This window comes from Protomyctophum parallelum (assembly GCF_964188405.1).
Source record: "Protomyctophum parallelum genome assembly, chromosome: 9".
NCBI classification, from domain to species: Eukaryota; Metazoa; Chordata; class Actinopteri; order Myctophiformes; family Myctophidae; genus Protomyctophum; species Protomyctophum parallelum.
Window position 1 is genome coordinate 22,525,432 of NC_139706.1, and position 144,179 is coordinate 22,669,610.

Consider the following 144,179-nt stretch of genomic DNA (forward strand, 5'->3'; position numbering starts at 1 on the left):
GTTCACACGGGTGTGATTCTTTTCTCTTTTTTTTTTACCTGTGGCACATTCGTCTGGTTTCCAGGCTATATGTGTATCCCATAGGCTGGAGGGACAATTGCTCAGCAATGATTAAGAAAGTGCTGTAGTAAGTGTATCGGAGCTCTAGGCTTATTGTCGCTATCGGCCCAGAATGTAGGAGTCTATTATATCCCTGTTTCTATAAGCTAGATTCCTGTGAGATGGATTGCTGAGGTGGAGTACAACACCCCCATCAGCTCTCAGTACTTACCCTGCACAATTTATACTACCCAATTGGCGCGAGCCACACTGCATGAGCTGAGTTGGCGTACACAATTCACAAAAATTACATATCTGAGTGATTTGAAAAATATTCGGGAATTGAGGTCCCTGCCTGACCGCTCTGCTGGCATAGCGTTCACAAGACATGATGCTGATCGGCCTAGTTGGCAAGATTAGTTGTTGGACAGACAAACTGAGGTGACTGCATAAACCCCCTTAAGGAGATAACACCAGCACATTCCCATGGCAAATAATAACACGATAACAATAAACAAACAAACAAACAAACACATACTTGCCCTGCCCAAGGCTTAATTGCTGAGAACTCCATCCTCAGCAAGTGACAAAGTAGGCTACTACAATATTGATTATTATTAATTTTGTATTCTTCTTTTCTGGGACCATTGAGCTCTTCCTCCAATACTGTAGGCTAATTATGTTTGTTGCTGTTATCCCTCTATGGCACAAACGATATACTGTAAAGTTATACTGTATAGTAAGTATAGAGCACCGAAGTCTGACGTCACTTTCAGTAGAGGGCGTCAGTCCCCAGGTTCATGTATTTGTTTAGTTGCATTGAAATCCCCATTGAGGCGATTTGAGATCGCCTCATATAACAACTGTGTTTGAAAAATAAACATGTCACCCCGGCCGCTTCACTCATATGGATATGAAGAATCAACTGACTGAGAGAAAACGCTAATGTTACTGCTGCTGAATTAGTTAGATTTTCGCTAGAAGCAGACTGTATCATATGAGTGACTGACTGTTGCAAACGATACAGAGACACCTCCATGACAATAACGCCGAGACAGCTTGTTTATTTTTGGACCACAACGCTTATAGTAGACGATATTAAGATCACCCCATGTTATTCTCCATAGAGAAATTACTTCCGCGAACCAGGGGAATCGTCGGGATGAGCGAGTTACGTCAGGACTTCGGTGCTCTATAGGCTATTCTTTGTCTTAAATGTCTTGATTAATTGAATATACTGATAGGGCTTATTTGGATTATCCTTTAGCATTCATTTGTATGAATCTGTGCCACAGTAATGGTGAAAATTTTCCTAAAATTTGTAAGAAATGTAGACATAGGCTAACAATTAAATGTGGCGGTCATCTTGAAATAGCACCGCCATATTGGATTCTTGGATGGCTCGGTTAAAAAAGTTAAAGAGTTGACCCAAAGGAAGGTTCATGACAAATGTCACGCTTGTATCACCAAGCGAACAACCGTTCCAATGATCTGCTATATTGCACAAATTTTGTGTGCGTGTGTACATCTGTAATCCACGTAACTCGAGAACCGTTCGCCCCACCGACTTCAAATTCGACACACACGTTCCACACACCCACAGGGAGTGCAGTACCCGGTCTCGAGTCGGCCGCACCCATGGTTGTCCAGAACCGCCACAAAAGGCCTTTTTTATTTGGCGGCCATCTTGAAAAATGACCGCCATATTGGATTTTTCGTTGGCTCGGTTAAAAAAGTTAAAGAGGTGACCCAGAGGCATGTTCATGCCAAATTTCACGCTTGTATCACCAAGTGAAAGATCGTTCCTATTATCTGCTGTACTAGAACAAGGTTTAACCAGATAACTCCGCCTTGATTTTCGCGTCTATCCGTTCCGTTCCAAACACCGGTCGTTTCCAGAGTCACACGGAGTGTTCATTCAGTCTCTCCGCCAGTCGGAACAGTACCATACGGTAACCATCCACACATCCACCGTGCGTCCGTTGTGCGTAAAAGCTGCTCCGGGAGTCCGGACTGAAATCTTCTCTACCAGAGTTCCGACGCGCGTATCGCTCCATTCACGACTCAAAGTCACGGACGAATTGAAACTGGAATAATTTAACAGAAGTTTTCAGCAGCAAACATTCCGAAAATATTATATATTTTTTTTACTACCCAAGAATATGCTTTTGTAAACGGCCGGATCTTTTTTCTTGTTGCGTGTGTCTCGCACGAGTCGCACCGATCGTGCAATATCGACTCAATAATTTAAGAAGTGTCAAACATGTATAGAAAACAAACGGGAGACGGTGAAAGCTGAATGTGGACACGGTTGGATTAACACCGGGTGCCTGTAATAGCAGAGATTCAGTCAAACTTATGGCGTGAAGGTAAGAGCGAGATCGTCTGGCTGTTTTGATGTTGATGATGATGATGTGGATTGTGGATGATGATGATGCTCCCGAGTCCCAATTTATGCAAGATACTCAGTCGCACAAATAAGATATGTGGCATTTACATTCACCAGGAATTCTGAGATTGTGCATAATGTAGGCTATTAGCCTAAAGTGGTTTAATTGCTTTATAGGCTACTGTAACTTCGGGAGGTGGAATGGTTGCAGTTGTTATTCACCTTTTTGACAACTGATCTGTTGGGTGGGAATTCTGTGCCATTTATAGGCTAATAGGATATGCGCTCGCGGCTCGACTAGTAATAGTGGAATAATTAATCCACTATTTCATTTTGGTTGTGCGCGTAGCCTATACTTGTTTGCATGTCTGTCTGCTCACTCTGCTGTGTGGGTGTGTGTGTGTGTGTGTGTGTGTGTGTGTGTGTGTTGTGTGTGCGCGCGCGCGCGCGCTCGCGCGCGGCACGGGTGAGTGCGTCCGTGATGCATGATGACTGAGTCTGACAGGGATTAATTTGATCTTTTCTTGTCGAAATTCTGAATTGATAGGACTATAGGCCTCCCTACTGATTTGAATGGAATATGGATATGGTATACAGTTTGGTATACAGTGTTTTTCCCTCTTGACCATGCTGACCTTGTGGTGTTATTGGTGTTGTCAGATATGCAGCATATGCTTAACCTACTCCATCGCCCAAACTACTGAAATCGAAGAACAGATTAGCTGTAGGGGTGGTGGGGTATTTGTTTGATTGGGATGCAATTTCTGAACAAGTAATGCAATTGGGACTACTAGGAATTAAGAATTCATATGGACTTTTAGGCTAAAATATGAATGCACTATGAAATAGTAAAAACAAAAGATGCTTGAATGACTATGATGATAAATCATTCATTATCCTCTGTGAGACATTTAGCCAAAAATTGCAATGTGTGATTTTGCGCTGTTTCAGCAAAAGGAAAGACCCAATTAAGGTTTTTATATACATGAAAGCTATAATTTCATGCTGTCTGATCCTATATTGCAGTGAATAATTCCTTGTTAGCTGTTTTATATACACATACTCTTATAACTGCTCACTTTCACTCCCAAAGGAAATCTCTCCTTGACTCCTCAAAATGCCATGCAACATTACAGCATTTGCCATCTGTGATATATTAACCTATATCACCTCACCACTTAACCACTTACTGTTAAAGGTTAAAGTCCTATATTTTGCCACTTACATTTATGTATGCGAGATTTGTTCTCCACATTTGACCCATCCACCGCTGGTTTTGGGAAGCATATCAGAATCAGAAGAACATTCCTCATCTTAGTGCTGTCTGATTCTCCACCTAACCATGCCTCGGGAGATGGAAATAAAGCAAGAATCAGTTGTCACTCTGCCGTGAGCCACAGCCGGGCTGTCTAACCCCCAAATCCAACCCTTGATGCTGAGTGCAAAGCAGGAAGCATTGGGTCCCATTTTTACAGTCTTTGGTATGACCCGGCCGGGGATCGAACCCCAACCTCCCAGTTGCAGGGCGGATACTCTTAACGGACTAACCAATAGGCCCCTGAGCTGGTTGTTAACCCAAAGCATCCTGTATTGGGAAGGAAAGCTTTAACAGAAATAACAGAAAACGGAAAAGACACCAGTATAGAGCCCTGAGGGACTCTGCTCAAGCATGTGGGGGTTAAGTGGTTTAATAAACCCTCTAGTCTAGGCCTAGTGAAATTGACCTGTTACAGCTTATTTTCTCAGTCTAAACCAAAAAATTGCAGATCTACAAGCTCCCAACGTGACACGCTGTGACGCACTGGGACATTTTAGATCTGCTATTTTTGCCGAATGTTCCCCAAGTGGTTAAGCCTTTATACATTATACTTTGTCATGGGAAGAAGAATAATGTAAAGCTTGTAGATCTTCCATTTCCACTATTTAAAAAATAATCTCTAATCATGACATGGCCAACATAGTGACATCCAGGTTGAAAGTTGTTAACACAGTTAATTCTGATTCTATACTGTAGTTTATCGGACTATCGGTTCAGACAGTGAACAAGGCATGCTGTTTCTTGTGAGTGAGTTTCAGAGGATATAGTGGTGTCAACTGGAGCCCGGGTGGACCGGGGACTTACTGCATGGCATTGGTGACAAACAAGCTTTGAACCAACAACATGTTCAGCCATGCTCTCTGCTCTGTCGCATGTTGGCCGTGTGCAAAACTGTTATAGAATCAATCTACACCTTGTGGCGTCAACACCAGCCAGTTTGTCACAGATGTTCTTCAGTGAGTCAGAGCTCCTATCATGCTACACGCATGCAGACTGTTTGAGGACACTCTGACATTTAAGCATTTAAGGCCGTGGTTCATTTTCATTTCAAGGACCACCCAAATTGACCTCCATTTAAAAAATCACACCCATGTGAAGTAAGGGGCGCTAATATATTAAAGTCTAACTCATGTTGATTGGGGCGACGGTGGCTCAGGGGTAGAGTGGCTGGATGGTAACCGTAAGGTTGCCAGTTCGAACCCGGGCTCCCCAGTGTCGAAGTGTCCTTGAGCAAGACACTGAACTCCTAATTCCTCCCGATGTGCTAGTTGGTGCCTTGCATGCATTTCTGCTGCCATCGGTGTATGAATGTGTGCTAATGCACAATCTCTGTAAAGCGCCTTGGATAAAGGTGCTATATAAATGCACTATTTTAGATTAGGTGATGTAATGGTGATGTAAAACAAACAGTGATGAAACAAATTCTCTTTATTGTTAATGGCATGTAATGCTTGTGTCAAAATTTCCCTTCATTGTCAATGGCGTTTTTAAAACAAACATTGAACTAAAAACAACGCCTCAATTTTTTTAAATATTTTTTTGTACCAGGGAAGATCAAATTTCGTAATTTTCTTCAAAGAAATAGAACTACAACTACATTTCACAATTCACATTGCATTGGAAAGTGTTGTGAACTTGTAGATAGGCTATTTTTGAATAGCCTAATGTAAGTATAAAAGAGTCCTGGAACCCCCTCAGGGACCCCTGGGGGTCCTCGGACTGCCCTACAAGGTGCATTTCTTCTGTCTTGCTGTGTGGGTATAGTGAGAGGGTTCGGAGTGTGTCTTGGTAACTGGAATGGCCCTGTGCCAATTATGATTTTGCTGGCTGTTTCCAAACACGCTCTACTGTATCTGCTCTGACAGAACCTGTGTCAGGTTGCCACACTGGGGCAGGCATACTCCAGTGTGGGCGGAAATAAGCAGTATATTGTCGCTGTCAGGCAGGTAGGGACTTAATGTTGTCTGGTGGGGCCAGCGAGACTAATTACAGAACACTCAACTGTAGCTGTAACTACTGTACCTCCGCACAGAGCAGCTTTGTCATAGAACATAACATTTCTGTCAGGTGGAAACCTTGTGTGTCCGACGCCCGTGAGCCGTTACTTACTTTGAACCTGGTGTCCCGGTTTTGGACGCGTCATTATAGTTGAACATTAAGTATGAAATAGAACATTCATTTCTGGAAAATAAAAATAAATGAAAGGATATATTGTTGCCAGGTGTTGGGTTATTTTCTCAACCTCCTCATGAAGCTTGGTGTTGGATTTATTGACCCTTGTGGCAGCGATTTGTAGCTCCATTGTAGGTCTGGTTGTAATGTTGACCATATAGCATTATAGCTAGTTAGTTAGTTAGTTAATTTTATTTTGGTCATTTGTTAAAAACAACAGTTGTTGAGCATATACAGTAGCATAATTATACAACTTAGTCAACAAGGTGTAGTATTTGGCCGAAAAGGTTAGGGCTGAAGCTGAAGCTTATATTGCCCACCTTATCACAAAAATATATTTACGTATTTAAAATAAAATAAAATAAAATAAAAGTACACAGTACCATATAGATACATGAATATACAAACAAAATGAGCTGTCACGAGGCTTCAAATATTACATTTCAGAACTAAACCAAACCAGAGAAAAAAATATAAAATGTATGCAGCATGAATTGCTCATTCAACAGATTTTGTATAGCCATTATACTATTTGTTTATAACGATGGTAATAATAATAATAATGCCATTACATGATCATATAATGATCATGTAATGTAATATAATGTAATGTAGACCACGGGGGAAATTCAGTTTAATTTGCTCATGTATCTTGCTCATGGACACATTGCCAGGGCTGGGAAATTGATAGAAATAGATAGATAGAAATAAATTAAACTGTTTTTTGAAAGTGACATATCCCTTTAACCCCATAAGCCTATATAATTGTGTTGTTGTATGGCGTAAAGTTAAATCAAACCAACATTTAGAACTAATTAGATTAAACTTGTTCGTCTATGTTAATAGAATAATCGAGATGCAGATTTATCAACTTTGTTTGCAACAATAGTGAAAATAGCCGATCTATAAGTTGTGAGCTCATACTGTAAGTACTTCACACCCGTGTGAAGTGAGTGGTGCAACTCCGTGTCGGGGTCCCCGACAGGAACATGACCAGGGAACTGGCCCGGTTCCGGCAAGCCGCCCCGCGTCCGAAATGGTTGAGAAATGACAGAGTTACCGTGTGGGGGTCCCTAGGGGTCCCCTGAACATTCAGACCACCAGGAACGTGCCCAGGGAAGTGGCCCGGTTCCGGCGAGCCACCCCGCATCCGAAATGGTTGAGAAATGACAGAGTTACCGTGTGGGGGTCCCCAGGGGGGTCCCTCTACTGTACTGTACTGTCACTGTACTGTACTGTAACACCCCAAATCATCATATATACAGTAGGCATGTGAATCTCATCACTGAGGCCGATTCGATACGCATCTCGATGCACTGCCAGCGATACGATTTAAATACATAGCAGATGAAGCTCACAATGCGTTGCATCCACGCCGTGCTGTGAGCTTGTGGATCTGCAATTTTAGGCATGCGACACCATCGTGCTGCAGAATATAAATGAGGCTTCTATCCCAGAGAACAGCTGAGCAGGAGAGTATACATTCATCAGCTTCAATTTAAATAATGTTCCAGAGATCCAGACAGTGACAATTTTGTCTACTCATGTCTGTCATCACCTCAAATTTAACTTGTTTATCCTGTATCGTGTGTGAGTTCTCTCTTCTGATTGAATACAATTTGTATCCAAATGTGAAAATGAATTTTCTTTACTAAAGACCTAGGGCTCCATCTTTGCCATTAACTTACTAGTTTTTTAAGTGGTTCAACCACTTCATTACGGAGCTTTGTGTGTCTCTGTCTGAGCACGAAAATAGCGTTTGGTTGGTTTTCACAACCAAGTGTGGGTGCAGTACTTAGTTTAGACAGTATTTGGTTTAGACTAGTCAGTGGTTAGACCAGTCATTAATCCTACAACTACAACCTATCTCAAACCCTAACCCTAACCTCCCATGGGGCAGCACACCTAAACCTAACTTTAACCCATGTCTAACCAATGACTAGTCTAAACTAAGTATGCACCCCCCAAGGGTCACTGTTGCACAGCCTAATTCACACACACACACACACACACACACACACACACACACACACACACACACACACACACACACACACACACACACACACACACACACACACACACACACACACACACACATATTAACTGATGATTTCAGGTGTGACAGTACAGTACAGTACAGTACAGTACAGTACAGTACAGTACAGTACAGTACAGTACAGTACAGTACAGTACAGTACAGTACAGTACAGTACAGGGACCCCCTGGGGACCCCCACACGGTAACTCTGTCATTTCTCAACCCCACACGTTGCACCATGACTTACTTCACACGGGTGTGATTTTTGTTGTTGTCTTGAGCTCTCCTTTTAACATCCAGTGCCACCAGGTGGATACCAGTTTTGGCCCTCGTTGCCACCGAAGCCCATTATAAATAAAAGAAAGAATTTGTAATTCTATTGTGCATGTAATGTGCATATCATCACCTGAACACCAGATTAGAGGAATTTTCTAAATCTGGATGAAGTAAAAAAAGGCGTCCAAAGGCGCCAATGGCAACGAGGGCGTCACGGGAAAGGCGTCCAAGGGCATCATGTGGCACTGAAGGAGTTCATCGAATCACATTTTTGTTTCACTTCCTTGTCCTCACCTCAGGCAACATTTCTATTTTTCTAACTGAGTTATATCCTCTCCCCATTGATTTCTCAGCAGTTTATCTATTCTGACTTTTATTGCTCAACTTATTTTCCCCTTGACCAAGTTTAGCTTGAAGATTTGTTCTACCTGCAGCCTGGGTTTAATATAATAAAGAGTTTTGCCTGTCTGTGGAGGACGTTGTAACACAAGGGGCAAGGGCTATCCAAGCTCTACTTTGTGAACATGATTAAATCTCTGCAATGTTAGAAACCAGAGGCTAGTATCCAATTCACTCACCATTTCCAAACCACAAAATGTAACCATATTTGAAGATCACCCCAGCTACTGTTCACAGTATCACAGTTTTCTATTCTCTATTGAGCTACAGCAGCCTTTATATTACAGATTTGTGGTAGTGCTAATTATGTGTATCTAGAAGCTCGACCAGCTTTTGGCCGGTCTCACTCTAGTGCTGCAAAACAACAACACACACACACCCTTGTGAACTGAGTGGTGTGCATTGGTGTGGTTAAGCACCGGAAAAAAGGAAAAAGCAGGTAAAAACAACCCCAAACAGATTAAATCAATTAATTACCAGCTCTGCATTATTATTATCTGTGGGGGTCTGCTATAACTGCCTCTGTGTCAGTTTCAGCCAAATGTGTTACTGTCTGTTAGCCATTAAATCAGCGGGTTGGGTCTACTGCTGACGTTATGCCACTTTTTTGCTTCGCTCCACTGTTATGCTCAAATTAGTGACCCTACAGAATTCTGAGGCAACATGGCTGGAGACGAGGCAGCCAATCAGAACTGCTCGACTAGCCATGCTGTGCTATGCAGACGATGGGATGTTATGTGTTGTTGCCAGTGGTGGCAACTGTCGTGACAGAAATAAGCTAACCAACCTCCAAAAACCAGGCAAGCAACTGTGGGGAAAAAACTATCCGAGTGTTGCTGGAAATAAGCAGACTTGGCATTGGCAACCCTGGAGTAGACTAGGTCGTGACTGGTCGCGTACATTTCCTAGTCATTCTTTAACCACACGCTTTTCAAGCAGCTGGTAAAAAATGGGAGGGAGAGGCCTTAAATGATGATAAGGACGTTGCACCAGTTCAGGAAGTAGCCAGCGGAGGTATTGCGTAATAAGGCAGTGGTATGCTTACTGTACATGGAGGAAGTACAGTAAGGCCCAAACCACAGCTGCTACTCTTTGCAACTACTCGCAACTCCTTGCAACAAAACAAACCACACCAATGCAACTCCTTTGCAACTTGAGTTGCATGTTGCAAGGAGTTGCATGACGACCCTCTGGTGTGGTTAGGGCTTAAGGCTGCAGAAAGTGGCTATTATAATAGGCAGAATATGGAGGAAGTGGAAAATGTGGAATTATTTGGAGCATGCGTGTGCGAGGAGACCCTTGCGTAACGCTCCTCCAGACTCCGTAATGCTCCTCCGAACTCCATAGCGAGCTGTTGTCTAAGTAATAAGCCTTCGTAGTTGTAGCAGCCAGGATGTGTAATTTTCAATGGCCCTTGATCACTCCTGAGTGATCAAGGGCCATTGTCTTCTTCTTCCCTACAGCAGATTAGTAAAAACACAGTACCCATTTAGAACTGCCATGAGAGTCTAAAATGTTTTTTTCCCCTTTTTTGCAGCTCCACAGATTCTGTGTTATAATGGCCAGTGAGTACTTTGTTTAGACAAAGCAGAGGATGTGCTTCCAATTAAGCTTTCAGAATGAAAACATATGCCCATGTGAAATATAAGTGTCTTACATTTTGAACAGTAACAAATGCATAAACAGTGTTTGTTCAAGAGGTTGTTGGCCAAATCCCAGGTGATGTCGGTATATCAACAATCATAATAATCATAAACATTCTTTCCCGCTAGGCTCAATTTATGGTTTATGCTCGACGACGCACAACAACGAAGCTTGCCGACAAGAACTGATTTGTACGTTGTTACCTTTCAGATCCAAGTCTCATCCTATTTACCAGTTTACCACAACAAAGCCAATCTACAATGTGACGTGTTGTGAGCTTGTGATAAGCTATTTTCACCATTTATACATTTTTCACAATTTTGTTTTAGATTTAGTTTTTACACTTTTTGACACAATAGAGACGTCAGGGTCATGGTTCACAAACTACATGTTTAATTTAATTGTTAAATTGTGATATTATCAAACTATCAAATCATCATGACAGTCTGTTCCATAAAAGGAAATGCATGTATTTAAGTCAGTCTGACAATAGGCAGAGATAAAGCATCACATAGGTGAATCCCACACGGTGATAAAAACATGTTATTTAATGAGCATCCAAAACAGTAACTTTGGGAACCAGCAGGTTCCAGAGCCATGTGGCCCATAGGTCAGGAATCTATCTCCTGTTTCTGTACAAGCACACCCTTCTGTCTGGATATGACACTAGTATATGTCACAGGGACTTACCCCCAATCTAACTTGATGCTGAGTGCCTAGCAGGGAGGTATTTGATTCCAAATGGATATAGGATTCATAGTATGACATGACTTGGCCGGGGGGATTGAAACCTGACCTTCCAATCTCAGGACAGATTCCCAGAATATAGCTGAGCTGTGCGTGGGATTCATTTGGAAGGCAGGGGGGCCTTGTTGTGCTTTGACAAGGAAATCAGTTAATTGTATTGGTCCTCTCTTTCCATCTCTTTCGATCTACAAGCTCATGGCGCGCTACGAGCTTGTAGGTCTGCTATTTTTGAAAAATCAAAGAACGACTGACATATAGAAACGTAGCTTTTTCAGAAAACTGTCGGGATGTAGAAGACATTTTTAGAATCTGATCTCAGGTCAGAATGGATTAAATTCCCTTCCCCAGTACACGGCCAGATGCATGCACACTCTAGGGACTGTCAATGGAGAACATAGAGGAGTCAATTAGGACCAGGAGCCAATAGGACATCCAGCACCATCTGGTTACGATGCTGGATGTTATAGTTAATATGCCTGGACATTGATATGTTGAATCAAGGGCGTTCTGTCCGTATACATGACTCGTGCACATGATCCAGTATGCTTTTGTTATGGATACAATTCTGATTCTGTTATTTATTTATTTATTTATTTATTTATTTATTTATTTATTTATTTATTTATCTATCTATCTATCTATCTTACCACTTAAGCTCTAGTGTCCAATACTTGGTCCCTTCTTGTTTTTCCCTCTACAGACCAAATGTCTGATCTACAAGTTCACAACGCAGTGTGTTATGAGCTTGGTTAAAGATGGAGTGCCACATTTTTTGTATTTTTCCAGTTTTTCATGTGTCTATGAGGTGACAGTACTTCATTAGACACCCTGGAGTCGTTTTTATGTGCAATGGTGTATAACTTTGTATTTACACACCTGGCTGGAGGTGTGTGTGTGTGCGTGTGTGCGTGCGCGCGCAATGAGGCCCTGGCATATGCCTGTACTTTTCTTCTGTATTTTTGGATATTTATGACTTTCACTCCACTACATTTCAAGGACAAATATTGTACTTTTGACTCTACTATATTACCCTAAAACTTTAAACTCCATTTTAACCATGATAGATTCGTGGAAAACACCTGTCCTTTTTTCTGTTGACTGATATTGTCCTTCTAATATGTGTGGGGCCGTGTTTTTTTAATTACTGTTTTCATTTATTTTTAATAATTATTTTTTATGTTTTAGTCTCCAAAATAATCATTACAAATTAATAAAAAAACCCACGGCCCCCAGGCTCATGTGTGTGAAATGTGAATCTATCCTGGTTAAAATGGAGTTTGGCACGGTGGCACAGTTGGTAGTGCTGTCGCCTCACAGCTAGAAGGTCCTGGGTTCGATTCCCGCTCGGGACGCTGTGGGTGCTGGCGGCGTGTTTCCTCCTCCACGTCATCAGTGCCCATATACCGAAGGTGGGGTTGGCGAAAGGGCCTTTTTGTGTGGAGTTTGCATGTTCTCCCCGTGTCCCCTAGGGTAGGTACCCTCACAAAAAACATGCAGTAATCCTGGTCACTAAACTGCCTCCCCCTGGCCAGTCGGGGCGCCTGATGGAGGGGAAAGGAACTGGTTGGAATAACGTGTTCCTTCCACGCGCTACGTCCAACCAGGGAAACTCCCCCCTGTCAGGTGTAAAGGAGCAACTTGGACACTCAGGCATGAAGGAAGCATGAGTTCAAGTCCGTTGCTCTCCCCTTGTCCCCCATATATAGGGACTAGGTTGGTGGAGGGTGTGTAGAGCCCAGGATCACATTAGATGATTGACACAGGGGTGAAAAATGGGTTAAAATTGTGGGATAAAAAATATGTTGAAAAAAATAAGTTTGAATGGGTTTGTATAGGAAGGGGGCGGGGCAGCTAAAATTAATATCAAATATCTAAATACTGAATCAAGTAACTTTAAAACTGTCCAGGGTCTTCACATCCTTTTTTGAAAGTGAAATAGCCCTTTAAGTACCACACAAGCCTCGTTCAGAGATTAAATTCCTCTCAAATAGTCTACTGCATTTTTACCTGCCGTTAGGCATTATGTGACAAATAAAGTATTTGTATCTTTCTGAAAGTATTTTTATGTCATAGTACGTCATAGTAGGTGAACATTCTATGAATACAAGCAGGGGTGAAGAGTGGCATTATGTGTATTGACACTTTTGACAGTCCTTTCCGCCCTGTTTTAAGGCGAGACACCCCAGGTGAATAGGGAAAAAAAGTTAAATAATAGCTATCACAATGAAACTTCTCCAGTTGATTACTTATATAAAAAATAAGATTTTTTGTATTACAAGTTTTCTGAAATTATATGTTTAAATATGCAAATTAGGCATTATATGCACATTTCGGGACGATAAATCTGAAGATCGGATAAAGCCAGGTTCAAAATTATCGGCCCAGGCCGTAGCGTAACGGTCTGGGCACCGGACTGGTAATCCAGTCGCAGTGTGCCGCGGGTTCGACTCCCGGACCCGACACGGCCTTTACTGCATGTCATCCCCCCATCTCTCTCCCGTTTCCTGTCAGCCTACTGTCTGTCCCTTCAAAAAATCAATAAAAGGCGTAAGCCGCAAAGAAATATCTTAAAATATCATTTCATTTTGTTGACACATTAGAGACAAAGAAAATTACACATGGGATTTTTGATATCTCTAATTATCACTCCACAAATCAGAAAATAGTGTCAACAGGCATAAAAAACCCATTTTCGGCATGTTTTTAGGTATAAAATGTGATGTAAATCAGGCTGTGAATGATATATCAACAAATCCATGTGTAAATGTCTGCGTAATATAGTTATGAATGAGACTGGAACGTTTGGTGTATGTGAGTTCAACTGAAGTGGAGATTCTTTGTCCCAGGTATGAGGAAAACTTATTTTGAGAAAACGGCCTTTAAAGATTTGTATTCTAAAATTCCAAAACGTTTTATTTGAAGCCACTATTTGGAGACAAATATCTCATCCAAACCTTGGCAACAACATATATCATTGGAAAGGTCTGGACCTCGAGCTGACTGTGGTCTGATCCAAATATGGTCATGATCATGATTTCACCTGTAGTGTCTCACCTTAATAGCTGCAAGTTGGGAATGAAGGTGTTTTTTGCGAGGCCAGAGGTGCTCTCTGAAGTGGAAGGAGGAGTGAAGGAGGTGTGAAGCAGGTGTGAAGGGTCCTTGGTGATGGAGTCCTGATGGGAGCAGCTGGAAGGAGGGGTGAAGGAGGGGTGAAGGTGTGATGGAGTCCGCCCTTCTTTTTAACCCATTCTGGACGGGGACCCGTTTTGGTGTTTTAACTAAGCATTATTTAGCTATTGAAAAATAGCAGATCTAAGCTTGTAGGTCTGCTATTTTTTGAAAAATCGTGAAAATGTGGCACAAATCTTTGAATATATATTCTTTCAGAATACTTTTTATTTATTTCAACGTCAGGCCTAAATGGGTTAAAGACTATAAAGTTCAGAGAGTTCTCGGTGAAGAAGTTGAAGACGACGGTGAGGACGAAAACTCTGATTGGCCGGAATGAGATGATTTATGATGATGTACGATAATAAGAGCACAGGTGTGATTTTTTTTTTGTAAACCCAGATCTGCATGTTGTGTGAAGGACACCTGGTGGTTGATCTCAGTGTTCAGAAACTTGCAGATTTCGACCTGTTCCACCAGCAGCCCCTCCAGCCTGAGTGGTCCAGGCAGAAAGAGGACGTGAGGGGTGTCAGTTGCCTCGTTCCCCCCAAAACACAGCTCTCTATGAACCAGATAATGCATTCTCACGGCAAAAGGGTGATGGCTTATTGGGTCTGATTTGACCAAATGTCAACATGTTGACTGGTGGGGGGGATGTGAGGTTACCTCACAATGGGACATACCTCGAACGAGGCTGAGCAGGCTGAAGCAGACTTCACAACGGTCTGCACGGTGACTATCGTGGCTCAAGTCAGCTTTAGGCGGCGAGCCTCCGTTCTTTTCTTTTTTTTTCTTTTTTTGGCGGAGCCTTCACTTTTTACATCTTGGGCGAGAGAATGGCAATTCCGCTTTCCTAGAGATGCTGGAGGGCCAGCCATGGTGTCTTCCAGTCAGACGGGACTTGCTGTCCCAGGCAAATGGCAGGATATGGCACCCTGAAGCCTCAGATGATGAGGCTTCATGTGTGGCCCTTGAGAGGCAGCATTTTCACCTGAGTTTGTATCGCTCTCAGTTACATATGGGCACCCATGGGTTGCGCTCCAGGATGTTTGTTTCCTGCGATTGGAACTTTTCAGTTTATTGGAATTAACCTGGAGAATGTTTTGTAAACATAATTTTCAGTTGACAATACAATGCTAGAAATCAGTTGGTCAATTGTGTTCTGCTGTATTACTGTGATGAGATGGCTTTCTTTGACCTGTATAGGTTTGGCCACTTCACTCTCCTCGTGACTAATTTGGTATACTGTTCATGTTGTCACATGGTTACAGGTTCACTTGAAATGAAATAAAACGTAGGTTTACGTATGTAAACCCGGTTTTATGAATGAAAAGTGAACCTGCTGTAACCCTTCTTTGTCACTCGGCGGTGAAGGCTGGCCCTGTCATGCCTTTCCAGTCGTCAGAAAAGAGGAAGAGTGTGTGGGTGTGGGACGCACTTACAGAGTGACGGGTGTGATTCATTTGGTATAATGCTCCTGATCCGAGGGTTAGTGTCACATGGTTACATGTTCACTTTTCATTCATAAAACCGGGTTTACATTATGTGACGGGGGCCGGTTAAGTAAAACAAGAAACACAGTAGAAGATTTAAAGTGCACTATTTAAAAGTGCGATGTGCATTATACTGTGAGACTTATTAGTTTAAAATGTAGCCGAACTACGTCACTTGCTTTGGGGAGGTGCAAGCCCTCAATTATACTCTTAAAAACAATAAAAGGACACCCAGGTTCGATGTTAAAACCAGTTAAAAAGAGCATATAAATTAAAGGAAAACTGTTGAAAGACTGATGCCGAGACAGGATGTTGGGGAGGAATTACAACGTAATCTTTATTGAGCTAGACAGGGGGGCACGCTAAAATGGCCAGTAGAAAATGCAATGATTAAAAACGCCCTAAACCTAAAACCCTATAAAAATCCTAACTAACTAAACTAAAATCTTAACCAAAACAACAAAACAAAACAATAATCAATCCCAATCTAAAATGTCTGTGCAAAAATGCAGGAGGAGGTGCGGTTGTGGGGACAGTCACATCGGTGCCTTCTCCTCTTCTGGATACTGAAACCCAAAAGAGACTACACACAGTTCATCTGGTTTACAGTGCCTTCGGCTATGTGGATGGAAGTGACAGGTCGGTCTACTGTGCGGCAATACTACAAATCGGGTACTCACAGGCCAGCCCAGGTGTCAACCTGAGCCCTTCTGTTGTCGGCGTGTAGTATTGCGACCTCGCTGTTTTCTCTCTGCTTCCGTCTCTGGTGATCCACTTCCGATCTCGCTGTGTCTCGTCTGCATAAACTGCTCGCACACACCTCCTCGGCCTCTTACATGAGGTACAGTGGAAGGTCCTGCTGCAAGATAGCATGCAACCAGTTAGTGTACCATGACAATAGCGAGGAGTCTAGTCAGAGCCTTAACGTATAACCCTTAATATCACACACAATCGTACATTAGCCCTTGGCTTATATGGGCGACAGGACAGAAAAAAAAATCAATTGCGTTAAAATACTTTAACGCATGCGCAGTCTTGACCCGCAGTGTTGTCCCTGAACATGTGTGAACGTCAGTCTCTTGAAAGTTCACTTCGTACAACAGTGTCCCAGATTTCCATAGTCTTCTAGGCTAAAACACACCCTAAACAGGCCTTAATACAGTATGTAGCGGAAAAAACACCAATCTGTCTTGACTCACATAAGCCCATATGATGAGACAGAAGCAGTGGAAAAGGATTAGGCTTAATGATTCGGTGGAATTTCACATTGCAAAAGGGTGCAGGAAGAGTGGGCTAAACATTGTGGGCACCTCAGTGTTAAATTGGCTTTTTTCCCCTCCAACATGTAAAATGAATAAATAAGGAATTAATTTGTATAATGGTAATGGATGGACATATTGTAAAAGTTGTCACTTTTTTAATCCCAAAGGGATTTTATAATTTGTTTTTGTTTGCATTTATTTAATATATAAAAACAACATATTTGAAGAATTTATTTTAGCCAAAAACAATCAACTTTGTTGTTCTATGGGATTTCGAATGGTGATTAATCATTAATCTGATTAAAATGTTGAATCATTTGACAGCCCTATTTCTATATATATATATATATATATATATATATATATATATATACACAAACACACACACACACACACACACACACACACACACACACACACACACACACACACACACACACACACACACACACACACACACACACACACACAGTTACCTGTGTTACATATACACCATAAGCCATTGGCCTATACGGGTGACAGCACAGAAAATATTATATACACGGTTACCCGCGTAACGTGTATGTATGTGTCACACCGTATATTGGCCCTTGGCTTATACGAGTGATAGGACAAAAGTATAATATATACAGTCACCTGTGAAGAAAACTGTATCACACACCGTTCAGTAGCCCTTGGCTTTACATGGGTGACAGAAATATATAAAGCTTTATCACACACCGTTCAGTAGCCCTTGGCTTTACATGGGTGACAGAAATATACAAAGCTTTAATCACACACTGTGTGTTAGCCCTTGGCTTACACAGGTGATAGAACAGATATAATATTAGTATACAGTCACTTGTGCAACGTTTAGTATATAGAACCTTTCAGGGCACTCAAGGTCGCCGTACAACAGATTAAAAACAGTCAATACAGAGCACAGTTAAAAGTGAACAAAAACTAAAGCTTGCAGCAGAGACAACAGAGGTCAGCCATATGCTTTCTATGGCATAGGCAGCTCCCGGCAGGATCCGCCGGAAGAATCTAGACACAGCTGCGCGACATGAGACTAATTAATTAGAGTGACAGAGGGCGCGTTCGGAAATGCGCCCTGAACGCACTGGTGTGCTCTCTTGTCGTTCGTTTATTCAGTGCACTCAGTGCGTTGTCGTTCGAAAATCCAGTGCGCTGCGCACCGGGTGTGCCGAGTGCACGCACTGAGCGACCCTACCCTGAAGCTGGGGTTGTCCGGTGTGATTCGTGTGAATGCGTCACAGCTGTGGTCGTTCGGAAATAAGGCACACTGAACGCACTCTGTGACGTCACCGCCCACCACACTCAACAAACTGACCACATTCCCGGTGCGCGTTTCCGAACGCGCCCAGAGAGAGAGAGAGAGAGGAGTGTGTGCATGTGTGCATCAATCTAACAAAGGTGCAGACGATCAGAAATCAGCAGAGTGATCGACGTTTGCGCTACTCTATGCCGAATTGAAGTGAACTCGGTCCATTGGCCTTATAAAGGGTGACAGAAAAATCAATAGTTACTTGTGTAACATATATAATACAAAGCTTTAATCACACACTGTGTGTTAGCTTGGCTTACACAGGTGATAGAACAGATATAATATAATATTAGTTTTTATTTCCAGGGAGAAAAAAGAAGTCTGGGTTTCCGAGGCTACCCTCAGGGCGTCTTACTAATAACCTCGGCCCCCCCATACCCGTCTGACCTTGTCCATGTCAACATTCCTACCCGGTCTCTTAGGTCTGCCTCCTCCATCACTCTGAAAGTCCTCCCAGCTCATCTGTCCACCATGGGTCAAGTGCCTTTATCCGCTCTGCCCCTCACCTCTGGAACTCCCTGCCCCCTGATATAAGAAACATGGACTCTATCACCATTTTTCAAACCCACCTATGCGCATGCGCGGGTGATTTTTTAACGGCCAATGCAAAAAATATGCTGTGCTGTGTCAGCTTTGGATTTAATGGAATAAATGGCAGAATATTTAGTTGAGAGAGAGATTCAGCTCCCTGGTGACCCAGCTAGGGCCTGGTGTTGGGATAAAGTCTGAGCTCTACAAGAAACCGTGACGGTGAGGACAGTTTTGTCAGCAGTGTGTGTGTGTGTGTGTGTGTGTGTGTGTGTGTGTGTGTGTGTGTGTGTGTGATGAGATATACTTTATTAATCCCAGAGGGAAAATTGAAGCGTTACAACAGCATAATGTGACACATAAAAAGCTAAAACAACTGGACAGACAGAAGAACACAAAACAGACACAAATGGACATAACCACACAAGACCAGGACCACCAAGGACCATATGCCATTTGGGGGGAGGCAGTTATTATGCATTTGCATTGTATAGTCTGATAGCAGTTGGCATGAAAGAGAGTCTGTATCGTTCCTTGTGCATCCTCGGGGGGAGTGTGAGCCTACGGCTGAAAGTGCTCATCCTATCTTGCAGCACACCATAGAAGGAGTGGGAGGGATTAGGCAGCATGGAGTTCAGTTTGTCCTCGATTCTCCTCTCTGTGGTTTGTATCATTTACTGTATGTTGTTCTGTAAAAGTGTTGGTATTAGGGCTTGTTTGTTTGTGTGTGCCGCGACGGAGCAGGCGGTAGAGTTTCTGCTACAGTATCTGCACGCTGGTTGTGGTGGGCCGGTCTGGGCCAAATTCACGCAAAAATCCCCGGGCCGAATTTTTGTCCCAGTCCCAGTTGGAATTGTAGGAGTTGAGGCATCACATTTAGTTTGACTCTGTTCTACAGATAAATATTGTCAAAATAGCAGATCTACAAACTCACTACAACGCTTCGCAATGTGAGGCGCTGTGAGCTTGTAGATAAAATCCTATAATTATAAATAAATAACATTACCTCTTTTGTTGCATGATTACTTTTGAAGCAGTAATGGTCTTTTTTCATTTCTTATTTTTGTTGTATTAATTATTTCTCTCCCGTATACCCCCCAGCTAGGAGACGTTATTTGCTAGGTCCGTATATATACGGAGCGGACCCCAACCCCAACGTATACTCTGTGTATATAATGGTTGAGCCCCACGGCAGCGTTTAACATTGATCCAGGTGCTATGCAACGCCTCCGTCACCACCAGCTTCGGGACGTTAAATCTTATCTCCGTTTACCGCCGTTCAAAGGAGGATTTTCAGATCTCCAAAAGTCGGAAACCAGGAGAGCTGTCCTTGGTCGATCTTCGGCCATCCAAAATTCGGATGTCATTTGTAATTTTGTATCGCGGGATTGTCTATATTATTGTCTTAACCCATTCTGGGCGGGAACCCCTTTTGGTGTTTTACCCCCTCAGGCCGGGAACCCATTTTTGGGTTCTGTACAGTATGTACAGTATTCAAAAATGTAAAATATTTGATGCTGCTATATCAATATTTGAAGTTTTTCAGAAAACTTAGGTCAGGATTTAGAGGTGTTTTTAGTATTGCCACCTGGCAGGTATTGCTATAGTCAGGATGGTGGTCCCTGGGTTGAAATCAATTGAAAACCCCTGTCTTGAAGCCTTGTTTATACTTCACTGCACGACTGAGACTGACAAAGTGTGCGATGCTTCAAGATGAGCCTCATCGGCTTTGAACAGAAGGTTAGAGACTGCACTCGTTTCAGTCATTCAGTGTTCTTATGTGCCTTTGCATATTAAATACCAAGATGAGGTTGTCGAGGCAGGAGAACGTTATTTGAGTAGAGCTTTGACTTTTATCGAGGTAACTGTGTTTATATCGTTTCACATAATTATTCAAGTGCTATGCAATTTGACAGAAGTAGAGATTAGGGTAATTCATGGAGATTTGTTTAGAACATTTAGAAAAAAACATGGATAAAAACTGTACCTAATGGCACAAAACTCGTACTCGAACAACTTGTGCATCATACTGTAAGACCACTCTAGAACCTTTGAATATCCATATTTAATCTTTTTATATTATTTAATAAATTAAAACATCTTTTTTGGCATATTTACTGGTGACCCCAAGATAATTGTCCACAACCCACAAAATGGATGGACCTGATCCCGACCCAGACACCATTCATTGTGTGTCTCTGGTTCCACACAAGGGGCCAGTGAAGCTCTCCAACATTGAAGCACTGGGCCCTAGTGGTAAGAGGGGGGACTGCAGGCGGACCCGTGGAAGTATGATTAAAGCCCTGTGCAGCTGGGCTTTAACGTTTGCACTTCCGCATTTTGGGCACCAAATTTTGGTTCCCAAATCGGGAAAAAAAGGCGGAAGTAGAAGGCCATTCCGGGTGCTTCAAAATGCCACTGAGCAACTTCCACTGACATGAATAGTGGAGGGCGGAGCTTCGCTCCAGTTCAGTCTCTATCCTTCTTTATACTATGGTTCCACATGAGACCAGCTCCAGCAGATGGTGTGTGAACCACACCAGGGGCGAAGAAGTGATGTTTATACAGCTCCATCACAGCCTCTGTGCAATCTGTTTTGGCTTCATGCAGGGGCTATATTTTGGCATTGCTACTGTTTTGGACAGGCATCCCTGATGCCTGAAGGTCTATGTCGGAAAGCTTGCTGTTTCGATATAATTTTTTTTTAAATTATATTACAATCAAAATTTGCACAGTTCTGAGTGTGCGAAGCCCCCTTTCCATTTTCATTTGGCTTCATTGTGACTCCAGAACCTTACCCTAGTCTACTGGCTTTTTTGTCTCCACCAGGCCGAAGGCATGGGGGGAGAGTATGTTTTGCACTCCGTCCGTCCGTCCGTCCGTCCGTCCGTCCGTGTGTGTGTGTGTGTGTGTCCGTGAGCAGCTAATCTCGGCCACCGTTAACCCGGTCGATGCCAAATTTTGCACACACACTCCCTGGATGCCAACGATGAACCTCTGCCCCAAACTTTCCAGAACGGCCTGTTATAGCGCCACCAGGAGGCCGCTTTGTGCAAAACAAGTTTTTGCACAGTAAACCTACAGATTTTGTCCAAACATCACGCAAATTGGTACACAGTCTCTCTAGAGCCATTCAACGAAACCGGTCTTTCACATTTCTCAGACTCCATCCTGATTGGTTAAGATTGGCTTCCAAAGTTCACAGGAGTGCTCAGTTTCAAACAAAATGCTGCAAATCATGAACACATCGCGTGATTTCCGTGAAATTGTGCACCCACATTCCCACTAGGCCGAGGACGAAATGCCACATGAACAATTTCAACTCAGCCTCAAGGTGGCGCTATAACTGGCCGAAAAGTGTTTTTACCTCTAACTGCACGGATCTGTGGATAACTTTGTATGCCAACTCCCTAGTTTACTTTTGTTGCCCTTTTATCCAACCACCAGATGAAGGCAAGCTGCAATGTCCTACATTCCTATCCTGGTGGAGACCTGTGCCCAGAAGGGCACTTTTTCTAGTTTTATTTTATTTTATTTACTATTTTGGAAAGCTACAGTATGCCTCCCTTGAAATATTTATCACTCAACTGGATTTACCTGTACAATTAAAATACCTTTTAACAGAAATTCAAATAATTTATTACAAAAAAGGAAAAACAAACAAACAAAAACACTTAATTCAATTATAACACCATATTGCAGGACAGTTATCTCTACAAATAACCTGTGAGTCTGCTCTGCGAGACCCTCTGATCAGCACAGCTGATTTTGATTAGGTGTGCTGTCATGCTCGTTTACGTGTGCTGTATTCTCGTTTGAAGCACAGGTAAATAGTGATTTCAACTAATCGGATTGCTTCGTCAGAACTAGGCTACCTGTAAAAATGTAATTTTGTCCTAGTAAGCCTAAAATATAACATACAATTGGGGTGATTGTATTTTGTCTCCCTGCTCTGCTATTGGGACATTTAGATTGTGTCAAAGGATCTGACACGGATTTTGTCTGTATGGTCAAGATTCAATATAAATGATCTCCTGAGCAAGCAGACTGGCTCTATTAGCTCACTGGTAAAATCAGGACTTTCGTAGGAAACAGGGATCAAATCCGTGCAGCTTTTAAGTTAATTATTTCACCAGAAAATGTGAAATTAGTATTAGTAGTCCTTACCCGTTCTGAATATATGAACAGCAAATGATGTTCGCCAGATGGGGCAGTAGAGAGTACTCTCTACTGCCCCATCTGGTGGAGTCAGGTTAATATAAGGAAGTGTAGGCTACAGACAGACAGAATGACTGACTGACTGACAGACAGACAGACAGACAGACAGACAGACAGACAGACAGACAGACATTTTTCAGTGCATTTATAGATAGATTGGCAGTGTGCAAAAGTAAATGTGGCACTGATCAACCCAGCCGGTTGGCGAGATTAGCCCTGTGCACGCCGACATAAGACCTGTGTGTCTGTACAGTATGTCTGTGAAAAGAGATGGCCTGTCCTAAAAGCCTCGCCTCTGAGCGGCCACGGTGTTAAAGTTATTACAAGGTTAAAATGAGATTACGTGAGGTGGAGCGTTTGATTTGAGCTTGAAGAGCTGTTCATGTTGTGTCTTTTTTCCACTACCCTACTAGTGTCTTGGGTGTCAAGTGGCAAATATATCCTGTGTGTGTGTGTGTGTGTGTGTGTGTGTGTGTGTGTGTGTGTGTGTGTGTGTGTGTGTGTGTGTGTGTGTGTGTGTGTGTGTGTGTGTGTGTGTGTGTGTGTGTGTGTGTGTGTGTGTGTGTGTGTGTGTGTGTGTGTGTGTGTATAATATGACCTTTTCGTCTGAGCTATGAGAAGTAATTGTCCAATTAGATGCTTTCAGTAGTTGTTTATCTCTGAAATAGAAAAGTATGGACCATGACAATATAATTGGCCGGTCTATATCTCAGAATACTGGGCGGTAAGGCGAGTGTCTCCTCTATCAAATTAATCATTTTTATCCTCTTATAGATACGGAGTTCTATTATCTCCTATTTGTTTCCCTTTCATTATGATTCATTGCATGCGGGTGCTGGCATTAGAAAACTGATGTGTAGTTCACACTGCACACTCAGCATTGTAGATTAAGCCTGGAATGGGTTTTTAATCCAGAAAGATAAACGGGGCATTTCATGAGCATTGTTGTCAGGCATTGTTAAGCACCTCCTTAACCCATAAAAAATGTATTTGGTGCTCAAAGCTTTTCATGTCAAGGACCCCCACAATTATATGTATTCGGCCATACCCCCCCTCTCAAAATACCCCCAGAAGACAAACATTGTAGTTAAAAATGTACGCTTAAAAATTATATATATATATATATATATATATATATATATATATATATATATATATATATATATATATATATATATATGTATATATATATATTCAAAAAATGTGCACAAATTAAAACATAAATAAAAAAGTTCAAATTGTATCTGCTATATTTGAAAAATCGTGGAAAATCTTTGCAAAGTTGGTATAAAGTAATGGTTAAGATGTTGATATTCATTTTGTATTCATCCTAGGACCCCAAAGCACACATTGGAAAGCATGAGTGTCTATTTCAAACAAAGTGTTTTTTGACTGGGGGGGGTCATATTTTGACAGCAGGAATTGCCTGTCATAATTTGACCCCCCAGTATTAGGATGTATTAGGATGTTGATATTCATTAATCAGCCAACACTACCCACTGACAGGTAGTACAATCATCATACTATAATTAACTGAATGTCTGAGTGTGTGTCCATGTGTGTGTGTGTGTCCGTGTGTCTGTCAGAAACAGTGCCGTAACTTCTTTCTGCCTGCACCAATCGCTCCCACTTTTCACACAGGCATTGACCATATGCATATGGAGGGCGTAACGAAGCCCTTTTTTCGATTTGACACATTAATGATGATTCATTAATTTATTAGTCAATTACAAACGCACCCGGGTGCAGTACCCTTCACGGCCACAAGGGGGGCAAATATCTCACAACGGGTAAGGACTAGTATATACAATTTTTCAATGTAGGCCTTTAGCAGACGCTCTTAATCCAGAGCGAATAGGCCTGTTAAAATAATATAGGCTCACGTGAAATAAAATCTATGGGTGGAAAGAAAGATTTTTTGTCTCATGAATTATATTGTCTCTGTCTGGTGGAAACCTCATGTCCAAACCTGTTACTTTTGAGGATTCAAATTCTAAAATAGCAAAAATAGCAGATCTACAAGCTCAACACATTTTGAGGTTGTGGATCTGCTACTTTTACATTTACGGAAAAAACAGAACAAAAGTTAAAATATGCAGATAAGAGGTTTATGCCCAGCAGAAACGATACCCAGACTAGGTTGAAGGCTATTTTCAGACGTGTGTGGAAAAGTCATTTGAGCCAGTCCATTACAGACTGCCATTTCACTTAAACCACTTTTCTCCTATAATGCCATGTCCAAAATAGGGATGCCAGGTTGAGAGTGGTGTTAAGATGCCCTGTCCTGTGTGTCAGCCTGAAGAATTCAACGGCAGGTTATTATGTGAGGAATGGATTAACGCCATACTGGAAACAAGTAGGAAAACCACATGCAAGGTTCTCAGTCACACGCAAGCATGCATGCATGCACGCACGCACACACACACACACACACACACACACACACACACACACGCACATGCACGTACGCATTCATGCACACATGCACTCACACAAGGAATGTTAGATCTCATCCCAACTGTCAGCAAGTGTGCGATCTGGCAACGGAATCATATGACAAACTTATACAATGCGCCCATAACATGTGTGCGCGCACACACACACACACACACACACACACACACACACACACACACACACACACACACACACACACACACACACACACACACACACACACACACACACACACACACACACACACACACACACACAGAGATATTCCTCCATGGTAACGGTATGCATGCATACCACAGTATGTAAGTTTCTGTTTCCCTTAAAAATGAGTCTCCAGTAAAAACAACTACTATGATGGTCTAACTACTGTTTGAACCATTCTGAAATATAGATCTAGTCATGAGGTTCTCACTATGCTGTTTGATGATGGTTGATAATACTGAAATAGGCTATAAATATGAAGTAATGAAGGTCTCTATAAATATGAAATGTGCCAAGACCAAAGAAAAGTGCAGTTAGAGTTGAAAGCAGTGCTTTGTGAGGATCATAGAACAGGGAACTGAGCTTAATTATAATGCATTTTCAGTTTTTAATGCATTAACTTTTTTGCCATTTGCCTGGGACGAGCGTTCAATGTTAAATCCCAGCGGCACGGGGTTTCCTCGTCATGAATCCACAGGTCCGCCTGCAGTCCTTCCTCTTACCACTAGGGTCCAGCGTTTCAACGTTGGAGTGCCTCACTGGCCCCTTGTGTGGAACCCCCAACTGCCAGAAAAGAGGCTTAGGAAAACAATACTTAACCTCTTAAACCCCAGGGGGGTCCAGGAGGGGAAATCAAAAATATCGGAACCTTAGACCTTGACCAGTCCCATTTACCCACTGAGAGCTGTACATAAGGTGGACAGCCGCTGCCCCCGACGGCTTGGGGCTTAAGAGGTTAATTGGAATATAAGATGTAACCATCCATGGATAAGAGAGGTCTCCTCTACTTTCTCACTTTCTCATTTAAATGAATATAGTTCATGCATGACCTTCATTGTAATAATAAGGCCAAACAAACATGAGCAGTGGAGGGTGCACATTTCTAAGTTAAGAAATGACATTCAATTCAAAGAGAACTACAGTATATCACTGAACCTTATGTTGCATTTATTTTAAAGAGAGGACAGCGGTCTCTATGTATGTTTAAATCAATTTGTATGTTACACTTTCAATCAATCTGTAATGTCTGTATATAAATGCAGGGCTGCAGCCAGCCTATAGGCTATATCAGAAAGGACTTTGGACAGATGGAAAATACTTTAGTTAAACTTGCAGAGTGACTTACTTTACCTGGGTTACTTCTGATAGTTGTACTTGAATGTTGACATGGATGACATAATAATCCCAGCTAGTGTTTCATTAGCCGATAGCGTGACAAAACGTGACAAAATAGGCTACAGCTGAGCTATGTTGTGCAGCAGGCAGCTGCATGAACACAGTAACACACACGTTGAAACAAGGCTGTGGTAAAGATGTCACTGTTATGCAACACGGAAGTAGTACAGACTTTATAAAGACTTTTTGTCTCCACCAGGCCGAAGGCATGGGGAGAGAGTATGTTTTGCACTCTGTCTGTCCATCTGTGTGTGTGTGTTTGTGTGTGTGTGTCCGGGTGTCCGTGTGTCCGTCTGTGGACAGCTCATCTCCGGCACCGTTGGCTTGATCGCAGCCATACTCTGCACACACACTCCCTGAATGCCACAGCTGAACCTCTGCCCCACATTGGTCTCTTATAACGCCACCAGGAGGCCGCTTTGTGCAAAACATTTTTTTTGGACAGTACACCTACAGATTTTGTCCAAACATCACGCAAATTGGTACACAGTCTCTCTAGAGCCATTCAACGAAACTGGTCTTTCAGATTTTTCAGACTCCATCCTGATTGGCTAATATTGGCTTCCAAAGTTTGCAAGAGTGCTCAGTTTCAAACAAAATGCCGCAAATCATGAACACATCCGTGAAATTGTGCACGCACATTCCCACTAGGCCGAGGAAGAAATACCACTGGAACATCAACTTCAACTCAGCCTCATGGTGGCGCTACAGCTGGCCAATTAGTGTTTTCACCTCAAGCTGCACAGATCTGTGTAAAACTTTGTATGCACACTCCCTAGAGGCTAAGGAAAAACCTTTGCCTGGAATTTTTCACATCTGCTCTTTATATAACCACCAGGAGGTCGACATAATGTAAAACACATTTTCTAATATTACTCCTTCATATTTTGTTTCCTGGAACGTCTAATACAAAAATAAATTTGCCAGACAGTCAATTAAGGCAAATGTGCCAAAGTACATTAACTTTATGGTGTTGATATTCTTTTGGATCAATTTTATACTTTTTGGAGGGGTGTGTGTGTGTGTGTGTGTGTGTGTGTGTGTGTGTGTGTGTGTGTGTGTGTGTGTGTGTGTGTGTGTGTGTGTGTGTGTGTGTGTGTGTGTGTGTGTGTGACTGTGTGCGCGAGTATGTGTGTCACTCTTTCCTGAAGAACACTGAACTCAATGAGGACATTATCACATTCACTGTAAAAGCCAGACTACAAGTCCCACCAGACTCAATCTTTCCATGAGGTCCCTCATTGCTTGCACTACACCACAGAACAGATCACTGAAACACTGTCCTACATCTTGAATGGCTGTTATGCATGCAAGCGGATGTACATACTGTAGCACGCCATGATAGAATAGTGGAACTCATGGCAAAGGACATCAAAATATCATGCATCCTCAGTGAGACTGTGTCATTCCATCCATGTTTCAACTGTGATAACCCAGACATCTTTACATCTTTGACACCAGATGTTGATGAAGAGTCCAGGGAAGTGTCTGTATTAGAGATAACCTGCACCTTTGACCACAGCCTAGAAGAAGCCTTTATGACCATGGATATTAAATACCAACCACTTCTAAATACCATCTCAATGCTGGGCTAAACGTGCAGACTATTTGTTTTTATATTCGGCAGCCTAGGGCATATCCACATACTACTTGTTAGAGGTTTCCAAAAACTTATGATGACCAAAAAGGAGGAAAAAAGGCTGGAAAAGTATTGTAGTCTCTGCTATAATTGGCAGCCACCACATATTTGCTCCGATTATGCTGTCTGTATGAACTGGGTTGCGATCGCGTCCAGATAAGTCCTGTATTACAGCCAATGAGAGTCTGTCTGTCTGTCTAGAGTAGACCCTATGGTAATTTGTGACAGCTGCTGAACGTTCAACCATGAAGCCACGCTCATTAGATAATAGAGATTGTGGAAGTTGAAATAAACAAATAAAGCTACTGGTTTAATTTGCATGAATGAAGCTCTTTATACACAAAAATGGTTTGTGATAAGTTGAAAAAGTGGCTATGGTTGTTTGTTTTTTTTTGCTAAGGAGTGGTTTTGGTGCAAAACAAATGCTTGCAATTCATTCAGAATCACGAAAAAACCCTACATTGAGCCCTCACATGCCACTTAAAGCAGAATAAAAATGTGTAAATGTTTCCCACTTACCGTTATAAGGGTAACCCAACTTTCAGCAGCTGTGTGTGGGCATTCATGTCTTAATTATGGGGGTCAGATCCCCCCTTTACACCCTGCAATTTGAACCATGGGCACCGCCGTACTATTCACATTGTGAATGAGAATGCAGTTTGTGCATAATTATGAACTTTAAAAGATGTAAATATAGGCATACTGTAGGCATAGCCAATTAAGTATGATGTACTCTATCACAGTTGTATGAATGACTATTTTATGCAGGCTATCAACGGTGTACATGATTTGATGCTGATATTTAGTGTCATTCAGCTACACAGTGGGGGTAGATGAGAGCTAATGGGACTGTATGTAGGCGGGGGATTATTGGCACTCGCCCATGACTGTCGGTCAGAACAAACTGACTGACTTTACTGACCTTTATAGTGACAGTTTGGTCTAGAAACCAACACAAACACATATGTGTTCTCACAATCAGCACAAAGCAACACTGTACAAAACTATAACAAATTAACACAGTACAAACAATGACACAACATGGAAGTAACAAACATAATAAAACATAATTAAAGCAGGAATGACAAACTGCACCAAGGTGCTTTACTGGAGGCTAACTAAACTAACAATGACACATTGGGGGACATCAACCTGAAAACAACAAATTAGGATTGTCGACTTGGGACTGGTTGTGAATGTGCTTGATATTAATATAAACAGATAGGGAATCATGACCTCTCTTCCAGTGGGAATATGGAATATGTACAACAAATCTACACTGAACATAATAAGGATTTATTTTACCACAGTTAAATTATGCTGTAACCCTAAATATTAATATACTGTGTACCCCATTTGTCTACGAAACAAAAGTGTCAGAGTGAGTGAGCACTGAGCAGTATGTCAGATAATATAATATTTTTAGAGGAATTGTGTGTAGCAGCTGAGACTGTGTCTGTGCGACTTTGTGTGCGTGTGTGCACATGTGTGACTTGAGAGCCAAATGTCCCCACAATTATAGTAGAAATTAAGAAATGGACAATTGTGAGGACAATTTTCCTGGACCTCACTAGAGAAAATCCATTGGTGTGGACTGGCATTAATATTAGGTCAGATATTAGGAAGATATTCAGGTTGGGGTTAGGAGTAGGATTAGGCATTTACATGTTTACAAGTTAGTTCCAGTGCTGCCTGATTTACACTTTGTTGCGTGCAGGTGCCATGCACCGAAAACAGCCAATTGTGACCTTGTACATCGGCTATTTTTGGTTGTAGTTAAATGGTTGAAAAGGGTATTAAAATTATAATTATTTTAAATGGGATTCATAAATTTGCATAGCGTGCTGCATGCATAAAAGTGTTGACATCCTCACAAGCATATTAATACAAAGATGTGTTCATGCGTGTCTGTGCGTGTGCGTGCGCGTGCGTGCATTCCCACCAGAGACAAGAGTGGTTCTTCTTCCTCTGTACATAATGAGGCCGTCGGAGGCTTGTTAGCGACCTCTCGTCTACCGTAGCTGTCTCTTCTGATGACTGCATCACCATTAATAACTAACAGTTATGGACAATCCATAACCTGTGGGTGGAATGCAGCTAACATAGTAACTTCATATACTCAAATACTGTTACTTACAGTAAGTTTGACGGGATCTGATTGTGAAGGGGCCAAGGGGGGTATACGAGTCGGGGGGATGCCATACTGTGTGTCGTAGTCTCAATCTGCCTGTGTTGTAGAGAGACTGGAAAATTAGGTCTTTGCAATTCACAAGAAGCATAATGATCAGTGCACACCTAACAGAGTTATGGTTGGTCCTCCTTGGACATGGCCCTCCTGGGTCACACAGACTCCATATAGGCACATAGGGTTATAAATAATAGACCCCCTCCCATCCACTCCCATGAGGCGTTTTCACCCCTTCTTCCAGGTCGAGAGAGATAGAGATGAGATGGATTCATTAAGGCAGCAGTGTTTATGTAGGCCAATTATAAATATAATAAAGTAAGGATAAATATAATCATCGCCTGGTGTGATCTGCCACCACTTTTCCAACCCGGAAGAAGGGGTGAAAACGCCTCATGTGCTGGGTGATCTCTCTCTCTCTCTCTCTCTCTCTCTCTCTCTCTCTCTGTGTAAATTGATCTTGTTCTCTCTATAGTTTTTGCTTGATTTATTTTTGTATTATTGAGGGGCGCATCTTTTTTTTTTTTTTTTTTTTTTTTTTAAGATATTTTTTTGCGGCTTACGCCTTTTATTGATTTTTGAAGGGACAGACAGTAGGCTGACAGGAAACGGGAGAGAGATGGGGGGATGACATGCAGTAAAGGCCGTGTCGGGTCCGGGAGTCGAACCCGCGGCACACTGCGACTGGATTACCAGTCTGGTGCCCAGACCGTTACGCTACGGCCTGGGCCGGGGCGCATCTTTTTGTCCTGAACTCGTGCCATTGACGATGAAAGGAGGATTTACGTCATATGTGTCTGAACAAATCATTTTTTGTGGCAACACATTAATTGCCATTGACAATGAATGGAGAATTTAGTCATATGTGGACGAGCAAATCGGCTTAGTCCTACTCCTCCTCCCAGCCCAAATCACACCTTGGAAAGTGTTTTTTGACTGGGGGGGCATATTTTGACAGCCTGTCATAATTTGTCCCCCCAGTATCAGGATGTATTAGGATGTTGATATTCATTCATCAGCCAACACTCCCCACTCACAGCCTCACAGGTAGTATGTCCAGTATTGACAACTATTGCCTTGGCTAGTGTGTTGTCAAAGGTCTTATGAGAGTACTACTTGAAAGGATGCAAGAGTATAGTTATTGTCAGCACTGTTGAGCAATTTGGATTTAAAAGTAAACATGGCACAGACATGTGTGTAATTGTGTATATGCTCTAAAAGAGGCTGTCAGCAAGTACAGTAAACATAACTCCACGTCACTCCACCATGTTCACATGCTTCCTGGATGCTTCTTGTGCCTTTGACCGTATTAACCATGGGAAACTGTTTGCTAAGCTACGAGAGAGAGCTAGAGGTTCCTTCTTATTTAATACATATTTTACATTTTTGGTACTCGCATCAAACAATGCAAGTTAGATGGGGTGATATTATATCTGGGCCCAATAGTGACTAATGTGGTCAAACAGGGTGGGATTTTATCACCTGTACTTTTTGAGTGGTGCAACCACTCCTATAGACAGCTATGTGTGTCCCTGGGTCTGTCCCTGGCTGGCTGGGTCTGTCCGAGCATGAAAATAGCTTTTGGTTGATTGGTGTCACTGTTGCGCAGCCTAACACACACATATACAACTGTATATATAAGTTTTTCTCTTTCTTTTTTTTCTTTCTTTCTTTCTTTTTGAGTGGTGCAACCACTCCATTACGGAGCTATGTGTGTCTCTGCCTGGCTGGGTCCGTCCCTGGGTCCGTCCGAGCACGAAAATAGCCACCAAAATACACAGTAACTCTGTCATTTCTCAACCGTATTGGACGCAGAGCGGCTCGCCGGAACTACCCCACTGGGCACATTCCTGGGGGTCTGGATGTTCCGGGGACCCATACACGGTAACTCTGTCCTTTCTCGACCGTTTTGGACGCGGGGCGGCTAGCCGTAACCGGACAGGCCCTCTGGGCATATTCCTGGGGGTCTGGAAGTTCAAGGGCCCCTCTGGGACCCCACACGGAGTTGCACCACTCACTTCACACTAGGGCTGCACGATATGGACAAAAATTCATATCACGATATATATGGCAGATATCTCGATATCGATATGATACGATATAATTCATATCACGATATATATGGCAGATATCTCGACATCGATACGATACGATATATCGTGCAGCAACATATTTTCTTAATGGGCGTGGCTAGCGATTCAGGGCTAGAAGCCAGGCTACAACAGGACAAAGGGACAAACGGAGTGATGGTTTATTTTCCGAGGGGCACAGGCTAAAACAGAGGGCCGTTGCCCAGAACACCGTTGCCTTTTTGCGATACTGATATTGTGCATGTTCATACCTCGATAACGATACGATAACGATATATTGTGCAGCCCTACTTCACACGGCTGTGATTTTAATTTATATATGGACGAACTCTCTACAAATCTCAGAAAGTGTAGGACTGGCTGTATGGTGGGAGAGATGCTCGTTAACCATCTAATGTAAGCAGATGACCTGGTCATCATGTCTCCTTGCTCTGCTGGCCTACAGCAGTTGATTAGTGCGTGCTCTGATTATATGGACTGCTGTTTGATATAAAGTTTAATCCGAAAGAGTGTAGTCATGATTATGAAAACTAAGGAGGATCAGAAGGTAACATTCTCCTCTCTTTTTATCTGGGATAAAGGGAATAGGGGTGACCTCAGTGACGATGGTGATGTTGGTGGCGCTATAACAGGCCAATGTGAAAAGGGTGGGATATATTCCTCAGCCTAGTATGAAAGTCTGTGAAATATTTCACGTAAAATGCACGCTCCGTTCATGATTTGAGGCTTTTTGTTAAAAACGGGCCAATCCTGCAAACTTTGAAAGCCAATGTTAGCCAGTTAGGATGGAATATGAAATATTGGACAGATCCGTCTTGAACACATGACTATAGAGATAGTGTGTAACGATTAGTAATATCAAAATGTGGTTTCCAAAGTCTGCCTCCTGGTGGCGCTATAACTGAAGATTTGGGGCAGAGGTTCATCGTTGGCATCCAGGGAGTGTGTGTGCAAAATTTGGCATTGACCGGGTTAACGGTGCTGGAGATTAGCTGGTAACAGACGGACGGACGCACACCCTGTCCTGCAATCTTTGAAAGCCAAAGTTAGCCAATTAGGATGGAATATGAAATATCGGACACATCCGTCTGGAACACATGAGATAGAACATACTGTGTAACGATTTGCGGGATTTTTGGACCGAATCTGGAGGAGTAATATCCAAAAATGTGTTTTACAAAAGTCGGCCTCCTGGTGGCGCTATAAAATTCAGAAATTTTTGGGGCAGAGGTTCATCGTTGGCATCTAAGGAGTGTGTGTGCAAAATTTGGCATAGATCAGGCTAACGGTGCCGGAGATTAGCTGTTCACGGACGGACGGACGGACGGAGTGCAAAACATACGCTCTCCCCATGCCTTCGGCCTGGTAGAGACAATAAAGCTAAAGTTGCGGGTGGCATAATAATGATGCTCTCAGAATCCTGCTGAGGCTCCCGAGGTGGACAAGTTCCAGCCAACTGCTTGTAAACAGTGGTGTACTGGTGTTCCTAGCTGGATGCTGTTCTCAGGAATCTAATGTACAGTTTTATGATGAGGTTGAATGACTCAAAAAATGAAATCATAATGTCTTTGACCATGCCTAAGAAGAGCAGCATTGTGGGAACGATGCTAGGGTACATGTGGTTAAAACTCAGGTAGTCATAAATTATTTGAGACCCTTGGACATTTAATGACCTTTTCATCAGAAGACGTATAGTCAGCCCCAAACGTCATTCTGATTCATAATTATAATTTCCACCGGAATTATAATTCAATTGATAGTTAAAAATGATTTGAGTCCCGGGGACATATCTATTACTTTTTCCATTAAAAGCTATATTGATTTATAATTAGAATGGGAAACCTATACCTTCCTGCTGCCATTTGCTTTTGAAAACTCAACTCAACTCATCCTATCATATCCCACTATAAAATGGAGAAAACCTTTGGCATTCTGACAATGCCAATGTGATATTGCACATGGGCATTGAGCTTTGATTTGTATATGCAGGGGGAAGGGAGGAAGATGATTTTTCACGTTCCCCAATTATTTTTATTTTATTTATGTTTACGTTTAGGCCTATTATCGTTCACGGGCTATAGGATCTGTAATCATGGTCACAAGGACAGCTATAATGCCATGCCATACTTTCGGTGCTGCCAACAGTCAGGGTGACTGTTCGGGTCGAGATCCTTTAGGAATTTAACACTTCCACGGTTCCCTTCCCTTTAATTCCTATAGTTGGTTCCAAATGAACCCTTACAGGTCTGTAACTGTGAGAGTGTATTATAAAGTTATAAATTATTAACTACCAGTATTGTAGTAGGCTAATTATACAGCAGACGTGAAGTCCCCATACCAGCTCTGACAATGTGATAAAACAGCACCAGTTCCAAATGCGATGGAACCGATTCCTGTTCCTCAATGTTGGATCTGGTTCCCCTGATTCCTCAGTTCTGCTATGCCAGACTTGATTCGCGGGCCAGTTCTTTTCATAACCTGCCCATCCCGTCCTGCCACGGGTGCCAACCCGCCCCGACCCACGACGTAAAACATGAATGAATCAACAACCCAAAAAGTAAAGCTACCGGCCGGCTTTTCAACACCCAGCAAGTCCAGTCCATTCAATTGCTTTCGAGGGAGAGAGAGGGGAGGACTGACTGCACATTTTTCCCAACAATTCACATCTGTGCAGCATTTCGTTTATAATGTTCCGATTGTTGTTAGGACTACTCACGCTACGGGCCCTTATAGAAGCATTTTGCCATCGGTTTCCAAGTCATATTAGTAGGCTATAACAGCCTGCTTCCCTGTGAAATGATTGATTGTGGCCTGCGCTTGTCTTTCCGCTGTGATTTTTGAGTGGTGCAACCACTCCAAGGAACAGCAATGTCCGTGTCCGCATATGTGTCGTCCGCCTATGTATGTGACGTTAATGAGCACGAGTATGACTATTAGTACCAGTAGGGGCGCTGTTGTCCAGAAACAGAGAGAGAGAGAGCTGCAAGGTTGCCTGCTAATGAGAGAGAGAGAGAGGGGGGGGGAGTTGCACCACTCAGTTCACACGGGTTTTTTAAACTAGCGCATCCTTTAGTCTTTCGAGTTTAACTATATGTTCAAAACAATTAAATAAGCAATACATATAGGATACATTTCATATGGCTTCTCCAACGGCCCAACAGTCTGCGACTTTCTAGCCAGGACTAGGCTACTGACAGCAGATGGAGGACACCTCAAAACAATAAAATAAACAAATACATATATGAGAGAGAGAGAGAGAGAGAGAGAGAGAGAGAGAAAGAGACATAGAGAGAGAGACATAGAGAGAGAGACAGAGCGAGAGAGAGTTGCGTTTACGATCAGTTGAGGAAACGCAAACAGCTGTGCATACCTGATCAAATAAGCCGCCGCGCCCGAACCACGATAAATGCACTGATGCACTGAAAGCTTTGTGCCGTCCGCCCGCCCTGTGGGTCAACCGCGGGACCTGCGGGCAACAGGCCGGCCTGCGCATCACTATCAGACTAAATTGATCAGCAGGTGCTTCCAGTCTAATTGAGCTCTCTACTGTAATAGAGCAGGAACTTAACAGCCCCCTGCCCGTAAGCGTAAACACGCATGCAACGCACACACTCACACACACAAAACACCAGAGAGAATGCCAGTAAAGAGAGAGAGAGAGATAGAGATATAGATATAGACAGAGAGCTCGCTCAATGGTGCAAAGTTATACTGTAAACACAATGAAAGCAGCAGACCTAGCAAGGTTGAGCTGTATAGACAATATCATGCTGTGTTGTTCATGTACACTTTAATTGCAAAACAGTCTCTGCAAGAGCCCACAGTAGCGCTCAGCGTGCTATTTGTTTCACTTTAGTCTATTTTTTATGTTGTTTTAATGTGTGCAGTGTTGAGAGTTTCTCTCTAATGTCTTGAAAAAGTACAAGCATAGCAAAAGTTAAATTGATGCAGGTTACAGGAAAAAAAAAATCACAACTGTCTGAACCGAGTGGTGCAACTCCCCTCTCTCCCCCCCCTCCTCTCTCTCTCTGGCCCAATCCCAATCCACTCCCTTTCTGACTCAATGAGCCACTCAATGCGCGTTCATGTGAAGCCTGCGAGGGCTTGAGGGATGTCCCATTTGAAATCAGTAAGTCAGTGAGGGCTCAGCCCCGCCCCTTTATGTGCCCTTTGCCAAAGTCAGCATCGATGCTGACTTTGGCAGCATAAATTACCCACAGTTCATACCATAGCGTTACCAGGGGAATGAGGGGGATCCTCCAAACGTCAATCATTTAAGTATGCAAATTAGTTATGAATGTCAACAAACACAATAGTGCTTTCTCACACAAGGGAGACGGAATAGAAGGATAGGCTATATATTTAATAACAATAATAATAATAAGGGAAACATGATGAGAAATGACTAATGAGCAAAGTAAAATAATATGGAAATGCAATTTATAATGAATATTATTATATATGAATATTACAACCCATATCACACAGGAAAGTGTATTTAAGAAACTAATAATAAAACGATCAGCTTAAATACTAAAATAGACGTGATAGACATGCATAAATAGGCCAAGCATGTAGGTATAGGCACTGGCTGTGAATAAGGACAGTTTTTATAAAGTGATGCAAAGTGTCATGAATGGCGGACTCATCTTCAAAGAGCTGTCCCATTACTTTCACAACAATGTGGAGCCCTTGCAGCCTCTCACCCTCAAGCACTTACAGCTGACGTCACTAAAGTCAATGAGGGTTCAGGGCTCAGGGCTTGAGGGAGGCAATTGGGATTGGGCCTCTCTCTCAATCTCTCTCTCTCTCTCTCTCTCTCTCTCTCTCTCTCATTAGCAGGCAGCAGGCACAGCATACCCCTCTCTCTGTTTCTGGCGCCCCCTACTGGTATTAATAAGTCACATACTCGTGTTGTTCCAATGTCACGCATGCGCACACCACTCGTGCTCATGACAACAGGATACAGGTACACGGACAATACATTGCTGGTTGTAGGAGTGGTTGCAGCACTCAAAAAGATTGGAGGAAAAAGGCCTGTTATTGCCATTGCCAAGAACCAACAGCCTGTAATTGCGGCTCTTGTAAGATGCTGGTTTGTTTTCACTTGGAACATGCGGATGTGGCACGCAATGGCCACCAGCCGCCTCCCTGTTACAGCAACAAAAGAGTCCCAGAAAGAGGAATTGACACGGCGAGTAATACATTGAAATTAATTTGCATGCTAAAGAGGACGGAGGTTAGACAGATACGTAATTAGATCAAGGCCGATTATAGTCGGACATAAATTAATCAGTTCAATGTAATTTTAATCAGGTTTCATTGAATGATATATGCTTCATTTATGCCAGACCCGTTGAGTGAGAGAGAGAGCATTACAACATGTTGAGAGAGATAGAGAGAGAGAGAGAGAGAGAGAGAGAGAGAGAGAGAGAGAGAGAGAGAGAGAGAGAGAGAGAGAGAGAGAGAGAGAGAGCATTTCAACACTTGGCCGCGTGACACCATGACACGGTTCATGTTTTGCCCATGCTTCATCAATACTCATTATAGGATTCAATGTTTGGATCGATACAGTATAGTGCTTACTTCCACACCATTCTTGCTTTTCTTGACCTGCAGCACACCTAAATAAATTCCAAATTAACTGCAAGTTGGTTTTGGCAATTAATGATCAAATATTGAATATTATGTGAATCTTTTTAGTTTAAAGTGGAAGTATATGGGAGTGTGTTGTTTCTCTCTCCAACTCTGGTTTATCAGTACATGCCGAAAATAGCCAATCTAAAAGCTCACAACGTGGCTATTTTCATCATGCCACACCATCATGCGTACAGTAGACCTATATGCACCGGGCTACTGTGTGTGTGTGTGTGTGTCTGTGTCTGTGTCTGTGTCTGTGTGTGTGTGTGTGTGTGTGTGTGTGTGTGTGTGTGTGCGCGCGCGCGCGATTTGATGTTGGAGAAGCTGAAATGTAGAAGAATAATGTGAAAAGCTGCTGTATGAATATCAGTAGTCAATATGAATCAATCAAAGGCACTGTGACTATTGGAACATGTCTGACAGTGCTCAACCTGAAATGCGATGAGAGAGTGTGACCTGAAATAGACGATGGGGAGGTGGGCGAGCGAGAAAGAGGGGTGGAATGGAGATTCTATGGGGAGGAAAAATGGGGCAGGAGAAAGAAACTGTCGTGTGAGCGTGTGCTTTTGTGAGCATGTGTTTTGCATGTGTGAATAATATGTCAGTGTGTGCGTTGTGCATTGTATTAGTGTGTCAATGCGGTGCACTTGAAGAAGGCGGTGTGTTGTGAACGGCACTGATCATACAATACATGTACAATGTTCTGCATACATGGTGTTCTGCACACGGATGTGGACATTGTGGCTGTACTGTAGTAATCACCAGTCTGAGGAAGAGCAAAGCCTTGAAACACAATGTCCTAAATCTGCTAATACATTCAGACTCACAGGAGTTACGGTCTTTTGTGTCTTCAATGATTGTCTTGCAACCCAGCACCTGCGTTATAACTTATAATTCAATAATAGGTCAGGCAGAGTTGCTTTTTCATCCCAGTGACGTGACACCCCAAAAAAAGTGTTTTTTTAAAACCTTTAAATAACAGGAATACAAATGATTTACTTTTGTTCTACTCACTCTCATCTTTATGGAAACATATTTAGTTTTTAGATATTTTATTGGAATCAGAATTTATTGAGCATTTTGTTGTACTTGTGCCTAAAATCGTCATATGGTGTGACATGACAATAATTGTTTATAAAATGAAAATGGAGTACAACTTTCTTAAGTTGCTCACTTTATCAAAGTCCTTTATCATAACTAACCTGTGATCCACTATAGTTTTGTGAAAATGTATTAAATCTGTATATTATTTTCGTAATCAACACTCAATGTGAGGCCCGTGTTATCGGTCTTTCAATATATTTTGCATTTATTGTGACAAAACTTTCTCTAAAATTACACAAATATTTGTGACTCTTCCTTAGACTATTTGCTATGTAATCCATAAACATTAATGGTTTCATCATTAATAAAGGTATGATTTTTTCACTATTTGGAACGTCACACCAAATTATTTAGTGTCACACCGTATGATCATATCTTCATTTTTCAAAGCAAACTGTGTTTTAACCTAATTATTAGTGAGTACAGAACTTTACAGATTGATTAAACAATTACTCAGGAAAAACAGCAACAGGAAAATTACTTTAACATTGAATAACATGGCAATGACTGAATAAAACGAAATTAAACACAATTTATTGTGGATAGTTGCAGATTTTAGGTGAAAATGTTTAAAACAAATGTTTAAATGGACAAAAGAAACATGGGACTTTGTTATTTATTGCTATATCTGTAGGAAATTACAGTTTTTATCATATGGTGTGACAAAAAAGTCATATGGCGTGACAGGAAAACAGTCACACCATTATGATAAAGTGTCACACCATATTACGTTTTCTGCACTTAACATAACCTTGAGGCTAATAGCTACACATTAGCATGCTAACAACATGCTAGCTATAACAAAGCAACATAGATTTACATGTAATTATGACCAAAAAATCTAATACCTTAAGCTTTTTTAATGAAAAAGGTGTCACACCCACAGACACTTGGAAGAGTCGCATTTGTCAACGTTCCAACAAGATCGTATTTTATGAAAATGTTAAAATGATAATTCACCACAGACACCTGTCATGCTATTGTAATGCAAGTGCTGAACAGCCTTACTGAAGAAGTACCTCTCTATCCAAATGGGTGTGTAAACAATTGCCTGTTGAAATTTCCCAAAATGGTGTCACACAATATGATTTTGGTTTGGGGGACAAAATATTTTTGATCAGAAATGACTGAAAACATTATGCTTGGACTTTGAAAAGATTAGGCTCACAAATAGACATCTATATTATATTTATGGATTTTTTAAAAGAATTTTAGCATTTTTTTCCTTAGTTTTATTTAAGTTCCTACTTTGAGAAACAAGGCCAGGACAGTCGCACCATATGAGTTTTGCTGTGTTTGGTTGACAATTCTGAAGAAATGAGGAATGAAATGTTTTAATCTTGAGTATGTTCACATGGACCATAATGTCCTGCACAATATTCAGAAGGTTTTTGACAAATATATTTCTTATTTATACATGAGTGACACTAAGGACAGCCAGGGACACCATGTCACGTCACCCACCCACGTATGCCAGTGAATCTAGTGGAAATGTGTCTCTACATTGGGGGCATGTGCGTTTGATGTCTGGCTCACTGTGATATTATGAAACTTGAAATAATTCAGTAGGCTACAGTATGCGTTATGCGTTCTAGTGACAATGGTTAAATGGGTAGAGCATATCCAGGCTCTGTCCTATGCCCTCCAGAACATATTGAAGGCATATATCTCCATATAAATGTCTCCTTCTTGATTGTTCAACTAGAGGCTATTACTCATTTACTCAGTTATTTTTGGACTGATAGCAGTGGCACTACAGGGAAGGTGATGGAGTGATTGTGATTCCTGGTAAGGGGTCGTCCCCTGGGGAGCATGTTTGTGCTCTGCAAGTTGCATGGAAATTAGTCCTTGAGATGTCTTGTTCCCAACACACAATTTGGCACGAGAGTAGAGAGCATGGGGGTTGCCAAAACCAGTAGTCTCTGGGTTGCATGAAGGTGCACGGCAAGTACATTTGATATGTTCTCTGTTCAACAAGTGCATGGAGCTTCAGGAAGCCTCAGGAAAGGCTCGGGAGTGGAGGCTGCCTCCGGGACCAGGACTACAACATCAACGTTTATTTCATGTTAGGACTGCACCGAGCTCTTAGAAGGAGTTCTCCTTAACGCTATGTTACTTTTCAGCCGCCCTCGGTTGCGCAGCCTCTCGTCTCTAGTAAAAATAAAAAATACACTAAGATGTTAAAGCATAGCCTACTTTCCTTAGTGGGAACACTCAGAGCCCCCCACTTTACATCTAAAATACACTATTGGGCCAGAAGAGTTGCTCCACCCTAACCCTATCAGTAGGCTTATTAATACCGGCCAAGTCACATACTGTAGTGATTACAGTTGGTATTAAGTTAATATTGTAACTTGTAATAATACTATTAACACAATTTGTGCCCAAGACGTCCACAGATGTCCTAGGAATTATATTGACTAATTTGATTTGCGACAACAACAATAATAAAAGCGGCAAGCAGCGATGACCGGGCCCGTGCGCGTCTGTGCATGTTATGAGAAAATATCAACCAATCTGGGAGCAGAGATAAGGAGAAGGATTTTCAACTGAGTCCAGTGAGGTGACTCATGACTCTCTATGACAAACTGTTCAAAAGTTATGGCATATGATTGAAACTTTGACATATCGACCAATCATTATTAAAATACGTAATGTTTCACCACTTGTGATGTTTTGCAAAGTTTTGCAACTTTTCAAGTACGTTTAGCCTCAAAAACACGATAAACAAACGATAACTAGTAATAATAATCATTGCAATTTCAATAGGGCTTCGCACTACTGTGCAGTGCTCGGGCCCTAATAATAAACCACTAACAGTTCACTTTACAACAACCATATTTACAAGTGAATCACCTCCATTGTCTCTAGTGGTGAGTAGTTCTTGAAATTTAATTTGTAACATGTACTTGAACCGATAGTATTGTGTTGCTGTCAGTTTGTAAAATGACATGGTTGCTGTCCATGGTGCTGAACTATGACTCTTCATGTGCAAACACAAACACAATGGATAACAGCACAAATAATTGCTGAGTGAGTGTGTAGGAAGGTGATTAGCAATTGTATAGCGTTTTCTATACAATTGAAAACGCTATATCGTTGCTGTCTTGCAGAAACCTTGTATCTTTCTTCCTTTCTTTTTTTTTTCTAAATGAATGCACTGAACTGCACTTCTTCTTGCAAGAGTGTCGAACATGAGTAGAGAAAACAGCTGATCTACAAGCTCACAATGCATCGCAATGCGGTGCGATGTGAGCTTTTAGATCAACTATTTTTGCTAGTTTAGAAAAATACCCGGTTTTGGATATAGAAGGTTTCCAATCCGACAATGACCACATATGAACCGGATCTTACCCCACTCACGTTACAACCCACACCAGGAGCTTTGATAGCTGAACATTCCTTTTTTTCCTTCCCATGTCAAGTACTTGTACATTGTTTCCTTTCACTACCACCGGTATCTTGGCCCACACAAAGCCCCCCTGCCTCTATAAATCACTGGTGAGTGTCAGCTGGGAGTGAGGAATTATAGGCTTTTTGTGTGAGGCTGAGGGACTTATATTATGCTAAGAAGAGAAGGTCGGGTAATAAAAATCTCAATTCAGATACGGTCGGCTGCACATATACTAGTTCAGAGGTCACACTTACTACGTTGGCAATCGATATGTAATCTCCACCACCGGGAGATTGATGCGATTCGGCCCTGTCATGTCCGTCTGTGTGTGTATGGGTGCCGTGTCCTTACTCCGACTCCAATGTAATGTTGCACAGTTCTTTTTTATATTATTTAATGACCACATCACATGAACGGTATAAAGTACATAAACGTTATACCATCTGACGAGGAAGGAGCATGGAAATGTTGTCCAGAACAGATCCATTCCCCAGGCATTCCGACATACAACAGTGTTATTATTAATCCAAAAGACAGATTTCCCCTCATTAATCAATACATCTTTTGACCTCTGCAAAGGGGAGTGAGCAATTGTTAAATAGAAAGTGCTTGTATTAGCTTTTAGCCTAAGTTGTATTAGCCTTTGGTCTTGAGGTTGAACTTAAATAAATACATAAAATAACTTATTTCTCATTATACGTGAGAGAAGGCTATAGACCTAACTTTATAAACATTCAGCTGATCCCTCGTAATGACTGAGGAACTCGCTTGTTAGCTTACCCTGTTCATTCTAAAGCATGTTAGTAACGTGAGACCATAAACGTCATCAGGTTAGAGTTCCCGGTTCCCTTTTTATGGTGTTAAATGGGGCATGGAACAATGCCGTAAGTGTGGCAGCCGTAAGTGAAATACACACACATGATCCGCCGATTTCAGGGACATACTTTATGAATTGCACGTTGGTTTTTGATTAAGAAAAATATACCCTGCTTTAGTCACATTATTTACAGCTGTTGTATACTGACTGCCAGTGTGCCAAAGGCAAATTTCCATTTTATGTAATATTAATGGTCAATAAAGTTTTCTTTATCTTTATCACATTTCCTTAATGGCTAAAGGTTAATTAACCGGTAAGGCCTAAAGGGTAACCGGCTTCACTTCCTCCACACAGCTGATTCAAATCACTTAACAAGCACCATGTAATCCCCATGCAGAGATGTCAGGTGTCACAGCGAGTGTTGCCATGTCTGCTTATAGTTGCTTATTTGGGTTTGTTTCATAATGTTGTTTAAACCACTGTTTCCCACATTTTTTCCACATCAAGGACGCCACCTAATTAGCTTAGCACACACACAGACACACACACAAACAAGCTCTACAACATCACAACGTGTCACTGAGATTGTAGATCTTCTAATATAGCCAATGTAAAGTGGTAAAATACAACTTTGGGCTTGTTTTCATCGACCTGGCAACTTAATTGTTTCTCTTGAAACGTTTGGCAACACTGGTCACATCAGCAGCAGCAACCAGTCAGAATGAAACACCTGGGAGAGAGTGAGTCTCGTAGCCATGTACACACATTTTTAGGTATATCCGCAAATGTTTTTAGTCGTATAGACGTTTTGAACATGCAGAGCCGGCATTGTGGGTACCCAGATATTCTTTAATCCCATTCCCAGAGTGAACACATCTGAAGACGTCTCCATGTGTAGCCTACAACAAATACGCATCTTTCCAGGCGCGCGGGAAGGTATTTATACCAGGGGGGCTGACGGGTGGGAAGGAAATTGTGGCCGAGCGCAGCGAGGCCACGCAGAATTATTCAGGTATAATTGGCCTAATAATGACTTATTTAGGACCTAGCACCGCAGCATCATGTACACACGTGCGCACGCACAACCACACACTGCTCCTTGCACCGAGAGAGAGAGAGAGAGAGAGAGAGAGAGAGAGAGAGAGAGAGGCTGAATAAGAACTCTGCTGCCGCACTAACATGCTCCAACACAAACACTCTGCCTCGACAAACATCACCCCTCGTGTGTCCTGCACAAGCTTTACAAGAAAAGCTTTTCTCTAACACACACCTGTTTACTTATTAGTTGTCGCTGTGTTGTTATTTCCACCTCCTCCTCCTCATCCGAGTAACCGAGTTAATCATAACAGTATGTGACTCTTATTGTTGTTGTTTGGGTCAAGCAAGTGTCAAAATACAATAAAAACAGTTGAGTGGGTGGGGTGGATGTGGGGGGACGGGGGTCCCCAGTTGAAATATGATTATTTTGGGGGATCACGGCCTGGAAAGGTTGAGAACAATTGGGATAAACATCCTGCATAATGATAACTAGCCAGATGAGTTGCTTATGCAACCTACGTACAGTGGGTTACAGTGCGTTCTTTTTTAAGATTATCGGATCATGTGTGACAGTAATTTTTTTGTAATCGTCCTGTATCCATGGTGCCTCTATGTGTCCAAAAGAACGGATCTACAAGCTGTCAACAACCATAACAGTGCATTGAATAGCTTGTTTTTTGGGGGTACGGGCGCGTCACATTACACATTGGAAGCTGCTGTGACAACGCAACATGAACCACCCAAGTATAACTAAAGTTCCATAGATGATGCTGAGATAAACATTTCAGCATTTGTTTAATTTCAAAGTTTTGATGTGTTATTGCCGAACACAGATTGAGAGAAAGAGAGAGAGAGAGAGAGAGAGAGAGATGAAAGGTAATAATTTGCATTGAACCCAGCGCTCTCAATTTGTGACCCACATTTTGACTGGCAGGTGTTCAAAGGCACGTTAGTCCCCTAATAGTTGGCCTTCTGTTGTAAAGCACTCTCGTCTCTTTTCCAGCTAGATGTGTTTTTAAGCCTGTTATAATAACATGAGAAATATCCCCTAGGCTACAAACAGCACCAAGCTATACCACTGATGACCAAAATTTGCATTTTAAAACAAAACATGAGACACTAGAGCGGTTTAATAACAACATTATTAGGCCTGTGTTTGAATATGACATCAAGTCAAGACACCCCAGGCCCTCACCATGGAGTCAGAGGTTTGGATTTGTTGGGATATTACACACCATTTAAGTAAGCACCCTTACTTTTAAGAGTGTGCACCCAAGCTGTGCGCATGCAAGGTCACGCAGTAACAGAGAGATTTCTATATAGTGTCTGGTAAAAAGAGAGGCACGTCAGAATTCTCCAGGGCAGATCATCGATCTGACCTGTTTGAACGAGAGCAAATCACAAATTCCCCCGGGGGTGGGTGGAGTCAAGGGCTTCACGCGCCTTCGTGTCAGTGTATAGGAATGGTAAATAAATGGTGCATTTTTATAGTGCCTTTATCCAAGGCGCTTTACATAGATTGTGCATTACATTCACCCATTCACACACACACACACACACACACACACACACACACACACACACACACACACACACACACACACACACACACACACACACACACACACACACACACACATTCTTTCTGTAACTTCTGTCTATCAATCTGCGTCTATCTGTCTATCAATCATACTTACCGTAACGATAGTGTCATGTGCTAAAAATAGCTGATCTACAAATTCACAATTTGTTGCATCTGCTGGTGCATTCATAACTTGCGCAAGCAGAGAATCCTAAAGTAGGCAGGTGTGTGGGATTTGTTTGTAAATTCATCAGCAGAGAACATGTTGAAGTATTTTTATGAAACCAACAGGTTTGCAATCAATAGAAAACCAAAGTGTTATGTAAACGGCACTAACAATACGAACAGCACCCAGAGTGTTATCTCTGGAATTTAAGCTCTGGGCTGGGGTTTATACTGAGTATTATAAGCTTCTCTCAGTGTGAGTGGGAATTAGACAAACGGCATTGACTGCAGTTAGGGAAAGGTTAGAACAAAGTGAGTTTGACGTGTGTATGGTAACTGCTCGCTGTTCTTACTGTATGCAGAGATTCTGGGACACACAGCATCATGTAGTCGCTGGCTGGTGGAAACCTTGAAGCGTTACTTTTCAGGAATTGGGGGGGGAAATAACCTGTGTTCCAGTCAGTCACAAGCTCTTGTTAATACTTTAATCCACAGACTCCCCAAAAAGCACGAATACCACATCTACAAGCTCACAACGCTGTGAGCTTTTAGATTGGATATTTTTCTACTTCTGTGTGACACTAGCATTACGAAGTAGGGCATCATTTTTAAGGGGGCGGAAAATAGAAAGTTAAAATATGGAGACAGTATTCCTCCTATAAGCTGACCTAATTGTCACAGCCAGAGGGTTAGTTTCATTAGGGTTGTTTGTGTCCTATCATCCATCCCCTTTTTGACCCATTTCCGTCTCCACTTTTAGAAAAATGTGCCAATGGTCTACTCTGCTCCCATATGGTTAAGAAGGGTTAAATGCAGAGGACAAAGTCTGGGAACAGTATATGTATATATACTTGACAATATGATACCAGTAAGATGCCTGAGGGCGAGAAGCAAGGTCGCACGCACGCATCCGCCTCGTTGATGGCAGACTGCTACGACTACTGCAACATATCTGCCTCGGTGACAGCATGCAGACTGCTGGGCAATCAGTGCTGGCGCTTTGGCATGGGGGGGGGTCAGATCAACATGGAATGAATTCTGTACTGGCCATATAAGGAGCATGTCTTGAGTGTATAGGGTTTGATGAGGTCAGAGCAACATATGGAATGTCAGAACAGGTCAACTCCATATGGAGATCTAAGGGTGGTAGCGGGGACATTCTATGTCAGGGTTTGATGAGGTTCCCAGGTAGGGCCGGGCCTGTTGAGAACTCTAGTTTTCACTAATAACTTTGGGGCAGGCCCATCTAGAGTTTGAAATTTGAAAGGACAGGTATACTGTAAGTCAAAAGGGAGACATCCGAGAGGAAGGATGGATGGGGAAGGATCAACATATGGAATGTCAGAACAGGTTGTGACATATATCGGTTTGAGGTCGGATATAGAGTTGCTGGCCAATATTGATGACATCAGGGATCTCCATCTATGGGCTTAACTTTACTATGACATCAGGGTTTCCACATCTCCATCCCTGATGATGTCACATGATGGGGGCTTGCCTAGGGTAACCAACACACTGACGGGAAATGCATGATTCCTTAGCCTCGGTCCCAGGCTTACTTATCTGCGAAAAGAAAAGCCTGGTCACAACCTAAGGCTGAGAAGCTATCGGTGGTTGTATCCTCCGGAATATCCGTCAGATGTATTTCCCCCGGATACGATATTTTCCCGAACAATCACAACACATTCGCGGAGAATGTAAACTGATTTGAAAAGCATCAACGTAATTTCCTTCGGCGATACTTCCGCTAAAATCCTGCACTTCCGCTGATAGTCTTTTCAGTCGCGGTCTTGCCCAGTGTGATGATTCCATAATAAATGTGACCTCCAGTCACAACAAGTAATACCAAAGAATATTTATTTATAAAGATGGGCCAACTTAATTGGAGCCACTAGAGGCGAAATGGTACACAAAGCCTACAAATGGCCTCCTAAATAAAGTGAGCGTGGTTTGCTTCTCCCCCGACCTCCCCACCACCCTCCCTCTCCCAGGCTGACAACAACACTGACAATATTATGTGGATGAGCATTATGGCAAATGATTCCTATTTCCTAAATCAGCCCCCATCAACCAAGAGTCTAAAACAGTTATGGAAAATGATATTGTTACGTTATAATATTCACATATTCTCATCTTAAATATGGGACCAGAGCCCGTCCGTCCGTCCGTCCGTCCGTCCGTCCGTCAAATTGCAGATGGACAGAGAGACTTCTTCCGGGACTTGTTGCTGGGTTAAAGAAAGGTCAATAACAAAGTAGATTTTCTCCTGATTTGTCTCGCTAAAAGAAGCCATTTTAGTATGAATATCTTGGAAGTGATGATTGCGTTCAGTATTTAGTGACCATGGAGTTAAGGAATGGTTCACATGTTCACTCTCCCATTGGAAATGAATAGTCTCCAACATTCCTGCCCTGCCCATAGGCCCTGCCCATAGGCCCTGCCCATAGGCCCTGCCCTGCCCATAGGCCCTGCAGGCCCATAGGCCCTGCAGGCCCTGCCCTGCCCATAGGCCCTGCCCTGCCCACCTCACGTCAATCTAAGGTGACTGACAGACACGTCAGCCTACGTGAACGTCTTGACGTCTAACGCAGAGCGACAGACTAGTACTAGTAGCCACGAAAAAACAACAAACAAAAAAAACATGGCGAAACAGCAGAGCAAACGAACTGGAAGCATTCTAGATTTTCTCGTATCACCCGGACCAAGCGATACCTCAAAGAAATCAAAGACAGACGGCAGCAGCATTATTTTAATAAGTCGGAGGAGGAAGACACGGGAGGAGGAGATGAAAATAATAATAACACAGCAGCGACCGTAACAGCACTGACGAGGGGGAGCAGGAGGAGGACACAGGAGCAAGTTCAGCAGAGGCGTCTGAACACAATAAACAATCCAGTGTTGAACTGTTGACACTACCGGGCATGACGAAGCCTTTCAACCAAACATTACATTTCCTGGCAGAAAGTTTGGCAATGAAACATATGAGAGAGCATTTCAACTGTTTAAAAGCCGTGGTAAAGGGATTATTGCATGGCCATTAAACCAGTGGCAGTTCGTTCGCTAAGGGAGGATTTAACAACTGGAAAAAAGCAAGAGAAAAATTTGCTCACCAGGAGTTCATTGAGACACTCGGATTGACCATAGACCATTTATTGCAAAGCTATTGCATGTTAGTATGGCCTTGTGGCTCTGCTCATGTGATATCAGATGATCTGCGTACCTAGACACGGGTCTGATATCACATTTGATATCTCCGATTATCTGTGCACCAAGACACAGCTCTGATATCAACAATCCCCCAGAGCAGAGCCAAAGATACAATAATCCATGAACAACAATACACAGTAATAACACATCAACACATGATTCAACACAATGAAATGCATCAACACATGATTCAACACAATGGATCTACACGATCGCAAACAATACAATAATATGCCATAACCCCAGACTAAGAACTACAGGGAGGAGGCCGGGGAGGTGGGGAAAAATTTCACGCAGACGCCGCATGAGCTGCTTGACAGCTCAGCAAGAGAAGTGAGCTGAGGCTGCTTAACACATTTGCTGCTAGCCTATTGGCTAGGCTAGTCTTGGGCTGTGCTAAGAGATTAACATTGAACGAACAAACTTCTTCGGGGCCCACAGCAAAATGTTCTCTTATAGCGAGAATCACACCGCATACATCAAAAGAAAGCCTAACTTGTCCACTTCAATTTAAAAATCACACCCCTGTGAAGTGAGCAGTGCAACACTGCTCACTTCACAGGGGTGTGATTTTTATTATTATTACGGTATTAGTTTTTTGCTTATGAAAGCAGAGGGTCTTCTGTTTCATACGGTATATAGTATGTACATGTCGCTATCTGTAGGCCTTATTTTGTGAATAATAGTTGTTCAGGTCCATGCCTTCTCTAAAGTTCTCTCTGGTGGGCGCAAGCTGCATTCAATAGCCAATTACTGACAAACTGTACATGGGATCAATGTGTATATTGTTTTCAGACATCCAGGGCTTTCATTCAGTGTATGGTATGTATAGGATATTATTTGTGTTCATTTTTATATCTGGCTGTCAATGTCTGTGACTAAATGGCTTTTGTATGAGCTAAAGAATGAGCATATGGGACTGAGGGAACATCTTGGGGCTACGTTACTACTGTTTTGTTTATTTTTTATGAAGATTATGATGATGACGGATCAAGACCCCCGGCGGGCAGATGGAACGATGCGAAGACGCATTGTCATTACTTATCCATCCATTATTTATCTATTGTCATTATTTATCCATCTGTCGCTGTGTATCGTTCCAGGCGATCCGGCAATACAATCCGAGTTTGATGAAGGAAGGGAGACCAGACTTTAGATCCGTGCATTATGTCCCATGTCCATTATGGGAACAAGTCCGAGCATGTTCCGACAGAAACAGAGTCTACACAAAGACGCCTCCTCGCGAGCAAACAGGGGCCCTCCCTCCCTCCCCTGAGACATGCAGGGGGGAGTGAGAAACAGCTCTGCCTAGCTAGATACGATCGGATGTCATGAAATGTGATCTGGCTAAGGGCTAGCTAGTAGCTACGCTCGCAAGGGGGGCCGCCATTGTGTGATAGTGAGCATTTGAGCCCCTCCCGTCCTGAGTTTTCAGGAAGGGAGGGGGAAGAGGCATCTTTTTCTTTTTTTTTGGGATCACGTGATCGGAGTGTTGTGCTAACATCCAGTGCTAGTTGATAAAATGCTAGGGTGTTTAGAAAGGCGATTGAAAGTTATCAATAAAAACATACAGTAAACCACGTGAATCTCCCGTTCCCGCATTTAAACGGTTAAGTAGGCCGCCTGAATTGCACTGTGGGAATGAGGGAGTGGCCTGGAGAGGCAGCTGATTTAAAGAAGCAGAATTAATTACTAGGGGGAATGAATGAGGGGAACTATATATACATATAATAACCATCTGCCTTCCGTGCCGCAATGAACTAACGCTACACTTGATTTGTCTGAGTTGCATTTGGATTCAACCCCTGCGTTAGCTTTGCTAAAACAAGTTCCAATCAATGCTTTGCTGTCTGAAGCTGTAGCCAGAGATCAGACTGCCAGGACAGTATTGAAACTTTTATTCAGATCGATTAAATTCCTGGGTCGTCTGGGAATGCCGCTCGGAGGGAACCTTGTTCTCCAGGAGGTCTCGAGGGAAGTGAAATTAGTCGCTGGCACATTAATCTTCGTTCAAGGAGTGTCTGTAGTTATCAGAGAATCATCCAAATGCAAAACTCTGTTTCAGTCTCTTTTTGGAATAGACGAGCCGGTATGCAATTTGATGTGGCTATGTCCTACTTTGTGGTGCATTCGAGCCAGTGCCATCTCACAAGTTATCTCTGCCTACACACCACCAGTGTTGTTTTCGTCAGGACTGACGATAACGTAAATGACGACGTCAACGCCCCTTTTTCCAGGACTAAGACGGACTAAAACGAACGACACTAAAATAATTCGGGACAAGACTGACGCTGACGAGCTAAATACCGTAGCTCTGTTTGATGACGATGACGAGACGTGTGTGTGTTATTGTTGACAAGACGAGGCTAGACGAAAATGTTAGTGGATTGACGAACAAAGTTTGTAGGGGTCCTAAAGTTGTGAATCGATATAATTCAACTAAACTGCGGGAAAATCACAGATGTACAAGCCCAAAGCGCTGTGCATTGCGACGGGTAGATAACTTGTAGATCTTCTACTTCCAGCGCAGGGAGGGCGCATGCTTATGACGCTATTTAACTATGCATCTGTTGCATGATCAGCAGGCAGCGCGAGTCCAGCGACAGACTCGCAACACACGAGCAGCAGACGGGATGCACAGGGATGACAAAACTTTATTGCACACATCTGTGCTTTCATCCAAGCTTCCATAAATCTTTTAAATCTTATTTCCCATCCACGGGCACAAGCAGTGATATCAGGCAGCAGCTTCCACCCGATCTGTGGTGGTGTTGTGTTGTCTGACGAGGGAAGCTACTGCTAGCATGGGAGCTAACGTTAGTTTCTTCACACACCGCCATTCAGAAACACCGCCATTCAGAACCCTAACCCTAACCCTAAACCTAACCCTAACCCTAACCCTATCCGGGTTTCTGAATGGCATGGTTGCGTCTGCCTGTGTTTAATGCTCAGGGTTTCACTGTCCACGCAGACCTGTCAAAATGCTTTAAATGCACTTCCCAAAATTCAGAGACATGCCACCACCTATAAATTCAAACCTCATTTCACTTTAATTTATTTTATTCCATAGTATTAGTTTTTCTCTAATAAAGTTTTTTGTTTTTTGTTTTCTCATGTTCTCCTTGAAAAGTGTCTTTAAGTACTCAGAGAAGCATTATATAAATAATATTATTATCACTATTATTATTACTACTTGTTTTATTGCCTATGCTTATGTAGAAAAAAAGCTCACTGTTCAGGTCAAATAGGCCTATGCGATTAAAATGTGATTAATTGAGATTAATTAATCACGAAGCCTCCAATTAATTAGATGTTTTTTAATGGACGCATAAGGATGTTTATTATTTAAGTTGGGTTTTGCCATAATCATGTCTTTTGCCATAATCGGGTAGCTTTACAACAAAGATGTATTCGGCCAACTGTTTCCTATATTCAGTATTCGGTTTCGGCCAAGAATTTCCCTTTCGGTGCATCCCTAGATATTACCGGTATATGAAATAGCCTCATACATTTTATTTATATGTTATTATTTGCATCTGAACTCTCAGTTGAAGTTATATACCAGTATATTTGTGACCATTTGACTGAGGGACTGCTATTGTATTTTTATTTTTTTTCATGTCATATGAAAGCAGGGAATCATATAGCTTCATATGACAATGACAACCTGTCAACCTTGATTCCAATGCCAATGTATTAATACCTGTACGCTATAGACATTTTATTTAAATACTTTTTTTAAATTTTGACTAAAAATTTACTAAAACCTTTTACTAAAATGACTAAAACTGACTAAAACCCTTAGGAGTTTCCGTCGACTAAAACTATCAAGGATAGAAATGACTAAGACTGACTAAGACTAATTAAGCATTTTTCCAAATGACTAAGACTGACTAAGACTAATTAAGCATTTTTCCAAAAGACTAAGACTGACTAAATCTAAAAAATGCCTGCCAAAAACAACACTGCACACCACTGACTCTAAAAACACTGGAGAAGGATAAGTCAATGAGGGGTGAGACTCGCGCCAAAGTGTCTGGACTGTACAAACAAGCAATGAAAGCAAGCACATATTTCGGCTTGGTGTGCAGTGAAGCTCTTTTCGAGTCTTCCGAGACTGTGGCCAGACGTCTCCAGAGCCGAAAGATCACTGCTGGTGCAGCTCTAGAATGCAGTCAAGTCCTAAAGCAAAATATGCAAACACTAAGGAGCGATGCTTAAAGGGGCATTCCACTCATTTTCAACATTTACTATGTCATTAATATACCTTAGAGCTGTTGTGTGTAAATAATAACTTACAGTTTCCTAGAACTATAAGTATGAAAAAAATCATTAACATGGTGAATCACATCTTGATGATTTCACCATGTTAATGATTTTTTTCTCCAGTTCTAGGAAACACAGAATGGGGGGACTTTTTTATTAACAGCTCTAAGGTATATTAATGACATAGTAAAATGTTGAAAATGAGTGTAATGCCCCTTTTAAGTAAACATGCTCAAGGTTAAAACCTGCACAGACTGTAACAAGCTGGAGAAGCCTGGCACCACCATAGCCAGGGTGAGCAAGACCCCTTCTCGTTTTCGCCACAACACTGCACCTGAAACTGTGGTGGAGTCTGGGTCGGGAGAAGATCATGAACACCAATAGTGGAAACGTCACTTTTATGAAGCCCTGGACTTGATCAATGCCGAGGTGGAACGAAGATTAGACCAAGAGGGGATGAGACCAGAGAGATTGCTGCAGCCAATCCAATCTTTTCCGGACTGGGTCAAGAAGTTCCAATCCCACAAGAGATCGATCGATCACGCCTGGAGTGACAGCTGTGATGGGCGACCTTGTGAAGGGCAAGGAGAAGACATTAAAAACTATTCAAGACGTTGCCGGATTTCTAGCCAGACTGCACTCGGAGACAAGGGAAATATATGTTCAAAGAGACTGAGAAGTTTGTGGAACTTTGCTTGGGCCTTCCTGTGTCAGCTGCCTCATCAGAAAGATCATTCTCCAGCTTACGACCACTTAAAACTTGGCTGAGGAGCACCATGAGCCAAAAGAGGTTGACACATCTCGCTATGATGCATGCACACCAAGCCATCTTGGACAAGTTGGACATACCATGCCTTGTTAAAAGTTTCATCAGCAACACACCAGAACGCAAGGCTATGTTTGGTCTTGTGTAAATCCAGCTAAGATGGCTTTTATTTTATGTTTACTGTGCTGGTGTGCATTTACCGACGGCATCTTTTTTTTTCTTCTCCTCTCTCTCCTTCACAGATGCTGCCTGCCTGCGAGGCTCTCTCCCCCACCTCCCTCTCTGCCTCTCTATTGCATATTATATTTGTCCTGTGACTCCTGTCAGTTAATAGAATATGGACTGGTTATGGGCTGACCGCAGCCGCTGTCCATGTGTGCTGTGCGTAATGCGTAATTTGCGCACGACCTGCTATGTGTCAGTGTGATTATGGTTCAGTTTTTTTGCTGCCGCCGAGCAAAAATAAATGTGAAGAGCAATTCATAACTGTAAAACCTTAGTTTATATAGTCGGTTGTGACGGGTTGTCTCACTTGTCTGTGTTTCTCTGCAAAACTGTCTTTAATTACAGTAAAGTGGGTGGCTGTAATATTTCATCAATCGTTCATCTTCATTGTATCCTGTCACAGTTAATAGTTTAAGTGGGCTAACTGATTGTATAATGCTTGCTGATATGCTTGCTGCATACCTAATGCCTAATGGAGAGGTGTGTTACATATTTTTTCTTGTATGCTGCGCTGTGCACGCTGCCTGTCACGGTGCAAGGAGCAGTGTTTGTGCGTGTGCATATGTACATGATGCTGCGGTGCTACGTAGTAAATACGTCATTATTAGGCCAATTATACCCAAATAAGACCACTCTTATACCCGAATAAGACCTGATTCCCTTAAATGTTAGTTATAGAGGGCAAGTATAATGTTTTAAGCCATATAAGTCTTATCACCCAGGGTTCCTTTTAATGTGTCACTATTGTTTGATCTTCATGCAGCACTGATTAATAACTAGAATTCGACCGGCCTTTGGTCGGTCTCACTCTAGTGCCACGCCACGCCATGCAGGTGGCCAGTGTACTGTGCCATACTGTACTGTAGCAGGCTGTACTGTACCAGGCTGTGCTGTAGCATACTGTACTGTACCATACTAATGTACTGTACGGTACTGTTCCGCACTGCACCGCACCGCACCGTACTGCACCATACCGTACCGTACCGGACTGGACTGGACTGGACTGGACTTGTACCGTACCGCACCGCACCCCTACTGTACCGTACTGTATTGTGCCGTACTGTCCCATACTGTGCTGTACCGTACTGTAGCAGTCTGTACTGTACCATACTGTCCTGTACTGTACAATACTGTACCGTACTGTACTGTACCATACTGTGCCGTACTGTACCATACTGTGCCGTTGTTCAGATTTATAGTTTGCTACAGTTTTCTAGTTAGTTTTAACATTAACCGTGCTATCTAGCCCCTCTGAAAGGATTACAGCTTCACATAGGGTCAAAGTATTTACTCGAATCTCGGCCATTCGCAATCTAAAATAACGTAACTCCTTGTATTATATATATTTTTATTATATGATTTCATACATACATTTAACACAACGAGCCTAGCTGTCTTAAATCGGGTTAGTTGTTAGCCCTTGTTCAGGCCTTGATTAGATTAGTAACCATTATTAGATTAGTAACCATTTGTAGATTAGATTAGGTAAAAAACCTGTATATGAGACAAATACACATAATACATTCGTCATTGTACATTACAGGTTTACAGCATAACACACAGATAGCATTATTCATATTGCATGAATTCATATTTACCATTGGTCAGTGTGAGGCTGCTTAGTTGCTGTGCAGTGTAATACACAGGGTTTGTTCTTCGTGCACAATGTACACGAGGTTGGTGGATTCTTCTTGGTTGGTTTACAGAATCTGACCCCAGGGGACACAGGCTAGTTGATTTAAACCCTCTGCTCTGCCCTGGAGCATCATCAGCCTTTCCTGTGATTGGCTGTTTGTGCCAGGCCCTCAGCCATTGGTTAGCTTACTGGCTGTTTGTCACCTCCAGGCAGTACTTGCTGCGGAACCAGGAAGTGAAACCAGCACATGTGCTCATGTGCTGGTTCATGTGCTATTTGGAGACAGTGAAGATGTGCTCATCTCTGTTCCTTATCAGACCTCCTGCTGTGTCAGTTGGCCTGTGAGAGAAAGCTGGCTATGTGGGACAGTGGACTGTACCCACCCCCGTTGTGAGTTGAAAGGATATCCTTATCAGTGCTGTGAGGGTAACCTCTAGTCTTTGTATGACTATACTTCACTATTATAAGCAGTTCAACACATGACATTACTGCTTTACAATAATTACATTATACGGATTATTACAACTTGTTAGTAGGTTTAGTAACAGTTGGTGTACCGACTTCCCTTTGAGAGAGAGAAGTGCCTATACTTCACACTTCTATGTTAACCCAGCTAGTCAGGGCTCTGGGATAAGGATCACAAGTGACAGTATGTATTGGTACATTTTGCAATGCACATCTTATTAATAGGAATCCGACGCTGAGCCCATATTCAGCGCCACAGCCGTACTGTACCGTATTGTACTGCTGCGCCCTGTGTGTGTGTGTGTGTGTGCGTGTGTGTGTGCGTGCATGCGTGCGTGCGTGTGTGCGTGCACGCGTGCAGTGGAACGGGGTGTGGCCTAAGATGTGATGTGATAATTTGGATCGCTGTGAAATGTTGCGCAATAACATGGTATTTCATGCAAATGAAAACTGTACAGTAATTATGACAGTTGCACGGATGCAACATAGTGAGTTATATGTCTGGACAGGCATGCAGTAGGTATTGTGCATGAAGAGATGTGTGCAAACGGAGTGGTTTGGTAGGAGAAGACGAACAAAGGCGAACGTTTAAACAGGCGCAGGTCTTTAATGGTAAATGGTAAATGGTGCATTTATATAGCGCCTTTATCCAAGGCGCTTTACATAGATTGTGCATTACATTCACCCATTTATACACCGATTGCGGCGGAAGCCATGCAAGGTACCAACCAGCACATCGGGAGCAATTGTGGTCTTTCAATTAGTGTGGCAAGATGTAACATTATACAGTACAACATTATTGTACTGTATAAAGCAGGGGTGGGCAACCTTTTTGACATGGAGTGCCATGATATTTTTCCTTGATACTCAGAGTGCCATAGTAATAAATTCCCTTAGTCAATTGTACATTTCCACGGTTTCCACATATTTTATTGTCCATTTTGTGTTGCTACTTGCTACATGTCATGCATAGGCCCATGTTCAGATTGTCTTTCACATCACAACAGTAGAAAATATTTTCTTTCACATTAGATTGATCAGTCAGATTCAGTGCAATATTTTCTTTCACAGAACAGTTATAGACTCATTGCAATTGTTCCACATTAGAACAGTTATAGACTCAATGCAATATGTCCACATTAGAACAGTTATAGACTCAGTGCAATATGTCCACATTAGAACAGTTATAGACTCAATGCAATATGTCCACATTAGAACAGTTATAGACTCAATGCAATATGTCCACATTAGAACAGTTATAGACTCAATGCAATATGTCCACATTAGAACAGTTATAGACTCAGTGCAATATGTCCACATTAGAACAGTTATAGACTCAGTGCAATATGTCCACATTAGAACAGTTATAGACTCAATGCAATATGTTCGTTTCACATCATGACAGAACAGACTTTTTTTTAATAAAATAAATGAAAACAAAAAACTCAGTGCAATATTTTCAGTCTCTTTCTCTCCTTTTTAACAAAAATAAAAAACGTTCTTGAGGCAGCAGAATTTGTCTGGTACGGATATCCAACACGTGTAGATGCAGGTTGAATGATTTTTCACTGCTGTAGTTTCCAACTCTTTGCGTAGCACTGCAAACTTAGTCATCCATAGTGCTGAACTTTTCAGTTCAATCAGCTGCATTTCCAAATCCTGTGTGCCCAGCCAGTCTATTGTGAGATGAATCAAACTTGTGTCAATCAAAGCTGTCGGGCTTGATCAAAAAAAGAGAACATGTCGCCATATTTCCTAAAGTCCACACTCCACAAATCGTCTCAAGAACTCAGATTCCAGGTCACCGATGTATTTTCAGATTGTCAGTGGTGTCGATGCGGTGCTCAGCCTCGGCCTCCGCTGACGGCTTCAGTACGAGATCCCCTAGTTCAGTGCCATGGTGTTTAGCAGTGGGAAAAGCTTTCAGTGTGTTGGTTTGCTTGTCGTAAGCGGACAAAGCTCTTTTTATTGCCTCTGTCTTGTCTGCCGTATCTTTGAAAGATTTCTCGTTTCTAGTTTCAAAGTGACGCATTCTCAAGACATAAAACGCAGACAGCGCGATCTTGCTGCTGAACAAATCCATATTCATCTCTCCATGTGGGCTGGAATGCTCGGGAATCTAATTTGGCCTTTTTAGCCATCTTTGCAATGTTCTCTCACACGGAGCCACAACAACACGAGTGCAGTCGCACATGCAACACACCGGCGTCCTGCGAATATGACGTAATGTTAACAGCCCCGCTCTGTGCGTTGAAAACAGCCGATCTACAAGCTCACAATGCTTCGCATATAGGTGAGCGGCACCTAGGTATAAAACTCAGCATGAATACTGCAGAAGGGATCATTTATTTTACAACATGCACATGCAAGGGGACTTGCAATTAATTTAATACTGAAAAAATATATATATATTCTCCCAGAATCTGGCAGCGTGCCAGCCGATACCACCCGGCGTGCCATCGTTGGAACGCGTGCCTAAGGTTGCCGACCCCTGGTATAAAGTACCCTTGATTCATCTTTATCCTTTTTAGTATAATATTAGTTTGCTATAATTAGCATAGTTTGAATATAGCATAGGCATATTGTTGTTGCCAGCCCCTAATATGTATCTATATAGGCTAGCAGACAATACACATGGGTACATATCATTTATAATTGCCTATTAGCCTGTCAGTAAACACTCACAGCCCCAGCGGAAAACTGCAGACCAGCGCATAAATAAATATGGAGTCTGGAGACAGACACACGATAATCAACACAGACACTTTATGTATTTATTAGAACACACAACCAGACTCTGGAGAACTTCTACCGCTGTACCATCGAGGGTACACTCACCTACTGCATTACAGCTTGGTATGGAAACTGTACTGTTGTGGAGCAGAAATCACTGCAGAGGGTGGTGAAAACTGCGCAGCGTATCATGGGCTCTTCACTGCCAACAATAGAGTCCATCTACAAGCAGCGCAGCCGGTCTAAGGCCCTCAGTATCATTAAGGATGCCTCCCACCCCAACAACAGACTGTTCACAGAGGCGAAAGGGCTACAGATGCCACCAGTAGATCCAGAAACAGCTTCTTCCCCTCAGTCATTATTCTCTTGAACTCTTTAAGCAAATCCGTCTGCCCCCCCCCAGGTCAATATGAACTCCTACTGACTGTACATAAACTTTCTTACTGTTTTTACTCTTGCCAATACTAACAACTTTTGCAGTACTATATGACTACCCTTTTGTATTGCATTTGGATTGATGCCAACAGATTAAATTCGTTGTACACTTGTGTCCAATGACAAAATAAAATCCATCCATCCATCCATCCATCCATCAATCCAACACCCAGATCAAATCATATTTATTCATTCAATCAAAGCAAACCGCATAAACAATATTAGTTTGCCTCTTCTACAAAAATACATTCTGGAGCGTCATCTTATTCAATCAAAGCAAATGGCATAAACAATATTAGTTTGCGTCTTCTACAAAAATATTCTGTTGCGCGTGCCAAGCTGTCATTCTCTTGTTTATAACGTACTTGTATTTTCCCACCACGGAAAGCATAAATCCACCTCGGAAAGTCTGGTAAGACGGGTAGTGTCGGTAGGCCAATCAGAGGCGGCGGGGTTTTACCATGTCTATGCTCAGACGTAGAATAGAATCACGCCTGGTCTTGTCTATTTCAGATTCACTAAATGTGTGAGTAACAGCTTCCTGTCAGAATGACAGTGAGAAAAGTGTGATTGAAACCCACGTGTTTCAGTAAAGGCCCATGCAGTTCACAATACATTAGTACAGTGTGATTGAATGATCCGTGTATCAAGTAGTTGTTCTATATCAGGGGTTTTCAACTGATTTTGACCCAGGGACCACCATCCTGACTAAGAGCAACCTGAGGACCACCACTATGGTCGGAACCACCCATCCGCATCTCAAAATTACACCGTCTGTCCCGCACAAACTGAAAAATGTTCCGCAAATCAAAGAAATAGAGAAAAAATGTGAGCATGTGAGCTTACCATAATCACAGTAATCTTTAATCATATTCCATCATATTCAAGGGCTTTTGGAAAGTGCGTGTGAGTGCGTGCGTGCGTGCGTGTGCGTGCATGTGAAACACTCCACTGGTTTAAAACTACAGGGAAAGCTAGCTTGCCTTCCCGATGCAGACCACAACGTATCTCATACCAGAGGCTGAGGTTAAAACAAAAGCCAGCAGATTAGCATTTGAATGGCTGAACTGAGGTAAAAGGGGACAGGCAACTCCCACCACCCCCGTAACGGTGTGACAACGTGACAGAAGGACATAGTCACAGGGGAGGGAAGCTCAGGGGGCCTCATTTGTGTTCCTATTTCTTCACGGGTGCTCAAGCACACTAGCACCCACATAGATGGTGCTACTGTCACATGAATGATGCACTTGATGAGGATACAGTATAGTCACCTTTACAGTACAGTACAAAGCCAGATTACAGGTCCTTCAAACCAGACTCAATCTTTCTCTGTGGTACCCTAATACAATGTTCTCCTCGTTGTCTGCACCATCACCACACTTCAGTTACAGAAACACTGTCACATATTTTGAATGGCTGCTATGTATATTTATAAGGGAATGCACAGTATATTGCTAGGCACGACAGAATTGTTGACCTATTAGCTAAGGACATAAGTTCATATGTCCTTACCAAGGTGCTTAAGTACTGACATCTTAAGGATGCTATTATACAGCTTGGCTACAAACGTAAACTACTTGTGCTCATTTGGAAGCCTTGGTAATGTCCATAAATCAGTCATAAGGGGCCTGCAGACTGTATACTGTGTCTGAGATGGAGAAGGCGATGCTTCCTGTACCCGTGATCTGTATCACAAAGCACTTGTAGAGTTTTCCAAGTTTGCACATTTACTATGGTTTGTGTTCAAGAATGGAATGTCTTGTCACATGTGCATGCGTGCGTGCGTGCGTCCGTGCGTGCGTGCGTGTGTTGGGTGTGTTGGGTGGGTGGGCGGGTGCATGCATGTCTGTATTCAGCTGATGCTCATTGTGCATCAAAAGGCAATTATCTTTCTGCACTGCACTGTCAAATAGGCCCACATCGTAGACTGGCCTTTGTTCAAGCTACATACGTTCAGGCTACATTTGGTTGGTTCATTGGTTGTGTATGAAAAGACATTCTGTGTTTTATAAATTAAGCAGTTTTATACTGAAGATGATGGCCAATGTTGATAATTGGAAGAAAAATAAAATCAGGTACAATACCGGACCACCGGTTGAAAACCCATGTTCTATTTGTTGTGTTAAACTACAGACACACTACAGTCTAGCATAATATTCAGATGAAGAGGTTGTGGGTTTGTAATGTTTTGGACTATATGAATCTTGTCAAGTCGCTGTGAGCAGGGTTCAAACCTGCGTGGGGGAACCCCATTAGATTTCGAGTCCAGCAGCTTAGGATTAGTCAGGGCTCATTGTGAATATTACAAAAAGTTTATTACATAGGTCTTCAAAACGCCAATTAAGGATCCCTTAGCTGATAGAGAGAGAGAGAGAGATTAAGCAGTGATCTCCACTACATATTATATGAAATTGTGTTGCATATTAAAGTTAGACCTAGACTTGTTTGACAGCGTTGTCATCATGTTTAAATCAATATTTGTTTGTTTACGCAATATGCATGAATATGTGTATGTCTATTTTCCACGTTAAGCACTTGTACCCTCAATGCTTAGTAAACCTGCTGGCTCCGTACTTGGTCAGCTCCCCCCCCCCCCCCCCCCCCCCCTACACCAAAACTCTCAGCTGAAAATAACCGATATACATGTACAAGCGAACGAGTCACATTGATGCGTTGTCATGTTCTACTCACAATAGGGATGCTAGGGTTCAAGTGTTTAAGAAGTTCCTATCACAAAGATAATGTGTTGAAGACAAATTGTCAAATTGAGCAGACCACTCAGCCATCACAGCTGACATGGAACAGGTCTGTGCTCATTGTCATTGTTTTTGACTAAGCAGTGGTATGAAGTCGCTGTGAGCAGGGCTTGATACAGTTGAATATACGATGGACAATAGATACATCATACAATTAGATTTTATTGTCTATCAAAACAATCAAGTATCAAGCAAACGTGCACTGACGGTGCACACAACCGTGGATGCATAACAGCCAAGCACTCTTCATTTAATTAAGCCACATACACATTTATATAATCTACTGTATGAGGTTTCTATTTAAATTGGGTGTCTAGCACTAGCTGGTCATGTCATTTCATGATTTTATTTATATATCACTATTGTAATCCATCTAGTAGTGAGCTTGCAGATCAGCTATTTTCAATGAACAGATTTAACAGATTACCCAATCTTAACAAATCACCCGATCTACATTGTATTGTATCTTGTTAAAGTGTTCTTGATTCATGTAATAATTTGTTTAAATTAACACCCAGAAAATAGCCAAAACAAAAAAACAAATATAGCCTATATATTAAAAGTATATGAAAGCCATTTAACATGTTTATAGAATTCACATGTGGTCCCTAATGATTCATGCCACTGCATTGCAAAAGAGTAGGCTGGTCAACTGTCTATTAACTAGCTTATTAAAATAGTCAATCTACACAGCCAGCTATTTGAACGTGGATCTTAACAATAAATTAAAAATCACACCCGTGTGAAGTGAGTGGTGCAACTCTGTGTGTGTGTGTGTGTGTGTGTGTGTGTGTGTGTGTGTGTGTGGGGGTCCCTCTACTGTACTGTCACTGTACTGTACTGGGACAACCGAAATCATACAGTTAATATGTGCGTGTGTGTTTGTGTGTGCACAGGTGGTAAAAACAACCATGCTGTTTTTGTGCTCAGACGCACCCACCCACCCACCCAGCCAGCCAGCCAGCTACCCACACACATAGCTCCGTAAGGGAGTGGTTGCACCACTCAAATAACACTCTGGCCGGCCAAGACGGAGGTCTCCGTCCTATTAAATAATTACGCCCAACGCCCAGGAAGGAGATTAATCAAAAGACTGAACATTACTCGTTTCATTACAGAGCGCACCAGTCTACAGCCTGGTAGCGTCTATTGGGCAACATTCGATGTCATTTCCGGCTAGTCCGTCATCCAAAGTGGTCCAGCTCCATTTTAATAGGAGAAGGCAACCTGCTTGCCGAAACGTTGGTTTATAAAAGTTTCTAGCATCGTGACTACGAGCTGTGCGGCCTCTTTTCTCAAGTCAAAATAGATGGGATCAAAAATCTTAAAACATGAATAATTCTTAATCTAAATCAATGATTCCAATTCTAACAAAATATTGTGTTTTTGACGGCCCATCGCGGTCCCGCCGCGTGTCGCATTAGAAGTAATCATACCTCTGGTGGCTGTGGATCCTCTCGGTGGTCTTTTGGCTACATGCTATTATATCTAGCACTAACCAAGATGGCGTTGTGTCACCTTGAAATGGGCTCTGAAGCTGCAAATCGCTGGGCGATAAGAGTGTTTTAAGTGTTCTTGAATCATAGCCTACCATGTGTTATCATAGGCAAATGGGCAATCAAATACATTACTGTAGCCTACATTGTCAACAGCCCAGTCAGTGCAGCACTCAACTAGAAAAAGTTTTTCAGCTTTTCAGTTTTGCACTAGTCTGTGGATGTGAATCGGCAGTTGTAACCAGCACATGTAAAATAAACATGAAATATTTCTGCAGATTCGCAGATTTCGCTATGGAAGCAATTACATGTATAATGGCTCGCTCTTCAATTATACAGTAGGCTACTGCGCTGCATCAGTTGTAGCCGTGAAAGTGGGGCAGTAGCTGTCAAAATCATCTTTCCATTCTGTGTGTGATTGTGTCCATAATGTCCCTGATTTTGCCAAGATAAAGCTCTCTTCCTCGTAGCTTGTTCTTGTACGGTATGTTGAGCGCAAGCCTCGTCTTTCCATTAGTTTTATGTTCAATCTTTAGTCAGCAAATGAGTAAGGTTTTTAAAAACGCAAGTCGTGTGAATTCTCGTTCACACCGTTCAGCTATGGTTCAGCTTGCCACACAACAGGGCGAGGGGGCGGAGATTAGAGAGAGGGGGGCTACAATGCCAATAGATACAGGATTTTATGACAATACAGGGCACAATGGACAATTCAGTGGCTGAGGGAATGTCGACAGGGCCCTGATGCAAGATTGACAGCCCAGAATCCCCCCCCCCCCCCCCCCCCAGCACGCGTGCACGTGGTGATCGCCGAACGGGACCATACCACCACAATAAAGCATCTCCCTTTTACCTCCCAATGAACTATATTTTTAGTCTTAGTCGCGGTAACTTCATTAAATGTTGTGTTCAATAGTATCTGTAGATTTGTCTTGAGGTGTCACACACCACTGTGTCATGTATGATACCTTAAATTGGCTAACTCCTCAAACGAGGAGGCAATTCCACTGGTTGCTTTTCATTTTTAAGTGCATTTACTTTAATTATCATATTTAATTATATGTTATAGTTATTAGTTACATATAACTCTAGATACCCCCTTAGACATACAGTACTCAACAACTTTATTTTTCTGTACCCACATCTAATGAAATTGGGAGACGTGCTTTTCAGTTTAAAGCTTCATCAGATTGGAACAACTTGCCTGTTTCTTTGAGATCAATTACATCTAACATTTAACATTTTCAAGGGTTCTTGACCTGAAACCCATTTGGGTCTTTTGGATTTTTGGAGAGAGGTGTGTACTTTAATGCTTGATTATTCTTTTTATCTTTATCTTTATTTTATCCAATGTTCAGACTAGTGAGTGGGTGAGTGGGTGAGACAGTGAGTGGGTGGATGAATGCCTTTATTGCAGACTCATGGTCCATAGAAAACACATACAATTACAGAAACATGTAGTCCATCATACATAAATAAGGATGTTGAGCAAATAAACAAGATTAAACGGCGCATGGCCTCTGATGGGAAGACACAGGGCTGCATGAGGCCCAGTCCAGGGAACATCCTCCGTTCTCCAATCTCTCTCTTCTTCTCCTTCTGTGTTCAAACCAAACTCTATTGTCCATTTGGTTGCTAATTATCATTTCGCTGGGGACCCCTGGAACTCTCAAGGAGCCTTAGGGGTCCCCGGACCCCACTTTGGAAACGACTGGCCTACAGACAATGGGACTCTCTCTCATTCTCTCTGTATAACTGATCAAATCATTCTCTTTCCTTTCTCCCCCTGCCGCAGGGCCCACCTCTGGCCGTCATCACTTTACAGCTCATGGATGTCCTCACCCAGTATGCCTACAACGAGACCTTCTTGGACACCAACGGGACATTATGGGGCGCCAACGACACGGAGCGCGGGCCCCACCGGCACCCGTACAACTACTACGCCATGCTGCTCATGCTGCTCATCTTCGTCATCGTGTTCGGCAACGTGCTCGTCTGCATCGCCGTGTCCCGCGAGAAGGCCCTGCAGACCACCACCAACTACCTGATCGTCAGCCTGGCCGTGGCCGACCTGCTGGTGGCCACGCTGGTCATGCCCTGGGTCGTCTACCTGGAGGTAAGGCCTCCGCCACCCGTTAAGACCCAATTCTACACATGTCTTCTGAATCGGACAAAACTGTTTTCTGGGAAAACGTATGTGTTTCTATATCAGTGGTGCTCAAACCTTTTCTCCAAAATCATACGTATTTGGCCACGGACCACCATCTCAAAATGTTCTGTTCCAAGGACCCCCAGAAGCAAAGATTTGGGTTGAAAATGATTTGCATAAAATGTCAAGATTTTTAAATAGCAAAAGTATAACATAAAAGTTAAAGTGGTTAAAATGACCCAGAGTCCCAGACCCTTTCCTGCTTTGTATAGGTTCAATACAAAAGTTTGAAATCTTGTTTGAAATTGCCAAACGTGGCCTACCGATGATGTTCCTGAAAAGCAAGTATCCTGAAAAGCACTCTATGAATAAAATGTGTTATACGCAGGCAAGCTACCAAATTGAACAAAATAGTCTTCTGCTGTTTCCGGGCACTCTCTAATCTGTAACATATGTTTCAACGTAATCGAGGTGATTTCGATACATGAATAAAAAGTAAGGAGTGATGTGAACGTATCAGAAATCCCGGAGGAGTGAATCGACGAAATTACGGACACCCCACAGAGCTTAGTGGAAACTATTATACAGTGGACTAGTGGACTATTATACATAGTTGTATGCATGAATCATGCACCGGCAGAGCTGCCAACTCTCATGCAATGAGCATGAGACACACGTAATTGGCCCTCTTCACACCCCCTCACGCCACACATCATATTTCTCACGCTATCAAATCATCACTCATATAGACCAGCTGAGAAATCCACTTCAGCCGAGATTTGAGCGACCAAGGGAATTAAATGATTGTATCCAGAGGCGTCTGGGAGAAATGCGAGGCCCTGTGCGATATGTTGGGGGGAACAATGTGCGCGCACGTTAGCGCATGCAAATTTTTTGAATAAATTCATACTTACTTTTGCCTTCACTTTCCTACAAATATTATGCCAGGTTCTCATCTCCAATGAGTAATACATTTACATGCACTGCCCAATTTTGCAGCTTAACAGTGTGTACAGTGTGGTCCACATTATGTTATTTTATTTGTTGTAAGGAAGCTATAGTTATTTAAAAAATAACAAGGTTTAATGTGAAGAACAAATAAATATACTGCATGTTTTACACTTTTACTTTACACATGTTTGATCATTATTATAAATAATGAAGCCTTAACATGACATGAGTCATGTCAAGCAAGCTGTCACAGGAGGGGTTTCTGGGGCTGACACTGTCTGATGATCTATATGAGCAATTTAACATGTCTATGTATTACTCTACAACGAATACAGATAATAATAATAATAATAATAATAATAATAATAATAAAACTTTATTTGTATAGCACCTTTCATGACATGAAATGCAGCTCAAAGTGCTTTACAGAACAATGGAGAATAAAAGAAAAGCAAGGCAACGACATAAAAAAACAAGCAGTAATGCAGTACAGTGAGGACATGAAAAATAAAAAATAAAAGATCAATTAAAGGCAATGTTGTAGAAGTGGGTCTTGAGCTGAGCTTTAAAAATGTCTACAGAGGCTGCCTGACGAAGGTACAGTGGGAGCTTGTTCCATGCCGACGGCCCGTAGAAGCAAAAAGCTGCTTCCCCGTATTTTTTAGTTGCCATTTTTTTGGGCAAAGCGAGCAGGCCGGCGGTGGAAGACCTTAGGGGGCGGTTTGGGACATATTTAGGCAGGCAGTCATGTATGTAGGAAGGTGCGAGACCATTGAGAGCTTTATAGACAAGTAAAATAATTTTAAAATCAATCCTAAAATCAATCCTAAAAACAACCGGAAACCAGTGCAGTGATGCCAAAACTGGAGTAATATGTTCTCTCATCTTAGTTCTAGTTAAAACTCTGGCTGCTGCATTTTGGACAAGTTGTAATCTGTCAGTTGTTTTCTTAGGCAGTCCTGGAAAAAGTGCATTGCAGTAATCAAGCCGAGAAACCAAAGGCGTGGATTAGCGTTTTTGCATCGTCCAAGGACAAATAGGCTCTGATTCGTGCAATATTTCTAAGGTGAAAAAAGGCAATCTTGGTGACATGATTAATGTGTGAATTAAAGTTCAATTCAGAATCAATAATAATAACCCCCAGGTTCTTTACTGTACTGTTAGTTTCTACAGTTAGGTTGCCAAGTCTGCTTATTAATGATTCTTTCTGCTCACTAGAACCGATTATGAGAACTTCTGTCTTATCCTCATTTAGCTTGAGAAAGTTCTCACTCATCCAACATTTGATGCTAGACAGGCAGGTCAACAGCGGGTCTAAAGCACAGGGATCATCTGGAGCCACAGAAAGATATAGTTGGGTATCATCAGCATAGAAATGAAAATTGACTCCGTGATTGGTAATGAGTTCGCCCAATGGCAGTATGTACAAGGAGAAAAGCAGAGGGCCAAGAATCGAGCCCTGTGGAATACCAGAACTGATGTCATGTTTGTCTGAGTCAAACTCGGCTAGATTGACAAAGTAACTTCTGTTTGATAGGTAGGAGGAAAACCAGGACAGGGCCGTACCAGACAGGCCTATCCAGTGCTCCAGACGCTGTATTAAAATTGAATGGTCAATCGTGTCAAATGCAGCCGTTAGATCTAGAAGTAAGAGAACGGATACATGTTTCTTGTCAGCAGACACCCTAAGATCATTCATTACTTTTACAAGTGCTGTTTCTGTGCTGTGACCTTTCCTAAAGCCAGATTGGAATTTATTGTGGACATTATTGTTCTGTAGAAACACATCCAATTGATGGAAGATGCATTTTTCTAAAACCTTGCCCAGAAAGGGTAGATTTGAAATGGGTCGATAGTTACCCAAAACAGCGGGATCAAGATTGTGTTTCTTGAGTAGGGGCCTAACTACAGCAGTCTTCAGTGAGTCTGAGAAGACGCCTGATTGTAGAGAGCTGTTTACAATTTTTAGGATATCTCCAATCACACTGTCTAAGACCTCTTTGAGAAAGGTGGTGGGAATTGTATCCAATGAACAGGAGGATGATGTCATCTGTGATATGGTTTTGCAGAGTTCGTCTTCATCAATTGCGCAGAACGATAATAGGCTCCCCCTGGAGAGATCTACCCTGGCCATTAGCTGCTGTTTGAAGGTTTGCGCTAGCAGCAGCACCATTCATAATATCAGCTCTAATGTTAAAAATGTTGTTGTCAAAAAAGCATGCAAACTCATTACACTTAGCTTTAGAGGCCGGGAATGACTGCTTGTAGGACTGGGGGGGGTTTAAAAGTTGTTCAATGGTAGAGAATAGGACTCTACGACATTCTTGCTTCAGTGAGCGTGTATGCTCGTTTATCCAGGGTGTTACTCTGGTGTTATGTTTCTTTTTTGTTTTCATGGGAGCCACTATATCAAGAGCTGACTATGATGGAACACAAACCTGTTGCCCTGATCATAACTGATATAATCAGAAACCACCACCCAACCATTCTGCCCTGTATTGCAGCTCAAATTACTGGTTATATTAAAAGTAAAATGAACAGCTGCATGTGTTGCTGTTATGTTATAAATATTAAGTATCACATTTGCTTGATTGCCTGCAGACAGTTTGTGATCGATCAAAATTTAATTAGAAGATTGTGAAATCATGACACTGACTGGACTGACAGACTGAAAGAGAGAGAGAGAGGTCGTCGGTCCATGCGTGACTAATTATTTGAAATAAAACCTTTTTTTTTGTCCACACACAGTCCCACATGACATGACAGCCTACCTTTTCACTTCACTCAAGTGACTAGTCGTTTTGTTTGTGAGCGGAGCGGCTGTGCACTCAACTAGCCTACATAGTGTTCAGCTTGTTTTTGTTTGGTTTCCATTGTGTGTATAATTCGACTGCGTTGTGCGGTGGCACGGCCGATCTACAAGCTCACAATGCGTCGCAGTGCGATGCATTGTGACCTTGTAGATCTGCTCTAATTCTGCAGCGCAAGCCTGCACGGCACTGCGCAGCACAGACGGGGACAACAGGGGGCCGGGGGTCGCTTAACGGGAGGATGAAGAGATGATGCCGGTTGGGAGGAGGAAGCAACGCGCGGCCGTCGGAGGCCCCCCTTTTTCACCTTAATAATAGGTGAAAAATCAACTGCGACAGAATGGGCTGTGATATTAGACATTTTTCAGGGAGAACTCTCGGGCCTCTAGCCTTCGTGCGTAGCGCTAATAACCGCCGCTGCCTATTTTAGCTCTGACTCTGAGATGGAAAGTAGAAAGCGTGAGGCCTCGCATGCGTGAGGCTCTGTGCGGCGGCACCATTCACACTACCTAAAAAGTGGCCCTGATTGTATCTGAATAGCCCTGGCCCCAGGGACATTTGGAGGGGCAGGGGCCGTAATTTGAAAAAGGTACTTGCGGCGTGCGTGCACACAACATAATTTGGGTTTTATTTTGGGTGCCAGACACCATCATGCAGAGGGTGGGGACACAAGGTTATACTAACGATAAAGAGGTGGGGCAATCACATTCTCTTCCTTTGACCTGATGACAGTGACAGATGAATTGTCAGACGTTTTTTAAAGAAAACCAGTGATTTGCTTGTTTTGAGGGAAGGGGAGAGGGCATTCCACACATGAGTGGCTGTGCTGTGGAAGGTGCATTTACCGATATTTGTTCTAAACATGGGTGGCACCAGATTATTATTCATTCTCCCTCTAGTGTTATGTGATGTCTGTGTGAATTGCTCACCTTTTTGAGGTAATCAGTCAAGTAACTAGGCACTAAGGGCATGGATGGCATAGCCCTGAAACATGACTGCCATGATGATTATCATGACAGTCATGCAGAAACTTAGCCCTGTTTTTGGCGCTCGCTGCATTTACAAGATTTCCGTATATATAAACATTCAGATTTCAAATATAAAGTACTCACAATTTGTCCCACAGGTGTTAGTTAGTAGCAGCGCCAGCGATTAGAATTGCTGCATCCCGCGTTCTTTAATAAAAATCATTTTTATCCGAGCGCCCCGGCTACTTTTTTCAAACGGGGTTCGTTTGGGAAATTCACAGTTGCACACCGGGAGCGCACTCGCCTATTAGTCTGTATTGGCAGGGCGGTCAGCGTACCTATATCGAACACACCGAGTGCCACCCTCCTCCCGACCGATAGGGGCGCGTAGTTGAAAGCCAATGGCAAAAAACAGCTCGGATAAAAATGCTTTTTATTAAACAACGCGGGATGCAGAAATTCTAATCGCTGCAGCTGCAACTAACTAACACCCGTGGGACAAATTGTGAGTACTTTATATTTGAATTCCGAATGTTTATATATACGGAAATTTTGTAAATGCAGCGAGCGCCAAAAACAGGATGCAGTTACTTCATGACTCGTATGAATACGAGAGTCATGAACCATGGCTAGGATGGCAGGGCTGTATTTACAATCTTGAAGGTTAGTCCCATTTTCAGTTGCTTGACTCTGTCTTCTACCCTGAGCCAACCTATGCTATCAAATTGCGTTGCGTAAAGGTGGGTCATGGGCCCTAGGCCTAGAAGGAGTCGGATTAGTTTGTTCTAAGAGGTCTGGAGCTTAGTTTTTTGTGACATTGAGATGTTAGAGAACCAGGAGGTGCATGCATAGTCAAATAAGGACTGAATAAGAGCTCCAGCTGAGTTGGAAAGCCTGGTTGAGTTGTGACGTGAGGTTAACATAGACCTACCCCATCCTATTCAGATATACTGTATACAGTATGCACTTTAGACTAATCTGTGGTTCATACTTGCCCTGATGAAGACTCTGTTGGCTTATTTTAACTTTTCTAAATAAAGTAAATTTATTTTTATCCACCCTTTTTATCCACCCTCTCCTCATTTTTTTTTACAGTCTCCTCATTGAGCTATTCAGCTCAAGTCGTAACGTTTAAGTTAACGTACATTTAACATACATTTATTATCCATCTTGTGTTTCAACTGTATGTGACGTGACGGTGAGCAGTTGCTTGTCATCTTCAAGTGACTGCGTGTGCAGCTTTACTCTAGTCCATTTGTGTATCACCCTCTGGTTTGGAAGTCTTCGTGGCGTATTTTAGCTCGTAATTATATTTTAATACCCGGCGAGGCGGCGACCAGACCCTGAGACTCACATAGCCATAGCTGCAGCCTGCGTGCAGCGTCAACATCACAGTAACATAACTCCCTTTCCGGTGGTCGTCCTTTCACAACAAAGTGTCTTTCCTTTCCCTCCCTATGCAACACATTTTACACTGTTTATTATTAACAGGAAATAGATGTAACTTAACAGCGACACCTTAACAGCGCCAGACAACACCAACAGCACCGCTGCATGACGCGTGTGTGGGAGAGAGAGAAAGCGAGTGAGCGAGAGAACTTCTGCAGTCCCGCATTTCCTAAAGTAACGCGGCTGTTTTGGAAATGTACAGAGTAGAAAGTACAGATACTTGTGTTTAAAATGTAATGGGTAAAAGTAAATGAAAATAAATACTCAGTAAAGTACAGATACCCATTACTTCCCATCTCTGACTATAGTGAAAAGCATTAATGCGCGTGTTCATCTGCTCTCTTGTGTGAGGAAGGCTAGTGCGCATCTACTGTATGCACGTCATTGCTTTATAGAGGGTGCTGATATTCGCAGACGTCACCGACAAGAGGATCAACAGCATAGATCTTAACATTTATTCATTCAATTTAATCATATTATTTAGGATTTATTTCTAGGGTGGGATATCTGTATTCCTCTAAATCAATTTTATTCAAAATCAATTTTATTCACAGCATAGCAGCAACATAAAACATTTCGACCTTGCCTAAGTATGAACAAGCAACAGGAAATGATGTACTTTGTATGCAAAACTTACAAAAGGTGCGGATAAATTATACATGATTTCATAACAATTCAAACAAACAATAATTCATCTATATTTGAGCTTTTTTATTTTTCAAAATGATTAAAATCAGCAATAGAACCCTAAAAACAGACAAGAGTATGTTAAGCCAATACACTAGCTGCTTAAACATAATATAAACATACACGGTGGACATACTGTAAATGTGCTGCTGAAGGAAATAACACTGGGGAGAAAGACATTCCTTGGAGACCAGCTCGTGGGTTATTCCCACACCCGTTAGCAGATACCGTTTAATGATTAATAACTTGAACCCTAAGCATCCCTATTCTGGGGCAAATGTTCAGCGAAGATAGCAGATCTACGAGCTTGCAAAGTGTAGCAAGAAGATAAATAACATTATAAAACAGTAGTGTATCAATTCAAAATATGACTGTAAATTAAATCTGCTCATGTGATACATCACGCGGCATCGGAATGGCATAGACTGGCATAGACTATACTCACCATATACCACACCACGTCTCAGCCTGATCAGTTCAGAACCCAATTGAGTTACTTTATAAACTTACAGTTGGTTTTTCATATAACATGATGACAGTTAGGATGAAAAACACTTACACATGTACTTCTATGGCCTACTGATTAATTTGGTCCAACAGACACTCACGCAAACACTCTAGACAGCTTGACTCCTGCACAGCCACGGCAATAAAAGAAATAGCTCCGGTACTTAGTTTGTGGAATGTGAAAAGGCTCTATTCATGTTGTTATTTTAGCCCTAACCAGCGTCATCTGCCATAATACTCCGTTCTTTCAGGTATTGGTGTTTGCCATTGCCAAAGCATTTCTGGGGGTCCCCAGCCAAAGACGTTGAGAAGCCCTGTTCTATAGTACTAGACCTGTGCCCCGTCGGCCACCGGCCTACTTGGGAACCTACTGTAATACCGTTGTCATAGAACCCGTTTTAACTAGGCATGTGTATCTCATCACTGAGGCTGATTCGACACGCATCTCGTGTCTATATCGATGTATTGATAATTGATACGTATCGATTATTTTCCACATGCCTAGTTTTAACCATCTGTCTGTGTCCCACATGGAGATCTCTGTATCTGCCAGTCTGCCTGTGTCTGAAGAGTGCAAACTGACTGTGAAAAGTGGAGCGGTTAAGTAATCAATTTGCAGGTGTGGGGTTGCCATGGCAATCAATTGGCTGAGGCAGAGGCTGGAAATTGCACAGGGGAGGGGTGGGTGAATCTTAAACGTATGTCGGACTATTGGTATGTCAGACTAACGTGCTGAACTGTGCTGTTTTGGTGGACGTGGTTTGGGTAAATTTGGCGGGTCAGAGGACCCAGGCTGAACACGGTACTGCATATCGTCGCTGTCGGGCATAAACCTTCTATCTCCATATTCTTACTTTTTGTGTGTTTTGGTAAATTCACTGCCTACTTGAACAGCCAGCATCTCACAAAAGCATCAAATAAACGTTTGCTACTTTTGCCAGGCCCCTCTCTCTCTCTCTCTCTCTCTCACCCACCGGTGGGCCACACTGCCTGACGGGGAGAGAGAGCGAGGCAATCTAAGACTGCAGGGAGTGTAATCCTCGGATGGCTTTCAATGAGCCTCAATGATTACCTTCTCCGATCAAATTACAGTAGCAGTAATCCATATTGTGTTGTCGAGGTCTCCAAAACAGGATGTGGGAGATATCTTTCAGGAGAATCTCTTACCCCCTACGCCTCCCCTCTCTCTCTCTCTCTCTCTCTCCCCCTCCTCGTCTCTCTTGTAGGCCTATCTGTTTGTCCTCCTGCCTTGCTCTGTCTTTTTTTTCTTGCTTCGTTTCTCCCACGGTCTCTCACTTATCTGCATGCACGGACATCTTGAAAGTGTTAATTGAAATAACTGGTGTGTGTGTGTGTGTGTGTGTGTGTGTGTGTGTGTGTGTGTGTGTGTGTGTGTGTGTGTGTGTGTGTGTGTGTGTGTGTGTGTGTGTGTGTGTGTGTGTGTGTGACTGTGTGTGTGTGCGCACGTGCGTGACAAGTAGTGTAAACTAAATGTATTATTGGTGATGTGCTGACATTGATGTGCTGCCAAGATCTATAAATCACTATCCCAATCCCAATGTGAAAGAAGGGAGGGAAGCAATTCTCCAATTACAGCAAGACTGAAGAATTTAGTTTAATTTACATTTTAAGACGCATTATGCAATGGGGATTGAAGCATATAACTACCATTAATTACCAGATAACTGCTATTTAATTTTGCTGTCTGATTAATGTAACTGTCTGAAAGCGTTTTTCAATTGCACAGGGAGTCTACAGTGTTGGAAGACCTTGTCTTGCTTCTGTTGCTGGGGGCGCTGACTGATGCAGTCTGTACTGAATAAGTACTATTAAGTCAGCGGGTGTGCCAAAGGGGATGATCTGAGCTCCCGCCATGCAACAGCACCTCCCACACTGTCCGGAACGCAGGCCGCTCCCCTTGGGCTCAACCACCTTCCAGGAGAAAGTGTCATTTTCAGAGATCTTTGCAGATCGGGTCCTGACAAACGTTGTTCAGTACAATGTTTCATGGCTGCGAAATTAAGCCTCTCAACCTGATTTATTCTAGCTAGCGATCTCCATGTATTTATTTACTGTTACTGTTGACCAGAGCAAACTTTTCACTCCAGGCCATACGTTATTAAAGAACACACCGTAATAACTAGATACCATCCTTACACCAACCCATTTCACACAATGCAATTGTGTGTTCATGCCTGAACAATCAATAAGTGAATGCTTATCAGATAGTTATGACAGCATTGTGAGGGGATAATAGGTTCTTGAATGGCATGGATGAGTAAAATTGCATTTTTCATACAGCAGAGCAGCAGCAAAACTGGGACATGGCAGCCATGTAAAATAATGCCTAAATGGTGAATGATTCTTCCCTTCAAAACACATTGATTTGAGAGAAACACATTGATCTATCCCTCTCTCTCTTTATTTATTTATTTCCTTCTCTCCAATACAACAGTATCATGCAATTCACTTTGTCATTTGAGTTGTGACTTCAGAAATCCATGACCTTTATAATTAAATGCAAAATTTGCATCAATTGCGCAAATATTCCACCCTTTCCTGTGATTATTGTAGAGCATATAGCTCCTTTTCAGATGCAGGAACTTTTCTTCTTTTCGATCACAGGAACCTACTGTACAGTGGTGTAATGTTTTTTTTCTTCTCTGTACCACGGAACATCACGTGCACACGCCTACATGTGTGCATCACGGCATGCGTGATGTGCACAGAACAGGCTACAGCTGATAGCCTAAGCCTATATTGTTTATATTGTATGAGAGTTTTAGACACACAAACACAAAAGTAGACTTAAAATAATCAGACAAACATCTTTAATGCACAGTAGCGAAACTAAAAAGTTTGCTTTGGATGAATCTGTTCTTTGATGGTGGAGGAGGCATTCTTGTTGTGTGCAGAACAACACAGCAGCAGTAGGAGCCATACCGCTGTGTTGCTTACTTGCTTACCGTGTATGAGAAGTTAACGTGCGCTCAGGTAAACAGTTTTGGAGAATAAACTGCTTCAAACCCCATTCAAACCCCTAGACAGGTACACCGCTGCGCCACCCGAGCCGAGCGGCCTATTTCTTTTTACACCAACCATAAATTAAATAAAAATAAAGCCATTCCCAGTGTGCACGCCACCCGTCCCCAGAGAAAACAGATGGTTGAAAGTAAAGGGAAAAGTAAAGGAAAATATGAAAGTGTTCCTGCTCTGAAGGCAACAGCATTAAAATGTGCACGTTTACTTTATTACTCGAAGAAATACGTCATCTGAGAAACTGAAACTAAAGAAAGAGATTTGTAGTAGAGTACTACTACATAATACTACTATATTTATTTTTACAATGAGCAAAATGCTTCAGCAGGCAACGCTGGCACAGCTCTTGTGATGGTCCACACTGCCCTGCAAAAGAAACCTAACGTGTCAGCTACCGTTATGACCCATTAAATCACATTGTAACCCTGTTGGTATGACTACAATGATTAATCACACACATGCATGCACGCACACACGCACACACACACACACACACACACACACACACACACACACACATGGTTTCAACCTGCCTATTTTGGTAGGTAGGATTGTTTCCGAACAAATAAACAGAACAAATTAGATAAATCTTTTGGAGCAAGGTAACCTATTTATCCACTCCAGATAAAACAAACAAACAAACAAACAAACAAACAGTAGAGACAGACGCAAATGAGAAAAGATGTATTTTGCTACTGGTGGACATTTATTTGCATAAGAATTGGATTTCCATGTGTTTTTGTTTTGATGTATGCATGGCCCCCTGCTCCAGGGGCTGAAGCAATAGCCTGTGCTATCTGTCTCACATCATAATTATGTGCCAGGACTACGTTGTAGAGGGTAACACCGTCTAGCAGAGTATTTACTGCTTGTGAATCATGTGAACTTGTTTATGCTTTAATTTATACGCCTTTGTTATGACCCCCCCCCCCCCCCCCGTCTAGGGTGGGGACAATAACATAGTAAGGAGGACACAGCTTTTCAAAAATATGATTTAAATTCTTTCTTTTTTTTAGCAGAGATGGCTTCAGCGTGCCAGTTTACATTATGGATAAAATGGGAACAGACCCCCATTCAGAAACACCGCCATTCAGAAACACCGCCATTCAGAAACCCGGTTAGGGTTAGGGTTAGGGTTCTGAATGGCGGTGTTTCTGAAAGGCGGTGTGTAACCGGATAAAATACTAATTTCAAAAGAAAATACCCATAACCTAAATCCCTAACCAAAAGAAAACAAAAATACAACCCTAACTAACCTAACAAAATTACAATAAAGGGAAAAAGGACCCTACAAGGTGCAAATGGAGTGTAAACAATAAATAAGGATACACAAATACTTAGGGCTTTAAGATTCAAGGATGGCAAACCACAAATAATAAAGACCTGCACTTAGAAACAAACTCAATATTAACAGGAACCAAACGGAACTAGGATTAATTTATGGCTCGTACACACTACACGATATTTGCTCCGATTATGCTGTCAGGGAGCATTTTTGGCGCTCGCCGACAAAACACCCAATCTGACGCAAGATCGAGCATTTCTGAATATCTAGCAGGTTTGATATTTGACTCTGTCGCCGACTGGACATCGTACAGTATGAACTGGGTTGCGACCACGTCCCGAGAAGGCCTGTATTGCAGCCAATGAGAGCACAGGCTGTGCTCACTGCTCACGTCTGTCTGTCTGTCTGTCGAGTGTCGACTGTATCGATAGATGTACAGTACAGATGATAATATAACCTTTATTCCTTGGGTAAATCCCTGTGTCGTACATATTGGTAGCTATATTAGCCCAATATTGCTGTTACGCATTTCACTTGAATATTGTTGATAAACCGCATCGGAATCAACGCTGCAAACTTTTGGACCATGTGTGTGTGTGTGTGTGTGTGTGTGTGTGTGTGTGTGTGTGTGTGTGTGTGTGTGTGTGTGTGTGTGTGTGTGCGCGCGCATACGGAGAGAGATAATTATGTAATGAAATTCAATAGCGTCCTGTCTCGCTATAGCGCAGGCTACGCTATCACAAACATTTCGCCCTGTAGCCTATTCCTGTGTGTGTGCACGCAGAGAGAGAGAGAGAGATATAGGCGCCTTGTGTCGGTCTCGAGCTTGTATCACGGCATCCATACACGTACATGAGATGTCAAAATTAATTGGAATAAAAAAACGTATGTAGGCTATATGTATCGGGTCTTGGTGAACTCTTGTAGTGTGTTATCCCTAGTCGGCTATCGTTTAGTGTGAATGCCACAAAGATATAATGACATGTCTATTTAAAAAAAGACTCCAGTGTGAAATACATAACGATCTGATGACTCGCGGACAACTTTAAAACTCCTACAGTCTGTAGGGGCCATTACTCAAACAAGAACTGAAGATAAACAAACTATTAAACACAGAAAAGGCTACATGGCCTGGGAGGACCAGAGGGATCAGAATGACGGCTTTACAGAGCGTCGTGTCCCGTCCCCTTTCAGAACGACAAGGGCCCAGGAAATAATTCCCCATTAATTTTCCCCATAGACATTTAAAAAAGTATTTATTAAAAGACGTTTACGCCGCAGACAAAACCAACTCTTTGTTGTGACAAATCATGACAATAAACACAATGTGTTGATGATCAAATAATCCAAAGCATTTCCGGGGGTCCCCAGCCAAAAACGTTGATTCATTGCATTCAGCTCCATTCAGCATTCACCACCTTATTAGGAACACAAAAGGAAAACAATATAATCATCATGTGTGATCATGTGTATGTAATTCGCCCCCTATGGCGCCCCCTATGGATGAAAATGTAATTGCTTTTGGCTCTGGGTTGATTAAACCACCTGTGACGTGATTCAAATTTGGGATGGATTGGACATTCCGTTCGTGATTTGTGGCATAGGCTACTTTGTCAAATTAGGCCCCTCCTACTAACTTCGGACGACGATTATGGCTGTACGGTACGAACTATCATAATTCTGCCTGTGGTGTTTTAATCGGATAGGTATAGAGATAATTTGTACCAATTTGTGTGAGATTTAGACAAAATCTGTAGGTGGAAGAGCAAAAAGTGTTTTGAAGAAAATTCAAATTTGGTGGAAATTATTTTCTAACAGGAATGGCCTATGGGGAGATGCATCATTATCCAAGGAAAAATGAGCGAGTCTTTTTCAGTCAGCCTTCCTCTATGTTTTTGAGAGCACCGCTCCTGTAGTTAATCTGGAACAAAGGACAAAGAACGCAACAGTTTCCCCTGTGCTAACTTGTGTATGCTGTATACAGCTGCTGCTGGGGAGGTGAGACTGAGATGTGGGGGGGGACTGCCCATAATTCCGGTATCGCATTACCATAACTCAGACTAAGTGGCTTCGCGTGAGGTTATAGGGTTAAGGGTAAGGATAAGGTTAGTAATGGGGTTAGTCACAATTAATGACACGACACCCTGGGATGTGGGTACGAGCCGGTTTAGAAATGTCTCAGATCTTTCAACTCTCAAATTGCAAACATAGCACCGCGAGATTAGAAAATGACATGCATCACAAACCACCCCAGTATGAATAGGATTATCTTGCCATGAGGGAGCAAGCACATCGCCTCGTGTGATTATGGGGAGGCAAATGTAAACAAACATGAAACAACTGGCTGTTGTGTGTGCACTGTGCAGTGATTTTCGGTGCCAAACAAATGTGTAAAGTCTCGTAGAATTTGGATTAGAAAATGTTTGGGGAGAAGTGGACGGCAGAGGTTGTCCATTATTCAGTGAGAATTAAATCTCCAGTGACTGGCTTACATTCAGTCTAAACTGGGAAAATCTATTGACAATTTAATAACCTGCTCTCAACCCTCCCTACCTCACTATGTAACAGTTTTTAACATACTAGTTTTCTCTTTTGGTCTTGTTTTGTTGTCTGAGTTAAGTTTTAAATCTGCGTGCATTGTAATTCACTCACTGCCAGCAGTGATTCTCGTTGCGTTTAGATTCTGCCACGTCTTTTCAGACCCCAAATTCACGACCCCCTGCACCGTAATTAAAACAATGTATAAGCCACCCGAAACGTTAATTTAGTTATAGGCTAAGCCATTAACATCGCCGTTTTGATTTAAAAAAAAACTCAACCTGGGAAAAGAATCAGAGAAAAAAGGGTTTACATTTTTCGGTTGACATTGAAGTGGACAGAGGGGAATATTTTTACTGACGGACCACAGCCTAGCTGAGGGTTGCCTAGCAGTGGAGAGCTAACCAAGCAGTGGTCTGGACAGTGATCACACTGAATCAATAAAACACACCAAAAGTCGCCCTTGTCCTTGTCAGTGTAGTGGGGTCCATTGGGAAAAAAGTTGTTAAAGTCATCCTTGGCAAGTTGGCAGTAGATTAGTTTGTGTGTGTGTGTGTGTGTGTGTGTGTGTGTGTGTGTGTGTGTGTGTGTGTGTGTGTGTGTGTGTGTGTGTGTGTGTGTGTGTGTGTGTGTGTGTGTGTGTGTGTGTGTGTGTGTGTGTGCGTGTGTGTGTGTGTTATTTTCAAGATGGCCGCCGCCAGTTTTTAAAATACCATTACTCCTCCATTATTCATCCTAGAAAAATAATTTTGGTGTCTAACCCTGGTTATATAACCCTTGGTTATCTAGGAATCCAATTAGCATATATAAATGATATATAAAAGTACAATGATATATTAAAGCAATTGTTTATAGGGTTATAACAGTGTAATAGGACATTTCCCATTTCTATAATGCCGTACTGCCCAGGATTGGTGAATTTATCACCTATACACAATTCACATTCTGTTGAAGCTTTCAGGAGATTTATTTTGATACCATAACAATAAGGAATATATTCATTATTACTGGGTGGTACTGTCATGTGACATTTGTAAAAGCATGGCTGCCAAGTGATAGACTGCATGGGAATATTACACAAATCATGGAATACATGTACAGAGAAATGTCTGCACTATTTTGTTTGTAAAGGTGTCTGGCAATAATAATAATACAAATAAGTCCTCTATAGGGTAGTGGTTCCCAAACTGTGGGCCGGGACAAACATTGTGAAAATAGGCAATCTATAAAAGCTCAGAACGCTGAGTGTCTTTGCACCAAACACACTCAGTCAGTAGAACCAAATGGCCACTTGTCTGGTCTATGGGGAAGATGGACTCCTCAGTGGGGATACAGTGGAGAGAAATGGCCCCTCATGGGCCTAGAGACTAGAGAGGGTGTGTAAGTCAGTACAGAGCTATCACACATGTATCTTGGTATATAGTCAGGTGGTGGAGTGTGGCATGGATAGGGTTCAGTTATGCTTGTCACAGACATCGTCTTATTCCCGAGACTGTAGTAGTTGTGTGTGTAAAATTAATTTCACATTTACTTTGTGTTTGGTACTGCTGGCAATAACCTTGAACCCTGGGCTCCAGTCTCGGTCTCCCCATAGAATCCCAATCTAACCTCCCTCCACGCTGTGTCCCTGCTGCTATCCAACAAACAAGCATTGCTTTCTGCATAGACCTAATGGTCAGACTGCATGTTTGTGGGGTGCTAGGCCCTCCAATGCATGTCTTTTTAAGTCATGTGGCAGCCAAGACTATCCAGACTTTAATGTTTGTTTAGGGTACTAAATGACAATGTAGGATGACATGTGCACGATATAAATACAGTGGGCGCCCCTCATTTTGTGATTTTTGCATTTTTGTACTAGCTGTTCTAGAGAGGGGAGAGGACATTCTGCGCCATAATGATCAGTCACTGGGGGTTCCAGTAATATGAATGGTCAGCCACCAACCAGACGCCGACTCTCCTGTGAGCCAGTCCAACATAGGGACACCCCTGTCTGACTGACAAACAATCATGCACCACGTGGAGGTCTTATAACCACCACTATGTGGATCTCACCCTCCTGTATGCCTATGCCCACTCTAAGCGACTAGCTCAGAGCCAGCAGGAGGTCCAGTTGGGACCAGCATACATACATTTAGGAAAACGTCTGTCTGCCTGACAGTCTTGCAACATGTGGAGGTCTTATAACCACCATCAGTGGAGACTGTCCTCACTACCTATGCTAACTCAAGAGGTCCTATCTCGGGAGTAAGAGCCAGCATGGTCCACATGGGACCAGTGGGACTAGTGAGCCAGGCGACATAGGAACACTCCTCCCAGCCTAAGCTAAACCCCAATTCCTTAGTTTCTACCTCCTCCACACTCCGTTCTCCAGCATGCCATGACTTAGAAATCGTTTGAATCCCAAATGCTAATTTGCTTTTGGAGGGGTTGAGAACGAGGAGAGTGCAGGCTCCCTAAGCCACTTGGAGTGAGATATGGCAAAGATGAAAAGATCTTTCATGTATCGTTTGCAGAACTGTCTTTGTTGAAATGTGTGGCGTTAGGCGTATCATTTCTCCTCCTCTACATGACAATCCTCTGAGCTCCGGAATGGTCCAACAATCCAACTGTGTGACATGTCATGATTGCTGTTACTTCAAAACGATGCAGGTCTATTCCCCCCTCCTGCACATGAAGAATGTATATTTGAATATTGGAATGTGGCTATTGCAATGCACAACATGGAAGTCTTAGAACTACCACCACAGGGACAGACAAGCCCCAATCTCTCAAGCTCTCAAGTGCCCCATAGCTTTAATGGGACATGTATGAGCCACGTACCTCAGACATGCAGAGAGGAGAAGACCATGAGGATCTTCTTAACTTTGCTCTTCTGTGCTCCAAGTCCCCAGGGAGAAATCCAGTGACCCCACTCCCCATACTCCCCTGTACCCACCTGAGGGGAACCCTAGGCCCACTAAACTTCTCACCCAACCCCACCTATCATACGCCCCTCTGCACCCGGTAGAGACTTAGGTTCTGACTACTCTGCACTAAGAGTAAATAGAGCGTCGCTGTCCCGCCCCCTCGAGAGACCCGGAAAATAAATCACCGTTCATTTTCCTCATAGACTTTTCAAAAAGTATTTATTTAAAGAAGGTTACGCCGCGGACAAAGCCAACTCTTGTGACAAATCATGACAATAAACACAATGTTTTGGGCCAAACAAAGAAGTAGAAAGTAGAAAAAAACGGCAGGTTACAACACTTGTTGTTTTTCTTCTTTGTAATTATTTGTTTGGTCCACAATGTTGACGCTTATAAGGTCTTTAAATAAATACGTTTTGAAATGTCTATGGGAAAAATGCATTGGGAATTATTTCCTGGGCCTGGCGTCGTCATGAAAGGGGGCGGGACTGCGACGCTCTACAGTATAATGAAATAAATTAGTTTTGGGTGGGGTGTATAATGATGAATTATTTACAGTAGTTTGAGCCAAATTTTATCCACCGAGCTATCCAAAACGTTTCAATATTGCAATCATGTAGGCTATTATCTATCAACTGACAATATTCTCTGCCACAACCTTCTGAATTACTGAAAATTGTGACTATTAGTTTTGTTGTGTTTTGAGGATATCTTGAAACCTTATTCCAACAAATATATAAATATTCAGACATTTATTAAATATTTAGTTTAGTTAACTTGAAACTGGTGACTATTTCAGAGGGTTTTAACAGAGTCACAAACACAATATTGGATTTCACAATTATCTAATTGTATCTCAATTTGGACAAGTTCAATGGACTCCTAGACCCCAAAAACATAGGGTTAGACACAAAAAGTACTTGTCTAGGATGAATAATGAAGGAGTTAGGCTATTTTAATGTTTTTTAGGCCATCTTGGACGCCATCTTGAAAATAACACCTTTCTGCGTGGTCAAACTTTGGTAAACTTTTAGTATGTTATTAGGGACACCTAATACTACAAAAAACTGTTGATAAACGTTTGTTACAATTTTTTTGGGGTAAGGTGCTTTTCTTTCATAGATTTACTCGCCTATCAGCTGTCCGACAAACAGTGAAGGTATTATGGAATGTATATCGTTCCATACAACAGTGTGGTGTTTTCGCTTCACAGTCGCCATTTTCTAAAGCCTTCTCAGTAGCCCGGTCACAATTAATCGCCTTATTGCAATTATGAACAATTTATTATCACAATTATATGGTCAATCATCATCATTGTTTCCACTTTGAAAAAATGTGTGTTAATGGCAATTATTTGCATGACAAATAATCGTCAAGTAAAATGTCATGACCGGGCCAGCCCTATTGATCATTGACTATTGTGGGTCTGCGTGAAACTGCGTCCTGATTTAAACTTAAACTGGATAAATACATTTTTTATTTACTATACTGCGAGCAGTCCAGGAGGTTTGAGTTAGAATCTGTAAACGCCTCACGTTGCTATAGTGCCGACCATCAGCAGCGGTCAAGGCTCGATCCGCACCAGATTTCTCCCAAGATTGTGTGGAGGCACTGGAGGGGTGGAACTGGAACAAGCCGGCCCATTTCTCCTAAAGTCTGACCTCGACTTAAGAGCAAATAATGACACCTGACTGAGCATGTGGAGAAAGAGCTATCGGTGATGGATGACGCTGGAGCGAGATAGGCGAAAAAGCAAGCGGAGACAGAGGGCAGATCTGTGGCAGATAGATTGTGCAGAGGAGATACAGTAATCCACCAATGGCAACGGAAGTACTTTGGGGGAGTGTGGCAATCAGGAACTAGACAATGGACGGTGAGAGATTGCGAGGAGAGACAGCCGCACGCAGACGAGAGAAAAAAGGTGGTGGAAATGATGGAGAGAGAAAGAGCGGGGGAGATAGAGGGGGAGAGATTCATTAGAGCTGTCGGATCTCCCCATAATCACCGGCATCGCTGGCAGACTCCAGCGGCAAAAAGGCAAGGTTCCTCAAGCTGCTCGTTAATTGTAAAGATATGACCTCTGGACGCGGTGCTGCAGTCGATTCGATCAAACGGAGAGATGTAGGATTGGATGTGAAGAACGTGCAGGTTAGCACGGGGGAAGTACAGAAGCACTGACACAGGAATGGTGGGATGCAGATCACTGACACACAGTCACATCATTCAAATGTCAGTTCGGAGAGCTCTCTCTCTCTCTCTCTCATGATCTCTGCAAGGCTTAAGGTGTTTTCAACTGTGTGTGTGTGTGTGTGTGTGTGTGTGTGTGTGTGTGTGTGTGTGTGTGTGTGTGTGTGTGTGAGAGAGAGAGAGAGAGAGAGAGAAAGCATGTGAGTTCTCTAACTTTAGAATAACAACTGAGTGAATCATAATGTCAGTGATTCTCAAAGTGGGGTCCGGCTATCTGCTATCAAATGGACAGTTTTGTAACGCTGACATGATTTAGAAAACACAGGACATGATGTTAAATATCCAAAGTTATAGGGACTTGGCAGGGGCGTCCTACTCCCTGATCCAGACTTGCACTTGGCCGCATGCCTAAAGATGGAAGTCTTGAGCACTGCGATGTTGAGACAGCTGACACTTCACATCGGTTGTCACTAGGGATAGCCAACCGATAACCGGCTGTTAGCTGTTAAGTAGCCTCGGAAACCCAGACGTTTTTATTTCCAGGGAGGAAAAAAAAAGTCTGGGTCCGAGTCCACTTCAATTCGGCATAGAGTAGCGCAAACGTCGATCACTCTCTGCTGATTTCTGATCGTCTGCACCTTTGTTAAATTGACGCACACACACACACATGTACACACACACACACACTCCTCTCTCTCTCTATCGCTCTAATGAATCAGTTTCATGTCGCGCAGCTGTGTCTAGATTCTCACGGCGGATCCTGCCGGGAGCTGCCTATGCCATAGAAAGTATAGGTGGACCCCAGGCTAGCTGTTAAGTAGCTGTTAATTGGTAGTCTCGTGTAGCCACACAGCTATTCCACAATCTCCGAATGCTATATACAGTCTGGAACTACAGCTCCCGAAATCCGACTAAGTAAGCTGCCATTTCCGTTCACGAAAATATATAAAAAAAAATCTTTAGAGCTTATTTTTTTGTTTCCTTTTCTGCTAAGCAACAAGCTATATATGCTTAGATGGTTTCTATTTATATTAGGATACATTTGCACGACTGTAAAGAAGAAACGGAAGAGGAGCCTCCACTTCCGCTTTATATTTGACTCATGACAGCTCTTCCGTTGCTCCAGACTGTATGATGAAAGCATTTGGAAATTGTGAGAGTCTGGTAACGTTAGACTAATAAATTGGTATTATCACCTGGCCAGTAAATGTCCAATGCCATCATCGTCTGGCTCAGGCAGCGGAGTAAGACAAACTTTGCCTGTCTGCCATGATATCAGGAAGACGATGCCCAGAGAATATTTTGGATGATCAAAAAAGATATCCTGCGCGTCAGCGTGGTCAATGGTGAGGGTTTTCAGGAGTTGCTGGGCTACATCGAGCCGAATGACCACATCCCATCCTAACAGACTGTCACCCGTCGAATTGAAGATCGTTTTAGTTACAGGTGTGGCTCTTACGACCGTCTGTCAGAGTGGAACGTTAATTCAGCCGTCTTATTGACAGAATTGTACACAGAGTATGACCAACAGACACACTGCAGACAACCTGGCAGACCAACTCAATGATGCGGTGGAGGCTTAGGGACTTAATTACTGGAAAAGTGTGTGCATGTGTTTCCTATTACCTCGCCTGGGTGGACTGGGACTCGGTTCCGTGTTTCACACATACTGCAATTGGCAATCAACGACGGATTTGCATGTATTATGGAGGGAAAAAAACTAAATGGGTAAAACAACGCATTTTTGAACACATTTCCTTAACGACTAATGGTTAATCAACCGGCAATAGTTCCATACTGGAACCGAATGGACCCATGCACGGTCCATTTGGTTTCATTTGTACACCGTCAGAGTTACTCAGGGTCCATTTGGCTAAATGCTTTAAACATTAGGTCCTTGAAATTTAGAAAGGTTAGAGAATCACTGCTTCATGTTGCTTGGTGAAAGAACATGTATACTGGAGCCTCTGTCTATTTTGTGTTAGTATTTTGTGAAATAAATGTGTAAGCAGGCTGTATAATTGTAAGTGTATATATAATATGCCGTCAGCTGTCATCTTATGAACAGCATGACAGTAATAGGCACGCCTTAAGCTTCTGTTTCCTGCCATATGTCAAATCACAACGCATGGAGGAGCGGCTTTTGATTAATGACGTCTCCCTCTTTATGCCACTGTTGTGGGATCTCTGCCGTGGTGGAATGTAACAAAGTACTGTACTTCATTACAATTTGGAGGTACTTTTACTTAACTTGAGTGTCATTTTTGAGCAGTGCTAGCTGTTCCTTTATGCACAGTCCTGTCTGTCTGTCTGTCTGTCTGTAATGATAAGCTGTGTTGACGCCAGCTAGGGTGCCAGCTAAATGTGAAACATGAGCAGAAAAGAAGAGCTCTGAAATGAAAGTGTTCATACCCCCTTGTCTACTGAGGCCCACAGAGGCCTACTAGCTATCATTGTTTTGTTTAGCAGGAGCTCTAATTAATGTTTTATTAGGCTCCGATCATTGTACTTCATCTCATTATGAGCCATAAGGGATTTGGGCACACAGGGATTTGGACTGTTTCTTACATGGACACTAGCGGTGGCTAGCATGAAGATGAACTAAGGTAGGCCTACCGGTAAATAAAATAAAAAAAACTCTGGATTAAGGCTAATTTATCAAATCTCGGGATCTCGTCCCTGCATTATTAAATTAATCTTGGGATCTCGAAGGAGGTAATCTAACCTTATTTCACTCTGAGAATCGCTTATGGGGTATGCGCCATCTCATGGCGTGAACACAGAAGTACAGTAATAACCGCAGGATGAATTCAATTTGTGGTGCTTTTCACGTGAGATGACGTGAACTTTGATCCGGCCGAGGCTGCTGGGGCCGTCACGGATCACGGATGGACTGGGCTGAGGAGATGGAAGCAGTGGATCCCCTGGACGAGTTCCTCCCGTCCTACCAAGACCCACAGATTTACCGGGTTGTGGATGAGGCCGATGACAACGACGACCTCGACGACAGATTTCGAAAGATTTTTACAAAATTTGGAAAACATTTTGAAATGCAGGACTTGAATGCTGGACGGTGACAGAGTATTTCTACATTGTGGCATGGCTACTTTTACGTATAATTAAATCAGCAGCGAAGACTTCTCATGCCGAGGGATGCAGAGTGATAGGAGGAGAGGGGTAGTGCTGTTTGGTTGCATGACATTAACATTAACACGACAGGGGTGTGTATAATTACACTTCATTTCTTATTGATGCGTGCAGGATCAGACGTCTATTGATGCCACCCGTCTTGTCAGATGGAGTTTTCTTTTGATATGGTGGATGTACCGGAACACCGCTCGCGGATGTAATACTCGCTAGTAGATTGGAAACGCAGAGGCGTGACTAGGAGACAGACGGACAATGTTGTGAGGAGAATACAGACTCTACTTGAGGGGTTCCCAAACGTTGAAAACCTGACCTGTTGTATCAATGCGCACTGCGCAGCTACTGCTGTTGCCCTGCAACGTATGTATCATTCCACTAAATTCACCCCACACAGCCATCAGTTTTTTGTACTACTGACAGTGGACTACTGAATCAAATTAGTGTTTATTGTTTCCACCAGGCCGAAGGCATGGGGGGAGAGTATGTTTTGCACTCCGTACGTCCGTTTGTCCGTCCGTCCGTGTGTCCGTCCGTGTCTGTGTCCGTCCGTGTGTGTGTCCGTGAGCAGCTAATCTCGGCCACCGTTAACCTGGTCGATGCCAAATTTTGCACACACACTCCCTGGATGCCAACGATGAACCTCTGCCCCAAACTTTCCAGAACGGCCTGTTATAGCGCCACCAGGAGGCCGCTTTGTGCAAAACAAGTTTTTGCACAGTACACCTACAGATTTTGTCCAAACATCACGCAAATTGGTACACAGTCTCTCTAGAGCCATTCAACGAAACCGTTTTCTGATTTCTCAGACTCCATCCTGATTGGTTAAGATTGGCTTCCAAAGTTCACAGGAGTGCTCAGTTTCAAACAAAATGCTGCAAATCATGAACACATCGCGTGATTTCCGTGAAATTGTGCACCCACATTCCCACTAGGCCGAGGACGAAATGCCACATGAACAATTTCAACTCAGCCTCAAGGTGGCGCTATAACTGGCCGAAAAGTGTTTTTACCTCTAACTGCACGGATCTGTGGATAACTTTGTATGCCAACTCCCTAGAGGCCAAGGAAAAACCTTTGCCTGGAATTTTTCACATCTGCTCTTTATAGCGCCACCAGGAGGCCGACATATGTAAAACACATTTTCTATTATTACTCCTTCAGATTTTATCCAAATTTCACGCAAATCGGTACACATGATCTCCTTAGTCATGTGATCAAGACAGGTTTGTTTGATTTCTCATATTCCATCCTGATTGGCCACGATTGGCTCCTACAGTTTTCAGGAGTAGCCCGCTTTGTACAAATCGCCACAACTCCTCAACGCAGCGTCCGATTGCGATGAAACTGTGCATGCATATTCCCACAAGGCTGAGGAAGAAATCCTGGTGGAGACCTGTGCCCAGAAGGGCACTTTTTCTAGTTTTTACTGTAGATTTTACAGGCTAGCTGTTTAACCCTAGAACATTAAACGTAACTTTTGTGTAACCATCACTAAACCTGGGTATATTTTACCCAATGAAAAAATATTTCTCATCAAGTACAGCAATACATGGCAACTTTTCTAAAATAAAATTAAAACAAAAACATTGATATTAGGCTATAGGGGAGCCATATCATATGGGGTCAAAATGGGTGAAGAAATGTGGGTATTATTTAAAATAAATATTCCTAAAAACAATTATGGAGCTGGGAAGCTCACCCACCCACCTCAGACATCAGCAACATTATGTAGATTACATTAATGTTCTAGGCCTAGCGTTACATTGTTTTTTAGAACAGCCAATACATACGAGATGCGTCAGACTTTCCTGGCCTTGCAGAGAGAGAGAGAGAGAGAGAGAGAGAGAGAGAGAGAGAGGTAGCAACACAAATGATTGATAGTTATGAATCAAATGGATACTTACAGGTTTGCAACTCTGACAGTGTACAAATGGACCTATATGTGGTATTTGGTTCCATTTACACGCCCTGGTCCATGGCCTAATGTTAACTAAAGGTTTAGTAAGCATGGCTATTTTCAAATCCCTGACTTGAAAATAGGTAGCCTACAAGTTCACAAATGCGTCGCAAAGCAACATGTTTTATCACTTGTAGTTTATTTGATTTATTTTGCAGTTCGTTTTCAGCTTCTGATTGCTTTGTCACACAATTATTAATCACGTACATGCGCACGCACGCACAATCTTTGTTTTTAAACAACAGGGGGAGTGGCAGATTGGTGGCTCTTCTCAGCACACACAGCTGCTAATCCAAACGCTAGCACATGCTGATTGAACATACTCTTATAGCCAGATAACTACTATATAGGCCTACCCCAATCTCAGAATGCTATCTAGAGTCTGGAACTGCACCCCCCGAAAGCCGAGAAAAGAAGCTGTCATCTGTTCACAAAAATACATTTTAAAATATCTTTCCATTTTATATTATAATTATGGGTGCACGATTACGAAATTATGACCGATATCTGCTGTCGGGCAGAAACCAGATATCGTTCAAAATATAAAAGAAATATGAAAAATAAATAAATAACATTTTTTTAAACAACTATTTTGATGAGTGCCTCATCAAATTCTGTATAGAGACTTTATACATTGTCAGATACTTGAATGTGTCCTTATATTATCATTTCTTAACCCAAATACAGCTCAAGTGGAGTTAATCAAGAGGTTTTTGACCATAAATGTGGAGATTCATTTTTGGACAAATTTGTGCTATACTGAAAACGTAAGCATTTTCAGAGCTTCCGTTGCTCCAGACTGTATGACGAAAAGCATTTAGAAAATTGTGTGGGGCAATAGTATCTGGGATCACGAGACTTTTTGCAGCAGAGGTTCAGGAGAGGAAACTAATAGAGTACTGTAGTCCTGACGTCACTCGCTCATCCCCTGGGTTGCAGAAGTAATTTTTCTATGGAGAATAACATTGGGTCATCTTTGGGTCATCTCATATAAGAATTGTGGTCCAAAAATAATCAAACTGCCTCTGCAATATTGTCGGGGAGGTGGCTCTGTATCATTTACGATGGTCAGTCACTCATATTTGATACAGTTTGTTTCTGGTGAAAATCTTACTCATTCGGCGGCAGTAACATTAACGTTTTCTCAATGTCAGTTGATGCTTCATAGCCATATGTGTGAAACCGCCAGGATCATTTGTTTATTTTTGGAACACAGCTCTTATTTAACACAATATAAAAAGGCAATGGGAATTTAAAAAAAACACAACCCAGGTAGGATGTGTAAATTGCATCAGACTCGGTTAAGGCTACTGTTGTACACAATGTTTGACAAATCACATAATGTACAGTATAGCGGCCTACTTGTCTTCACGTACAGCAAGTAATTAACCACTGAAACTCTCTAGACGTGCTAGTGTGCTAGGGCCGTTGTGTTTCTGTCTACACCAACATCTCTGCCAAAAATATCCGATCTACAAGCTCAGAGATAGTCTATTTTTGCTTTAAAGATGATAATGAATGAATGAGCTGCAGGTGAGAATGTGGGCGGGCAAACAATGTTCAAAGCACATTTGTTTGATTTACTTACAATACTAACAATAAGTAGCCTAAAGAAAGAGAAGAAAACAGCAAAAAATTGCAGTATATGTACAATGTGCATTTCAGCTTGGCATCTACTGGCATCTCTCTTTCGCTATTTCTTTCTTTCGCTCGTTTCTCAACCAGTGACAGCAAGGAAGAGTAGCTTCTACTAAGGTAGTAATGGGGATCCAAATAAACAAATAAACCAGTCGTGGTCCATGGCAGAACAATGTTGTCGAAAATATACCTTGTACCTTCATGAAAGGTATCAACAATATGTTTACATAATATTTCATGAGTCCGTCAAATTGTGAAAAAATGTTACTCCGATGCATAGACGAGTTTGCACACCGTAGCTCCCTCCAATGACATTATTTTGGCATACACCTACAAGTGAGGTTTTGGAGCACACTGCTCTTCTTCAGAACTGTCTGAAGAAAGGTGGATGCCACAATGCATGGAAAATGATGTCATAGGGGTTTCTTGTGACCCTACCATTAACATCCTATGGCAGGCAAAAATGTAAAACTTTCCTTTTGCTTTAAGTAGCATGTGACATGTCAAACTAGGGGGTTTTGATTCAGAATCCATTCCAATGATTAGTTTTGCACAAAATACACTCCTTGGGCTAAAACAGCCATAGACAAATCCTTGCTTTTAGCCCAAGGAGTGTATTTTGTGCAAAACTAATGCTTGGAATGGATTCAGAATCATGAGAACCCCCTAATTTGACATGTCATACGCTACTTAAAGCTAAAGGAAAGTTGGACATTTTTGACATTTTTGCCTGCCATAGGATGCTAATGGTAGGGTCACAAGAAACCCCTATAATAAAATTGCTCAATACTAACAGCCGGTCAGCAAGTGTATTCATGAATGTATGTATATTGACAATATTTTAGGCCAATGAAAAATACTATATACCAAATTTCCCACTTTAAACTAAAGAAGCCTGTCGGCTGCCGGACTAGTAGTAGAATTTGGGGCATAATGTTCTTACTAGTGGTGGGAACTTTCGTTATTTTCAGTGAACGGATCGGTCGTTCGTTCGTTCACTAAAATGATTCGTTCATTTCGTTCATTTCGTTCATCTCCCGCACGGACCATACTCTATGGCACGGACCCACCAGTCACTTGAACGAGTCGTTCAATCATTGGCCGAGCCAGGCCGATCGTCCTTCCAGGCTATGGGATTTTCTCTGGGAGGGATGGGGTCTAATCTCCTCTTGTGCTGCTGAGAGTAGCCATTTTTTCCCCTGCGGTCTATGGTAGTAGCAGACTAGCACTGTCAATTAGCATCGAACATTTGCGCTCGTTATAGCTAAATACGGTATTAAAAAATTATGAATTCTCAGTTACAATGAAACTGAATGGAGGTGTTTTTTTTAAAGGGTAACTGTTCCGTTTTGGCAGAGTCAGACGATCCGCGATGTCAACACCAGTCACTCCTCCCAGTCAACCCCAGTCATGATGCCTTCTACCCGGGCATAATTTACTCTTTACGTCCCCTGTCTGTCTGGGACCATCAGAGCTCCAATAGCTATAGCAATTATCACAATTTAAATAAATAAGCATATTGAAACTATTTCACATTAACAATGTTGGTAAAACTAAGATATTTGAGGGGAAATATATAATTTATATCCACAAATAAAATATTATCATTGATTAACTCCATTCCTCTACCCTCCATCCCTTTAGTTTCCATGGTTATTGAGCCCCTCCTATATTTAATCTATACTAACCAATTATGGTAATATGAATTGTATGCTATTAACACTATTAGTATAAAGAAGGAGCCTAATCTATTTTCATGTTTTTATAGCATTAAATACTATATATATTTTTTGGTATGTATTAGCCTGTTTATTTTCCATTGATATAATTTCACCATAATAGTATAATAATAATAATAATAATATAATAGTATATATCACCATACATTTTAATATTAGTACATTTAAACAGAAGAGAGCTAATATAATAACCAGTCACTTTTATTGTTTGATTGTCACTCTTTGATGAATTGAACAAGGTGGTCCACCTTGTTCAATTCATCAAAGAGTGACAATCAATAAAGCAAGCATTAAAAGTCCACAGACTTGGCTGCCACATGACGTCACGGGGGAGCATGTATAAGTCCACCGTGGACCCTCTTGTAAACAAGTAATTCTGCAAACTGTTAATACATATTTCAATCAATCAATCAAAGTTTAATGTTTCTAAGTTAATCATCATGACGTTGTTTGTTGCACTTGCAAGTAGTATTTGTATTTGCAACCAGAGGGCTACAAATACAATCAGTCATTCAGTCAGTCAGTCAGTCAGTCATGCATTATTATATAGACTCGTCAGTCTTTCCTTCCGCAAAATAAAAACGTATGGGTTTCCAATGCTAGACAATGTCAGACCCAAGTCAGTCATTCGTACACGCTTCACAGTTAGTTTACAGCACTTCGTTCAGTCACCACCACCTTCTCCCGGTCGGTTATACTGTTACAGCACTTTGAACGAAGAACGAACTTTCGGTCTCCTCGGTCAATGTACCAGTATGACCGATCCGACCCACTTTGAACGAAGAACGAAACTTTGAACGAAGAACGAATAATTTCGGTCTTTCGGTCTCCTAGCTCGGTCAAAGTACCAGTATGACCGATCCGACCCACTTTGAACGAAGAACGAAATATGCATTTCGGTCTTTTCGGTCGTATCGTATGACCAGTCACCACCCACTTCTCCTCTGCAACTGTTGTGCGCTGTGGGAGCCCTGGAGACGGAGAGCACGGCCCCGCCCTCCAGGCTCCGGCTCGCAGCCTCGCACTGAATGAGAAGAGCAGGCGGGCGATTCCCCGTCATTTGCATTTCAGAACGGATCGTTCACGGAAGTGACCGGATCGGTTTCGTTCACCAAAAAGAACTAGTTATTTTGATTCGTTCGTTCATGACCGACTCATCTCTAGTTCTTACCTGTGTCACCAAGGAGCTCCTGTCTATTAGAGCCATTGATCCCTGCAGCACTTTTCTCTATTTAAAGTAAACACTATAGTGTTTGTTCAGTAATAGCCTGGGTCTCCCCATCTCTCCAGCTCTTTAGTACACAGAAAATACATTGTCAGTTTGTGATGCCAATGTTAGCCAATCAGGAGAGAAAATACTGTACATACAGGACAGGATTATTCTGAAATTGGAAGTGATGACAAAGAAACGAGCTGACAGGTTTTTTTTTACTGTAACACTATGACATTGAAGATGATAGATGGATACTCTTCGTTGAGATCCACTGGTGTAGATCACAATGTATGAAGGTCCTTATACTGCCATCATGATGATGATGATGATGACGATGATAATGTTCCTCTTTCAGGTGGTGGGAGAATGGCGTTTCAGTAAGATCCACTGTGACATCTTCGTCACACTGGATGTGATGATGTGTACTGCCAGCATCCTTAATCTCTGTGCCATCAGCATTGATCGGTGAGTCTGTCGCACCCGCCAACGCACGCACACACACACACACACACACACACACACACACACACACACACACACACACACACACACACACACACACACACACACACACACACAGATCTTTGTGGTTAAAGAACAAAGGGAGTGGTCAGATTGGTGGCTCTTCTCACCACATATGGCTGTGTGCTCTGAGAGCAGTGTTGATTTTGACAGCAATTTTTTTATTTAGTTTTAGTCCTAGGGCTCTAGGCCCAAGGGAAACTAGAAACTACTGTAATTACTGTATAGTGTGTATACTGTATACAGTGCGTGGCCTAATTATTGACCACTGTTTGCCGGTTGGGCTTGCACGCCATGTTTGACAGTTTCTGTATTTGACAACAAAATAATCCTGCATACTGTATTCAGTTACAGAAACTGTTATTCCAGGAAATGCATTTTGGTGTCACTGACTGACCTAAACGTATAATTAGTTTAAAGAAAGCAGTGTGCAGTTTCTCATCTTGTCTTCTTGTGTGTTGGCTGATTTCCTACACACCTCCTATCAAGTAGGTGATGTGCAAATAGACTTCTTTGACTATATGAGGTGTTACCAAATCCTTTCTTTCAGGTGGCATCCCATTAACCACTCCACCTCACCTTCTATCCCAATTACTGTCACTTTTATATCCTTCTAGTCATATTTTTTTTCTTCTTTTGAAAGATGCATATAATGAGCTGGTTATTTGTTCAAAGGTTTTTGATTATTTAGAAAAAAATGAAATAGCATTTTAATTTTGTTCACACAAAAGCATCAAAAGTGGCAGATGTGGCCCGGACGGTTAGCTCAACTGTTCGGGCACCTAGGCTGCTGAGCCAGCCTGATGGCGTGCCGCGGGTTCGACTCCCGATCCCGACGGCCTTTGCCGCATGTCTTCCCCCCATCCATTTCCTGTCAGTCTACTTTCAACCTATCAATAAAGGCAGAAAAAGCCAAAAAATATATCTTTAAAAAAGTGGCAGATGTGTGCTCGAAGCGTGGCGCGAAGCGACGCACTTTGAGCTTGTAGAGCTGCCACTTTTGCTATTTTTTTCAATTTGAATCCCGTACCCGTTTTGGACATATGAGGTTTCCACCCGACAGAGACGGCGGTATACTTTGTTGTTTGTTTAGTAGGGTTCATGCATACTCTGCTTCCTCTGATCTGGCACTTCTTTCCGCATAAGAGCGTCTGCTAAATGCAGTGAAATTGTAAACGGAGCATACTCTGTATTTCCAAAGCCCTCATGGCTCTTTAAATGAAACCCACCTGCTAAACTCAGAGTTGTCTTATCAGTCACAATTCTATTAATGTTCTTATTTTTTCCAGTACAAATAAGGACATGGGATGAAAATGTGTTTGTGTAACGAAATATGGATTATGCGTTTCTTGTCTACTGTGCAGACGAAAACATGAAAATCATGACACAAGAATAGATTAGGTTTCAATTATTTGGCCAATTACTCTTTCGAACCACACATTAAGATGGCAGTGACAATTTGTTTGATTTCTTTTTCTTTTTTTTTTCTAAAATAATATTGCCTGGAGACACGGATAGAGATTGTGTCTGCAGTTAATAACTGCAGAAGATTAATCACATTGCATGCACGCACGCACGCATGCACGCACACACACACACACACACACACACACACACACACACACACACACACACACACACACACACACACACACACACACACACACACACACTTTCTTTTTTTGCCTGTGGGTCAAATAAAAAAGCTGGGTCTGGTGATATGAGTACTATTAATAATAGTGTGATGACTCATAGGTTAATTAAAGTGCTGTAGTTCACACAAATGGAAAGCAGGAAGCATAACATTAACGTTATCTCCATAGATTGTCTCAACTGAGAGCATGTTTCAACAGAAGCTCTGATTCTGAACAGTTGACAGTTAAAGACTAGGTTCCCTATTCTGTTCATGTCACAATAGGCAATAATTTGAAGATAGCACATCTACAAGCTCACAGGTAAGCTTACAGGTAATCACAATACATGACAGATTGGGCACATTTTCAGGGAAGAGGGAAGAGATTTTATGTAGAGAAACTGGGTCTATACAGTTCAGTACATGCCTGTAGCGTAGTGGGTCATGTGAGCATCACACATTGATAGGTTTCTGGGTTAAGTGTAACGAATTCCAATGCCATAACATTTCTCTTCGTGACAATGTATGCATGTACCATGCATTCATGTTTTATTTATGAGCGAATACCACCCCCAGCCACACATGTAAATGTAGTGCATTCAGTAGTCATTTACATTAGCCAATAATATGTCCAGACGGACTCAGCAGACCGTTGGTCCATGGGGCTTTGAGGTGATGATTGCATCCATTCGTTTGCACATTGAGACATGTTGCTCTAACGTGACATAATGCATGACCCTCAATAAACCCTAGCGTCTCTATGCTGGGCATGTCATAGCAGGCATTATAGGCAAAATTTTGGGCAGAAATAGCAGAACGCTTTGTGAGCTTATACTGTAGATATAGGCTGTTTCAAAAATAAATAAATAAAACTGAGTGTGGCAAAAAAAGAGTGTTAGCTTGGTAAACCATCCCATAACTAGTATGTATAATTGCGACATGCATGTGTCCTCAACTTGCATGCCAGCAGAGTGGGTTAATTAGCAACATTATTTTGTTTAGAAAGTTTATCCCCGGGCCGGACCCCACCTCCACTCCGGTTTAGAAGTGAAGTGAAGTGAAGTGCAGTATTACAAGCTACAAGAGGAAATGACTACAATGATGGAGTGCAGATATAGTATACAGCACGTGACTGGGACAATATCCAGGATAATTATGACAGGATTGAGGATGTACTGCATGTTGTGTGTGCCAGAGTGGGCTGCATGGTGTTTAATTTATTACTTTGTATGCACTGAGCTAATTAGCCTCATATTTGATAGTGTATAGTATTTTTCATATTTTAGTGGTGGAAAGTAACTATACATTTACTCAAGTACTGTATTTAAAAGAAATACTGGTACTTCAATTATATTTTGTGTCAATATACCTTATTTGCACAAGGACATTTTTGAGCGCAGGACTTCTACTTAAGTAAAGAATTAGAGTACTTCTTCTACCACTGGTGGATATAGCGACAGAACAGACAGCCTGCAGCAGGGACTGATTATTGATCATTATAGCCATTTTCCTCCATTTTCTAAAAAAAGTAACAGTTTTGGACATACAAGGTGTCCACCCGATAGCGATGACAGCCAGGACATTGTACAACCATCCTCATCCATCACCATGAACACAATACAGTCACTGAGGCAGATTGCAGACCATTTGGCCAAAGACATGGCAACCACAACGACAATCGGCAACAATGGCAAACATGCAGAGGCGGACCTACCATTGGGCTAGGGTGGGCTACAGCTCGGGGGCCCCCGACGGGGGGGGGGGGGGGGGGGGGGCTCAAAAAAAAGAAAAAATATTTGAAATTGTAAAGTATTGCAATCCAATTCAAGTGAGATTTATGTTTATTTATTGTACATTTAGAATTATGGTTAAAACATTGAAAGCTTCTGCTCAGACAGTGACGCTGTGTTGTGGGGTAGCTGTGGAAACCCCTGCCAATGTCCCTGTGCATGGCAGACTGCATTCAGCGACTAGTCTGTCTGTCTGCCTGCCTGCCTTTCTCTTTTGGTGGGGCTGGGTACCCCAAAATTACAGCAAAATTAGAATAAAATACGGCGCGCGACCAAAATGCCCAGGGGGGCCCTGAAATGTTGTCTAGCCCGGGGGCTCTTGGGTGGGTAAATCCGGCCCTGCAAACATGGCATATTTGTTTTACATAAAAAATCATAATCATGAATACTAGAATATTTCACTAAGCACAGATAGGTCTTGAGTAGGTCTTGAGAGAATAGATGATTGTTGCATGTAAATCAGACTCACTATTCAAAGTTCACACAATTATGACCTTTAATTATACCAGCCAATCAGGGTTTGTATTCTGTGGTGTAAGTAATGCATACACCTTCCAATCATTGGTGAAAATGTCATGTCTGTACCATTTGCCGTCTCAAGGGAATTTGCTGAACCACGGCAGAGGGAGAAACCTCGCGCACAAAAACTATATGGTTTCATTCAGCGCCTCGGGCTCGAACCCCTGATAATGTCATGATGAGATGAGCACACATTATTCTTGCTTAGTTCTATCAATATTCTGCAGAATAAATTATAGATTCATAGGTTCAACAATAAGATCCATAGAAAGAACCGGATAGCTGGTTTACAGGCTTTCTGCACGCCGAAAGGCTGAGAAACTAAATTACAATCAAATCAATGGGTCAGAGTCGGTACACAGCTGCAGATTTCAGCCAGCCTAGTGAGCCCACTCTAATAAGGTCAGCCATGGTGTGGAGGTTAATTGATAAGGTCATTCCTGAGAGTCATGTAGGGAATTGGATGCAACCTCTTTCATGTCGACCACAACCCCTACCCTACAGAATGAAGCCGGTTCACAGGCCACATTTTGCTTCAAAGGGATATAACAGACACTGCTGAGTCATTTAGTAAACCATAATTTAATCCTCCGTAATGTAATTGCATTCCCCGTTTGCGGGGACCGACTTTCCAACCAAACAAGGTATCTGTTTCACTGTTTTGGCTGTATTGCCATGGAATGTTGATTTTGCTGACCCCATTACGGCTTTTTCTCTACAGCAGTCTGAGTCACCCTTAGGCCAAAATAATCCACAGAGCTCAATCTAATAGCCGGATTGCCGTGAAACCTGCCGAGCGTGTTCATGCTTCTTGGAGGATGAACCTGGCATATTTTTTGGGTAACCGTATAGGTCACATTTACTATGAAAACCTGCATCTCTGTGTGTTAGTCACGCCTCCATATATGGTCACGCCTCGTGACATCACCCCGAATGACACGTCACACCATCTGGCCATCTCCATAATATGAAGATCACGACACTGACCTCATCTAACGTCTTACTGGTTATGATACTATGATTTCACATCAAATCTTTTGATGTTCACAAATCAAAGTGAGTGATCATATGGCACCGCCGTATCCAACCCCACAACCCCTCCCGCTCACTCAGATCAGCTAACACAGCGAAGTTGTCCGAACCTTCTGTAAAAGATCTGGGAACACGATCCACACGCCCCAGACTCTTCTCCCTAATGTGGAACATTCCATTGCAGTTTTACTCCCGTAATCTGAAGACTGACCCTTTCAGACTCCACCTTAGCCCGTAGCACTTCTCCTGTCCTGGCGCCGGCAGGACGTGATCGAGCTGAGGTTGAGAGCTACTGCAGTTACTGCACGTATGCAGCCAATACACAACGCTGGTGCTAGACCACCAGCGCCGGTCGGGAAAAATAAACAATTAAATAAATAGACCAATAGTTCAGACACTTCTGACCCCCCGCTCCGGCGCCCCTGGCTCAAACGCTATTAAGAATGTCCACAACAGATTTGACCAGAGACAGAGATAAGAGACAGCGCCACAGACAAGCAATAGAAAGACGGCTACAGAAGCAACAATGGAATTATGACTGGTACGATCATTTACATGTCAACTGCAACAATAATAAACTAGAGGTTCGGGCCGATAATCTGCCCTCACATCCAGAGTTTGTTCACAGTTGTTTACGGTTATGTGTGAGTCAGAGTGACGTGGCTGTGGTCCACACGCATGCACGCATGCATGCATGCACGCACACACACACACACACACACACACACACACACACACACACACATTTTAATTATTTTATTTGGATCTGCACAAGAGGCGTAATACAATAGACCCAAACACTGATCAGAATTAGGTTGTACATTATATGGTCCAACCAGATATAGCTGCTGCACATGCTTAACACACAGAGGAAAAAAAAATATATATAGCACATTGTTTACATACTATTACTTGACACTACTAGACAGGATGTTTGTTTGTTTTTTTGTTTGTTTTTTTAGCCACCTAGGGATAAATGAAACAACGCCTTCTCCAGACAGACAGACTGCCCATAGTAGCTGAGACAGAACAGTATTTAGCCAGCTTTTTTGCATTTGTTTTTAACAATCCACCCAATTGCTAGCCTCGATACCCAGGCTTTCATTTCGTCTGCGCGAAAGATGAAAGCCTGGAAAAAGCTGTGGGCTGAACCAGTCTAAAAGTGGGAGTCAACCCTTCCGGGTGGGCGTCGCTCTAAATGATGTGACGTAGCGCTGCACTAGGGGGGAGAGGAGGGGCCGGGGGTGACGGACAGATCGATGAGATCCAATCAGGGTGCGCGCATTTCTGAGGCGCGACTCACCCCTCTAGACCAGAAATGTCTCTGCTTAGGTCAGGCTACCCAATTGCAGACCCCTGAGCACAAGTTTATGGACATGGCCCAGACTTCCAAATACAAGGACAATAAGTTGACAGTTATATCCCAAGGCCATAATACGTTCCACCAGAAGCTGATATTTCATAAGTTTGGATGTAAAACAAGTGTACAAATCAAATGGGCAGCCTATTTCAAATATAGTAACAGTTTTTCTAATTTCATTGATGAACACAATATCTGGGGTATTTGGAATATTTTGTAGTGAATTGGCATGCGTGTCATTGTGATCAAACCAGTCTATTTTTACAGTGCTGTGTTTATACATTCTTGTTGTCCTGTCCTGTACTCCTCTGATCTTGTCTGAGACCAGGTCCACCAGACGGTCATGTCTGGCAATGTACAGTCCTTTATAGTGGCTGCAACCATTTAATATGTGTGCGACTGTTTCTTTGTCATGTGGTACTGGATGTAGGATGCAGTGTGGGTCGTGTGCTGATGGGTACCAGGTTGCCAAGTTGAACTTGGTCGGCAACACCTGTAAACGGGCTTTAATAGTGAAAATGAGAATGTCCTCACCTATGGTGTTATTTGACAGTATAGAGTGTGATAATGAGTGGTTTGCAAAGGGAAGGAGAGCCAGTTTTCCCTGCAGCCTCAGACTGGTCCAGTGTTGTGCACTTTCTGATCGCTTCATTCCTAGAATGGTGGCTCTTGCGGTCGCGGATTTGATTGACAGTTCATGGTGCGCACACACACACACACACACACACACACACACACACACACACACACACACACAGACAGGAGCACTGTCTTTTCACAGCACCACTATGGTTTGTTTTGCTTCTGTGTGTGAACGTGAACAAATGGGTAAGGGCCAAGGCGATGACTTTATATAAACTTTATGCAGAAGAATGCAGGGATTGTGAAATGAAGCGAGACCCTCATATTTTGAACGGATGTATGTAATTATTGCGGTGAATATGCACCCTTTTTGAAAATAAATAAATTACCCCCACATACGTAATCGCTGCCGACATTTGGCTGATTATGCAATGAATTATGCAATCGCATAATCACATTTTTCTGGAGCGTCTAGATATAAATACTAAAATGGCATGCTTGTACACATTGTTTCTGTGTCTATTCTGCGTATATGGTCACTCCCTTACCCAACCTGTGAGGTGGCCTGCAATAGACAGGACATCGGACACTGGAACAATTACTGTTACAAACACCAATGTTGTAGCTATTATGTATTGTCAAAGTGTGCCTAGGAAGGTTTTTTAGACTTTTTAGTTGCCAGTACATTATGGGTTTCAGTCTGTCCCCATTATGAAAAGTACTCACAACTAACACCTCCTGTGTTCCTGATACACTACCCACAATTATTGACCAGGAAAGCGGAACAGAGCTGGGGGGTGCAAATGTTCTACACACACTGCAAAGGATACATTGACATTTTAAAAATGTTGGTTATTTATTTTTTACCATATCTACACACTGTAAACTCAAACTCGAAATGTCAAGGTGCCCCCTTAAGCTCATTTTTATGTGCATTTAGAATAGGCGTACGTGTGAAGAAGGAAGAAAAGCTTCCAGCTACAGTAGCTGTGTACCTTACAAACTATTCAGGTCGAGACCCAAAAGAGATTAGATTAGACTATAGTGAAAATGTGTCTAATTCTGTCCAGCATACACCAAGCAAGACACTCCTTTCCAACTTTTAGAGATATTACACTTTACACAGATATTACACTGAGCGGTGGCTCAGGGGTAGAGTGGCTGCATGATAACCGTAAGGTTGCCTGTTCGAACCCGGGCTCCCCCAGAGTTAGTGTTGAAGTAGCCTGACCTAAGCAGAGACATTTCTGGTCTAGAGGGGTGAGTCGCGCCTCAGAAAGGCGCGCACCCTGATTGGATCTCATCGATCTGACCGTCACCCCCGGCCCCTCCTCTCCCCCCTAGTGCAGCGCTACGTCACATCATTTAGAGCGACGCCCACCCGGAAGGGTTGACTCCCACTTTTAGACTGGTTCAGCCCACGGCTTTTTCCAGGCTTTCATCTTTCGCGCAGACGAAATGAAAGCCTGGATATCGAGGCTAGTGTTGAAGTGTCCTTGAGCAAGACACTAATTGCTCCTGATGTGCAGGTTGGTGCCTTGCATGGTTTCCGCCGCCATTGGTGTATGAAATTGAATGTGTGTGTGAATGGATGAATGTAATGCACAATCTATGTAAAGCGCCTTGGATAAAGGCGCTATATAAATTTACCATTTACTTATTAGACCCTAGTAACAACATATTAGACCCTAGCAACCACCTATTATACCCTAGCAACCGCATATTTGACCCTAGCAACCACAGTAGCAACAACCTGTGCGGGCATCAAAGCTTGTGGCTTATTTCTATCTAACCTACAATGTTTTCAGATACATATTTTAGTGTGCTGATTAAGTTTAAAATGAGTAATACACTATCTGGATATCATCTTGAATGAGATTAAAAACTAAACTACTAATCAGCTGTGTTTGGAGGAAGCGCAGCAATGGGAATAAACCAAGTGAATGAAATCAAGATTCATTTTTATTCATGCAGGATTCGACACGTCATCACGCAGCACGTTTTCGTTTTAGTTCAAAGGAAGCAATTACTTTTTATATAAAAATAAACAAAACTTGAAATTTTCCCATTGTTTTGGCATATATTGTTAGGTATGCCCATATGATGACCACGGATAAGCTCTAAAAGTGTGAAAAACATATTTTTCATTTCCCTAGGTCTTTAACAACTCCCTCCCCCTGCCAGAATGAGTAGACATGCATCAATAATATTGATCTATTACATCACATTACCCACACTGTACATAATTTGATGTTCATATATTTGAACAGGTAATTGTGAATAACGCTTTCATTGTGTTTCTGGCATTGGACATATGAACAAGAATTTGCACACATTACAGCACATTATCACAGTATCAACAGCGAACAACAGTACAACACGTGACAATAAATGTACCAAAATATACCTAATGACAAACCAGCAACTCTACATCTGACCTCACGGACACCAGATTAATAGTTTAACTCCTGCTACTTAAGAAGCTATTAAGCTATTAAGAAGCTCTGTTGTTCAGCGCGACCTCGCCCTTTAGGGGGTGCGTGCGTGGGTGCGTGCACGCACGCGTGAATTTGCGAGAGAGAGACAGAGAGAGAGAGACGAGGGTCGAGCAAGTTTACGGTAATATGCTCTTGACAAAAGTCAAAGATGAAATCATGACTTCTTCTTTAAAACTCTTTCAGCGCCACCTGGTGGTCACCAGTTTTGGCTTTCGTTGCCAATTAGCCCATTATGAAAAGAAGATAAAAGAAAGAAAATGTAATTATATTATGCATGTAATGTGCATGTCATCACCTGCACACCAGATTAGAGGAATTTTCAAAATATGGATTAAAAAATAGAATTCTAAAAACTCCCTACCCTGGAAATGTCTCCCTCTGTAAGTAAGTCAAGTTCATTTGTATAGAACCTTTCACAGACATTGACAGTCGCAAAGTGCTTCACAAATTTAGGAGCACAAAAGAATGGACTGTCAAAGTGCTTCACAAATTTAGGAGCATAAAATAATGAAAGAACTGCCATATAACCTATGAACTAAATGAGTTAAAAGGAAATCACAACACAAAGAGCTGTAATCCCAAAGAGCTAGGAAGGAGGGACACTCAGCGGCCAGCAGGCCCTGGGATGAGGATCTCAGAGACCTACTACTGGAGACATATGGGTGGAGCAAGTCACATACTGTATATGCAGGTGCCTGGCCATGGAGGGCTCTGTATATGATCACAAGAACCTTGAAATGGCAAGTGGATTCAGAAATAGTTAGGGAGCCAGTGCAATTGTTAGGGAGCCAGCATGTTGTTAAGGAGAATTACAACAGTTTATAGTGGAGACCAGTGGCAGAAGAAAAAAGACACTAAAGGGAGGAAGTGACTTCATGGTCATGAAGCCCTCAGTCCATCTCTCATAGGGTGGCCAGACGTCCGGTTTCATGCCGGACAGTCCGGTTTTAGACCCACCTGTCCTCCTCCCACCTCAACCTCCGGCCGGACACATAATTGTAATTTATTTTGTGATATACAGTGCTTGTGTCATAACTGTCATTTACGTCGTCTGGGTATTAAAATCTCCGCAGCGCTGCTCAGCTCCGCAGCGAGCCGGCCACACTCCCTCTGTCAAGAGAGAGGAGACGTTCAGAGTGTTGCCATGTCCGCTTAATTATAAGCGACTTTGGGCTTGTTTTATAAAATAGCCTACTAAGCCTATAGTCAGGCTTCTTTTGGGCTTGTTTTCATAGACATGGTTGCTTGGTTCTCTTCCAAAACCTGGCAACACTGCCAGTGTGACGGTCGGTTTGTTTGTTGTAGAATGTGTGCTCTCACAATCACTTTAGGATAGTTAATGCAGAGATAAATAAACCAAATATGCCGAAATGAAAAACCACATTTAATGAGCAATGGAGCAAGGAACTCGACATCATAAAGAAAGGGAGGCTAAAGCACTGTGAACATATAGGCTACTGGCATCATACTATGTCCCACACCGATGACCATAAGACTATAAAAAAACCCACAAGAAAGAGATTAAACATAAAACATATCTAAACATGAAATAAAATAAATTGATTATAAAATGAATGGCCTTTGTGGTACCCTATAATTTTAAAAGGTTAATTTAATTAGCAAATATATGTTCTCTGTGGACATAATGCTGGAGATGATGGTGGTGAAAATCAGGTGCAATAGTAGTAGTAATAATAATAATAATATCTGGGAGGGGGGGGGGGAGCGAATCTGGGAGGGCCCCGCAAAAGTGTCCTCCTTTCTGAGGTCTTGCAGGTGGCCACCCTAATCTCTCAAGTGAGTCTCCTACTGAGCAGACGAATTATTGGCTTAAGAATGCCACAAAAAACAAAAGGTCTCCATAGATTAAAGGCTTCATGGGGTGTATAATCGATAGACAATAAGTCATTTTGGGGGTAAAGCTACTCTTTTAAGCGGTTCCCAAAACCCTTCTCAATCAGGGCCCACTTGAAAGTCTCAAAAGTGGTTGCTTATCGATTATTACGACAATGAATTGAAAATGTAATCAGCAATGGCTTAGCGAAGATAAGCCCTATAGTTAGGAACTTAGGAGAACTATATAAGAAGGAGTCCTCGGGGCTCTGTTTGCAGGACAGAACACATGTTGTTGAGCAGTGATGAGGCCTGCCCACTTTGCTGTTCGTGCTGTTGGACGTACATGTCATGGTGCTTAAGACAATAAACTTATGACACTTTACCAAGACTGGCATCCTGTTAGTCCAACTGATTACTAACAGTATCCCAAACCGTAACCCTAACCTCAACCTTAACCAGTCACATAGGTGGCTAACCGTAACCTCAGTCTTAACTGGCTATGTAGGTTGCTAACCCTAATCTCAGTCTTAACCCGCCATGCCTCAGTCTTAACTGGCCACATAGGTCGCTAACCCTAACCTCAGTCTTAACCGGCCACGTAGGTCGGACTAACGAGATGTCAGACTTATGGGCAGTCCCCTCTGATTTAACCCATTGAGACCTGACTCCGATTCTACAAATGCCTTCTAATGAGTAGTTCTCGCACTTTTTCCAAAAGGACAATTTAAATAAAAACCCATACAGTACAAGGGTTCAGCACGAAGATAGATATACTGTATTCAAATGGGAGGACTGCGATGACCTCTATTTGTGTCATATTCACAGTGAATGAAGGTCATTAAATAGATTTGTCATCTCTGTTTTTTGTTTGTTTGTTTTTTTTACGTATTTTTGTTCCCTGTCTCTCTCTCTGTACAGCTATACAGCCGTTGCCATGCCGATGCTGTACAACACTCGCTACAGCTCCAGGAGACGGGTCACGGTGATGATATCTGTTGTGTGGGTGCTGTCTTTTGCCATATCGTGTCCTCTGCTGTTTGGCCTGAATAACACAGGTACAGACAGAGCACGCACACGCACACACACACACACACACACACACACACACACACACACACACACACACACACACACACACACACACACACACTCCACTATAGGCTACTATATTCAGCAGTGGTGAAAAGTAAGTACATTTACTTAAGTACAATTTTGAGGTATTTATACTTTACTTGAGTACGTCAAATCTTTCACTTCTACTCCACTATACATTTCAGAGGCAAACATTTTACTTTTACTCCACTACAATTATTTGAAAACTTTAGTTACTATAGTTACTTTGTAGATTTTGATTATTATTTTTAAAAACATACATTAACCACTTCAGCCCTATTTCAGACATTTAAAAATAGCCGATCTACAAGCTCACAATGTGTTGCATCATGACGCATTGTGAGCTTGTAGATCTGCTTTTTTCAAAATATCTTTTATACATTTAAAGAATTGAAATGGGACATTCTGCATAGTGTGTAGGCTACTTTCTACTTTTGGTACTTTAAGTACATGCACGGAGTGCATGTACTTAAGAAGTTTAGTTAAAAGGCCAATCTGTTCGGTCAGACAGACTTAATTCATTCATTGACATTCACATTAGCCTCGGAAATCCAGACGTTTTTATTTCCAGGGAGAAAAACATTCTCATAGATCTGGACAAATCATTGTTAACCACTCACGGACCAGCCCGTGGTACGCTGTTTATTTATTTTATGAACTTGGTTCTGAAGGGATTGGTATTGTGAATTGCAAATGCAGAATTTCTGAAATATATTTTTGTTTATTTTTATTTATTTTCAAACATTTTGAACTGTGACTTTTGGGGTTCATATGAACTGTGAACTGAGTTGTTCTATTTCTGTTGATTGAAAATCCAATAGATAAGTGTCAAGGATTTGCATTTTAATGTGTAAGTCCTAAAAAAGGAGGAATAATATTTATCTCGTAGACAGAGTCTAGTGGAAATCTTTAATATTTGTTAATATATTAACTAAAAAAGGTCTTAAAAGTCCATATCACTTTAGAAATGTGCAGATACCCTACATGCACTCAAACTGTATGTTGGTTTGTTTACTGTTGAGTGAGAAAAAAATGTTGTAGCCTACATTAAGCTAATCTGGGAACCACCCAAAATAATTTGGGGACCCGACTCCCACTTTTACTTTGCTTTACTTTTACTTAAATTGTTTATTTCAACGGGACAGAGAATATTCATGAACACTACAAATATAAAATGCAATGTAAATACATTGAATTAGCAACATTTCATCCACATTCCCCACACAAAACATACATTGCATTACATTACGAGACAAGGCATAAAAACAAACATACAAGAAACAAAGTAAAAGGTAAAAAGTGCATCTATATATGGTTTAGCAAAGTTTTTCAAGGGCAATTGTGCATAAAGTGCATTATTACTTTGAAGTAATATAGGATTCGCTGTCAAGGTAGGAGAAGAAAAACTCCCTCACACTGTCTGTTTCTGTTACAGTTCATGTTCAAAATAGTGGTAATTATGTCTGTCTGTGGGTTTATAAACATTTAACGGATGAAAAGTATTGACAAGAATGTGTGACAAAATAACTACAGTACACAGAACAATCATTGGAATACAGGTTCGTTTTCTCCCCCCATTTCCTGAAAAGACAAGGTTCCCACCCAACAGCGACGATTTCTATTTACGTGTTTTTTGTGTATGTGATTATGCTGACGAGACGGAGGCGGCGGAAGTAAAACATGAATCGGATAAATGAATCGGCAAGTAGCAAACTGCAGCGTGCAGACTGTCATACATACATGTATCAGATGGAGGCTATATACGGTGCAATTCATCACCTTCATATCATTTATTTGTTTTGCCTCCGTGCAGCCACGCGCGACGACTCAATGTGTGTGATCGCCAACCCGGCCTTTGTGGTCTACTCGTCCATCGTGTCCTTCTACGTCCCCTTCATCGTCACGCTGCTGGTGTACGTGCAGATCTACATGGTTCTGAGGAAGCGGCGGAAAAGGGTCAACACCAAGCCCAAGCTACGCACCTGTCAGCCCGCCGAAATTGACATTGCAGCTGTGCTGAAGGTGAGAGACCCACGCCGTGTGCTCTGTTTTAAGATTAACACACCTTTAAAGTACCCTTGCAAGTCTCACAAGGTCAACCTTATCATCCGTGGCCGTGAAGTGCCATTGCCATCCGACTCATGGAGGTCATTGAGAATGAATGAATGAGTGGGGAAACTGACCTGGAACAGCAAATGTTTTATGCCACGCATGGGGGAACAACCAGGGAACAAAACAGTTATGCACAGTCTATACTATGAAAAGCTATAGTCAACACACAAATTATATACTGTTACGAAACGGTTCAAGTCTAGTTTTACTGCCCGTAACATGTATGAAAGAACAACACGGCTCATTTGGTTTAATACTCAAATGACAATAAATAACAAAGTGGCTTAAGTGCATCACAAAATGGTGGACAGAATGGCTCTGTGAGCCCAGAATTATGGAATGACTTACATGACGGATGAACAAACGACACAACCTAACACACAGACAAATGGAACTACAACTAAACCTGACATGAAACATATAAGCAGTCGGCTGGAGGGAAGGCCACACGCTGGAGTGCTCCCACACCACACGCAGCAGTGTTCCCACCCCGAAGTCCAGACAGAGAGTGAGCTTTATAGTCCAGGAAGCAAGGCCTGAGCTGCCACAGGACCAATCCGAGGGCTGATCAGGCTCCAAGCCAGGCCCTCCTCAGGACGGCAACACATTAGGGACAACAATGCTCAGCACCTGCAGGGGACAGAAGCAACAACCAGTACCAGGCAACATAATAGGCGCTCCTCCTATAACCTAGTACCTGCTAAACAAGCCTACTAATAAATATACATATAGATATGATATCAGCTCTATATATATTTATCATCCTTAATCAAACATAATCAAAACAGCCAACAGCTGTCACATATACTCAAACGTGTGTGCGTGTGGGCGTGCATTTGTGTCACATGCATACTTCTGTGTCAGTCTGCTGCATGCCTGCTCGTGCCTACTTAGATGTTTGCACTTTCAAGCATGTCGAATGTTTATACATATGGACATATTCAGTAATGTAAATGTGCTTCTTTTGTTTGTTTGCGTTCAGGAGCATGAAACAGGGATTTATGCTACAAAACAATAATCTGTTGCCCTTTGAGAACAATTTATTTCCTTTTAAACAAACATGCATGAGAAATTACATCAATTCTTTCAAACAATTTATTCTCAATTGATTTATGCACTGGGTCACATACTGGGGTTGTCCCGATCGGAAATCGGGGCCGATCACGTCATTTCCAAAAGATCAGAATCGGAGCAAAATAAAATGTGATCGGGACATCCCCTTGTACCAATATTGTATCCATATCATGATATTAGGCTGGATATTGTCTGTAGTTTTGGATAGGCCTATTGTACTATTGTGATATGGCATATGTGTTCTATAAAAATATAATTATCGGATCGGGAAAAATCGGTATCGACAGATATTCAAAATCAAATGATCGGAATCGGATTGGTAGCAAAAAAACATGATTGGGACATCCCTATCACATACTGTAACATGACAGTGTTCACAGTTAACAATGGTTGCTTTTTTAAAAGAGAAACACAACGCAGAATCTATACTGATTTATACTTGGTTGTGCATCATGTCTCGCTTCGAAAATAGCTGATCTACAAGCTCAAGATGTATTGAGCTTGTAGATCAGCTATATTGGGTGCTAGACACCAGCTAAGTTTAAATCAGTTCATTAAGTTTGCCTGATTTCCCTGGTGGGTGGTGATGGGTGGTAATCCACCTGAACTGAAGCTGAAGGGGCTGATAGTGTGATATCACTATATTACAGTTGTTTTCATTGGCAAGGTTTCAGCCTCCAGGAAGAAACCCTAAATACAAAGGGAAGACATCACTGCACATAACAACCACACCAAGGGGTCTTAATGAAGTACTGTCACCTCTTAAACACATGAAAAATGAGAAAAAGTACAAAAATCACGGCACTCCATCTTTAAAAGCACGTCTGCTTCTGTGTCTCTGGCTGTTACCCAACAATATACAGTAATCCACACGTGCCTCAAATGACCTTTTCTGCTTTCTACTGATTATTGATTTCATGTCAGGGAAAAAATATCATTGTGTGTGTGTGTGTGTGTGTGTGTGTGTGTGTGTGTGTGTGTGTGTGTGTGTGTGCGCACAATACTGTACAGTGCAAAGCAAGGTGAAAAACAAAACTTTAATGAAGAAAGATGAAAAGATCCCAGGAGAGGATGTCAATTTGAAATAATTTTAACAAGAACATTTTTTTTTCTCATGTTCCTGTTTATCCTAGCCTCGTTTTATTTTTTTATTTTATTTTTAATCTCTGTTGAGCACCTGGTTGACTTTTTTGTTTTGTTTTTCTCTGCAAAACTATTGTGTATTTAAAAATCATGTTCCAATTAATGCACCCATGTTGTTAGTCAACAGATCTACATGATGCTTTTCATATTTAGAGCCACAGACAGACTTACCACTTTAACTAAATTAAAAAGAGAACAATTAAAAAATTGATTATATTTCAACGTGTTGTGATTAGAGTTGGGATTCGTTAGGATTTTAACGGTTCCGGATCCTTACCGGATCCCTCTTAACGGTTCCGGTTCCTAACGGTTCCCATAATGGATCCTAATATAAACAAAATCCCCTTTTTTCTGACATAGATTATGCTTATATTATAACTAACCTAACCAAGTACATAATAAACACAAATTCATTAATTCAATTATTGAAAATGCACTTTACAATTATGAGGTGGCAAATTATTCTCGTGAGTTGTGGACTCGTGTAGGCATATTGATTTTGAGATGTTTCCTCAATGTGGACCTGGTGCAACTGGTACAAAGGTTGTTGCAAACCTTTGCAGGGAACTATTAACTATAGCATCGCATTTATTGCACTTTGCATGCTCAGCCTCAGTCATTTCCCTCTCTGTTAACCAAACTTTGGAGATCTGTAGTTTCATTTGACACGGTAACTTTTGACAGCTGTGTGTTTTGACACTGTGCTGTGCTGTGTTCATGGCTGCTTTGTTCTTTCACGGCAGGATAAGTGCACTCATCCAGAGGAGGTGAGGCTCTGCACCATGAATGTCAAATCTAACGGCAGCTTTCCTGTCAACAAGAAAAAAGTGGTGAGTTTTTCCTTTATTATTACTATTATTTCCTTCAGAACACTAGCTTTCAACCCGGTGTCCCTGTTTTGTACGGAACTTGGTTTCTTTCCACCACTATATAATTTGCAGTGGTGGAAAGAAATAGATATTCGAAAATAGCCAATATGCAAGCTCACAAGCAGAGGTAAAAAGTAACTGAGTAAATGTATTTGAGCTGCCCTGAGGGCGAGAAGTGACCGCAAAAAGCGACCGCAAAAAGCGCATGCACGCATCCGCCTGGGTGAAAGCAGACTACTGGGCGAGAGCTGACACTTTGGCATGGGGGGGTCAGATCAACATGAATTCTGTACTTGCCATATATGGAGTGTACAGGGTTTGATGAGGTACAGATCAACATATGGGATGTCAGAACAGGTCAGCTCCATATATGGAGATCTAAGGGTGGCAGCGGGGGCAATGTCTTGAGTGTACAGGGTTTGATGAGGTCTAGCCATATATGGAGCATGTCTTGAGTGTACAGGGTTTGATGAGGTCAAATCAACATATGGAATGTGAGAACAGGTCAGCTCCATATATGGAGATCTAAGGGTGGCAGCGGGGGCAGTGTCTTGAGTGTACAGAGTTTGATGTGGTCTGATGAGGTCAGGTTACTACTGTACTTGGCCTCACTCCCTGAACCCACCTCACCCCTGCCCATTTTGATAGGCTGGAATGGCTTAGGGTTGACGACAGAGTACAGCAACTTGCAATCTTGCAAACAATGGATTAAATTAATTTAGTTCCTACGCTCCTCCTACGCTCCTTTCACTCCTATGCCACTACAATGTGAGTTCCTTTGGATTAGGTGTTCCTTTGCGCTGGTTTAAGGAACGGCTAGAAGCTGTTTCAACCAATCAGATTGCTTCCTCGAACGACCTGTTGTATAATGTGACAGTAAAGAGAAAAGATGGGTCTGTTCCAAATATTATAATATTATATTCCTTATTAATCATAACACATATTACCATATACCATAATTTATAATACAAAGGTATATGGTAATATTTGTTGGTTCAGAGCACTGATATCGTCTCATGTTTTGAGCTTGTAGATCTGCTACTTTTATTACTTTTGTGGGCATTTTGTGGGCAGCTACAATAGGGCATTCATTTACGAAAAAAACAAAACAAAAAAAGGACACATAAAGTAAAAATATGGAGATAAGAGGTTTCTGCGCCGGCAGCGACGACATTTGTTTTCTATTCTCAGATATTTATGAAAGAGGTGGCCAATGAAGGGGAGGAGTTGGAGGCGGAAGAGACAAACAACAGTGGCTCCAGCCAGAAGCAGCAGCCGTCGCAGGCCGCCGCAGTAGGAGAGACCCTGGCCACCAGCCATCAGCATCTGGTCCCCACCAAGGCCACCAACGTTAGCCCCTCCTCCACGTCCCCGACGCCGCCCGGCGAGGACGGCCACAACAACATCCAGCCGGAAAGAAACGGGGACAAGCCCAAGGAGGCGGCGGCGGCGGCGGCGGCAGACCCGCCGGTGCCCGTGGTGGTCAAAGCCTTCCTGACGCAGGCCCTGGTCAACGGCAAAGCGCAGATATCTCTCAGCAACATGAGCAAGAGGAAGATCTTCCAGCAGAAGGAGAAGAAGGCCACGCATATGTTAGCCATCGTCCTTGGTCAGTCTGCTAGCTTCACCGGCCCATTCTCACTCCCGAGACGGCAGGGGGGGGGGGACCCATTTACGTCTTGGGTTTGAGATCGGCACTTCCGCATTCCTGGAGTGCCGGGGACGGTACTGGAAGGAATGGTACTCCCTCTCTGTGTAACTCCTTCCAGTCATCGCATTTGTCCCAAGAAGTCACGATAGGCCGTTTGGGGAGTAAGAGTGGCTTAACTCACTTTGTGTACTTCTTTCCACAGCAGGGTCAATCCATATTGTAATAGTTTCACATGATGACATATACAATAGACACGGAACTGTTCATAATGAGTTGGTCATTTTTGCTCTTATGTAAACCTGTTTAGGACAAAACTCTCAGCCTTCTGAATTAATCAAATCAAAATCTAAATGTATTGAATCAGAATAATTCACCTATACTCTGAACTACGGACCTTACCCACTCTTTTTTTTAAAGATATATTTTTGGGTTTTTTCTGCCTTTATTGGATAGTGTACACTACAGCAGGGCTTGACATTAAGGCTTGTCCACTTGTCCGGGACAAGTAATAAATCTTTCCGGACAGGTGCATCAAAATTTTACTTGTGACTCTTGGTTTCACTTTATACAATATTGTCTGGCATTATTGTCTGGCTTTCCTAATAATCACCTTTCCAATATTGGTTATAGCCCTAGAATGTCTTAACCTGACGCTGCCAGATCCAAGAAGTTTGCTACACAAGTTTGTTTCACAGCTTATTGGGATCTGGGATCTCGGGAGCCAATTTGATGACGGGGCTGTTCCTTTTTTTCAAGATACTTGGTAGATGATTGGATGGGACCGTCTGTCTATCACCGTGTGGGCGTGCAAACACAACCAATCATATTGACGTGTCTATATAGCATCACATCCGGTTTCGCACATATCCCGCCCTTAGCTCACGCTGATTGGTTCGAACCGGAGCGGTTCGGTGTTAGCTCAATTCCCTGAGCGATCTCAGATGGATGCTGTCTTGGGGAACATGGTTACCCAATACCGCCCCCATCTGGCAGAGTCAGGTTAAGAATGTCTGTGATCTTACATAGATTTCATTTATTCCAAATACACAGCAATAGATTGGTCCTATCCACGCATGTTTAGCAGACTGACCATGTCTGCATTAACTCTCACACTGCTAGTAAAAAGATGCATAAAGCAACCTTCTAAGTAGTCCTGTATATGGATCGGAACCAAATAGCTTTCTAAAGTTAAAATTGAGCTATGGTTTTGTTATATTACACTTCGTATAAACCAGCAGCAAATTCATGAACTCGGATGATGGATGAGGTTTCTCCATATTTGCTAAGGAAGCCTAAAAGACGCTAGGGACAGCAAAAAGTCGCTAGGGGCAGCGTGCGCTAGGGGCGGTGTGCGCTAGGGGCGGCGTGCGCAGCTTCTAGAGCTACTTCTGTTACTGGGGAGTTGGCAACACTGGTCCTGCGCTCATTCGGGCCCCTCGCTGGAGAGAATGTCGTCTGTGTGCAGCTCGTGGAAAAGTAGAGATATTTTACTGCCAGAACTTTCAAATGAATATGAAACTAGTCCCCAAACGACTCCAAGCCTTAATCATTAATCATTGGGTGAGTGCACACGCAGTGCTATAAGTTGAAATGCCTTCAGGCTGGCTTGGCAGCCTAGGTGCCCGGACCGCTATACACGAGCCGTCCGGGCCTACTCACTCTTTAGTCTTTATTGTAGTTGTGAACCTTTTTTATGGGCAGTATGTATGTATGTACTGTACAGTATTTACTTATCCGTCTGTTTTTCTTCTAACAGTTCTATTTCTCCTTTGTATCCGCAGGTGTTTTCATCATATGTTGGCTGCCATTTTTCATTACACATATCTTGAACACCCACTGCACTGTCACATGCAAGGTTCCTGCTCAGATGTATAATGCTTTCACATGGCTGGGCTACGTAAACAGTGCCGTGAATCCCATCATATACACCACCTTCAACGTTGAGTTCAGGAAGGCTTTCATCAAGATCCTTCACTGCTAAAAATGTGCGGATGTGCGACACCGGAGCGCAAATAAGTGTAACTCACCTTTAAGCCTGTGGAGGGCAGCACTGGAGAGAAGATACCTCCTCCTGTTATAGGAAGAAAAAAAAGATATATACAAGAGGACAACGATGTCTTTCTGGAAAATGGGATTCGTTTTACAGTACAGTGGAGGGACTTCACTTGTGGGGCTCTTTGTTATTTTATTTGTGGTCTCCTGAATTTACTGAATGTAAATCAAGAAATAACGTCTGTATTGATGATTCTGTTTCTTGGAGAAAAGAAGAAAAAAACGGTATCGTTCTCTGAAGTCTTTGTGCTGTGTCACATCTGTGTATACAACAGTCATGAGTCATCTGTGTATACAACACACACGTGCTTGAAACCACTATGGAAAACTACTATTTATTCTGTGTATGTGTTGTTGATGGTGGCAAAAAAGAAAAACCTTCTGCAGTTCATCTAGATATCTGGTAGTCAGTGTTCATGGCAGTATTTACATTGATAGAAGAAGAGCTATGCTGCGTTCAACCTAGCAGCAACAAAAGCTGCAAAACGAACCAAAGTGTGGTCAGCTACGCGACCTAAACTTTCTTCCCGGAGTTTGGAGGGGCTGGGAAGGAGTGGCTTGTGATTGGGTGAGACAGTGGGGTACAAGATTTACTATTCTGTGCCTATCGGGTTGCAACTCGAACGGCGCTGAGACGGCTTTACAACGTTCGGCACGGCATCTCGCTTCCGCACGCTCTGTGGTGTCTCTCATGGCTCAAGTTCGCTTGAGACGGCACGCCTCCATCGCGGTATAATACTATAGGGCGTAAGTCCCGCCCACCCAGGGAGGAAAATGTAGTTAGCGTCAGCTACACTGTCGCGAGTCACCATTGGACTATTGTTGACGCCATCAAGCATACGTCTGTGTGTGGTAGCAATGAGTGAGGTCCTTGGGGCTAGGTGCAGAGTAGCAGTAGCAGATGCGGTCAAGTGTAGGTGCTCAAGAGTGGTGGCGATGTGCTGCCAAAGCTTGGAGTTCAGAACATACTGCATTCTGCCCAGGGCTTTATTGGGGAGCCCCAACATGAATGAATGAACGAATGAACGAACAAATTCATGAATTCATGAATTAATTAATTAAATGCATAGATGAGTCTGAGACAGTGTTGATTTTGTCAACTAAAATTAAATAAAAGCTAAATAAAAACTAAACTAAATGACTTAAAACTATGACTATACATATATTGACAATTTCGTCAACAAATTAAAAATAGACTAAATGTTAGGCTAGTGGACTAGTGGAGAAGAGATCTAGTATTACTAAAAGACATTTTTTGTTTGATTGCGTTCGGGTGTTGCACTCTGAAAATAGCAGATCTACAAGTGTGTGAGCTTGTACATCGGTTATTTTTCAGAAGTGTAATATGAGGCAAAAATACATTTTTGTCAACAAAATCAACTGTACATTTAGTCGACTAAAATCACATATTTTTTTCAACTAAAACTAGACCATTTCAGATGACTAAAATATGACAAAAAACTAATGTAATCTTACTAAACTAAATAAAAGATTGCTGTTAAAATCATGGAATGAATGAACGAGGGTCTGAGAGTGAGAGTGAGGACCGAAGTTGGGAATTTTGTAACAGATTTGATGAGGGATTTATAATTATTTTGTGGCTTCCCCGGCTGTCATTTTGTCGTTGCTAGTGTGAACGCAGCATCAGGCTTAAAGCTACAATCCGGGTCTTATTTTATGGAATAAATATTATTTTAACCAATCTGTGTAGTGCAGTATATTGATAGAATAGCTAGCACATCTGCAGTGGTTGGACATGTTTCAACAGCAAACCGAAATACACTGCCTTCTTTATTGTAGTTCAGACATCATTGCAATTACCTCTCTCAGTCAGGAGAGGGAGATAACAGACTTAAATCCCACGGATTGTAGCTTTTATTTATACTTTGTAGCACTACAGAGATAAAAACGTAGATGCCTCATTGGCCGCTGCAGTTAATCGGAGCGACCTGTATCGTACCTGTAGGAGGAAGTCAAGTGCGGAAGGCACGCTACACTGCCACTCGAAGTGACTACTGGCCAATCACAGCGCGTCTTTTCTGCCTACCGAACATCTCCTTTTGTGACGAAGCTTGTCAAGCGTAACAGAAGTTTGCCTTCCCTCGAGATACAGACGCCCCAGAGCCGAAGGAGGCGTCTACCTTTCTATTTCTATGTGTAGCACTAGCACCACACAGTCGTACAACAAGAAATGGCATATTTCTCAAATGAAATGCTTTTTCTAAACACATGAACTGTTGTTATTATGCTTGCAATGAAAATGTGACGCATGCTACAGCTCTCTTCTTGACTTCTAATGAAATGTATACGTGTGTTTAACAAAAAAAAGACAGGAGATGTGCATTAATTTAATCTATGAGCCACTGCAGCTGCAGCATTGCCATTTTGGGGATTGCCCATTCACAATGTCACGTGCAATGCCAAAATGTTATCTTTTACCTTTTTAGAAAGGGAATTTTGTTTGGTTTCCCAGTCTTTATTCTGTATTTAAATGTTAGTTAAAAAATGAAAGAAAGAAGAAAAAAAAAAAAACTATATATAAATATATGAATAAAAGTTACAGAAATATATGTTCTCCTCAGTAATTTAGGGTGGGCCAGATCAGAGCTATTGAGAGAGAGTTGCGACACTTCCCTCAACGTCTGCTGTATAGATGAACAACAATATTTTAAATCCCAATCATTTACGGCCAAAACCAACTTACAGTTGATATGGAATGTTTTACTTGTGCTCAGAGTTAACAAGTTCCAAACACTCATAGTTCCAATCCTCATAATGGTGTTGATGAAGCACACGTGACACATTGTGGCGAGATCAAAGAGTGTCACAAGTCTCTCTTGGGTCTGGGCCAGTTGAACGAGTGGGCCCACCCATAGCACTGTGTCTGGGCCAGTTGAACGAGTGTGCCCACCCATAGCACTGTGTCTGGGCCAGTTGAACGAGTGGGCCCACCCATAGCACTGTGTCTGGGCCAGTTGTACGAGTGGGCCCACCCATAGCACTTTGTCTGGGCCAGTTGTACGAGTGGGCCCACCCATAGCACTGTCTGGGCCAGTTGAACGAGTGGGCCCACCCATAGCACTGTGTCTGGGCCAGTTGAACGCGTGGGCCCACCCATAGCACTGTGTCTGACGGCTGGGCTACACCGGGCGATTTTGGGCGTGTTTGTGCGCGCACTGCGTACGCGTTTACTGCGCACATACAGTGCGTTTGGATAGGACCAATATATGTCAATGATACCAGCTAGACGGCCAAGCTACACCAGGCTTTTCTCGCCCGTTTACTCTAAACGCGCGGACCGTGCGTACGTAAGCCAAATGCCTTGGCTACACCAGATCTGTGGCGCGCGGCAGATTTGTGCGGGACCTTCCGGGAGGATATATAGATACGCGCACATGGGGGCATAGGCTACGCACGTAAAAAAAAAACGATCCTATTTTTAGAGCACGCGTAGGATGGCCCACGGTATCCGTGCGTCTGGTGTAGCTGGTATCATTGACATATATTGGTCCTATCCAAACGCACTGTACGCGCGCAGTAAACGCGCGCAGTAAACACGCGCAGTAAACACGCGGGGCACGGATACGCGTGCTCTAAAAATAGGATCAGTTCTATATTTTTTACATGCGTATGCCCCCATGCGTGCGTATCTATATATCCTCCCGGAAGGTCCCGCACAAATCTGCCGCGCGCCACAGATCTGGTGTAGCCGGGGCATTTCGCACGCATACTTTCTGCGCGCGGTGCGCTTACGTCAAATGCACACATGCCCGGTGTAGCTTGGCCGTCAGTCATTGTATATTCCACATGGATTTCATGCACAGTGTAGTGACACATCCTTTTGAAGGCTGTGTCATTTTTCAACACTGATGAATTCTCTGGTTCTCTGGTCAATAACAGGATACGTAATTCAAGTCCCTCGACACACAGAGAGAGAGAGAGAGAGGGAGGTGTGTGTGTGTGTGTGTGTGTGTGTGTGTGTGTGTGTGTGTGTGTGTGTGTGTGTGTGTGTGTGTGTGTGTGTGTGTGTGTGCGCGTGTGTGCGTGTGTGCGTGCGTGCGTGCGTGCGTGCACGCAGCTTGCGTAATCTTAATCAATAGAATTTTCCTGAATGGCTAAACAAGAGCTGAAAGTGTGCATAAAATTAATAGCGTAACCCATACACAAATACTGTTAACGACATTAAATATTGCTATGAAGCGAACGGAAATGAAGACTTGCTGCCGTTAGGTAGAAAAATGACACATCCTTTCAAAGTATGTGGTTACTCCTATCAGCCAATAATACAACTGTACAAACGTTTGCTGCAAGTTAATCAATCAGATACAGACTTTTTTCTGCCATAAAACCATGTCATGTCAACTGGTCCCAGTTCTTCAATCATTCAGTGAGAGCAACCCCTTCTCCCTCCTTTGTCTGAGACACGGAACAACACAATGAAGATGGCTGCTTCGTCAGTTAAAGTAGGAGGCCCTTGAGGCGGCTTCTGGCTGACGTGAAGCACTTCATGGTGACAGCACACAATGGACTTGGACATTAGAATCCCATTAGCCCCATGGCAACCACCGTATTTAGTTATACGATATATTTGCCAGTTCTATGGCGATAGTCTATATAAGATATAGACAAAACACACGTTGTCTTAAAGGATTTTTATTTATTTATTCTATACTGTTTGGTTTGTGTTGCATTCCTTTACGGTGAATAAAGAAAAGCAAAACTGTTATCTACATCCAAATCCAACTATATCAAAAAATCTCACCTGTGTGAACTGAGTGGTGCAACTCCCCTCTCACCCCTGCCTCTCTCTCTCTCTCTCTCTCTCTCTCTCTCTCTCTCTCTCTGTAATTAGCACTAGGCAACAGTGCAACACTATCTCTCTCTCTCTCTGTTTCTGGCACAACAGTGCCACTTTTGCCCCTACTGGTACTCATAGTCACATAGCCACATAGTCACACATAGCCACATAGGTTAATACGGACATTGCTGTTCCTTAAAAAAAATGAGTATAACTATGAACTCCAACACAACTCATAGTTCAAGCAATACAAGTTTCCTGTATTTATGCCTGTGTCCGTCCAAAATGTGCATGTGAGAGACTGGACAGACAGACCACTCATCTGGCTAGTTACCATTGTGCGGGATGCCTATCAAAGTGGTTGTCAACCTTTCCAGGTCGTGATCCCCAAAAGAATCATACAGAACTAGGGAATGTAGGAGTTGAGGAAGTACATTCGGTTTCACAGATAATTATTGTGGAACTATTATTCGACAATGTGGCCAATGTTAGACATTTTTTTTATATTGGGCTATAGTTTTGAGGCAGTAATTATAGAAGTAACGGTAAAGGTCTTAAAAGTCCTTAAATGTCACTGTGCAGATACAGTGTTGCTACAGTATATAACAACATATTATTTTTGTAATTTTTCAATACATTTGGAATTTTTCCAGAAAAAAAGGTAAGGATTAAGAAGGTCCTTGGCCTTGTTCAATTCATCAAATATTGGATTATTACATCAGGAATGTGACACAAAACATCTGCACAAATGCAAGGCTTGCCACAGATAATAGACAGGAAAAACAAGTCATTTTGGGGGGTGATAACTGAGAGCTGTGCTGTTAGGAATTTCTCACCACTGTACTCCATTTAGCGGGAATTTATTCCACATTTTGTAAATGTTATTATTTTTCATGAGTTCTGTTTATTCTCTGTCTTTATAACTAAATAACATGAAGCATAATGTATATACTGTACACAGTGTTACGTTTTCATTTCAGGGCAATTTGGTTTTATAGATCTTTCAGTTTATGGGTTTTTTATGGTGTCATTCTAGGATAATGTTCTTGTGTAAAAAAAAAATGAAAGAAAAGAAAACCTTCAACATACTGGTCACGGACAGTGTATGCCTGAATTATGTATCAAGCGATTACTCTCCCAGGAATATTAAAGCCAGTTTTATCATCTGTATTCATGAATTGATTGCTTGCTACTGTAGTAATGCAGATGTGATGTATTTCTGTGTCAAACAAAAAAGAAAAAAACAACAAAAGAACAATAGAAGCAATTAAATTGACGTTTCTCTCAGCTGACTCCGACTGGAAGCAACCTATAACATTGACCATGCTGCATTGTTATCATTGTTGTGTGAATCTACACTACAGCATCCTTCTGCAACCTGACTCCCCTCTAGTCATTCGTGCTGGCGTCGTGCTGGGGTGGGTGTATGGGAGGGTTTGGGATGGGGGATATAGCTCCCTGTTTCTGATTGGTTCAGCAGCAAAGGCAGCCAGCCAAGCCCCCATGTCACCCTTAAGGAGCTCCCCGGGGCCTTAATTCAGGCAGCTCCTTGTCTTTGATCGACCCCCTACCACCCCCCCCCCCCCCCCCCCCCCCCCCCCACACCACCACCACCACCACCACACCCCTTCCACTTTGGAGCGTCTTCCGTATATACAGCACACTGTGACCCTCTAGCCCAGTGGCTCTCAAAGTGGGGTCATCAGAGGACCCGGTTCCAGGGGGTCCCCATGCAGCTAAATGAGTTAAACTTATGGCATTCAAAATAAGTTTAACCACTTTGCTTTTTAGCTATTCAGACATAGCCTATCGCCACGCATTGTGAGCTTGTAGATTGGCTATTTTTGAACAATTTATGAAACTATCTTTTATAATCCTAATCATTTTGACATTTTTCTTATACATACATTCTTCCCTTTTGGGGGTCCCTCGGGTTTGGTCCGCGGTCAAATACATGTGTGTGGGGGTCCTTGATATGAAAATGTTTGAGAACCACTGCTCTATAGCTCTATACGTCCACACACTGTAGCATGCATCTCCAGCCGCTGCCAGTCTTTCATCGACCAAGGCACGTCTAAAATGCGGACACAGAGATTTATCTGCTTGCTGAGATTTAGCTGCCTGTGATACATGCAGGAATGAAAGGAATGAATCCTGCAGCACATTGGAGAATACTTTTTTTATTTTTCCTATTAAATCTCCAGTGACTACTCCTTCCCGCTCTCCACAGTACACGTGTCACATGTCAGTAGGCCGATAGCCTGGGCTGATTGGCATGCAGACTAAAATAGCCCTGAATGTTGAGGCTGGGGATTGAGTGTGTAAAGTGCATGCTCAAACACTTTTGCGACTCTTAATTAACTGACTGACTGAGACTGACACGTTGACAACTTGACACCTATTGAAAGCATTTCATTTTCCACTGAGGCATTCTAAGAGTCTCATAACGGAGCCCTCAACAACTGCATTTAGCATCTGTTTGGACTCTTGAGGGCTAACAGTACACTGCTTGCTAGCTATGCAGTGATTGGGACCCCCAATAAGAACTGGCATTATTTCCCAGATAAATTGTATTGTTTGTATGTATTTTGTTTTATTAAATTGATGTTAGTTGTGACCTATTTGTCGGCTGAACATCATAATTTAATTAGCTTGGCATGGCCAGACTATATCACTGCATATTAGTCTGGAAACTTGGTGTGGAAGATTTATTTCCAATGGGCGGTTACAAACAGTTTCCAACATCACAGCGAAGAATTAAGGCCCAGGCTACACGTACATGGATCTTTTGCAAAACGGATAATTTCGTCCTCCGTTTTAGAAAAAATCCCTGCCCATACAACAGATATATCTGAGTCCACACTCCACACACAAACGCAGAAACACATTGAACAGAGGATAAAATCACTGCAGTAGCATGCAGGTTTCAATTGTAGGCTATATAATTAGATTTTATATTTACACATATTTTTGAATGAAGGAATAAGTACAGCATTTTAAAAGCCACTTAAATTGTGAGTGGGAGTGGAACATGTTTCTTTCATTGTCTGTCAGCATGTCACATGCAATATGTGCGTAAATCTCCAATTCTCGAATTCTCTCCATTCTCTCGAATTCTCTCCATATATAATAATTAAAAAAATGATAGACACTTTATTGCAAGTCCTGCACAGAAAATAATAGCAGAGTCAGACCTATAGAAGTGTCGCGTCCACAACCAGTTGTGAGCTTGTAGAGTGGCTATATTTTCCAGGTGTATAACAAATGTCACGTTATAATGTAGGCTAATAAAAGTTCACACGCGCACATTGTCGGCATGCAGGCGCACAGTGACAACGGAATGCAGTCAAGGGTGCGCCCTTTATTTCCTAAGAGAGAGATCATGTGCCATATGTGCACGGCGACCCACTCACTGTAAACTTTCTTCTCACCAACCAACCATGTGATTGCATTCACACCTCCCCCTCTCTCTCTCTCTGCACCCTCTCTCTCTCCTCCTCCATGACCATGAAATGGAGAGCAATATACAGCACGAGAATATAGTTTCACATGCGGCTATGCACACACATTGGTAGATTAATATCCACAGTTTATCTGTAGTGGGCCGCAATTAACCTATTGTTCAAGCTTCGAACTCGGCACCTGCAATACAAATTAAATCACCATTTATTATTGGATGCAGCAGAGCAGAGCCTTTGCTCGCTGCAGTTGATGATAGGTATTTTTCTTTTGTAGATCTGTTATTTTGGTGGATGACGGTTCTTATGTGATCTATGACCCGGTGTTCCCTATGGTCTTGCAGAATCATGGATTATGAATTGCCCTGTGACTGACATTTGATGTCCCTCTGTCCCACTGACTTTAAAATAGTAACACCTCTCCCATAGGCGGAGCTTGAAGTTGACGCTGGGGGGTGCGACTGCTTGGCCAACGACACCCGCCCGCACGCGCAGCCTTTATTTTATTATTTTAGCGTTTTTACAATGCCCTAACCCCTAAAAATGAGTTATTTAGGTAGTACAGCAGCTCACACACATGCACTACAGCCATACAGCGAGTCATCATATCATGATAAGAGAGATGATTACAAACTACAGTCAGAAGCCAGAAGGTATTAAAGTTAAAAAAAAAAAAAAACTTTTTTTTCCTTTTTTTTCAGGGGGTGCAGTGCACCCCCTGAACCCCCCAAGCTCCGCCCATGACCTCTCCCCTAGCCAGTGTCTTGATATGAATTGTTTTGTTTCCCGATTGCCATAACATAACATGTTTTTACAGGCTTGTATTATACTAACTGCACTCATAGTGACGTCCTTGTAGGATACGGTAGGCGCTGTTTTAATTCAACATGCATCTGCTGTGTTATCAGTCTAGTTTGACCCTGGCATTTTCCGGTGTATTGATTACGGTATGCTATATTAACCCTGTTCAATTTGAACATGGGCAGAGATCGTTGTGAAACGCTGTCCGGATGGCATGTCTTCTTCTCTCCCGAAACAATGGTGAATATATCTGATTGAACCTCCCTCTAAGTTCTGCTTGTCTGAGTTCTCTTCATTGTGTCCGTCAATTCATTCTAATGTATATTGGTTAACTCTGTTATACTCTGACTTTCACTCATTATAGCCTAAAAGGTTTTTACATCCAATAAACTTATATTGTTTTGGGATGTTATAAAATGAATGAATTAGTGGTAAACACTGGGAAAAGCGTGTGAATGAACACCAGTCAGTTTATGGACCGTTATAAGGTAGAAAATTTACCCTTGCATTGATCGCTCCGTGTCGACTCGGAGGAGAAAGCAAGAATAAATATTATACATTTCCCGCACACAATGAAGCGATCGTTCTAAACCGAGTGCTGGAAAGTCTATATATCTAGTTACGATCCACAAACAGACCATGCTAAAATAATTTATGACATGAGAAAAAGTTCCGCTACTTTGTCTGAAGTTGATAAGCTAAAATGAATGCCTCGCTGCTCGAGGTGTTATCAGGGGAAGAATTATAATGACAGTATAATCTATTTAAGCTAAAGAAAGACAGAGAAAGACATCAAGCATTGATTTACTTAACTTGTATAGTTAACCGGAGCAAGTAATCACTGTCCGTAGGAAGGAGGACCCAGCAGTAGAGAGACAGCCAGGGTTCAGGAGGGTTTGGGTCTGTGGAGGACCGTCCGATCATGGACAAGCCAGGCTTGTCAAACCCCATGAGTCGATCGCTCGTCCACAGATCCGTGGAGAGGTCCATGAAGTGTTCACTACTGTTGAACCGTGAGCCGTTCACGGACCCCAAAATAAAAAATCGCTTGTCCGTCGAAATCTGATGACATGCATTCCGATACAATGGCGAACACCGATCAAAAGAAAACTCCATGCTCAAAAAAATTGCCTGTCTGTGGTCTTCCGTGTGTGAGTCAATGTCAGAGAGGGAAATTTAGGGAGTGAATCTACAGGACTGGTTTTTCTTTTCTTTTCGGAGCAGCTAATATGAATTAGGCTTAAACTCGTTAAAAGGAGGCAAGATTGGACCAAATTATTATTTTATCTCTAAAATACTTTAAAGGACTGTATTAAAATTAGTGGTGGGCATAGATTAATTTTTTTAATCTAGATTAATCTCACTGCAATTCTGGAGTTAATCTAGATTAATCTAGATTAAAATGGCTCATTTGAACTCTGCCGAAGGCATTGAAAATATGTGTGCGCTACCTAAATAATGACCAGAAGTAAATCCTTGAACGGGCCACGTGGCCCATTAGACCAGGAGCCCTATCATAATTGGTAATGAAAATATAATAATGTTCAATACGATGTACGTGTGTTATACATTGTTTATTCAGTTAAACACGAATAACCATAAACACGTTACCATACAGGCAATTTGGAACAGTGGGTGCAAGAACAACCCCCTTTTCTGGGATATGACATTAATTAAACTGTAAACCTAGAGGTGATGAAGAACTGTTTACAGTCAGTAGCTTTGTGACATGACTTGAGTCCAACCTCTACCTCTTCCACCAGTCACTCACCTCCAGTGTGGGGCGTCCCAATCCCAACCCTGGGGCTTCCTATTCCCTCTCCTACTGTACCTCATCAGTACTGGGGTTTCCTATTCCCTCTCCTACTGTACCTCATCAGTACTGGGGCTTCCTATTCCCTCTCCTACTGTACCTCATCAGTACTGGGGTTTCCTATTCCCTCTCCTACTGTACCTCCATCGGTACTGGGGTTTCCTATTCCCTCTCCTACTGTACCTCATCAGTACTGGGGCTTCCTATTCCCTCTCCTACTGTACATGATTTGAGTCCAACCTCTACCTCTCCTTCTTCCACCAGTCACTCAGACACACCAGCTTGTTCACATTGTCTGGTGACAAACTAGATCTTTTTTTCTGTACAATGTGGCCTGCTAAAGAGAACAGTCTCTCGCATGGGACAGTTGTGGCAGGAGTCCCCAAGTACTTCTGGGCAATGTGGGCCATCTTACCATAAACAGCAGTGTGCTCTGACCACCACTTCAGTGGACACTGATCTAAACTGTTATAATATGTGTCCTATTATTGCTTGCTAAGATAGGAACCTAGGAACCTTGCTTATACAGGGGCGTGACGCACGGTACCTGTTGTTGGTTGCACTAGACAGAGCGGACAGGTTGTTGATACTACTCTGAGCACGGGACTTTTATAATAAACTACTGCCCGGCTGGGCTAAACTACAAACATCTTTGGGTGATTCTTAACGAAAAGAACACACTTTTACATGGTGGCAGCGGTTGTGAACCAAGACTGAAGAAATTGCGAGTTTGGAAAGAAACTTCAATACTTATACTTCTCACGGAGGCGGGAGAGACCTGTGTGCCGCGATATGGATGGACTAAAACCCCCACAGATCCTTTGTCTGGATTCGGGAAACCTTTCACGGTCGTGGAAGACATGGAGAGACGAATTTGTGCTTTATGTGGACTTAACATTGGACGACGAGAACGCCGAGGACGTCAAGAAAAAAGTTAAGTTGTTCTGTTATCTAGTCGGTGAGAGTGGCAGAGAGCTACTGGACACGTTGATGGGAGATACGCCCAACGCTGAATGGAAGTTGGAGGACATTATCACGAAGTTTAATGATCACTGCAATCCTAGCATCAACGAGACTGTGGAACGCTATCGTTTTTTCACAAGGAACCAAGGCGGTAGTGAAAACATTGACAATTATGTCACGGAACTGAAGCTGTTGGCGAGAACGTGCAATTTCGGGACATTGAGAGACTCACTCATCCGCGATCGGATTGTATGTGGACTCAACGACGCAAGCATGAGAGAGAGACTGCTTCGGGAAAAGAAGCTGGAACTGGATATGTGCATTCAACTGTGCAGAGCAGCGGAGCTGTCGCGGGAAAACAGCAGAACCATCTCGGGACCGAAGATGGAAGAGGAGGTGCACGCTGTGAGCGGAGGAGGAGCAGCGCGCCAAAATTACACAAAGAACACAGTGGAGTGCAGGTTTTGCGCCAAAACACATGAACGGGACAAACGGAAGTGCCCAGCATTCGGTAAGAAGTGCAAAATATGTGGCAAAGACAACCACTTTGCAATAGTGTGTAGATCAAGCCCAGAAAAGTATAAGAAACGTGTGCACAATGTAGCAGGGACTGAGTGTGACAGTGAGGAGGAATATGAAGACGTCCTCTGTGTTACTGCAACTGAGAATGTGAATGCAGTGGACACCAAAGCTAATGATACACAGCTATTTGCAGGCATGCTACTGGGCAAAGATGTAGTGAAATTCCAGATAGACTGTGGGGCTAGTTGCAATATAATTCCACTCTACCTGCTAAACCCTGACACTAAACTTGAAGAGACCAAGACAGTACTAATGATGTACAATAAGAGCAGATTGAGGCCGCTGGGCAAATGTAAAATAAAACTGAGGAACCCAAGAAATCAGAAACTGTACCAGTTGCAGTTTGAAGTGGTGGACAATGACTGCAGTGTGCCACTGCTTGGGAAAAAGGCCAGTGAGGCTATGAAGCTGATTAAGGTGCAATATGAGAACATAATGGCAATAGATAGCATTGTGACATCAGAAAAGCACACCAGTGGACAGTGGACATTGGGACAGATTCAAGCGGAGTTTGAAGATGTATTCACTGGAGATGGCTGCCTGGAGGGTGAATATAAAATGGAGTTGGACGACACAGTAAAACCTGTACAGCTGCCAAAGAGGCGTGTTCCAGTCGCTATGATGAAACCCCTGAAAGCGGAACTGCAGGACCTACAGCGTAGAGGAATTATCGCTCCAGTTGAGTGCAGTACAGACTGGATCAGCGGGATGGTCGTTGTACAGAAACCAAGCGGGAAACTGAGGGTATGTATCGATCCAAGGCCCTTAAACAAGGCACTGAAGCGCAGTCACTTCCCACTTCAGACCATCGAGGACATACTGCCTGACCTATCCAAAGCCAGGGTCTTCACTGTGTGTGACGTCAAGAGCGGTTTCTGGCATGTCAAGCTGGAAGCCGAGTCCAGCCAGCTGACAACGTTTGCGACCCCATTTGGACGGTACCGATGGCTGAGGATGCCAATGGGTATAAGCCCAGCGCCAGAGATCTTTCAAAGAAAGCTGACACAAGCATTAGAGGACCTGCCTGGTCTCTACATAATAGCAGATGATGTGCTGATTACAGGTCAAGGTGAGACACAGGAGGCAGCTGAGCGCGACCATGATGAAAAGCTGAGACTTCTCCTGACCCGATGCAGAGAAAAAGGCATAAAACTGAATGGAGACAAATTCAGACTGAGACAAAAGGAGACTACATACATAGGACATCTTCTGACAGCGGAAGGCCTCAAAATTGATCCTGAGAAGGTGCGTGCTGTCAAACATATGCCACAGCCAACAGATGTGAAAGGCATTCAGAGGCTGTTAGGAATGGCTAACTACCTGGCCAAGTTCTGCCCTCGTCTCTCTGATCAGTGTGAGATGTTGAGGCAGTTAACACATAAGGACTGTAAGTGGGACTGGACAGCACAACATGATGAATCGTTCCTCAAACTGAAGGAGACTATCACGGATGCACCAGTGCTGAAATACTACAACCCAGAGGAAGAGCTAACTGTACAATGTGATGCATCAGACACCGGTTTGGGTGCAGCGCTTATGCAGAATGGTAAGCCCGTCGCTTTTGCGAGCAGAGCACTCACAAAGACTGAGCGGGGCTATGCCCAAATAGAAAAAGAGTTCTTAGCAATGGTATTTAGCATGGAAAAGTTCCACCAATACACCTATGGCAGAAAAGTTACTGTGCAAAGTGATCACAAGCCACTAGAGACCATTGTTAGAAAACCCCTACTGAGTGCACCTAAAAGGTTGCAAAGAATGATGCTACGCATTCAGAAATATGATTTGGAGGTGGTGTATGTGCCGGGAAAACACATGTTACTGGCAGACACATTGAGCAGGGCCTACCTTCCTGAGTGCTCATCCTTTGGCTCAGTGGAAGCTGAAATAGAGACTGTTAATATGGCACAGCACCTACCTATCTCTGAAGACAGGCTCCATGCCATACGTAATGCAACAAAAGAGGACAAGACACTGCAGATGCTGATTGAAATGATGGGCCACGGATGGCCAACAGATAAGACAATGACACCAAGTGAAATCAGACCGTACTTCTCATTCCAAAATGAGCTGACATCTCAAGATGGAATAGTGTTCAGGGGCGAACGCGCTGTTGTTCCTGATATACTGAAGAGAGAGATCACCCAGCGTCTACATTCATCTCATCTGGGTGTGGAAGGATGCCTGCGGAGGGCTAGAGAGTGTGTCTACTGGCAGGGCATGAACGACCAGATCAAGACATATGTAGCCAAGTGTGACATCTGCAGGTCAGTGGATGATAAACAACAGAAGGAAACCTTGATCCCACATGATATTCCGAGCAGGCCATGGGCAAAGGTAGGCACAGATCTGTTCTCATTTGATAATAAGGACTACCTGGTCACTGTAGACTATTATTCAAACTTCTGGGAGATAGACTATCTGCCTGACACCAAATCTACCACAGTGATAAAGAAGCTGAAAACACATTTTTCACGTCAGGGGATCCCAGATATTTTATTTTCGGATAACGGCCCACAATACTCATCACAGGAGTTCCAGAAATTCAGCAGGCTATGGGAATTCCAACACAAGACCTCGTCACCGGGTTACCCCCAGAGCAACGGCAAAGCGGAATCAGCGGTGAAGACAGCAAAGAGACTCATGTACAAAGCCAAAGCTGCTGGGCGGGACCCATATCTGGCCATTCTAGATCATCGCAACACACCATCGCAGGGCATGGACACCAGTCCGGCACAGAGGCTACTCAGCCGGCGTACTAAAACGCTACTCCCGACAACAGCAAGTCTTCTGCAGCCGAAAGTCAACGAGGTACAGAAAGAGCTGCAGATGAAACAGAATCGTCAGTGCATATACTATGACAGATCAGCGAAAGACCTGGACACGCTGAACACGGGTGACTGTGTGAGGATACAGCCCTTTGCACCTTATACTGTCTGGCGTCTAGGCAGGGTGCTGAGGCCTATTGATGCACGGTCATATGAGGTACGGATGGACAGCGGAGGGGTGCTCAGGAGGAATCGCAGACACATCAGACGGGCCCCGATGGTGACTGTTGACCTTGGTCACCTGGGGACTATTCCTACACAATCTGACACACACACTGTCCCTGAGAGAGACACTGGACCACACACACGCTCCGTCCCTGACAGAATTGCGGACACACACACACGCTCTACCCCTGAAGGAGGCACAGCCACGAGCACTGGTGACGCTCCAGTTACCACCAGAGCTGGTCGTGCAGTCGTGACGCCACAACGTTACAAGGACTTTGTGTCCTAATCCCACTCTGGCCTTTGGGGGGGATTTGAAAAAAAAAAAAAAAAAGAAGGGGGAACAGTTTATTGAAAGATGTGATTTCTGCATTTGAAAAAAAAAAAAAAAAAAAGAAAACAGTTGAATGCCATGTATGCCTAAGTATTTTGAAATGCTGTCTTGAAATGTTCAATTTTGCAAGTGGTGTTGAGTTATTGAAATCAAAAAAGAAAAACAACAAAAGAGAAGAGATGTTATAATATGTGTCCTATTATTGCTTGCTAAGATAGGAACCTAGGAACCTTGCTTATACAGGGGCGTGACGCACGGTACCTGTTGTTGGTTGCACTAGACAGAGCGGACAGGTTGTTGATACTACTCTGAGCACGGGACTTTTATAATAAACTACTGCCCGGCTGGGCTAAACTACAAACATCTTTGGGTGATTCTTAACGAAAAGAACACACTTTTACATAAACTGGCACTGGGCTCTACCTTGTACCTCTCTACAACATTGTCTACTACTGGTATCTCGTCTTCTGACTCTGACTCTGATCCCATCAGCAGTAGGGCTGTCTTCTTTTGAGGTGGCTCAGGGTTCTCCTCCCTGGGCGGCTGCAGAGCAGGTTCTTCTGCCCTCACCAAGTCACTCAGCTTTCCCCACACTGGCTCCCTCTCTGCTCTGGGCAGGCATTTGAGATCTTTGAAGCGTGGGTCCAGAGCAGTGGCCACCTTTTGATGAAAAATAAAATAAAGATTGATGGAAGAAAATGTAACTTTCAAAATCCTCCATATTTCTTCATGACTCATTCATCTATCCATTTATCAATCTTCTGGCTTAACAGTCTATAATGGTCAGCCAATACAGTTATCTTCTGGTCAGTACGTGTCACATACCTTCAGCCATTCCAGGTTTGTTTTCTCCCTCCGCTGGTTGAGGTCTTTGATGAAGGCAGTCTTGAAGCGCACAATGTAGGCAGGATCATCATCAGAGATCTTCATTGCTCGCAGGAGATGACACAGGGCAGGTAAAACGACAGAGCAGGAGACATACTTTTCCCCACCAAGGAGCTCAGTGACGTACCTACACACACACACACACACACACACACACACATTAAGAGGGGTGAATTGACACCAAAAACGACGCCACAATGTCACAGCAGGACACACGCGCACACACACACACACACACACACACTCACACACACAGAGCATAGCACACAGAGGACAGTACACACACACACAGTTGCACACAGACATCACAGCCCCAAACACAGCACGGCCACACACAGACAGCACAGCCCCAAACACAGCACAGCCACACACACACACACAGCCACACACACACACACAGCCACACACACACACACACACACACACACACACACACACAGAGCAGTGTGCACACACACAGCCACACACAGAGCAGTGTGCACACACACACACAGCAGTGTACACACACACACACACACACACACACACACACACACACACACTTAGAGCACAGCACAACACACACTTACTTGCATGGCTCCAGCAGTTTCTCCAGCTTTGCCAACTTCTCATATTCAGCATGTGTTGGGAGGGCCAGCTTGTGGGTCTGCTGAGCCAGCGTTGCGTGCACTGCGTCTCTGTTGCGCCTCAAACGTGTGATCATCGCTAGGGTTGAATTCCAGCGTGTTGGAACGTCTTGCACGAGTGACTCCTGGTCTTGTTCAAGGGATGCTTGCTGGGCATTCAGCTCGTCTGAGTTAGCCGGACTGTGTTTGAAATGTCCGACCACTTTTCGACACTTGGCCAGTACACCATCAAAACCACCATCCCGAAGTGACATTACAACGGCCCTCTGTACAAGATGAGCAACGCAGGGCAAGTGCTCAAATGGTAATATTCTCCCTGCTGCTATCATGTTGGGAGCGCTGTCGGTTCCAATGGTGGTGATTTTTTCAGCTATGCCCCACTGATTAGCGACGTCGAGAAACTGTCTGGCACAAGCTTCTGCAAAGTGGCGCTCCTCCGTTTTAATCACACCTGACGTTATAGGAGAGACAAAGTAGATCAGAATAAGTTTGCTATTAATAGGAGACTTACAATTAGCAGGCTGGCGTTGTTGGGACTAGCTAGCAAACGTATAATGTTGGCTGGTGGTAAAATAAATCAATCGATCCCTGATAACGTTAGCTAAAGCTGTGTAAATGTTAGGCTGAATTAGCAATATTACATGCCGCGGTGGGGTTGGTTTCAGGTTGGATATTCAGCCAGGATGGCTGGGTATCCAGCCCGAGACCAACTTCACCGTGGTAAATTAATTTAAATTACATAACGTACCTAAGGCGAACGAGTGAAGTTCCCAGCTGACATCGATGAGGTGTACAGTAACGCCAAGGTAGTTGTCGTTTTTGACAGATGTCCAATGGTCCCCAGTCAGTGCTACACACGCCGCCCCGGCCAACTTTTCATCTTTCGCAGCTTTCTCTGCGGCGTACTGGTCATGGATTCTCCTTGTGATAGTTCGTCTCGCAGGTAGTTTGTAAGATGGGTCGCCTGTGGCCGCCTGGAGAAGAAGCTCGAGCCCATCATCTTCAACCACACTGATAGGCCGGCAGTTGATGGCAATCCACTGAGCTAGGAGGTTAGTTAGCTTGGCTGATAGAGTTGGGCTGACGGGCTTGCCACGGTTGCACTCGAACATTGTAGTTTGACGAACACTTTTCCCCGGAGCCATATTAGTGCTTGGCCCGCCGGCAGCTTCGCTATCATCAACCAACGCAAAGGGATGCTTGTGCGTTAGGTGATACTTCAGACTTGAAGAACTCCTACAGTAAGCCATTTCTGCTTTGCACAGGGTGCAAACCACCTTGTTCTTGTCGAGGTTTCCATTGGGAAGCTTCTTGTAAAGAAATTTCCCCTGAAGCAAACCTGGGTTCACAGAGTCCTGCATGCTGACGTTTGATGTGGCACGCCGCACTGTTCATTAATTTCACCCGTGTCCGGTTAGGCTAGGATTTGTTACCGCCCCGCTCTCAGAGTAATTTATTTCACCTTGTCCCTGTTAGGTTAGGACTTCTCCCTCCCACAGAGTAATTCCGCCAGGTAAAACTATCAAAGTGAAATTCCTAGTTTACTCGCTTTATGCAGTCAATGCAGACCCAGCTCTTAGACCCAACTTTGAGAATAGATTAATGGCGATAATTTTTTTGACGCGCGATAATATTCTCGCGTTAACGCAGCACGTTAACGCCGATAACGGCCCAGCATTAATTAAAATAAAGACTATGATAAATAAGGAAAAGCTTCGATAGCAGAGAGCTTGGAGCTAGAGAGAGCTCCGGAGCACCGGAACTGAATAAATACTTTAGAAAGTAATCTAAGTACCATAAATACTCTTTAGCAGAATAGAAGCAGAGGGCTTGTAACTTTACAGAAATCGATGTAAAAACCTTTTAGGCTATAATGAGTAAAAGTCAGAGTATAACAGAGTTAACCAATATACCTTAGAATGAATTGACGGACACAATGAAGAGAACTCAGACAAGCAGAACTTAGAGGGAGGTTCAATCAGATATATTCACCATTGTTTCGGGAGAGAAGAAGACATGCCATCCGGACAGCGTTTCACAACGATCTCTGCCCATGTTCAAATTGAACAGGGTTAATAGCATACCGTAATCAATACACCGGAAAATGTGTTGAACAACAAAGTCAAAAAACATATTTGTTTACAAAGGGACAGATGAAAACATATTATGGCATAAACATGGATGACATGACATTCATTGGCTGTAGCACTGATTGTCGAGTGCTCATTGGACCAGCACATGAATGTCCATTGAGGCCTGGAGAGCGCTTAGGCAGGCGTTGCCAGGCAAACTGTAGATAACGTCTTTTCCTGCACTGAGTTACTAGGCCAGGGTCAAACTAGACTGATAACACAGCAGATGCATGTTGAATTAAAACAGCGCCTACCGTATCCTAACTCAATGACTGAGAAGACACCGCATGGAGACTGATTAAATGAGACAGATAATGCAAGGACGTCACTATGAGTGCAGTTAGTATAATACAAGCCTGTAAAAACATGTTATGTTATGGCAATCGGGAAACAAAACAACTCATATCAAGACACTGGCTAGGGGAGAGGTGTTACTACTACTAAGTCAGTGGGACAGAGGGACATCAAATGTCAGTCACAGGGCAATTCATAATCCATGATTCTGCAAGACCATAGGGAACACCGGGTCATAGATCACATAAGAACCGTCATCCACCAAAATAACAGATCTACAAAAGAAAAATACCTATCAGTTGATGCAACATATGTTTTAAAGTTGTTAACAGTGATATATAAACATGAACAATCAGAGATATCCGTGTAGTTTCCATGCAGGAACAAGCTGCATTTCTCACCTAATTATAGTAAAAATGATATGCGCTAATAAGCGGTGACATCGTCGTTTCTCAAAAGCTCTGTTTCGCATGACTACACAGATCCACTGATCTGGATATTTTCTTCACTTATTTATCCGTTTCCAAAAACCTCCGTTTGAGTGGCCGAAAACGCCATTTGCGTGTGGCTGAAAGGCCCAAACGCACAAAGAAATGTGCGTTTTGCAAAAGATCCATATTGTAGCCTAGGGCCTAAGTATCATTTTGAATAGTGGACTCTGGTCACCCACAAATCTGGGGTGAGCAAAATGTGATTCAAACCGAGGAGTGATCTCCCCAGGGATTTGTTTTTCCGTGGCAGATTCATCTGGCTTCGAGACTACAAATTAACATCCTCATCACATTATTATTTTGTATTAATAGAGCATTTTGCCTCTATGTGCTGTTGCCTTCATGTGCCCCCCCCTCCCCCCTCCCCCGCTTTCCTGAGAAGTAACAGTTTTGTACATACAGTATGATATTTCCACCCGGCAGTGTCAATATACTGTAGATACTTGTAAATGTTAGTTCCATCAGCGTAAACACATGGGAGTCGGCTTGCTGCTGAGAACGACTCAGTGTTGATTCACTCAATATGCTTCTTCAAACATCAGCTTCAATATGTGCCAAATAAAAATGTACTGCTAACACCAGCTCACTGCTTCCACTTGCCAGTACTTATACAAGTCATTGCCTGAAGGCTGAAAGGAGCCGTTTCCTGCAATTCACTGCGATGAAATGAAGCTTTTGGATGGTGTCTGTCAGCAGGAACGAGAGACAATGTCAATCATTTACGCAGCAGCAGGTTAATGTGACAATTCACATTATAAGACCTGTACCTCTGTATTACCGCAGTGCCATTAGATGTAAAAGTCTTACTTCTCCTATTGCTACACACTTTACATAGGCATCGAAAAGGTCCCTGCCAACAGAAGAGGGGGTGATCATGACAAAGCACTGCTGAAGAGAGAATCCTACTGGATATCAACCCTCAACACCCTTGCCCCTAACGGCCTTAAAATTGATTTAGATTTAAGAGTTTTCCTGTGACAGCTCGTAGAGCTTAACGTTTGCAAACCTTTTTTTCAAACCCATTCCCCTCTACCTTCGTCCTCCAGTGTTTACGGCAAATATAATTCTTGTTGACTCTGTACAAAATATGGGTTCTATTTATGATATTGAAATGTATCTTTTTGCCACTTGAATTGTAATAAGTATGATCTATAATATAAAGACCCCCAGGTGCCCTACCAATTCGGCCTTCTCTCTTTCATGAGTTTGACCAAAGAACTGCCCTGTTCCATTTAATGTATTTACCTTTCATAGTGTTTTGAGTGTTTTCTCTGTATAACTAATATATTCTGTCTCCCCAGCTTTTTCTAGATGATTTCTAATATTTATTAAATGTTTTTAAATCTCTTAAATTAATATAAAAATGATATTGCAAATATTTAACCAATGACTTAAAATTTATTTATTATTGCACATAGCTAAACAGTAAACACATCTTGTGCATTGAATGTTTATCTATTCTGGTTATATTTGGCATCTATGCATTGTTATTTGCCTCAAAATGGCTTCCCAATCACTTGATTGTTTTTTCCTGATGACGACCACACCCCCTATGGAGTCCACCTGTTGTTGCTCCCCTGTAAGTGTGTGTTTGTCCTATGGCTTGTTTATTCCCTTGCCGAGCAAAACCAAGGACTGTCTAAAAGAGGATGAGACGCGAAGACCGTACGGTAGGGCATTCATCAAAAAACCGATTTATCGATTTATCGATAAACGAGTCACGAGTCGACTCGCAGCAGCGCGAGTCGAAAGTTGAGCTTTTTTTCTTTTTTTTTTCCTCCCCTTTTCTCATTGCATTCAGAACGCGCCCTTAATTAAAAACCAAATGCAGCTGTGTAGGCTATGTGGCTCTAGCTGAAGTCTGTTTGAACTGCGCTGTGTCAGAGAAGTAACAGATAGAAGCACGCAAACGTTACCCCCAAACGATATCCCCCTCACCTCCGTGCTGGAAATATAACGTCTGGGTTCCCGAGGCTACATTCATGCTGACGCAATGACTGTCTGTTTCTGGCTAAGCTTTACGCGCAGGGCACATGAACCTCTCCGTCTCCGGTCAGTGCGGGTTGTTGTTTATTTGCATGGCTCAGAAAATGAGTAACAAACTAACATGAGAACGTTATCGAGTTGTGGAGGAGGAGGAGGAGGAGGAGGAGGAGGAGAATAATAATGTTATATCTCTTATTGTGTTCTCGGTGCTGCTGCTGCGCTGTGTGCCAATACCACTACTTTACCTGGACAACATCATCTTTTCATTTTGACATGATTCACATGAAATAATAATCCTGTACCGGAACCGCGTGTAGCGTTTGGTTTCATTAACGCGATCGTCACAAAATAGCCTACAGCTGCTGCTGCTGCTAAAGATACCAAAGATTGGACATTTTTAAACGACGCAAAACTTTGAATTCCCCTCTTGCGTACCAGTGCCACGTGTCCCGCGGCACCGGTGTTTGGGAACCTCTGATATAGATGATACATGCACTGTGACTGTGTCATATTGGAGAGGCCACTGAATGCGCAGTGCTTTGTTTGACATGCTCCGTATTTGAGCGCGCGGCAGCTCCACCCGCCCCTGTTAAATCCACCCCCCCCCCCCCCCGCGCGTCCGCCCCCCCCCCCCCCCCCCCCCCCCCCCCCCCCCGCCGCCAGAAACGATAAATCGATACGACTTCAACTTTACTGTCCGACAAGTCGACAGGGAAAAATCTCAAGTCGTTAATGCCCTACCGTACGGGCGACGCCATGTTGCTCCATGGAAGGAAAGAAACATGCGCAGTTGAGACCAGGAAGTTGTACATGCCCAAATTTGTGCATGTACAACTTCAACACAGTCACTAACACAACACAGTCACTAACTGTCCTTGAAACCAACAAAAGGACTATGTGGCGACCGTGCCTTTGCTTCCTCTGCCCCGCCCTCTGGAATAACCTACCTTTCACCATCTGATCTGCCCAGTCCATTGAAGTTTTCAGATCCCACCTATTCTCTTTTAATTGCACTCAATTGCACTTGACCGTCTTATCTGCTTTTAGTGATGCCCTTATTTGTTTGTGCATGCACCGATGGCACTGTGGATGGTCTGTTTTCTTTTAAAGATGGAGTGTTTTTTCAAAAATGTTTACAATATTTGTTAAAATGTCGTTTTTATGTGGACATGACCACCACATAAGTTAACCACATTAAGTATGCTGGTTTGCCTGGTGCAGGGTGATAGGTGGTGATCCACCTGAACTGAAGCTGCACCCACATGCAGCTGTTGTTGTAGGCCTATGATAAAGGGGGTGGGGTTAGGTGAGAGGATGATATTGTGATGTCACTATATCATTGTTTTTTTCATTGCAACATTTGACTGTCAAGGTTTCAGCCTTCAGGATGAAACCCCAAATAAAAAGGGAAGACATTGCTCATTACAACCACACCAAGGGGTCTAATGAAGTACTGTCACCTCATAAATGCATGAAAAACTGGCAAAAATCATGGCACTTTAAACCTGTACAGACTTTGTTGTTTTAAATGTGCTATATCAATAAAGTTTAATTTGATTTGATTTGGAAAACAACAACAAAAAACAACACATACCGGTAACCATAAAGCACAGAACAATATATCATACTAGTCTATGACCAACACAACACCAAGACAATACATGATGTCCCCACTGTACATAGAAAACCATTCGGATTGATTGATAGATAGATTTTTTTTATTCACGGTATGTAGAATGGGTACATTTCAACAAAAACAAAAGGTCATGGGTGTGGAGCTCCCTGAGGAGATGTGGGAGGACAGTCTTCTACGTATTCACACCTCTTCAATGTGCATACGCCATGGTTTAATTCAATTTAAGATACTACATCGACTCCACTATTCAGGGGATAAGCTGGCCAGGCTCTTTAACATGCCAGACCCTGGATGCCCAAGATGTGGCCAGACCCCAGCCTCGTTAGGCCACATGTTTTGGATGTGTCCTTCCCTCACTACCTACTGGAAGCGAATATTTGACGTATTCTCTCATATGTGTGATACAGTGGTGACCCCTTCTTTTCACACTGCCATTTTTGGCATAATTCCCCCAGACTGTACACTCACATCTCCACAAGCAAATGCTTTGGCATTTGCATCCCTATTAGCCCGTAGACTAATCCTCCTTAATTGGAAGTCCGATAAGGCGCCTTCCTTTCAACAATGGCTGAAAGAAGTTCTATCATTCCTGCCTCTGGAAAAACTCAGATATAAAGTAGACAGAGCCCAAAAAAACTTTGTCCTAGCTTGGAGTGCCTTTATGGAGTTTGTTGAAGACTTTTCATTTCAGTGAACTATAATCTGTACTGTGTCCGACTGTGCCCGACTATGTCCCTGTCTTGACTATTTTTTATTTATTTCTTGATCTATGATTGTCCACTGCTTTGTCCCACCACTTTTATTTTATTTTATTTTTGTTTTAGCCTAGGGGGGAGGGAGGGGGGGTCGTATATGTTTGTCTGTTTTGTGTATTTACTTGCTTACATGTAATGTAATGTAATGACAAAATGTATGAACGATAAAGAAATGTAAAAATAAAGTTTACAAAAAAAAAAAAAAAAAAAAGGTCAATACAAAAACTGCTTATATGAGGATAAAACCAGAAAAAGCACTCAGACGTTTACATCAGGGTCCTACTTTTGGTGAAGCAGCTTGTTTGACATTAAAGGAGCATTCAGTGATTCAGTGAGGAAAAGGAAAAACAGCTTCAGCGAATGACACCTCCTTTCAATTTGACTTTACATTTATCTCCCCTTGTGCGGTCTCCTGATAGACTGATAGGCCAATTTTGAAAGAAACCAGTGATTCACATCTTTTAATGGATGATGTCGGGCCATTCCACATTTTGGTGGCAGAGTATAGTAGCCTGAAGGTTTAAATTCAATTTATCTCCTGAGCAAGCAGGCATGCTCTGTTAGCCCTGTGGTAAAAAAAAAGTGTCGGTTGAACATGAAAGTTAAGTTGAGTTTTAAGTGATATATTAGTTTGTTTGTTTTTTAGAAAGTTTTATTAGAAATACATTTATATAAATTGTATTAATCTATTTCAATTCAATGAAGGCTCAAAACTGAATATCTGTTAGGTAATAATAATATGGGTAATGATTCTTTATACAGATTTGGATTATTATGAATTAGCCTACTAATAATTTTAAAAAATCACACTCGTGTGAAATGAGGGTGCTCTTATCATCATACATCATCTCATTCCAGCCAATCAGTTTGGCGTCCTCACTTTTCTTTCCTCAATTTTTATCATCACTTTTTAAGCCATCAGCCAATCAAATCATCGCTGTGGGGTAAACACAGATACACAAAGCTGGGCATAGGAGGGGCTATAGCGCCCCTCAAAGATCTGGGGGCCCCTGGCACAAAACATTTTCTGATGGGGGTCTGCTGCCAAAATCTGTGTTTTCATTTTTGAAATGTAAATAGTATAATGGGACCTTTTTACATCTTTTTACATTCTGTGATGATGACAAGCTGCCATTCTGTATAACCTTCATACAGACATGGCGAGTAATGCAGTTCTGTAGCTGGAGGCATAACACTAAAGTTGGATCCTTTGCACGCAGGTGTTTTATGTATTCAGTATTCCACTTCTTTTAGTATGTACTGTAGTAGTAAGTATAGTTACAAGGTAGAAATACTCTGTTGCAAGTTAAAGTCAACACATGTTTGTCAGGTTAATTTGTAAAACAATGTGAATGTGGTAAACCTTCAGAGTGTGCTTTATAATGTCCCTGTCGGGCAGAAACCTGTGAAAAAAATAAAAAAATAAAAATCTACAAGGCTAATTGGCTTTTAGCAAATGTTCCCCCCAGAATATGGATGCTGGGGTTCAAGTGGCTTGTCAAATCACTGACGCCTACTGTGATACAGTGCACTATTTGTCATTTCAGTCTTAATAAAGTCTGACATGTTTTAGACATTGATAGATTGAGTTTACAATTTGTGCAGGCTGGGTCAACCTCTCTTTCTCTCTCTCTCATCATCCACATCTTTTAACCTCAAATTAAATTAAACAAAAATTATTATAGAGATACATACAACACAGGTGTTACCACTTATTGAAGTCACCTATACGCACCTGTGGAGGCTACTGTGCACCTGTCATCATCATGCATGGCAGACCGTGATGACATAGACATGATATGCAATTAGAAACGATAAGGTCTACGAATAGCAAATACCAGAGCAGAAAAGAGGCACCCATGTATCAGCTTAAATTTTATAATGTTACAGAACCAGCTCATTGTTTTGTTTTGTTTCCTCACTTTCCAATTTCAATCGTTTATCCTGTGTCCTGTGTGTGTGTGTGTGTGTGTGTGTGTGTGTGTGTGTGTGTGTGTGTGTGTGTGTGTGTGTGTGTGTGTGCTGGCCTTTCAACTACCTTTTTTGCTGACGATAACTAAATAAAAACTATATAAAAACTAATATGACAACTAAACGTTTTAGTCATCATAGCTTAGATTTTATTTGATATACTGCCCTCCTAATACGTGAGGGGGCTGTGTTTTTTCCTTTACTGTTTTCATTTATTT

At 42.5% G+C, this 144,179-nt stretch overlaps 2 protein-coding genes across 2 annotated transcripts; one reads left to right on the plus strand and one right to left on the minus strand.

The window, feature by feature from the left end:
• Positions 1-2,311: 2,311 nt before the first annotated feature.
• drd2a (dopamine receptor D2a) lies at positions 2,312-117,805 on the plus strand. Its single transcript, XM_083772717.1, has 8 exons — positions 2,312-2,408; positions 66,286-66,606; positions 96,016-96,125; positions 108,351-108,487; positions 110,359-110,567; positions 113,618-113,704; positions 114,935-115,352; positions 117,176-117,805. The coding sequence occupies exons 2-8, from the start codon at positions 66,319-66,321 to the stop codon at positions 117,373-117,375; spliced, it is 1,449 nt and encodes a 482-aa protein (XP_083628843.1). The 5' UTR covers positions 2,312-2,408; positions 66,286-66,318; the 3' UTR covers positions 117,376-117,805.
• Positions 117,806-132,834: 15,029 nt separating this feature from the next.
• Positions 132,835-135,841, minus strand: LOC310864483 (E3 SUMO-protein ligase ZBED1-like; the record flags this gene model as incomplete). Its single annotated transcript, XM_083773171.1, has 5 exons — positions 132,835-132,940; positions 133,616-133,845; positions 134,011-134,197; positions 134,640-135,147; positions 135,445-135,841. 5 exons carry the CDS (start codon positions 135,839-135,841, stop codon positions 132,835-132,837), a joined length of 1,428 nt encoding a protein of 475 aa, XP_083629297.1.
• Between the last annotated feature and the right edge of the window lie 8,338 nt (positions 135,842-144,179).

Bases quoted from the DNA above. Each gene is read 5' to 3' on its own strand.
- drd2a (XM_083772717.1), top strand. From the start codon at position 66,319: ATGGATGTCCTCACCCAGTATGCCTACAACGAGACCTTCTTGGACACC. The intron at 96,126-108,350 runs GTGAGTCTGTCG...CTCTCTGTACAG, and splicing joins TGTGCCATCAGCATTGATCG to CTATACAGCCGTTGCCATGC. The intron at 110,568-113,617 runs GTGAGAGACCCA...CTTTCACGGCAG, and splicing joins ACATTGCAGCTGTGCTGAAG to GATAAGTGCACTCATCCAGA.